General features: G+C 34.3%; 5 protein-coding genes, 1 long non-coding RNA gene, 2 other non-coding genes and 1 pseudogene across 8 annotated transcripts; 4 read left to right on the top strand and 5 right to left on the bottom strand.

The window, feature by feature from the left end:
* Nucleotides 1-4,733: 4,733 nt before the first annotated feature.
* Nucleotides 4,734-8,931, bottom strand: LOC140890667 (uncharacterized). The gene is made up of 9 exons (XM_073298620.1): nt 8,853-8,931; nt 8,619-8,752; nt 7,445-7,554; nt 6,627-6,822; nt 6,461-6,553; nt 5,745-5,804; nt 5,525-5,599; nt 5,166-5,246; nt 4,734-5,083 (listed from the first exon to the last, which is right to left on the bottom strand). Exons 1-9 carry the CDS (start codon nt 8,929-8,931, stop codon nt 4,739-4,741), a joined length of 1,173 nt encoding a protein of 390 aa, XP_073154721.1. The 3' UTR covers nt 4,734-4,738.
* Nucleotides 8,932-11,335: 2,404 nt separating this feature from the next.
* Nucleotides 11,336-11,438, bottom strand: LOC140893926 (U6 spliceosomal RNA). Its single transcript, XR_012153484.1, has one exon. It is a non-coding gene; the product is annotated as a U6 spliceosomal RNA (small nuclear RNA).
* Nucleotides 11,439-39,070: 27,632 nt separating this feature from the next.
* On the top strand, nt 39,071-39,934 carry LOC140886169 (uncharacterized). The gene is made up of 3 exons (XR_012151452.1): nt 39,071-39,438; nt 39,602-39,681; nt 39,815-39,934. It is a non-coding gene; the product is annotated as an uncharacterized lncRNA (long non-coding RNA).
* Nucleotides 39,935-45,913: 5,979 nt separating this feature from the next.
* LOC140886639 (dirigent protein 22-like) lies at nt 45,914-47,056 on the top strand. Its single transcript, XM_073293329.1, has 2 exons — nt 45,914-46,157; nt 46,767-47,056. The coding sequence occupies exons 1-2, from the start codon at nt 45,914-45,916 to the stop codon at nt 47,054-47,056; spliced, it is 534 nt and encodes a 177-aa protein (XP_073149430.1).
* A 305-nt stretch (nt 47,057-47,361) lies between these two features.
* LOC140886446 (diacylglycerol kinase 3-like) lies at nt 47,362-54,319 on the bottom strand. The gene is made up of 12 exons (XM_073293020.1): nt 53,863-54,319; nt 52,717-52,839; nt 52,487-52,624; nt 52,316-52,401; nt 51,539-51,626; nt 50,247-50,322; nt 50,080-50,162; nt 49,250-49,320; nt 48,871-48,948; nt 48,624-48,711; nt 48,353-48,469; nt 47,362-47,855 (listed from the first exon to the last, which is right to left on the bottom strand). The coding sequence occupies exons 1-12, from the start codon at nt 54,202-54,204 to the stop codon at nt 47,697-47,699; spliced, it is 1,449 nt and encodes a 482-aa protein (XP_073149121.1). The 5' UTR covers nt 54,205-54,319; the 3' UTR covers nt 47,362-47,696.
* A 446-nt stretch (nt 54,320-54,765) lies between these two features.
* On the bottom strand, nt 54,766-55,978 carry LOC140892902 (uncharacterized). Its single transcript, XM_073301939.1, has 2 exons — nt 55,570-55,978; nt 54,766-55,266 (listed from the first exon to the last, which is right to left on the bottom strand). Exons 1-2 carry the CDS (start codon nt 55,960-55,962, stop codon nt 54,901-54,903), a joined length of 759 nt encoding a protein of 252 aa, XP_073158040.1. The 5' UTR covers nt 55,963-55,978; the 3' UTR covers nt 54,766-54,900.
* Nucleotides 55,979-56,818: 840 nt separating this feature from the next.
* Nucleotides 56,819-78,591, bottom strand: LOC140886574 (probable polyribonucleotide nucleotidyltransferase 1, chloroplastic). Its single transcript, XM_073293216.1, is given in 26 exon segments — nt 56,819-57,338; nt 57,453-57,915; nt 58,022-58,063; nt 58,140-58,193; nt 58,289-58,315; nt 58,317-58,353; nt 58,709-58,803; nt 58,898-59,005; nt 59,095-59,168; nt 60,271-60,343; nt 60,499-60,546; nt 60,733-60,916; nt 61,693-61,871; nt 62,596-62,688; nt 63,186-63,299; nt 64,995-65,069; nt 65,236-65,499; nt 71,495-71,608; nt 71,912-71,968; nt 74,326-74,482; nt 74,588-74,652; nt 75,150-75,233; nt 77,203-77,245; nt 77,344-77,450; nt 77,721-77,789; nt 78,172-78,591. Coding segments are annotated over 25 exon segments (2,904 nt in total). The 5' UTR covers nt 78,517-78,591; the 3' UTR covers nt 56,819-57,338; nt 57,453-57,519.
* Nucleotides 78,592-110,629: 32,038 nt separating this feature from the next.
* LOC140893986 (small nucleolar RNA R71) lies at nt 110,630-110,735 on the top strand. Its single transcript, XR_012153543.1, has one exon. It is a non-coding gene; the product is annotated as a small nucleolar RNA R71 (small nucleolar RNA).
* Nucleotides 110,736-142,185: 31,450 nt separating this feature from the next.
* Nucleotides 142,186-144,179, top strand: part of LOC140891208 (AAA-ATPase At5g57480-like) — a 2,145-nt pseudogene continuing 151 nt past the window's right edge.

Consider the following 144,179-nt stretch of genomic DNA (forward strand, 5'->3'; position numbering starts at 1 on the left):
TGTTACTTAGTCTTGAAGTACCACAGTGGAATTGGGAACACATTACTATGGATTTCGTGACACACCTACCTCGATCTAATCGTGGTTGTGATGCCATTTGGGTTATTGTGGATAGATTGTCTAAATCTGCCCATTTTATTCCATATGATCGTACGTGGACATATACGAAAATGGCAAAAATGTACATTGATCAGATAGTGCGATTGCATGGTGTGCCAGTTACTATAGTATCAGACCGTGATCCCAGATTTACTTCTAAGTTTTGATCTAGTTTGCAACAGCTTTGGGTTCTAAATTGGCCATGAGTACTGCCTATCATCCACAGACAGATGGTCAATCTGAAAGGACTATTCAGACACTTGAAGATTTATTACGAGCTGTTGTGATGGATTTTAGTGGTGGTTGGCAAGAATCTTTAGCTCTGGTGGAATTCTCTTACAATAATAGTTATCAAGTATCTATCGGGATGGCACCATTTGAAGCCTTGTATGGCATAAAATGTAGATCTCCGATCTGTTGAGAAGAAGTAGGAGAACGACAGTTGTCAGGACCAGAGTTTATTCAAGAGATGAAAGAAAAAGTTGACCTGATCAGGAAAAGAATGAAAGCAGCCCAGGATCGTCAAGCCAGCTATGCTAATAACAGACGTAGACCTTTAGAATTTCAGGTTGGCTATTTTGTTTTCTTGAAAGTATCACCATTTCATGGTACTATGAGATTTGGGCGTAAAGGGAAATTAGCTCCTCGTTATATCGGTCCATACGAGATTGTTGAGAAGATTGGTATTTTAGCGTATCGTTTGAACTTGCCGCAGAGTTTGTCTGCGATACATGATGTATTTCACGTATCTATGCTACGGAAGTATGAACCAGATCCTTCTCATATCTTGAGGGCTGATGATGTGGAGTTGGATAGTTCCCTTAGCTATGTTGAATATCCAGTGCAGATTCTTTATCGTAAAGAAATGCAACTTAGGAACAAGACGATTCCTTTAGTTATGGTGGAATGAAGTAGACATGGGAGAGAAGAAGCCACATGGGAATTGGAGTCTAGAATGCGTCAAGAATGGCCTCACTTGTTTGAAAATATGATGACTTATTCCATGTACTCTAATTTTCCTATGTACTATCAGTGGTAGATGTTTAACCACTTTGTATATAAGTTTGATGTGTGTTTAATTTCGAGGACGAAATCTTCTTTTTAGAGGGGGAGAAATGTAAGGACCCGATTTTACTCTATTAATTAATTTGTGTGTTAAAAATATGTATTTATAAATATCGGTTTATCGACGATATTAAATTGCATATTTTATTTATAAATCACAGAGGAGTTGAAATAACTCAAACCGGGTCAAGTTTTAATCCCGAATGAATAAAATAAGACACACATTTAAACTAAACCATATTTTAATTATGGATATACATATAGATATGATACATATCATATTCTCTCTCATCACCATCATCTTCTCGGCGTCTTTATCGATTTTTCTTTCTTTTTCTTTCAACATTTCTTCCGTCATTTTAAATGTCCGTATCTCCTTCGTTTTTGGCCGGATTTCAAAAGTAATATAGTTCCGGAATCCTCGTGACGAGACCTATCTTTTGATACCGCTTTTGTAATATTTCGTCGCAATACTCGGAAACCCGCCGCCCCCTGTTCACGTTTTCCGGCCGATTTCCGTCGCCATCATCGCCAGTCTTCGTGGTGTTTGCTTTAGAGACGATTTGAGTTTAGTTTTGAGTCCTTAATCGCAACTTCAGAGACGGTTTTGGGGTGAGCCGATTTTTAGTTCAACTTATATGATTTTTGGTTGAATTTTGATTTAAATAATTGATAATTGTTGTGTTTTGGATGTAGGAACAACATTTTTGTGGATTTGAGGTATTGAACGAAATTTCCAGACTTAATTGTAGAATTTTGGAAAATTCAGATTTATATAAGTTGGGATTTTTGACGTTTATAGTTGTTTTAATCATTATACGGTTGCTTAGTTGTGTTAGAACTAGTATATATGATTTTTTTAGTATGTATGAGCAATTTTATGGAAAATTTCAGATTATTTACCTTTGGGTATTGCGACATTTTAGAGTCATTTATCTAGATTTAGACATTGATAGGATGACTGAATATGAAATATGAATATTTGGAACTGTTAGTTTGATTTTTAGACTTAGTTCCGATAATTGTCAGATTTGTAAACGAAAATAGGAATTGATGTGAAATAAATGGTATTTCACAGGATTGGAGTATTCGAATATTACTTGAGATATTTCTGTGGTAATTAAGTGTTGGTTGAGGTACGTATGAGCTGTTTATATTACGACGCCTATAATGGCATGTAATGATATTAAGTATTTTGTAATGAGTGATAATGTGTTTTATGTGCTTACGTGGATTATATGATTGCATTCACTCATTTACAAGTTTACATAGCACGTTGAGCCTTGACTCCTTTGATTACTATTGATATTGATCTCTTGAGATGTATTGAGTCATCATGGAGCGAGTGACATTGTTTTAGTGCACTCCTGAGATAGCATGAGGCACGGACAGGTAGCTCATGTCGCCCTCTGATGCTACGTACGACACTCCTGATGACAGCATGAGGCTGGACGGGTCGCTCCTGTCACCCTCCGATGCTACGTGTATGGATTAGCAGTGATGATTCGAGGTCTGTTGCGTTCCTGGCACGGGTGGCCACTGAGTTTATTGTGATACGATTATTTGGACTCCTTTTGGTATCCCTTATTTCATTGATACCTGTCACGCATTACATTGCATTTCATTGCATTGTACTTGATTTTATTCATGTCAGTTATATTTGTCGTAATTTTTATAGTTCGTCGTACTGGGGTCCGACCCCTGTTTTCTTTTTATGCTGTGGTTGTTTGTGATTTCATAGCAGGTTATCCAGGGGGATTTGACGCATCTGGTGGAGCGTCATCTAGTGGTACCCAGTGAGACGAGCGTGGAGTCGAGTTCCCAGATATATGTATATATATCAGTTTAGCGAGTTTTATATTTGCCGGGGTGATGCCCTGTGTATCTGTATAAATAGTTTTGGACCTTGTTTTGAATTGTTATTTGTGTGATCGAGCCTTCAGGCTCTGCATGTGTTTAGTCCTGGTCAGTGCGGCTATAGGTTTGTAAATTGGAGTTGTGACTCTATTTTCGAGTATATATTGCTGGTTGTGTTGTACAGGTTTTTGGGATGTCCTATTTACGAATAGGTCATGCCGAAATTTCTGTAGGCCCAAACGCAAATTTTTAACTCGTTTTCGCTGTTTACATTAATTAATCCTGGTTGTTTGATCATTAAATATTAAATCAGGACACGGGCCCTTTTATTAGGTTACTAAGAAAACATCAACCAACCTCATTGTTTTGAGCGGGCCAGGCCAACCCAATGGAATGATGTGTAATTCGAGTGGGTTGTGGCGGGTATTGGGTGGTCTGCTTTTTGGTTAATTGAAAAATTATCAATCCAACCTATTTATTTATATAACAGGACGGGCCCAGCCTATGTTCACATCTTTATTAAAAAATTTACTTTTTTTTACATAAAAATTATAATTTTAATGAGTTGTTGTATCATAGTGAAATTTTATCTCATAAAATTGACTTGTGAAATCATCTCTCGTTTTTGTGTTCACAAATTGACATGATATATATATATATATATCAAGAGATCCTAATTAGGATTTTGGTCTATAAATTGGTTTATTTTTTATTCTAGTTTTGTAATTTTTCAAAGTGTAGTTTTCATTCAATAACTTTAATTGATATTTTTTCCGTTATTTTTGTCCAAAATTGATAAATTCAAAGAACATTCCTTATTTGATATCGATATTTTTCTACATAGCTATAATGACGAAAATGAAAGCTATATATGCCTATAATACATGTATTAAAATCTAAGAGAAATGAAAAGAGTTTTCCTCACATTTTGAAACATTAGGTGTCGTTTTTGTTTTTTTGTTGTTTTTTTCCTTTTTTAATATATGTAACATTGACTTTATTTGCACCATAAGAGCTACGTAGAGAATCGAAGACAAATAAGTCATATCCAATGGATTAATTGAATTCAAATGAAAAAAGAACAAAAAAAAAATGAATTATCAGATGAAAACCAAACTTCAACAATTTACCACACAGAGATGATCACGATCTGATTTTGCATTTTTGGTTTTTATTAAATTCAAACCGACGTTATGAACCTAAAGATTCAACGATTTTGGGCTCCTTTGGAATGGTTAGAACTTCCAGTATGTCAAAAATAAAACAACTAAGAAATCATTATTTTACCAGTAACGAAATGAAGTTCTTAATTATCCGGCTAGGTCGGTTTGACCAAGCTACTTAAGTAGTTTTTGAGAACGTTTTTAGGAAGCAATTCTCAATTTTTTTTCACATAATTAGAGAGCTTCTGGGAAACACTTGAGCTTTTCTTTCACAAAATTTCAGCTTTTTTTTCGCAAAATTTCGAAATTTTGTGAAAAAAACTAGAATTGCTTCCTAAAAACTCTCTCATACGCTATCTTAATTTGCTACTCCGATGTCCCTATAACTTGATTCACTTGCACCCTTCTTAGCATTTCGATCTGCGATCCATGCGATTTATAACAAAGAAAAAAAAAGCAAGTTCTCTACCCAAAAAAGGGGATCATGATTTAGGGAAAAAAATGGCCCAAGGATCTAAAAGAAGGTAGCACACACAAATGAATGAACCATTTCACTAAATATTTTCATTCCCATTCTGCATACTAGATCCAAGGCAAACTTTCTCAACAAGAACATTTCCTATTGGATCGATTCTATATGAAACATCAAGTCCTTCCAAAACCAGATGATAAACGACGTCATGAAATGAAAGGGACTGTGGCTCATGTCCATGTTCAAAATCTCTGCGTCTCTCATAACTTCTCACTATCGTATCACCGTCTTCTCCACTGCAATCATCGGTTTTGAGCAGGGCATTATGAGGATGGCTTCGTTGAGCTAATGATCGTATATCCCATGAGAGCACTTGCTTTATCAAGCTTAGATATTCATCTGGAGAGAAGTAAAGTGACTTCTTTTCCTGGAATAGGCGAAAGACACAAAGTCCCAACTGTCAAAGCATGTCTTATAAACAAAATTTAAACTGAGTTTAACAGTCTTACCACCATTGCCCAACAATCCGTGAGACTGGATGAAAAGTCCTCAGAGAAGCTAACTGAAGGTACGGCTAGTATATCATCCATCTGTTCAAGGAAATGGACAAGCTATTTATTTCGAAGCAGAAAACCTAACCAGAAGAATGACAAGTTTCGAAAGTTACATGCACATCCAAGCAATAGATGCTACATTACCTTGCGCATAAGGTCAGATATTTCAAATAGATGCACAAAGGTAATTTAAACCTTAAAAAAAGGTATTCCACATCAAAATTCTACCCTCGAAAGTTCCTTACTGATGACGCATTGACAACAGAAGGAAGAAACAATATTTCTTGAAATAGTAAATTAGGAGAACAAGATACCTTTACCCAGTCAGGAACTGTCGCACCTGTGATGCTGTCACAGTATGGCAGATAAGGTTTGATGTCCAGAATTGGCTGCAACCAGATTTCAAGTACTAGGAAGAGTTAATACATGACGTCGAAAAAAAATGCAAATAACAATTAGCTGAGAGACTAGGTGAGAAACAAAAGAGAAATTCGTTTCACCAATAATAACCGTCAATATACAATGAAGACTTACGGTTCCGTCAACCAGATCCACACCAGAGAGCAACACCGTATGTCCATGTACTGCCTCCACCTAAAACGACCAACAACTATTTAATGCATGACCTTGACAAGAAAAAGCAAAACTATTTCATCCATCAACCAGAGAAAAAAATGCATGCTTGTGTTTCAAGAACCATCCTCATCAATTTGAGGCTAGTTAGACATTGTCGAGTAATGAACCTAGTTGTCCAAGACTGGAAAATGTGGCCAATGATTAAAAAAAAGTTTGAGTATCTATTGCTACTAATTAAGTAGTAGTGATGGATAAGAACTACTTCAGTCCACAAAATGTGTGTATCGCACAAAATACCCCCCAACTCGGAGTATCATACGAGTCCACTGTCCGAGTTTATTCCTTGGATAAATTTGGAACTCATTCATGTGCATAGGTTTACCAACCCCATATCCACATTAGCCACTTTTGATTTCATATTAGCCAATTTATCTCAGAGAACATTCCAATCTTAACATACTACTTATGATTTGAAAAAGAACCAAGTGACGAAAAAGATTGATGCATTTGTCAAAGTATGAATCATTACTGATTATTTGATCGCTCTACAGGCTCTCGGTTTAGTTTCTTGGAATTGTCGTGAAAAAAGTTCCATGAGACGTACATAGAAGAGGTTTTGGGAATATGAGATAATTTAAGTCATGCTATTTGGCTTCTGAATAACTCAATAATACCTTTGCCACTGTTAATCCAATGGGACAGGGACGATGTGGAGATCTCGTGGCAAAAAGTCCAACTTTTTCACCTTTGAGTCTGGGTACCCTTACCTATTTATCAATACAATCTCTTAGTAAAGTCATAGAATTTAAGAAACCTTTGGAAGTGAATGAGAACACAAACCTTTGCCTTAAATTTTGATTGTGATGGCTTATTCCATAACTTATCCAGATTTGTGTTTAGATGAAACACGTAGATAATCCAACAGTGTGAATACCCTTCAAGACCCTCAAGAGATGCGTGTGGAACCCGGGTCAAATCAAATATTAAAGATGCTCTAGCAAGAGGTACAAGTAAAGGCTGTCTTGGAGTCCCATTCCTAGACAAATCAAGGGAATGTTCACACACACACAGCCATTAATACCTTCATTGTTTGTACACAAAGGAGAAAAGTGCAACTTATTTGTTAAAAGAATAAAGACCAAGTCAAGTAAGAAGTTAATGTCCATCATACTCGAAAAGATAGATTTCACTGCAGATACAAACATATGAGATAATATTTTCGTAAAAATTTCAAGAAGCATGATTCAAGATAAGAAAATTAGTCAAATCCACTAAGCATGAGAGCTAATAATCAGAAGTCCAACAGAGGATAAGCAAGCATTGTAAAAGAACCATAAACTTCAATTTCATTAACACAAGCCCTTGCTAAAGATAATAGATCCCTGAAGCTCTTTTACACACTGTAAAAAATTAAATTCATCATCCAAAATGAAATATGGAGTCACTAATTCTGTCTGCACTATCAAAGATTTACGAAGAAGTTTCTTCTAATTTGGTATGAGCCTAGTTCATCAAACTAGCTCATCAAATTTTATATCAAAATCAAATGAGACTTTCCTTATGGTAGGATCAAGATCTCCGCAATTGGTTAAAATCAAATAGGAACATTACAAGTCATAAGAATGAAAATTCTAGAGGATGCTGTTTTCCCACATTACCGCGTAGAGAAGCATGACTTGACCACCCCAATTTGTGCCATGGGGTATGCCTTCAATAACTTTGTTTCAGCTTTGCCACAGTGAGGCTGGTTCAAGGCTTCTCTCAAAGCCTAGAACAAGACATGTAATTCGAAAATTATGAAAGCAGCATGGGATATACAGGTTTGTGATAGTAATTTCATGGAAAAGACATCTTAATTCTCCTTATTTTACTTTGTTAACCAAGAAGGCAGACAACGATGGCCTGGTGATTCAACAGATCCTCTGATGGCCATAAGAAATAAAGAACAGCCAAATCAACTTCCCTCCCCAAGTTAGGTTTGTTGCGTCTGCACCAACTAGAAGACGTGGGAGAAGGATGGAAAAAGGGGGTGCAATCATGTCGTTGGGGAGGTTTAGGAAATATATGGAACAAGTTATGAGTCAGGATTGCACCTATGCTATTACATATTATTGTGGGTGTTTTCAGTTTGGATTGGTTGCACTAGCAGTTGTTTTTCTCAAGATGGTGAGTGGATAACGCAACTTCACAAGAGACATTCGACCTGGTCAATTTTGTGAGACGTATCTCATATTTGGGTCAGCCATGAAAAAATATTACTTTTCGTGCCAACGTATTACTTTTATCATAAATATGGGCAGAGTTAACCCGTCTCACAGATCTGAGACATACTCTATTTAGAATTATGCAACAAAAACAAAACTGGAATACTTCTACACAATTTGAACTTGAGGACAAAGTGAGTCTCAGATGGGACTAGAAAGAAAGAATACTAATTACAAGGTCCAATTTAGAACCATCAATGATTTATTGTCGTCTAATTTTCGATATGCAGATAAAATAGAAGATTCTCGGTCATTTTTTTTAACACATCCATTCTCTCTTATTTCTTCTTTTCTGGAGCTTCCAAGCAACAAAATGGCAAATTTATACATCCAGTAATTTCAGCAACCCATCAAACATGTTCTGAAACAAAATTTTCTTGATCATCAACACAAAACCACTTACTACTAAAAAAACATTACCACCCAAATAAACGAATCAGCAAAAAGCAGAGAGAAACATCATTCAATTTCAATGCAACAGGTTTTCTCTGCTGCCGCAGCTCCTCCAAAAAGTTCTCGATTAACACACAAAAAAAAAAACCCAATAGGGGAAGAACAGTAAAAGTACCCGTTGAGCTCTGATACGACCTTGTCTTTCAGCAGAACACTTCTCCTCGGCAACCTTCAACGCGGCTTCAAGTTCTTGAATTTTATCCGCGTACCCATTTGAATTCGATCTTGAATTTCGGCTCCACCAATAAACTGAAACAAGACATGAAGCACGCACATATTTCTATGCATCAATGGAGAATAAATGAAACCATGGATTCAAATTTTTTTTTGCAGGGATTGGGAAACTTACAAGAAATGGCAGCAGAGCAAGAAGCCAATGCGAAGGTGATGAAGAGAGTCGGCCACGGTGTGTTTTGGTCGGCCCTCATTCGGCTGTTGTGTTCTACTGATTATGTTTTAATTCTCTTAATTTATTTTATAACCAAAATTATTAGCCAAATTATTATTTTATATGAATTTTTTTAATTATTAGATTTTTATTATTTATCAAAATTATAATAATTTTGTGTCATTTGATATTTTTATTTACGAAAATGTCAGTCTATTTGGAAAACTGATATATTTATTGGGTTTTTGTGGCCATTTATTTAATAAAAAACTATATTTTTTGTATATTTTTTTTAAGTTTTACAATTTATTTTTATTTTTTTACTTTTAAAAAAAGATTTTACGAGCACTAGTATATAATTAAATATCATATATTTTTCTGAAATTTTAATTTTTTTTATTTATAAAAAAGTTTAAATATATTCAGAACTAAGAAGGTGTGATATTGATTTGATGAAATAAATGTCTTCTTAGAAAATATAAAAATATTGAAGGTCCTTATTTATATAAGGATACTTTAGGAAATACCATATAAGAAAATATCAAGAGACCAAGCTGATTTTATGGTGGTCTTCCTATTCTTAATAATATTTTTAAATTTGTTTTCGCAATTTCATAGCTTTTTGGGCTTGTTTTGTAATAAATAGAAATATATGTGTCTGTATATATACATCCAATTATCCATATCAACAATCTTTTGGACAAATCTATACATCAGAAGTCAATCGAGTTTCATGATCGTAAAAATATATATATTTCCATCGCTACATGTAGTAATCAGGGATGGCAACGGGGCGGGTTTAGGCAAACCTGAGACCCGCCTCGCCTCTCCTTGGATCCGGCAGGTTCAATCCGGGTCTAACCCGTTGGACCCGTCAAATTAAATATAAATTAAATTTTATTAAATAAAAAAATTTAAATAAGTTAAAAAATTAGCAAACCAACATTTTTAATTTTTAAATTTATATTAATAATATTTATGACACAAAAATATTCCTACAAGTTGAAATATATAATTTTTTTATTTAATTAATAATTAATAACAAAAAAATCATAATAATATATTTTCATATTAAAAATATCATAATATATTAAAATTATTTACATTCAAAAATATTATAAACTCAAATTAAGAATAAAATATTGATTATGTGATATAAATAATATAATTATATATTATCAGTATATATACATGTATATTTTATATTTATATTTAATTATATTTAATATATATTTTTGACGGGGCGGGTTCGGCCAAACCCGAGACCCGCCCCGAACCCACATGTGGACCCGCTTAATCGGGTCTAAATCAGCCTCGCCGGACCAGGTTCAATGCGGGGTCGGGTTTAGGCCCGACCCATTAACATCCCTATAATTAATAATCCAAACACTTTCATACCTCAGGTTTTTACATCCCATAAATTTGATTCATATTCACTTTTTGACTAAATACAAATTTAAAATTATAGGCTCGTTCTCAAGAATCTTGCCCACAGATTATTTAAATTCAAACTATACTTAACTCTGGGATGAAATAACCGTGAGAAATAAAGTTTTCATTAGCACATGATATAAAGTACGACATTCAGATTATACGAAAGTCATGCATGATCGATTTTTATTGAGTAGAGATAAATCGAAGACAGATTCAAATATAATATATAGTTGTCATTAATTACATTCGATTTTATTTAGACATAAATAATTTTATAAGATTGTTTCATAGTTAATTTTATAGAACTAAATCACTTATCAGACCAAAACTAAATTATTATTTTTTTTAATGCCAAACTAGGGAATAATCTAATCGAGCTTAAAAATCCTTTTGAAATAAAATAGAAGCGAATAAATGAATTTTTCACTTTCAAAATTTATTGCCCACGATATCAATTCATTACTCCCCATTTCAAAATAAAAAAATAAAATCATGCCACAAAATTACATTAAACATAAGTTTATATTTACATTAGTAAAATAGTTTATGCATGCATCACATTCAAAACATAAATAAATAAAAAAACCTATAACTTAATTATACACTAAATAATAAATATAACATATCATATCTTATTAAAAAAAATTTAATGTATAACCATAAATATAATCAATGAATCTCTTTATGTGATTCAAAACGTATTCGAGTTGGTAGAGTAAATGAACTTTTGATCAATGGTCATGAATTTGATTCGTCCAACCAAAACCTTTCCAAGTGAACACACATAGCTTACTAGTGCGTTTTAATTAGTTAGCATAGTTTGTATGCTATTGTATCGGTCCAATAATTACCAATGTATTAGATTCCATGCTTGAGGGTTACATTCTATCTTCGTAGGAGATTTAGCTGCAGATGTTACTGATACTTTACTCCATGAAACTTTTGCTAGTAAATATGTTTTTAATATTAAAAATCACAATAATTAACCAATTTGACCAAATCTTGTGCTTTCTTTATGTCACCATTTCTCGATTTATGCGTGTCAACCTTGCGCAGGAATCATGCTAATCTTCTCTGTATCGTTCCAATTTTATAGGATGTCCCCGAAGGAACTCTTCTTTATGTCACCAAAAGATTAGTTCAATTGCCATCAATATGTATCAAAACAACCATTATTTGATTCCATTAATTGACCAACTAATAAGTTTGTTTGGTTTCCTAGATCCAACGAGTCATAATCCTAATGCATGCTAATATAGTAATATTATTGTCTTATTTTTCTGACATTAATAATTATTCTACACAATAAATATATAGTAAAATGTATTTCACTAATTAACTCGTCATAAAACCATATAAATTTATTTTCGAGCTAACATCTTCCTGAACATGTCATTGACAAGAAAATTAGGCATAGTTTGGTACACATGATAAGGGAGTGATTAATAAATTATTCTCCTCCATCCCATATTTGGTACATTTTTAAAAAACCCATGATAAGTCAATGGGCCCTTGATAAATGCTTTGACAAGGGGACTATGTATCCTTTTGATTTGGTGTGATAAATTTAATACAACTAAAAAAATACTACAAAAAGACATGATTACCCTCCACATATAAAAACATCTAAACTCTAATAACGCCTCATTCTTCTCCACATTACGGTAGGGTTAATTTTGTCATTAAAATCGAATATATAAATTTAATCACTCTTATTAAAATCATACCAAACATTCACTATAGTATCCTATTATTTTACTTATCCTTAATTTATCCTTATATTATATATCTTATACTTATCCTATCCTATGTACCAAACTATACCTAAGCATGAGCACATCTTCTAACCAAGAAGAAAGAAACTCGGCCTAATAATAAAAATAAAATAAATACTCAATATTTAATAATTATAGTATATAGTTGCATATTACTTATTTTGATTTTTTAATAATAATAATAACAATAACTCCGACTACTTTTTCGGTAACTATTATTTTATTTCTTAAAATTAGCTATTAAACAAAAATTCTTTTCATTATACTAAATGTAACTTTAGAAAATATTAAGAATAGCTAATATTTAAACATAAAATAAATTATTTATTTTATACACAATTCTAATTTTTTTTTTTTTTTGGATTCTAGATTGATGCAAAATGAGAGTACAAACACTCCTATTTATACAAGTTACACCTCCTTAACCAAAGGTTAAAATTACGTCAACACATTCAATCTAATGGCTATTAAAAGCTATATGGAATTCTCTAAACATTTCTATGGTATTTGTGTGAGATGATTCTAGAATGTGCATTGCTAACAACTCATGAATATTCTAGATCAGAGGATTTAATTTTTAATTCACTTCATTTCTTTGTTTGTCTATAATTTCCAACAGAAGAAAATCGTATATAGACAATATATCCACCAATGGTGGGATTCGTGGGTTTTGGGTTATCCAAGATTGCGGATTTGTAGTAAGAGAATGAGATATTTGCAATCCTCTTAATTAAACTTATTAAAAAGAGCTTGTAAGCTCCTAGAGCTTAAAAGCTGTTTTACAAGCTGATAGAACTTAATTTTAAAAATAAGCTGTTAAAGTGTTTAGATAAACTTATTTTAAATAACTTAAAGATGTTGATGTGTTTGGTATTATAAAATCTTTTTATCGTCGAAATGACCAAAAAAGTTATAATTATATGAAAATAATGTTTCGAGTTATACATATATGAAAATAGTTTTAGAATAAACATATATTAAAAATAAAATTTTTATAATATTTTATTTTAGAAAAAATTATGTGATTTGGAATTTTTTAAAAAATAATATTTAATATTTAATGGGTGGAGGATATGATGGAGATTTATTAAAATATTTAAGGATATTTTAGAAAGATAGAATGTTAAAATAAGATCGTTTTAAAAAAAGTACATTCCTCTTACTTTTTTAAAAACAACTTATAAGCTGTCAAACAGCTTCGTTTGACAGCTTATAAGCTTTTTCTAAAAAAAATTACCAAACAGATCCGGAGAGCTTAAAAGCTCTCCCAAACACCCTCTAAAGCTTAAATGGATTAATAAATGGTAATGTTGAAATTTGAACAAATTGAATTTATTCCCAAAAAATCGAATGTAATGAATTTATTACAAAGAGAGGTCCAAAATTATTTATTACAAAGAATGGAGAAAAATTCAAGTTTTTGACATCTGCTCAATAATGAATACAATTAAAAATAATTACCTAATCAAGTTAACCTATATATATATTTTAAAAATTAAATCCTAATTATTGAATCGTTTTGGTTCAATTTATTCTACTCAATGAAATGAAAGTTGACCTTAATTAATTAAAAAAAATGAAGGAAAGATAAAATTGCATATTATAAGAAGAGGAGACCATACAACATAAATAATATATCAACCAGGGCTTAGGAGACAATAGAAAACGATATTATAAAATGAGTGAATAATTTTTAAAAATTATATAAGATATTAATTAAAGCTTAATTATTTTACTTAAGTAAAAAGTACAATTTTGGTCTTATTAATTCGTACGTTATTTTGATCATTTATATTGATAATTAATTTCAATTTTAGTAATGTGTTGGTGATTAACTCAAAAGTTTTGATGATTAAATTAAGATCAAACAAAACCAACTCTACAAAAAAAAAAAAAACGGCGTTTGCTACGGTTATAGCGTGACAAAAACCGTGGCAAAATTTAATTTGCCACGGTTTTGCCACGGTTTACTGAAACCGTCCGAAAAAGTATCGTGGCAAACGTTTGCCATGGTTAAAAAAACCGTGGCAATCTATTGCTTACAAAAAGTGTGGCAATACATTTGTTCAACCGTGACAATAATTTTCCATGGTCAAAATAAACCGTGGCAACTTTTGCCACGGTTTTACTTAAATCGTGGCAAAATTTGTCACGGTTAGGATTAAACCGTGGCAAAAGTTGTCACGATTTAGCCTACCCGTGGAAATATTTTAATATTTTATATTAAAATTTTCCACGGTTTATCCTAACAGTAGAAAAATTTTAATGTTTTATATTAAAAATGTTTATTTATATATATTATTAATCAATAATAAATATTTAATATTGGTAATGGCAGCGGCGTCATGACGGCGGGCGGCGGCAGGGCTACAAAAACACCTTACAAACACAAAAAAAAAACCCATTTAATTGATAAATCACCAAACACAAATTAATACATAAACAAATTTAAAAAATAAACTGACTCACCCGAAGCAACGACAGTGGCGTCCTGACGGCAGGCGGCGGCAGCGGGCGGCGGCGACGACGGCGGGTCGACGGAGTCCACGTGAAATTGGCAACGAAAAAATTAAAAAACTACAAGAAAATGAAGCCTACAACATGTAGATTTCAAATATCATATTATTTTGAAGGATAAATCGATGGAAAGAGGCGGGGAGTGACAGCGGCGTATAGGGTTTTGGCAGAAATGGAGGGAGGAAGAAGAAGAGGAAGAAGAAAATGGGGATCGGGGAAAGAGATTATAAAATTTTTTGCCACGGTTATTTCTACAGTTTCAAAAACCTTGAAAAAATATAATTTAATTTATTATATTAAATAATTTAACGAATTATTTAATTTTGACATGGTTAATACTAACCGTGGCAATATTGCCACGGTTGTTCTATAACCGTAGCAATATTGTCACGGTTTGAGTTAAACCGTGGCAAATTTAATTAATTAATTATTTTTATTATTAAATCTGATGTAATTTTACTTTTGTTTTTTTTGAAAGGAGATGTAATTTTATTACAGACACAAGATACGATATTTTACTGGACATATATCATAAACTAAATTTACATATAATTAATTTACAGTTAAAATTTAACGAATTATACCGTGGCAACATTTGCCACGGATTAAAACAAACCGTGGAAAATTGCCATTTTTTTGTAAGTACTAAATGGGTAATTATGGACAAGACAAAATTATGAGATCAAGTTTCCGAGAATAGTCCAGATCAACTTACCAAACCGTGGCAAATTGCCGTTTTTTTGTAAGTACTAAATGGGTAATTTTGGACAAGACAAAATTATCAGATCAAGTTTCCGAGAATAGTCCAGATCAACTTACCATTGTCACTTATATCGATCAAAACTCCAAGAAAAATAGATCGGACCAGATTAAACTTGCTAGAAGAACTATCCAGATCGATCTTATCCATGTCGGGTTTTTTTATATTTAATTTTAAAAAAAAATTTAAATTGCAAAAATAATTTGAAATAGGACGTTTTGCAGAAGTACTGCAAAACAGCGGATCCTGCAATAATAAATGCAGGGTCCGCTATTGCAGCGTCCGCTCATGCTGCAGCGGACGCTGCCAGCATGTCACCATGTGACACCTTTGTTTTTTTTTTAATTTGTTTTTTAATTAATTAATTATATAATTAATAATTTTTAATAAAATTATATTTAGTAGTATGATCATTTTTTTTTAAATTCTAAATTTTGAATTTAATAATCGGACTGAAAAATTATTAAAAAACAAAACATAAAATTTACGGTTAAAAAAATTATATTGATTAAATAAATTTACGATTTAACTTAAATTTTGGTCAGTGGAGTTATATATTTATTTTAATCGTTTGGATTTGTGGAGATCCCTCGGTTACGTGGATAAATCTAGAGCAGTTAATTCAAATCTATTTAAATCGAACTGATGCAAAAATGCTATTACAAAATTTCTCAATCCGAATTCAAGCCGAAACAAAATTATCTCGAAAATTGTGAACTCGAACCGACCGAAATATATCCGAATTAATTCTCTATGTCTATTCATGTTGAATCCGATATTTTGGTGATAACAAACAACAACTCATTGTATAGGAATGTGCTGCCAACCATTGTATTTCAGGAACCTACTACAACTTCTACCGAAAGCTTGTCAACCGCCTTTGCTCTCGACCGGCTGAAGTCACAAGCCTATCAACTGGCTATCAAGACCAGCAGAGGATAAATCTATCTACCGGAAGCTTGTCAACCGCCTTTATCTCTCGACCGGTTGAAGTCACAAGCTTATCGACTGGTTATTCAAACCAGCAGAGGACAAATATCTCTACCGGTAGAATGCCAACTGCCTATCTAGATATCTCGAGACAAGTACCTATGACAAGATATTCTTTGCAGGATCTTTTATTAAAAGCAGAACCGGCGTTTCAGAAGATTTGTTGACTCCTGCAAATCAAGACAACAGGTTGTACCAAAATGGCAAAAACACAGAATGACTGCAGATAAAGCATTCGACCGTTTATTCCAGTTTTGGACCCTGGAAGTTGTCTGCAGTGTACGATCCTCATGCAGAATCATCAATGCATTTATGAGCATTAAATGTGCATTCAATGCAGCATCAGAACGTTCAAAATAAAGACGTTGATGATTGACCTATATAAAGGGAAGATTGCTCAAACAACAACAACAAGTGATACGAGACAACGAAGAGAGACAAGCAACTCAGAAAAATTTCAATCACTTGACTAATATCAGAAGTCCTCATCTGATATACTTGAGCACACTTACAAGATCAATCATCTGCTGCTCAAATAAACCCTCGCCTACAGTTCACATATCTGATCGTCAAGGATCATCCTAGGGTTTTCAAGCCTCTCGACCGCTCTGCAGTCTGAGAAGCTCTACTCAACTATACTCAGTGTTGAAGAGACTTGAAGCTGCTCTGAAAGCTTCCACCAGTCTGATAAGAACTGAGAATCTTATCTGTGTAAATCTAGGAGTTTCGGATTAGGCATTGGATAAGTCCTAAGTCTGAAGTGGGTGTATTACAAGACGTTGTAATAACCAAAGTCTTCTAGTGAATTCCTTCCTAAGTAGAAGAAGGGGAGACGTAGAAGGATTAAGCCTTCGAACTTCCATAAAATCGTGCTTTAGCATTTACTGCCACTTATCTCACATCCTGCTCATACATTGCATTATAAACTTTGCATCACTAAAACCTCTGAACTATTTCCGCACTATTTAAGTTGTTCAAAACGTTTTAGAAGTTGAGAAAACTGATTAAGTGAACTAAACTTCACTTGATCATTTTAAAGAAGTAGAAGAAAAGTTTCAGAGTGTATTCACCCCCCCCCTCTACCCTCTGAACCGATCCCAACAAGTGGTATCAGAGCGGGTTCCTTTCTCAACTGCTGATCTGAAGTTTTCAAATCATGACTTCTTTCAACAGAATTCCTATGTTTTCTAAAGAAGAGTATGATGATTGGAAAATTCGCATGCAGGCACATCTTGCAGCACAGGATGATGACATGCTATATGTCATAACAGACGGTCCTATCAAAATTATGAAGGTCAACCCAGCTCTAGCCGATGGTGCAGGACAAATGATTGAGAAACCAAGAGCTGAGTGGACCACTGAGGACAAAAAGAAGGCCAATCTTGACAATGTGGCCCGGGACATCCTATACAAAACACTGGACAAGAATATGTTCAGCAAAATCAAGTCATGTTCCACAGCAAAGGAGATTTGGGAGAAGCTCACTCAGCTGTGTGAAGGGAATGACCAGACAAAGGAAAACAAGCTCACTCTGGCCATTCAAAAATATGACAACGCCAAAATGAAGCCAGGGGAAACCATGGCTGAATTTGATGAACGGTTCAGTAGTATCATCTGTGATCTTACTGCTTTAGGTAAAACTTATACTAACCGAGAAATTGCTGTGAAGGTTATGAGAGCTCTGCCCAAAGAATGGGAGATCAAGACAGTGGCCATGAGAGAGTCAAAAGACTTGAGCAAGGTTGAACTGCATGATCTCTTTGCTGATCTCAAAGCCTACGAGTTCGAGCTCAACATGAGAACAGAAGATGAACCATCCACATCTCAACCAACCAAGGCCTTAACCTCAACCGTGATACGTCCACCGGTCGAGGAACCTCCAAAGAGATCAGCTGAGCAAATCAGCAATGAAGCCATGACACTCTTTGTCAAGAAATTTGGTAAATTTATGCGTAAAAACAATTCTAAATTTAAAAATTATCATAAATCGGACCATACAAACGATGGTCCTACTTGTTTTAACTGTGGAAAGCCAGGCCATTTCATTGCAGACTGCACCAAGCCTAAGAACAATGATCAGAAGCAATTCTCCGAAAGAAGAAGGGGTAAGGAGGATAAAAGGACGTTTAGAAAAGGAAAAGACCAAAGGGTTCTAGTAGCAGATGAAAGCAAAAGCAAGTGGGCTGAGTCTGACTCTGACAACTCCAATACCGGAAGCTCTTCAGATGACAGCGATGATGAAAAAGTGGAATGCCTTATGGCCGACATCGAAGAAGAAGCTGAGGAGGTATTTGACTTTGGCTCACCTGAATTTACTCACAGTGATTTAGTTACTGCTTTACACGAAATGGCTAATGAATACAAAGCATTATCCAAGGAGTTCGAGGAAGTAAAGGCAGAAAGAGCTAATCTAAAAGATAAGTCAAGCAAATCAAGCTGCATGCAGCAAAAAGAGCTTGATGGTCTTAAGGTCAAGCTAAGTCTGCTGGCTACTGAGAACGACACCTTGAAAAGAGTATTCCAAGCTACCTTGATTGAAAATAAAAAACTACTTGAAACCATTAAGGCTTGGAATAAATCTTCGGTAACCATTGACAAGATTCAAGAAATCCAAAGACCGGTACATGATAAAACCGGTCTAGGGTTTGGAACAAATGAACAGTCTATGGAATCCTGTATTCAGTCAAGCCTGGACAAAGGCAATCTTAACAAAATAAGATTTGTCAGGTCCAGCACGATATATGAACACGATGAGTGCAGCTTTGACAAAAATCAGAAAGTATCGAACGAACGAAGCTCTAAGCATAAAGGGCTGGGATATGTGGATCCCCAGACCTCTAATCAAAGAGGAACTTGGATCAAACCAAAACCTAATGAAAGAAGAAAGGAAAACCAATCTAATTTCAAAAGGCCATGGAATGAGTCTAACTACTCTAAGAAAATATGGTCAAAGGAGAAGCCTTACCAGTACTTCAATTGCAGGCCAGTTCAAAAGAGGTACATGCTAACTGATGAAAATAAAAAAGGCAAGCAGCACACAGCAACCTCACAAGCACACACATTTACTGCCTATCAACCGCACAGATTTCTGGACACACACACGGGCAAACCTGTAAGGGTGTTCCAGGTGTGGGTCCCGAAAGGGCTAATCCGACCTGGACCCTACTAGATATGGGTACCAAAAGTTCTTCACTCTTTGCAGGTACTAAAAGTCCAAACGGGCGAGAAAACCACTTCTATCAAGGACACTACCTGGTATTTAGATAGCGGTTGCTCACGACACATGACAGGGAATCCAGAACTTCTAACAGAAGTGGTGTTGTGCAAAGGACCAAAGATCAGCTTTGGAGACAACTCCAAAGGTAAAACCGTGGGTAAGGGCAAGATCATCCATGGTAACATCATTATTAAAGATGTGTTACTTGTTGACAAACTATGCTATAATTTGATAAGTATTAGTCAACTATGTGACAATGATCATTCGGTCGAGTTTCACAAACACACTTGCCTCATAAAAAATGACAAAGGTGAGACTCTTATGACCGGTGTACGAGACCTAAACACCTACAAGGTAAACTGGTCTTGCTCACATAGTTCTTCACCTACTTGTCTTACTGCTCATCATGATAAACATTGGTTGTGGCATAAGCGGTTAAATCATCTAAATTTTAAGTCCATTTTTAACTTGAGGAAGCATGATTTGGTTTCTGGTCTGCCCGAAGGAGATTTTATAAAAGACAAAGTTTGTCCTGCTTGTCAACTAGGAAAGCAGGTGAGAGCAACTTTTAAAAATAAAGGGTGTATGTCTTCTTCCAAATGTTTAGACTTACTTCACATGGACCTATTTGGTCCTATACCAGTAAGAAGCATAGGGGGAATGAGATATGCTCTTGTTGTTATAGATGACTTTTCTCGATTTACTTGGGTCATCTTTCTCTCTTCAAAAGATCAAACTGCACCTCACCTGATTAAGCTTTTTAAACGCTTGCAAAATGAACAATCTACTGTGATAGATAGAATCAGGAGTGATAGAGGGACTGAATTTTTAAACACCACTCTTATGACTTATCTAGATGATCAGGGAATCAAGCATGAGTTGTCAGCTGCTAGATCCCCACAGCAAAATGGGGTGGCTGAAAGAAGGAACCGTACTTTAAAAGAAGCAGCCAGAACTATGATTGCTGATTCAAATGTTTCTCAAAGACTTTGGGCAGAAGCAGTTAACACAGCTTGCTATACTCAAAACAGATCTATGATTAATAAACGATTTAACAAAACTCCATATGAGATCTGGAATGGCACAAAACCTGACATTTCTTATTTCAAAATTTTTGGGTGCAAATGCTTTATCCACAACAATGGCAAAAACCACTTGACATCCTTCGATGCCAAAGCAGTCGAAGGAACTTTTATTGGTTACTCAGCCGTTAGCAGAGCTTATCGAGTGTTCAATCAAAGATCACTAACGGTCGAGGAAACCATTCATGTTGTTTTTGATGAATCTACTCTATGTACAGAACAAACTCAAGGGAGCATAAATGATCTGAGTCACAGACTGGAAAACACAAATCTACAGGAAGAGAATGACAGTGATCTATATCCTCCAAAGAAGGATGATCCAGTTCCCTCTACCGGGTGTGATCAAACAAGGCCAGAAGTGGATCCACCGGTTGATAACAATCCTCCAGCCAATGATGATCCAGTAAACGAGGACGTTCATCAACCAATTGATGACAACCCTTTAGGGAATTATTTTAGGTGGAACAAAGATCATCCACCTGGGTTGGTCATAGGTGACCCTTCTGCTCCTCGAAAAACACGTGGTCAAATGATTAATGAATTCTTGCATGCAGCTTTCATATCTCAGGTAGAGCCCAAGAAAATAGATGAAGCTCTATCAGATGCCAGCTGGATTGAAGCTATGCAAGAAGAGTTGAATCAATTCACCCGCAACAATGTTTGGCATCTAGTTCCTCGACCGAAAAATCAAAATGTGATTGGAACTAGATGGGTGTTTCGTAACAAGCTCGATGAACATGGCACTGTTGTGCGTAACAAAGCTCGACTTGTTGCTCAAGGATTCAGACAAGAAGAAGGCATAGACTTTGAGGAATCTTTCGCGCCAGTTGCAAGACTAGAAGCAATCCGCATCTTTCTTGCTTATGCAGCCTTCAAGAATTTTAAAGTTTATCAAATGGATGTGAAGTCTGCATTCCTCAATGGTCTACTTCAAGAAGAGGTGTACGTTGAACAACCACCAGGTTTTGTCAATCCTACTCATCCTCAATATATCTATAAACTTGACAAAGCTCTCTATGGATTAAAACAAGCACCGCGTGCTTGGTATGACACTTTGCTAAAATTTTTACTGGAACATGATTTCCAAATTGGAACGGTCGATAAGACCCTGTTTAAATTTGTAAAAGGTGATCATGTGTTACTAGTACAAATTTATGTTGATGACATTATATTTGGGTCAACTAACCCCAAGTTGTGCTCAAAGTTCTCTAAACTGATGAAGGAGAAGTTTGAAATGAGCATGATGGGCGAGCTAAACTTCTTTCTTGGACTTCAAGTAAAGCAACTTGAAACTGGAATATTCATCAATCAGTCCAAGTATGCCAAGGAATTGGTAAAGAAGTTTGGAATGGAACAATGCTCAACTGTATCTACCCCCATGAGTACATCAATTAAGCTTGATAAAGATGAAGGGGAATTCCGGTTGAGGTAACCATGTATCGAGGCCTTATTGGTTCACTGCTCTATTTGACTGCCAGTCGACGGATATCATGTATTCAGTTTGTTTATGTGCTAGATTTCAAGCCGCACCTAAGCAATCTCATTTCATTGCTACCAAACGAATACTTAAATATATTAAAGGAACTACTAATGTGGGTCTTTGGTATCCCAAAGATTCAAATCTTAATCTTATTGGCTATTCAGATGCAGATTATGCAGGTTGTAGAATTGATCGCAAAAGTACAAGTGGCACATGTCAATTCCTTGGAGATAGACTAATCTCGTGGTCAAGTAAGAAGCAGACATCAATTGCTACCTCGACCGCCGAAGCAGAATACCTTGCTGCTGGCAGCTGTTGTGCTCAAATACTCTGGATTCAACAGCAGCTTAATGATTATGGGATTCGGTCGAGTGAAGCTCCAATCTACTGTGACAATACAAGTGCCATAGCCATCACTCACAATCCAGTGATGCACTCTCGGACAAAGCACATTGATGTCAGGCATCACTTTATCCGAGATCATGTCTTAAAGAAGGAAATTAGGCTGGAATACATCTCTACCGATCAGCAAGCAGCAGACATATTCACCAAGCCTCTACCGGACGCTAAGTTTTCATATTTTCGAAATATTCTTGGCTTAGTAGATTTAAGTTAGTATGCATGTGTTTAGGGGGAATGATTGTCAATATGACATTAATAGATTAGCTGTTACGTTGCCATTAATATTGACATATCATCCGCCTTTAACTAGTCTCTGACAGGCTTCGTACTAGCAGCTTGGTGCTTTGAACCAAATGACATTAATTGGGCGCCGTGATTATGCTCTTCAAAACTTTTTGAATTTCAAAAATACTTTTCATGACATCACCCTATGGCCCATAGGTTCCTATATATACTTCTTTACACTCGTATATCAATTTTTCACCTTTGCTAAAAACTTTCATATTGTATTAAACGCTCCATCGAATTACTCTCAAGCTTTTGCTTACTCTTTGCTCGAGTTCTTATCTATAGATATCATGTCGATCCAGAAGACTTGCCTCGCCATCAACTTTGATTCCGTTGTTAAGGCAAACAACGCAGGAATAACTGAGGTCTTCACCATGCTTGAAGCCTCTGGACTGAGGAAATTTCTGGAATGCAGCGCCATCTGCGATTTGCCTGTTTTGAAGGAGTTCTTCGCAACCGCTCAAATCGAGCATGGGACTATCAAATGCTTGATCAAGACAGAGGTCTACTCCTTCAATCAGAAGTTCTTCGCCAGCACATTTGATCTGCCCTCCAGGGGTTTGACAAAATGCACGGATCTTCCAGATGGTAACTGCTCTTATTGGTTGAAGGAGTTCTCAACTACTGATGCTCCGATCAAACTGCCGGCCCAGAAGACATCTCTCAAAGCTCCATTCAGGCTACTGACTAATATCGTGGCCAAGAATCTTCTGGCCAAGGCTGGATCTTACGACAAGGTGACGCTGGAGAAATTTCAATACATGGCTTGTATTGCCTCCAAGATCAACATAAACTGGTCAGACATTCTGTTCAATATTCTATGTGAAATGATCAGGGGCAAAGGGCAATCCGAGGGATTTGCTTTGCAAATCTGCCACATCTTGGGCGTCCTTGGAGTGGACTTTTCCAAGACTGAGCCTCTGCATCCCACCAAATGGCTCAACAAGTCTACGATTCTCAAATTCCTGAACAAGAAAGAGACTGCGGTCGACACCTTGCCCTCAACCGCAAAGGTTATTGCTATCCCTCAACCGCTTTCAACGGTTTCGGTCGTGGCCAAACCAGTCCATACCAAAAAGTCTGCCAAGCGTCAACTGATCATCGAATCTGACTCTGAGGATGAATCACGTGAGAATGTTCCACTGATTCAAGCTTTCAGCAGGTCATCCCCTTCGGTCTCCAAAGCAGCTGTGTCATCCACGCCTGCAGGCGAGAAGAAGAGGCAGCACAAGAAGCTAAAGTCTCTTTCTGGACTTGCTCCTACCCTGCCAACGGTCGAGACTACTACCGTTGTTGCTTCTACTGCTCCTCGTCCTACAAAAGGTGTGATAATCCGAGAAGGTGCCTCATCAGCTCCTGAGGTCACTCTAGCTGATCCCAAAGACAAAGGGAAAGGTGTGATGATCTACACACCCAAGGCTCAACCAGCTTCAGCAGCCTGTTTGCAAGCTTATGTGCTGGAAGCACAAGTGATGATGAAAACCTTTCTCACTCAAGATCAGGGTGAAGAAGACGTCTATGCTCTTCCTTCTTCAGATGGGATTCTGACCGATCTCATCACTGCTGACCTCTTTCAATCATATGCTCTAAGATCGAGTGTAGCAGCATCTTCATCGGTCGACCCCTCCTCAACCGCAGTCCAAGTAGTTACTCCACCGGAAGCAGTTGTGATTGCTCGCTCCTCTCCCGTGACGACCGCTCACACTTCTCCCGGTCATTCACAAGATGTTTTAGAAGTGGTTGCACAAGAGATACCTGTCACCTCTGTGACAGAGGCTCCTTGCAGTAGTGAAGCAACAGTGCCCCCAACGGAGATATCAAGCACTATTGTATCACCTGCATCTCCAGAACAGCAAGTGACTGATGCTGATCCAGCACTTCAACCGTCTCCATCTACTGAAAAGTTTATGGAAGATCTCATTATGGATGAACCAAGTGCTGATCCTGGTACTCCACCAACCATATTGGCTGCAGTCGAAACTATTACATCTCCAACTGTACCATTATTGGAAGGTCCATCGGGTAGCTCTCCAGCAAGTTCACCCGCACCACATCATCGTGAGTCTAGCCCTGTTTCACCAAGAAATGACTCAGAAGGGCAAATGATTCAGACTGATGATTCTTTAATTGAAGCCATGGCCGCAGCTCTAGATCATACCTTGATAAATCGGCTTCATGAGCTCATGCAAACGGTTAGGTCCTTCTCTCAAGACATAACAAACTCATCCTTATCGGTCGATAATTCACGCCAGACGATGATTCGGCATTTCGAGACCGTGTCTCGAGACCTCGCTCGTCTGTCCACAGAGATCACTAATCATCATCGCACTCAAATCAACACGCTCTCTACCGTCTCCGAACAAGTTATCCGATCCGAAAATCGCCTTCATAAGCAGTTGAATGATCGGATGGACACTATGCAAGCCACTCTACTTGATCAAATCGATGCAAAAATAGACACTATGCAAGCCTGCCTTGGCACTCAACTCACTGAGGTCATCCTTCGGCTTAACCAAGGTGATGCCAAAAAGGGGGAAGAAGAGCAACGTAGAGCAGAGGCAAGAAGACGTGAAGAAGAGTCCAGAAGAAAAGAAGAAGCCGACAGAAGAAGAAGAGAAGGCGATAGGTCAGGAGGAGCCAGTTGGTTCAAAAGATGAACAACTTATCTCTTCTTTACTTATCGCAGCCGCATTTTTTTTCTGTAGGTGTAATAAAAATGCTTATTGTACTTAATGAAATTCATTCTCTCAATGAAGTTCATTTTAATGCTTTCATATTGTTCTTGGAGCACTTAAGTTTTGTCATCACCAAAAAGGGGAAATTGTTGAATCCGATATTTTGGTGATAACAAACAACAACTCATTGTATAGGAATGTGCTGCCAACCATTGTATTTCAGGAACCTACTACAACTTCTACCGAAAGCTTGTCAACCGCCTTTGCTCTCGACCGGCTGAAGTCACAAGCCTATCAACTGGCTATCAAGACCAGCAGAGGATAAATCTATCTACCGGAAGCTTGTCAACCGCCTTTATCTCTCGACCGGTTGAAGTCACAAGCTTATCGACTGGTTATTCAAACCAGCAGAGGACAAATATCTCTACCGGTAGAATGCCAACTGCCTATCTAGATATCTCGAGACAAGTACCTATGACAAGATATTCTTTGCAGGATCTTTTATTAAAAGCAGAACCGGCGTTTCAGAAGATTTGTTGACTCCTGCAAATCAAGACAACAGGTTGTACCAAAATGGCAAAAACACAGAATGACTGCAGATAAAGCATTCGACCGTTTATTCCAGTTTTGGACCCTGGAAGTTGTCTGCAGTGTACGATCCTCATGCAGAATCATCAATGCATTTATGAGCATTAAATGTGCATTCAATGCAGCATCAGAACGTTCAAAATAAAGACGTTGATGATTGACCTATATAAAGGGAAGATTGCTCAAACAACAACAACAAGTGATACGAGACAACGAAGAGAGACAAGCAACTCAGAAAAATTTCAATCACTTGACTAATATCAGAAGTCCTCATCTGATATACTTGAGCACACTTACAAGATCAATCATCTGCTGCTCAAATAAACCCTCGCCTACAGTTCACATATCTGATCGTCAAGGATCATCCTAGGGTTTTCAAGCCTCTCGACCGCTCTGCAGTCTGAGAAGCTCTACTCAACTATACTCAGTGTTGAAGAGACTTGAAGCTGCTCTGAAAGCTTCCACCAGTCTGATAAGAACTGAGAATCTTATCTGTGTAAATCTAGGAGTTTCGGATTAGGCATTGGATAAGTCCTAAGTCTGAAGTGGGTGTATTACAAGACGTTGTAATAACCAAAGTCTTCTAGTGAATTCCTTCCTAAGTGGAAGAAGGGGAGACGTAGAAGGATTAAGCCTTCGAACTTCCATAAAATCGTGCTTTAGCATTTACTGCCACTTATCTCACATCCTGCTCATACATTGCATTATAAACTTTGCATCACTAAAACCTCTGAACTATTTCCGCACTATTTAAGTTGTTCAAAACGTTTTAGAAGTTGAGAAAACTGATTAAGTGAACTAAACTTCACTTGATCATTTTAAAGAAGTAGAAGAAAAGTTTCAGAGTGTATTCACCCCCCCCCCCCTCTACCCTCTGAACCGATCCCAACAATTCATAAGAACTTGCAGAGATCCAAACGAATTAAAATAAGTCAATAACTCCGCTAACCAATTTTTAATAAAAAAATAAATTTATATTAAAAATATGAAATAAAATAAATTTATCAAAAAAAATAAAATTTATATTAAAATAAATTTATCAAAATATGTTGATAACTGATCACAAAAAAAATTTATTTAATCAATTGAATTTTTTAACCATAATTTTAATTCTAATTTTCGAGATGATTTTGTTTCGGCTTGAATTCGGATTGAGAAATTTTGTAATATTTTTGCATCAATTTGGTTTAAATAGATTTGAATTAACTACTCTAGATTCATCCACGTAAACGAGAGATCTCCACAAATTCAAACGATTAAAATAAATATATAACTCAACTGACCAAAATTTAAGTTAAATCGTAAATTTATTTAATCAATATATTTTTTTAACTGTAAATTTTATATTTTTTCTTTTCATAATTTTTCAATCCGGTTATCAAATTCGAAATTTAGAATTTTGAAAAAAAAAATTATCATACTACTAAATATAATTTTATTAAATATTATTAATTATATAATTAATTAATTAAAAAACAAATAAAAAAAAACAAAGGTGTCACATGGGGACTTGCAAAGTCCCCATGTGCTGGCAGCGGATGAGCGGACGCTGCAAATTACAGCGTCCGCTTTACAAAATAGCGGACCCTGCATTTTTATTGCAGGGTCCCCTGTTAGCAAGGACGTTTTGCAGTACTTTTGCAAAATATCCTATTTTAAATTATTTTTATAATTTAAATTTTTTTAAAATTAAATATAAAAAAACCCTATCCATGTCATATATTTAACCAGAATACCAGATCAAGTTCAAATCATTCTTAGCTAAAGTATATTCGGCCAAGATCAAATATTTACTCTTCACCCAGATCAAGCTAGAATGTCTTCAGCCAGAACAAATCAAACAACTGGATGAAAGCTTCAGTTGCCGCTATTATTTCAAAAGGTTGTTTAGATAGAAGAAAAAGTCATTTATTGAAGATTTAAACATTGTCAAGTTTTTTTCTCAAAGTCATGATTTGCGAGCCAATTTATGAGATATGTTGGCGGCTCATTCTCAAAAAATATTGGTGGGTCACTGGCTAGTTTTGAAAGTTTTAAATATGCGATGATGATGAAGATTCAAAGGAGAGAATCAAGAGTGAACAACATACGAAACAATAAGATCACATCTCAATTCATCTGAAAAGTTAAAAAGTCTTCGCTCTATATTCTAACTCAGAAACTCAGATTACCAGATCAAAGTTTCGAAGCTCTGAGTTAGATAGCATACCAAGGATTGAGCTCAAAGAATTTTATATCTCGTCAAGAACGATCCAGATCAAAGCTATTTGTAGCTTCCCAGATCAAGTTTTCGAAGGGTTTTTTTATTTTTAATTTAAAAAAATAAAATATTTCAAAAATAAGGCTTGTAGAAAAATATTTCAAAAATACTTTAAAACGCTGTCGGTGACAGCCGACCCTACAAAATAATTTTGCAGCGTCCGTTGCCACTGAGAGCGGACACTGCCACATAGGCAGCGTCCGCTCCAACTAGCAGCGGACGCTGCTACTTTTTTCTTTTTTTTTTATTTTTTTTTAATTTTTTAATTTGTAAATATTTTTTAAAAAATAATTATGTATTTGATATTAAAAGGTAGTTTTTTTCTCAAAAAATCAAACTTTTAATTTTAATTTTTGATTTGATTACCAACTAAAAAAATTATTAAGATAAAAATTAAAAATTTAACAGGTAAAAAATTAAATAGATTAAATAAATTTGTTTGTAATCAGTTATACTTATAAAAAAAATTTAACTTAAATAAACATATTTTGATTTATAAATATTTTTATAAAAAAAATTATGTATTTGTTATTAATACCATAATTTTTTTTTCTCAAAAAATCAATCTTTTAATTTAATGTTGGACTTGATTACCAGCTAAAAAAATTATTAAGACAAAAATAAAAAATTAAACTGATTAAATAAAATTATTTATGATCAGTTATATTTATAAAAAATTGGTTAACTTAAATAAACATATTTTGATTAAAAATTTTGATTTAATATTAGCATTACATAGAAAATTTCTCGAGGCGAACCGGAATCATCTTGAAAATAAGAACTCGAACCCGACTAACTCGATCAATCTGAGTTGATTTTTTTAAAAAAATAATTAAATAACAATTTACAACTAACAATATTAATATTAATATTAAATCAAAAATTTTAATCAAAATATGTTTATTTAAGTTAACCAATTTTTTATAAATATAACTGTTCACAAATAAATTTATTTAATCAGTTTAATTTTTTACATGTTAAATTTTTTTTATTTTTGTCTTAACAATTGTTTTAGCTGGTAATCAAGTCCAAAATTAAAATTAAAAGTATGATTTTTTTAAAAAAACAATTACGGTATTAATAACAAATACATAATTTTTTTATAAAAATATTTACAAATCAAAATATGTTTATTTAAGTTAATTTTTTTTATATGTATAACTGATTAAAAACAAATTTATTTAATCTATTTAATTTTTTACCTGTTAAATTTTTAATTTTTATCTTAATAATTTTTTAGCTCATAATCAAGTCGAAAATTAAAATTAAAAGTTTGATTTTTTTAGAAAAAAAATTACTTTTTAATATCAAATACATAATCATTTTTAATAAAAATATTTATAAATTATAAAAATTATAAAAACAAATTAAACAATTAAAAAAATTTAAAAAAAAAAAAGAAAAAAGGCATGGTGACTTGCCGGGTGCAAGTCCCCATACAACTAGCATGGTTCAAACCGAAAACCAAACCGAAAATTCGGTTCGGTTTTCGGTTTTCGCATTTTTGGATTTTCGATTTTTCGGTTCGGTTTGGTTCGATTTTTTTTCGCGGTTAACCGAACCGAACCGATTTTTTTTTTCTTTTTTTTATTTGTTTTTGAATTTAAATTTTTTTACCAAACAATTAATATGTACATCAATATTGTGTGCCCATAAAATTTTATTGAAAAACTGAAAGAACAAAAGTCATCATTTGTTCTTTTTAAAAAAAAAACATAATTGGTTTAATTACTTATCTAATTATTCAAACATACTTGAATTATGGATTCAACTTGAAAAATGTATTGATTTAGTGATTTTAAAAAATATTGATTTTTGAAATAGAAATAATTAAAAAGTAATGAAGTTATTTTATTATATTATATATACACATATTTACATTATATATTACATTATTTTTATAAATTCATAAATTATTATTATTGAAATTAAAAACGTTAGCAATTTTTTTGTTCTAAGTGCAGTTATTTTCAAATATATTTTTCAAAGTATTAAATCACAAATATTTGATTTAACCATTAATTTTTTCCAAAATTTTTTTCGAATAACTAAAAATATTTAGTTTTTTTAAAAAAAAAATTATTTTAATTTTTTTTCAAAAAAACCGATTTTTGGAGATTTTTTTTTTAAAAAATCGAAAAATCAAAATAATTTCGGTTAAAAACCGAACCGAACCGCCTAATTCGGTTCGGTTTTCGGTTTGGATTTTCGGAGAACCGAAATTTTGGTTTAATCGAAATTTCGGTTCGGTTTGGTTCGGTCCAAACTGGTTCAGCTTATTCTACAATCGATGTGATTTTATATCACAACCGTCAAATTCTGAATTCAAATAAACATAAAAGTGATATAATATTGAATTTGTAAGATTATAGAGTGGTTTACATGCTTCATTTAGTCTAATGTTGATGTATTGGTAGCTAGAAATTGAGTAGAATGTGGTATTCTTTTCTTGACACTTGATTGATGTTGTATTCTTTTCTTGCCACTTGATTGCTATTGACTTATTTGACACTCTTATATGTACTCTTGCTTTGTTTTTCTAGAAAAACTTTGGGAGGATAATTAATTGTCCAATATTTGTAGTACAAAATCACCAAGTATGTAGGTTGCTTAAAAGTGAAACATCAAAGACCATGTAGTTGCCTAAACCGTGTACCAGAGCACGACCCAAGAAAGTGATGTAAATGAATCTAACGAGCCGATCATTAGTCAAATTCAATGCTCGAATATTAGTACGAGAGAGACCTTCTGATTGTCATTTATTTTATTCTTGAAAGTTTCTTCTTTATTTTCTTTAATTAATTTAACATGAATCCTTGTTTGGTATAGTTCATGTTCCCGATTTAATGACTCCTCTCTTTATAATCACAGTTAATATATATGTTGCAGATTGACTGCAGTTACACAATTAGCCTATCATGGAATGGTCTATGTTCCAATAGGATACACATTTGGAACCGACATATTTGAAATGGATGGTAATAAAAAAGACTAGAATCGACGAACTTGCAAAGAACCCATGAACTAACCTTTGGTTTCTCTTTTTCTAACATAAATTTTTTATTTGTTTGACTTATGTCTCCCTACAAGTAAAAATCTTACATTAATATATTTTTCAATTCACAGATAGTAGAACACATAATTTACGAGAATGCATCTACAAGAAAGTGTAGTTGATCCAGCGGAAGTATTAATGGCACATCGTTGCCTTTATGATCTTTTTGTGAGACTCAATTTTATTTCATGACATTTGTATCATTGTAATATGAACGGATTATTGTCACTTGTCAACTAATTTATGGAATTATACTTTTATCGGGAAATACCTTGAGTATCTCCTATTTATTGAGAGGTTTTGTCAAAATTTGTACAATCTAAACGCAAAATTTTTCAACTTTTTTTTGTTGATTAATAAATTATTTTCATGTTAATTAATCTTGGTTTCGACTTTTGATAACTAGCATCAATTATGATTATCACATGTTTATGCATTTTAATGTCTAATTTGATAGCATATATAATGATTAACAAATACGTGTATATGTATCCATTTTATATGTTTGTAACATATATGGTTAAAACAACATTATGTATGCATATAATGTCCTAATGTTTGTAACATATATGGTTAAAACAATATTATGTATGCATATAATGTTCTAATTTTGTAACATTAATGGTGATGTTGGTGCGTGGTCAGATGCAGCACCAGTTATATTGACCAGTAGTACAATATATGAAAAATAAAATATAATAGAGACTAATTGCGGTATGGTGTTATGTTAAATTTGGTACAGCTTCCATACATAATATTGACCAATAGTACAACAATTTTTTTTTTCGATTGAATGATTAGATGCAGGAAACATGCATATAATCTTCGGATAACGTGTTCTTATTTTGAACTTTTTTTTATCTAATTAATGCATAATATTTGGAAAAAACAACTTTTTACCATCATTTTTATTTTTCAAGAGCAAAAAAACACTATCGACTTAATTATTGGCGCAAAATAGTTTATTTGAAATAAAAAAATAGTCTGAATTTGTTACAAAATATGTATGAAAGATGTACCAAATTTAACAAATTCTCATACCACAATTAGACGTTATTATACTTTATTTTCAAGCAAAAGTACTACGTATCGTTACAAATGGTACTGTGTACCAACACCACAATGTAAAACATGTATGAAAGATGTACCAAATTTAACAAATTCTCATACCACAATAAGACATTATTATACTTCATTTTTAAGCAAAAGTACTACGCACCGTTACAAATGGCAGTGCGTTTCTGATCACGCACCAACACCACAATGTAAAACATGTATGGAAGATGTACCAAATTTAACAAATTCTCATACCACAATTAGAGTTTCTTATACTTTATTTTCAAGCAAAGAAACTACGTATCAATACAAATGGTACTACTTTTCTGACCACACAACAACAACAAATGTAAAACATGTATGGAAGATGTACCAAATATAACAAAATCTCATACCACAATTTGACGTTATTATACTTTATTTGCTAGCTAAAGTACTATATATAGATATAAATGGTACTGCATTTATGACCTCGCACAAACATCACAATGTAAAACATGTATGAAAGATGTACCAAATATAACAAATTCTCATACCACAATTAGACGTTACTATACTTCATTTTTAAGCAAAATTACTACGCACCGTTACAAATGGTACTGCATTTCTGATCACGCACCAACACCACAATGTAAAACATGTATGAAAGATGTACCAAATTTAACAAATTCTCATACTACAATTAGACGTTATTATACTTTATTTGCTAGCTAAAGTACTACGTATTGATATAAATGGTACTGCATTGCTGACCACTTCATTTTCAAGCTAAAGTATTTTTATTTATACTACAAAATTAGACATTTGATATGTAAACATGTGCTAATCGCCATTGATGATACAAAATTAGGACATATGATTCATAAACATGTGCCAATCATATACATGTTTATGCATCAAGTGCATGATTCAATGATGATTGACACATGTTTATGAGTCCTAATGTCTAATTTTGGTAGCACATATGGTGATTAACAAAACACATGTTATGTATCCATTGTTTATGTTTGTAACATCTATGGTTAAAACAATTTTATCTATGCATCCAATGTCCTAATTCTGTAACATCAATGGTGATTAAAATATTTTCACTCATAAAATGTCTAAATTTTTAGTATCAATCATGATTATAACATGTTTATGCATTTTAATATCTAATTTAGTAGCATCTATGGTAATTAACAAACACAAGTATATGTATCCATTGTATATGTTTGTAACATATATGGTTAAAACAACTCTATCTATGAATCCAATGTCCTAATTTTGTATCATCAATTGTGATTAATACGTGTTTACATATCAAATGTCTAATTTTGTAGTATAAATAAAAATACTTTAGCTTGAAAATGAAGTGGTCAACAACGCAGTACCATTTATATCAATACGTAGTACTTTAGCTAGCAAATAAAGTATAATAACGTCTAATTGTGGTATGAGAATGTGTTAAATTTGGTACATCTTCCATACATGTGTTTACATTATGGTGTTGGTGCATGGTCAGAAACACAGCACCATTTGTATTGATACTTAGTACCTTTGCTTAAAAATAAAGTATAATAACATCTAATTGTGGTATGAGAATTTGTTATATTTGGTACATCTTCCATACATGTTTTACATTGTGATGTTGGTACGTGGTCAGAAACGCGGTATCATTTATATCTATACATAATACTTTAGCTAGCAAATAAAGTATAATAACGTCAAATTGTGGTATGAGATTTTGTTATATTTGGTACATCTTCCATACATTTTTACATTTGGTGTTGTTGCGTGGTTAGAAAAGCAGTACCATTTGTATTGATACGTAGTATCTTTGCTTGAAAATAAAGTATAACAAACTCTAATTGTGGTATGAGAATTTGTTAAATTTGGTACATCTTCCATACATGTTTTACATTGTGGTGTTGGTGCGTGATCAGAAATGCAGTGCCATTTGTAACGGTGCGTAGTACTTTTGCTTAAAAATAAAGTATAATAACGTTTAATTGTGGTATGAGAATTTGTTAAATTTGGTACATCTTTCATACATGTTTGACATTGTGGTGTTGGTAAACAGTACCATTTGTAACGATACGTAGTACTTTTGCTTGAAAATAAAGTATAATAACGTCTAATTGTGGTATGAGAATTAGTTAAATTTGGTACATCTTCCATACATATTTTGTAACGAATTCAGACTATTTTTTTAATTTAAAATAAGCTATTTTGCGCCAATAATTAAGTCGATAATGTTTTTTTTCTCTTGAAAAATACAAATGATGGTAAAAAGTTGTTTTTTTCCAAATATTATGCATTAATTAGATAAAAAAAGTTCAAAGTAAATACACGGTATCCAAAGATTATATGCATGTTTCCTGCATCTAATCATTCAATCGAAAAAAAAAATTGATTAAACCTAAAAATGGTTTGCTCTCCAACGACAACATAAAATATAATGAAATCTTCATGACGTTTTTCTGAACACCCAATTATTGTCGCATGAAATGGTTGTGGTGATATATTCTCTAAATACTATTCATTGTGCAATAATTTTTCGTACGTCCATGCTTCATCGTCATCACGAGCACCGCCCACAAATGCGTGTAAATACCACAATCAAAATCTGCATCTTATTGTCAACACAAAACCCGGTTCACATTTTTCTATATTCTGTATACAAGTAAGAACAAGTGCCATTTTTTGTGAATTGGGAACACAAAAATCTACACTTCTTTATCAAATTTTTTATTTAGTGCTTCTAGTTTCTTCCTCGAATCATTTGCATCTTTTCTGCTCTGCATATGTGCCTAATTTTCATCAAATATTTTTAACCATTAGTGCATAAAAGAAAAAACAACAATATCATCATTACTAATTCTAATATATCATACGCTTCCTAAATTTCGTCCAAACAACACATACCATCAAACTTAGTAACTTAAAAAAAACGACAAAGAAACACGTACAATGCAAAACACACCAAAAAAATCAAACAAACTAAAAATTATCCATCAAAACAAACTAAACAAGACAGATAAATTAAACAAACTAACACAAATTGAAGGAAACATAATGCAAAATACACCATTGTAATTCATACTCTTCATTTGACATATTAAAGATCTATGATAGCTTGATATAAAAAAATATTAAACTTCAAGAGAGGTTCCATTATTTGAAATATAATATGTAGCAAACTGAAAAGTGCGGCAACAACGCGCCCTTAAAAAATCCACACTTCAAAAATCGAACAAATAATAATCTAATTAGAATTGTTGGTAAAAAAAGATAATTTAGGAACATCACATAATCAAAAAGCTAATTTAACAAATTCATTTAAATAAAGGTAAAAAATCACCATACTACTTTCCTATATGCTTTTTAAGAAAATCTCTCTAAATTAAACAAACTAGCACACATCGAATGCATAAGCTACAACAAAAACAAAATAAAAATAAGACTAAAATTACAACAACAATATGAAATAGTGCAGAAATTGATTGCGGTGATTATATGTAGATGTGAATAATAAAATTGACGCAATAGTGGTTGATCACTAAATTAGTGATCATTTTTTAAAGGAAAAAATCATTAGTGATCATTTCATATGAAAATAAATTGTTCATTCTACGGTTTAAATTAGTATTTTATTCTCAATCCCAAAAAATCGTGCCAATTAATTGCACAAGAATTTAAAAATAAAGTGTGACAAAGAGATATACAACAAAAAAACAGCTGCAAATGGACATACAAATCCAAAAAAATCGACAAAAAGACACAAAATAAATTACCATAAAAACAACAACAAAAAGACACAAAATAAAACTATCTAATAAACTACCGTAAATCAATAATAAAAAGACATAAAATAAAACAATATATTAAAGTGTGCGAAGAACAGAGAGCAAAGAACAAAGAGAACGAAATAGAAATACTACCAAAATTCAATATACTACCTTGATATAGACCTTTTAAGAAAATTCCTCTAAATTCAAAAAAACAGCAGAAAGGTGACGAACAGAGACAAATACTTATGTTTTATTGATTCGAAAAAATGAATCAGAATATAAATGGAGAAGAATTACACGGCCTTATATACTTTGGTATCCTGATCATCTATATGTTTAAGCTTAAAAATAACAAAATTATATAATGCAAAATAAATCGACTTTTTGCTTCAAAAAATAAATAAATCGACTTCTATAAAATATATCCAGCACAATCAATCACAAAATCGCATAAACAATTGGAAAAATCGACCAAAATATCAAACTTGGAGAAAGAAACTCACAGCCTTTGTCTCCTGTGTTGCTTCGACTCGTCCCTTGTCATCGCCCTCTTCGAAACCTTCGCGGGTCGTGTTGTAGGTGAGTGGGTTTCTTAGGCCGTGGTTTTTCTCCCGTGAGTTCTCAAGTTGAGAGAAGAAGGAAGCATGGGTTGGAGAAGAAAGAGGCGAGAGTGGGTTGGAGAACAAAGGGAAGGAAATTAGGGCTAATAATTAGGGAAAATAAGAATTAAGGGTTAAAAAGATTAAATATGTGAAACAGGGAGTTAAAAATAAGTTTCTGGTGCATCAGGAAGTACAGAAAAAGAATGTATGACATGAGGACTGAACTTAAAGTGGAGTTTGTGATTAGGGATTTATGTCCAATTTTCCGTAAAATAAATGATTTATAGATCGTACAATTAAAAAACAAAAAAAAATATTCTGCAAATTTTGAAAAGCTTTCTTTTAGTACATTATTTGTTTGTTGAATTTTTTTTAGTTGCAATCATTATCATACGAAAATATTAGACCTCTCTCTAAATTTTTTTTAAAAAAAATCTTAGACATCTATGATCCGTAACTCTAGATATTTCATTTTTTACTACCAAATTAATTTTATTTCGGTTATTATGTGGTGCTCTTTTTTAATAAGATAGTAAGATAAGATATTTATTTATAAAATAAAAAGATCGTAGATGGAGATTATTTGGTAAATAAGTTGAAAGATGATATCTGAACCAATTTCACTTGTTCGTATTCTGACTTAATATAGAGAATATAATGTAATTATATAATACAATTAATTTTTATAATCATTAACATGATTACATGAAGGTGTCATATTTACAATATCTAACTAACGTCATTTCTGACGGACAAACAATTATTATTTTATAAAAAATGGAAAATTTATAACTAAATATCTTATGTTAAACTTCCGATAAAAAATATGTTCAACTATAGTCAACTCGCGATCGAAATTTGCACTATTGAAAATATCAACAAATAGACTTGATTCATTTACATTATTTTTCTAAAAAAAATTAAAAAAACAAATAGTCATATGTAATCATCTCACTCATCAATTTTATGAGACAGATTAAGGTTATAAATTCACGAGGTGTCATCCCAAAAGTATTGTCTAGCTATTGGGTGGTGTGACCTCATGATTTTATAAATCAAGGTCGCCCTTTCTGCTACATTTGGCTCTTAATCAACGAGAGCATCAATGTATAGGTTATAAACTCATGAGATGTCCATCTCAAAAGGTTTGACTATCGGATTGTGTGAGTCGTGTGACCTCATGAGTTTATAAGCCACTTTTTATTACTTTAATATTGCAATATAGGATATCATTTCACAGATCTACGATCAGATACGACTCATGAAAAATATTAATTTTTACGTGAAAATATATTAATTTTATAATATACCAGATAAAATCGATTTATCTCATGAATATAGATTTGTAACACAATCTTACTAGAGATCTGAAAAAAAACAAAACAAAACAAAACAAAATGAATTGAAAGAGTTATAGACTTTTAAGTTCTAATACTATTCTCAAGAATCCTTCTATAATTTGGAACTTTGGTTTACTCAAATAAGGTATATTTTTCAAGTAAACACAAAATGAATTAAGAAAAATAGTTTTATTTCATGTTAACCATCCCAAGTAAACTGTCAAATAAAAATCATCCTAAGTATGATCTTTATCGCGTGGCGAAAATCAAAGTCAACCCCCAAATTTTAAGCGGACGCAGATAGAAGGGGAATATTTATATAGTCAAAAACGTAAACTAATTAAAAGGGCATAACTCACACGTACACTAAATAACAATATATCATTTTTTTTTTTTGAAAAATAAAAAAAATAATAATAATGAGACTCTAATCAATGAATCTCTTCTTATTTTGAGGGGTTACAAATTGAATAAAAATCACAATAATTAATCAATATGACCAATTTCATTTAGCTTTAAATACATAACTTAATAATGCATAAATACCAAGTAACAATTCCCAATTCTTGTGTTCTTCTTGTGAACAAAAAATGAGTCAAATTCTCATTAATCTCTATCAAAACAAGTAATTAATTGATTCCATTAAGTGACTAATTAAGTTTGTTTGGTTTCTTCCAATGAGTCATAACCCTAACGCATGCCATTATTATTGTCCTTTTTTCTTTGACATTAATAATTGCTCTATATAATAAATACATAATTAAAATGTATTTCACTAATTAATTATTAAAATCATAATTAATAAAGCCATATAAAATAATCTTAAGCTAACACCTTCCTGGTCTCTCATCTCATCGACAACAAAAGAGAAAAGAGACAAAGATCTCCATCCCCTAACAACCTTCTCTTTTTCATCCATGGATGATAAATATGAAGCTTCCAACATCAAACTCGGGCTCGACTTGGGGTTAGGCTTAACCACGTATGAGCCAAGAAGGGATTATAACTCAAAGAAGAATAAGCCGGTGATTTTTCTTGATCTTTCGATCCCGCTTCACCAAAATGGCCACGATACCGAGTTTTCGAGCTCGGTCCCGAAACTCATTCAAGTGGATGAGAAACAAGGGAGCAAGGCGGAGGATTGTGAAAGAAATTATTCCAAGAATAATTGTAGCAGAAAGAAGCTGAGGCTCGAGAAAGATCAGATCATCTTGCTTGAAGAGAGTTTTGAACACCACTCTTCCCTTACAATGGTATATATTATAATAATATGCATTCTTTTTTTTTTTATTATTATTTTGAAAGAATTATTATATAAAATCACGGGATTTAATTAATCCTGTTTTCTGATATATATTTTAAAAAAAAAATCATATTAGATTAAAAAATAATTTAATTAATTTGGTGGGCATGCAGGCTCAGAAACAAATACTTGCAGAAAGATTGAATCTCAAACCTAGACAAGTTGAAGTTTGGTTTCAGAACCGAAGAGCAAGGTGCATGGTTAAATTTCTCTTCTTTTTTTTTTTTCTAATAATAAAAAAAAAAATTATATTTCCTCCATTTTTGTGAATTGGATCCCAATTTAAAAAATAAAATTGTATATATGTTAATTATTTGTTAATGCAGGACAAAACTGAAGCAAACCGAGGTAGACTGCGAGTTCTTGAAGAAAAACTGCGAAACGCTCAGCGACGAGAATCGACGACTAAAGAGACAACTGTTGGAACTCCGATCAACGGTTAAAACAGAAAACCCACTGCCGCCACCTGCGGCTCCGACGCTGCGGCAGTTTTTCAACCCAATATTGCCAAAAGCTGCGGCGGCATCGCTTAAAATTACTTGCCCCTGGTGTGAAAAAACTTGGAACAATAGGGGCGGCGCGAAGCAGGAAATGGCGGCAGAAACCGTTATGGAAGTGGGCCATGAAGATAAACGTAAGTAATCAGCACTGCCGGCTTGGAAAAAGCTAGGGTTTATAGGTGGATACATATATAAAGAAGAATAAATTACATATTGATAAAGAAATGTGTATGTTAATGATTATTAATCAATCTTCATACCAAAAATATTGATCATTTTTTATAATGATATACTTTCATATTCGGTGAGATTTCTTATTATACAAAAATAAATAAATGTGTGTGTGCAGGTATATAAGTAAATCTTTGTATATTTTATAAAATAAAGGGAAAATTGCAAATTTAATCCTATATGTTTGTCACTTTGCGATTTTGGTTCTCTATGTTTTCACATTTCAGTTTTAGTCCTACATGTTCTGATTTTTGGCAATTTCGGTCCTTTTTATTCGAAAATGCTTACGTGACACTGTACACGTCAGCTTCACATCAGCACTGAATTGGTGCCACGTCAGCGCCACATCGGAAAAAGGACTAAAATTGCCAAAAAAATAAAGATAGCGGACTAAAACTGAAATGTGAAAACATAAAGGACCAAAATCGCAAAGTGACAAATATATAGGACTAAATTTGCAATTTTTCCTAAAATAAAATTTCATATATTATATTGATTTTTTTAATATAAATATTCATGCCTTTTGAGATGTATAATCAAAACTCTTGTTTAGTACTCTTCCATCATCTTTCTTCCTTTCTTTTATGTATTATTTCCGATCTAGTTGGAAGTTTTCCGAAGGAAAAAAAAACCATATATACTAGTTAGGTTTCGGAACATTGATTACTAGTATTTAAATAAATTAATTTACAGAATGTGCATGCCGAAGGCTAGCCTAGTATCTTCCATTACCGAAATTGTCATAGACTCGAAAAGATAACGTAGTATCTCTTAGGGAAAATTGTATTTTAATTTTGGCATTGTTTATTTATTTTTTCGTCATTGGTAAATTTCAGCCTTAGTTCGTTATATATTATTTTTCTCTTCAAGTTTAGTCATTTTCCAACATTGTCTTGATGTGGCATTGATGTGCGTTGATTTAATATCAACATGGTGCTGACATGTGCAGTGTCAGATTAATATTACCGGTGATGAATATCTAAAATTATCAAAAATTAAAAGATACATATATAATTAAGACTGAAAGTTTAACAACATAAAATATCAAACTGCAAAGATATAAGGATAATGTTATGTGTACATAGATTGTTATTTGTTATATAGAGAGTTACACACTCTATTAAATTAGACAATTTTCCCAAAACTTTTAAAAAATTGTTTCTTTTCAAACTATAAATATTTGTCTCGTTAAAAAAATACTCTAATGAAAAAATAATTTTTTTTTTATCTTTTTATTATTTATTGTACATTTTTACAAGATTTATGTGGAGAGTCTTAATTATATGCTATAAACTTTCAGTTTTTCAATAATATTTATGATTTTAGTCTAATATTTTTCCATATTAAATATATAAGACAAACATTGTATATTTTTTTCCTATTAAATAAAGTAGAAGAAAACCTCAAAAGGTGTCCGAGTTGGTAAAGTTTAAGTAGGTAATTAAACTCTTGACAATTGGTCAGAAATTTGATTCTCTTCCTACCAACGTTATCTTCTCGGGCGAGCTTGTTGCACGGAGTTTGCTCAATGCAATTTAGGCTAACTTAATTTGTAGGATACTGTGTTAGCTCGAGCCCAATACACATCAAAAAATAGCGACTATGAGTTCTCATAGAAAAAAATTAAGTAGAAGAACATATCCGTATCTATGGAGGGAAAACTGAAAAAGTAATTTGTAAGTTGTCTAGTTTTGACTTAGTATTCTATAATCAAAATTGAAAATTTTACAACTTACATATTATTCATTTTTTCACACTGTAAGTTGATTTATAGTCTTAGTCGACTAATATGCATTTTTGAATTTCAGTTTTTTTCACTAAAGGGCTGACGTGATATAGATCACGACAGCAATCTTCATTGTCATGCCAGAATTTTATGATGACATGTCGTCATTTTTCGACGCCACTAAAATAAAACATCTCTAAAATCGAAAAAAAAATACAAATGAATAGACTAAAACTGCAAATTGATGGACTAAATCAATTTATTGGACTAACACCACTAAATTAATGCTTCACATAGTATGGGAATAAAATTTTACAATATATACCAAGCCGTCTTGAAAATTTTCTATCACGATGTCACATCGCGCGCATACGTAAAATAGATTATTTATCTAGAAATTTTATGATAGTATGTATACGTATAATATAGTAGATAAAATTTTAATTTTAATTTTTGGTCATATATATTTGTTTTTCCGTGATTTTGGTATTCTGTGATATTATATTTCAGTGTTAATCATGTATTTTTCAGTGTTTTTCAATTTAGTATTTTCTCTATGAAAGTACTGTTGTGGCACTGTGCAAGTTGACCTCACATGCGAAAAGATCTAAAATTGTTTTTTTAAAAAGACAGAGTTAGCAAAGTAAAACTAAAATTTAACAAAATAGATAACCAAAATGGCAGAAATTAAGACCGAATGTAGGGAAATTTTTTAGTTTTCCGGTAATGTAATAATTTATCATTTTTTTTAAGAAAATGTCTAATATATATGTTGACGCATATCATGAAAATGCAAAGATATATATATATATATATATATATATATAATGTAATAATTTATCATTTTTTTTAAGAAAATGTCTAATATATATGTTGACGCATATCATGAAATGGCAAAGATATATATATATATATATATATATATATATATATATTCAGAATACAAAATTGAAACCGAAACTATAAACGGGATCCGGAAGGAAAATGATTCATTTGCACGATCAATTCTATAAGTTAGGCACCACACCATTATTAATTGCCAATAATTTATTCAGAATACAAAATTGAAACCGAAACTATAAACGGGATCCGGAAGGAAAATGATTCATTTGCACGATCAATTCTATAAGTTAGGCACCACACCATTATTAATTGCCAATAATTTGATTACATCAAATATATAATTTCAATTATGACGTTCGTGTTTACTTATGAAATTCAATTTTAAAATGAATTAGGTAAATATTTTATTGTTAAATTAATAAACAAACATTGTTTATACAATATTAGATTTATTTATGCATATATCTAGATATATATGTCAATAATGACGTTCGTGTTTAATTATGAAACTCAATTTTAAAATGCATTAGGTAAATATTTTATTGTTAAATTAATAAACAAACATTGTTTATACAATATTAGATTTATTTATGCATATATCTAGATATATAGTAGCATATGATATAGATATTAACTATTATCAAACTTGAAAATAGAGGGAGGGAGGGGGGTGTGGAATTAAAGAATGGTTGTAAGTAGACGACTCTAACCATATTTATTGTTCTTATAGCCTTTAGACTTGAGATTATTCTCATTTATTTGCTAATGAGTGCATATTTCCCCTAGCCACATGACTAGCCATGCAACTACTTGAAATTTTAGATGAGAAGACTTTAATTTGATATTTATTTTAAAACTGTTTTAAAATTTTATGTCGTAAATATAACCTGTGCTTCGTAATTCCATTAAATTAGTACATTTTATTTTTATGGTTAAATTTTTATAAGTGATTTCTTTAATTATTTGGTACTATTATCTTCAATTAATAGTCAATACCATTTAGTTTGCGATATTTATAGATGAGAGGAAAAATTACAAGTTTGAACATGCATATTTATTGTTTTGAGATTTTCATATTTTATAAATGCTGTTAAAATTTGATATATCTTAATTTCTTATATTATTACATTTTGGCAATTTTTGTCTTTTGTTTTTCAATTTTGATAATTCTTGAACGGGGGTGTTGATATAGTAGCACGCGTTAGTGGTTCCTATTTTTAGGTTCTCACGGGGTACGCACATGGTTTTTTTTAAAAAGAAGGGAAAATTATTTTTTTGGTTCTGTATGTTTGTTACTTTGCGATTTAAGTCTTTTATATTTTCAGATTTCAGTTTTAGTCCGCTATATTTATTTTTTTTTGCAATTTTAGTCATTTTTCCGACGTGGCGCTGACTTGACACCAATTCAGTGCTGATGTGGAGCTGACGTGTACAGTGTCACGTCATCATTTTCGAATAAAAAGGACCGAAATTGCCAAAAATTGAAACATGCAGGACTAAAACAGAAATATGAAAACATAAAGGACCAAAATCGCAAAGTGACAAATATACGGGACCAAATTTGAAGTTTTTCGTTAAAAAAATCCACCAAATTAATGCGAACTAAACTGACTTTGTTGCAATTCGTAAAACATAGATAAAAACAAATATACATTAACGAAAGAATGGGGAAGTAATCTTTTTGTTGCGATTTCTACTTTTCTTTTCTTCCCTTTTTTTTGTTTTTTAGCTGGCCATATTGAGATGTTTGTTGAATTGTTGGAATAATTTGGTCTCAAACCGAACAACGCATATCATCCCAACCTTGAAACATTGCTACAAGATCAGTTATAAGTCAATATCAGCTTTCTATATATTTCTAACTACGATCGGATTAGGCCGGGGAAAAATATCGAAATGCTGTCATATCGTCTATATTTTATCGAAATTTTTGGTATCGGTATTGGTATCGGTATAGAATTTTCAAATTTTTGGTATTTCGGTATACCCAAAAAAAGTCGGTATACACGGTATCGGTATGATACCGCGTATACCGACATTTTTTTAAAAAAAAAAACAGTTTAAAAAAATTGATATACACGGTATCATACCGATACCGTACCGAATTTCAGTATTCGGTACGGTATCGATATGAATTTATGTCATACCAAAATTTTTGATACGGTATCGGTATCGAAATTTTGCGGTATTCGTTGAATATCGCGGTATACCGTATCGAACCACCCCTAGTCCGGATTGGCTCAATTAATGAAAAATTACATATTTTCGCCTCCAGTGAGATGTTCAAGTTGGTGGAGTGGATAAGAATTTGACCAGTAGTCAGATGTTTGATTTTTCTACCAACACTTTCTTGGACTAGTCTGTCGCACATGACTTGCGTTTACAGTATGGTTTACCTGACTAACGTGGTTTGCATGTTATTGTTTTAGTCTGAGAATTTACTCAACGCACACCGAAAGATAGTGGTTTCGAGTTCGCACGTCATTAAAAAAAATTACATATTTTGGTATTTCTGAAAAATTCAATTAATCAAACGTTCAAACTCAATAAACTAATCAAATTTCATGTAGGCCCACATCAGCCATTGCTACTATGATGTTAGGTAGCGTAAGGACAAGAATTGGAACTTTTACTTGCACAACATGTACATAATAAATTTAGGACTGGGATATCGAACCAAAATACCTATTTTTTGGATATCGTACCGAACTTTTTTCGATATATAGACATTTTTTTGGTATATTGAATTTTTTTTCGATATCTATACAGTATGAGTATGAATTTTTCTATACAAAAATTTCAGAATTTCGATATCGATACCGGTATAAATTTTTTTCATACCAATATTTTTTATACGGTATACCGAAAACCCACCCCTTTATAAACCCACAATAAAAAAATGTTTTAAAAAAAGATAATGAATTCTTATTAAATGAGGTACGATATATCCTATGCCATATAATATTTTCTTATTCAACTTTATTTCCACCAAATTACAAAAATTGGAATATGAAGCAGCATTTCACTCTCCATATATAAATGCTCACAAATTCTTCACATGCAAATCAAAATCACACAAATTCCATCTCAAAATCCTCACTTTTCCTCCCTTCCAGGTTTCCAAAATGGCGTTTAAGTCCCTCAAGTTGTCCTTATTCCTATTTCTAGCGCTCTTCTTTGCAAGTTCCTTGGCGGAACTCCCCCAGCATAAAGAGACAGGGATGACACTATACTTCCAAGACTATTCTGGTGGGCCCAATGCAACAGTGATCGAGATCACAGGCCCAGCAAATGATGGGCTTCTTGCGTTCACGAAGTTTGGGGCCATTTTCTGCACTGACGATCCAATAACAGAAGGATTTGACAGAGGTTAGTTTCAACTTTCAAATATATAAACGCATAAAAATATACACGAGTCTATTGCTCAATTTTATGAGACATATTTTATTTATGTCAAAATTATTACTTTATATTATAAAAATATTATTTTTTATGTCAAAATTATTACATTTCATTATAAATATATCCGGTAGTACGTCTGACATATCTAGATTGTCTCACAAGATTTATGAGTCTATGCATTTCTTATAAAGTTAAAATTTAAATAATTACTAACTTACATAGAGTAGAACATATAAATGAGAGACTGAGATTTGTTATATAAATGGATACATTTTTTGATGGTAAAATCGCAACTTTATTAAGAATAATCGTTCATTACAAGTCTAACCAACCAATAAGAAAATTCACCATTCACATTGAATTTTATTGAACTTTTTTCTATTAAAGAGTTAATGGTACTTGTGTCCATATACATAAAAATATCGGGTATCTGAAATGATGATTGTAATCATATAGTTAGCCCGATAAAATATTTTTGTTAGGAACAATACTAAAAGTTCTAATATTTTCTTTATTTTACATTTTGAACTTCATATAATTTTCACTATTAATTTATAAATTATCTTTCAACAACAGAGTCAAGAGAAATTGCAAGGGCCCAAGGTTTGTATGTAACCTCTGCATTGGATGGGTCAAATACTCATGTGTTGATATCTGTTGTGTTCAACGACGAAGAGTTCAAAGGTAGTACCTTGGAGATACAAGGTACAAGTGCTCAGTTCGAAAGGGTGAGGGAGGTGGCCGTGGTCGGCGGCACGGGAATATTCCGTCTCGCGAGGGGATACGCCACCTTCGAGACCATTCATTATGATCCCTCGTTGCATCATGCTATCATTCAATGCAACATCACCGTACTGCATTATTGACGATGATTTAATTAGTCGTCTATGTTGCATCATGTGAAACACTCTCTTTTAAATATACGAGAGTTTGTTCATATATTTAGTGCTATCCGCAGAATGCCTTTGTCTGTTGTATCATGCAATAATCCACTGTTTGAGATAGGTTCTTTTCCCCACTTTAATTTCACATTTGGAGCCTAATAATAACAATAGTTAGAATAATAACGGAGATGGTAGCAATTTGTTTGTATCCAAGTTCCAGTTAACTATTTTTTTCTTAAATCAGCTATAATTATTACTGAGAAATAAAACTTTGCTTGCTCAAAATGTAGGAAGCAACCATATGGGAACTGTATCTGTATTCCTCATGGTTCAAGACTTCAAGCTTGTTCATGCAGTCCATGGCTTCATGTAATATACAGTAGAAACACGTTCCAGTCGACTCACAATAATACATAACTCGTTGAATGAAACGAAAATGAACATAACCTGGTATCTGTAGGCTTGATTGGACTACAGAAAATTCCATAAGCAACATATTAGATACAAGGTCAAATATGGGATATGTACAACATATTGATGCTTGAACATTGGCCTCACAAAGCTACTGCCACAAGCCTTCATGAGTGGGGAAAAACTTTACAGAGAAAGAATTGCAGTTCAATCACTCTCCTTTGACCATAACAGACTGATGTAGTACCCGTTTCATCTCCACGAAAGTCGAGTACTCCTTGTTCATGGGTTGTTTCCAGGGTTCACCATCTATCTGCATGTATGCCTCTGTCCATTCTCCTCCCCTGAGTTCAAACCGAATAGCTGAGGCCTGGTAATCACAGTGTATAACGCGTCAACAGTTTTTCAAAACCACAAGAGTGCTTATGATGAAATTATTTTAATGCACGAGAAATAATTTTATACCAAGAAAAAGTGGATATGAAAAAGGAATGGCTTCCCGTACCAATTGTTTTACAATAGCAAGAATTTTCCCACATGCTATGCCTTCTAACGAAACAGATTTGCATGACAATAAAGCATTTTTTGGCAAATTAATTGCTGACGTATTATTCAATGTACAAAAAAAAAACGAGGGTTCCAAATTCACTTCTACGAATGAGGTGGATTAGTGCTTCATGCATTACTTGGAAGTACATAGCAAACTTTAAAAACTGAGCAATTCGAACTTCATGGACACCATTTTCAGATTCAACATCCTGTGAACCAGTGATGGAAAGCATGCAGCTTCTAAAATGCTAATTTTAGAACCAATACATAATGAATCATAAGAAGTGATACTCTCGTAGAGAAATTTTAGTTCCATACCTGGGCTATGTGTTTTGCCGAGATCAATTCAACCATAACCATTGAAGCATGCCAACCATGTTTCAAACCAAAAACTTCCAACAAACCATCGTCAGCATGAGCCTCGACAAACCCTCTCTGGAGGGAAGAAAACAAGGGAAGAGGGGAAAATTAAAGGAAAATTGTTGTCAATATGATCGATCATATTGTCCATGATTACCTACTGAACAATCAAGGTCGGAATACAACATAAGTTAGACACAAAGTTGTTCAGTGTTAACAATATCCATACCTTTTCTAAATATTCTGGCTTCAAATTGCCCCAAGGATTTCTTCCACTTCCATAGCTAGGGAGATTGAGGACAACTACAGACCTCACACTGGAAGATCCATGTAAGTCAGACTCAGATAAGTTAATTCAAATCAAGAAAAGTCCAGAAAACAAATCAAGTGGGAATACGTTCACGATTGTTCGAATACAACTGTCAAGTCACTGTGAACTTAAGATCCATTAAACTCATCGAGAAAATGAATTTAACCTTGATGGGACAGAGATTTGCTCCCATTGTGAACAATTGACCTTCTTAACATATATCCTCAAGATGTTCTTCAAACCTCTGCAGAAACCAATATGAAAAGTATTGCCATTCAGTTTCAGCAGGTGCAAATGTCAATCCATGAGGAACAAGGAGTAATTCATGCTTTGCAGAACTGACTTGACGCTTGGCTTTTTTCAACACTTCGCAATTGAAATTATTTATCAACAAAAAAGAAACATGAGATGCCCAAATCAGCCTCTTCTGCTGTGCTAGATCATAGGCCAGGCTTGATCTTTGCCAAACTACTTGACACTTTTTGTTTAAAATAGAAATTCCATTTGAACTCCCATTTTATGAACATATTTGACAAAAATCTAACCTTAAACCTGGATCACTACTGCATGGCGTGAAAAACCACCCCTGCTTGCAACTGTATCCAGAATAAATTAACTGCAGTCAAAAGTTCAGCCACACTTTAATGCCAGATGAGAGTGGAAAATTTTACGTAGCCAACTTTACACATAATTAAGAAAAAAATTACATGTATATGATTGATGTGAAATATCATGGTGATAACCGAACTATGCAGCACCAAGATTAGATGCAAAACATATGGCAGCATAATTTTTCTTTTTAAAAAAAGAAAGTTTACAGGGCACAAACGATAACATATCAAAAGTGTTGTACTTAAATTGTAGCTTGAGCTTCTAGATCAAAATATTCTTAAAATATTCAATTTTGCAAAGCAGGCTTTTCAATAACACAATACCGGGACATTATTTTACTGTCAATATGCCCATCTAAGTTACTAGTACACAGCTTAGTCCTGTCGTCACACAAAGTGTCCCAACTCCCAAGCCTTGTGGAAACCTCTACAGAATTATAGACAGCATATCAGAATGGATGGAGGAAAAATTAAAATATGTGTGCTTTATGACGCTCAAAATCCCAGCAGTGCATTCCTCCAAATTTCAGTGATGTGTCCTTCTAAAGTTAATCTATAGTACAAAATAAAACCTGTATGCTAGGCCATATTAAAGGTAACACTGTCATTCGATTCAAAGATTTATGAGATCACGGCTTTCATAATTCCAACACAATGACACACGGAGAGAAGTAAATGAATTCAACCTCCCTTCCTTCGCTTAATGCCAATGACAGGGAGGGAAATTATTAGTTAATATCTGACATTGGACGAGTAATTTGAACCTTGTTTGAAATAGGACCCTGAGCAAGGTAAGGCCTTTCGTTGCGTAAATGGTGGAAACCGTAAGCAACCTGGGCATCCATACCTGATGCCACAAAAACATAGTTATTCTCAGCAATCAGCATGGCACAGCCCAAGAGAGGACATTAAACAAAAACAAAATGCATACCTAAACTAAAATAATTATAAAAGACTCCCTGATAACAGGAAACCATTCCAGGTAACTCCTCTTCAACTTGCAATTCCTGCATAATCAACAACTTGAAATGGTAACGTGAATACATACAAAACAGGTAAGATTATAATATCCAGTCAGAGATGATGAAGAAAGTAAATTAGCTACATTCTTGCTGACTAAATAGTGCCCGGAAAAAACAAAGATAAATTTTACATGTAACCTGGAAAAATATGGATGTTAATTAAAGTGGTAATTATATTGGTCATGCATTACATCACAAAATAAATAAGTATCACCGAAGCACAGAATACCATAACCAATTACCATGATGTCGTCTTCATGCTATTATCAGATCAAATATTGGAGTAACACGCCAGAACATAGAGGTTGAGAGCAAATATCATATTTCGAATTCCAGAACTTTGTTTTTTTCTAAATATCATTTATTTTTATTTTGACAAGTGTCTAACCATAAAGTTGATTCTTTCCTCCTAGTACAAGATAATCCTCAGTCACACAACCAATAGAACTTCACAGATACACTTTTCTGTAACAAACTAACATTACATTCGACGTAAAACAGAATTTTGAACAAAGAGAACAAAAAGAAAGGTAGAGAAAAATGTTTGAGTGGAACTAAGATGTAAGTTCAGCGCTACAAAGGGCACAATGTACCGTACAGTGTCACAACTGATAATGATTTCAGTTCAAGAATACCAGCCTCCATTTTTTACAAAAAAAAAAGAGACACAAACTTCATGAAGAAAAATGGCTTTCAATGATTTTTTTTGAGAAGCTTCCATTTTTACAAAACAGGGAGACACAAACTTCATGCATAATAATGGCTCTCAATGAATAAAGATCTCACCAACTGTTCATCTTGATTGGGAATTGTATACGTCGGTAAAGAAATTAAGGTGGTCTTACAAATTCATCTAACCAAGAATATGAATATTTAGCATATTATGATATGATTCCAAATTCACTCTTTCCCATAAAGCATCATGTGAACCTGAAAGCTTATACATAAATACAAGTTGATATTTTCAATAAAATCATTACGTCCTGAGATTTCAAACAAAATATAGTGCTTACATGTTGAATTTCATAAGACTAGAGTAACTTGGCAATGAAAGTGATAGTTGCCTCATGTATAGAAACACTTGCAACATAATTAACTAGCATGTCAACATGACCTAATCCTTTTTTTAAATCAAAATAACTCCGTTAAATCAAAATAGAAACTCAATAAAAAAATAATTAAACTAACTTAACCCACAAACCTGATCAAGGGGTGTTTCTTTTGTGGGTTTTAGAGAATAAGGTATGTCCAAATCCTTCCCAGCTGGCATTGAAATTAAAACTTGCCAACTGCACATTAAAGCATTCATCACACTCCGATGGCAATGCAACTTAAAAAGAATAAAAATTAAGATAGAATCAAAATTATCGAGACAAGAAATTTCCAACGCAGATAAAAAAGGGTTCTTGAATAATTAACGATTTGAGGTGGCCATATAACTAAAGAAACTGAAAGGGACATAAATGACAATTATAAGCCATTTTCACTTCAAGATAGAACTAAAAAATAATAACTATAACAAGTAGGTAGGTGATAGGGTTACCAACTTTTTTCTTTTTTTTTTTTGGAAAAAAAGAAGCACCCGCTTATAAAGGATTCGTACCAAAAAAACCCACCTAGTTAACATCTGTACTTAACACTCGGTCCAGTGGACTGGGTTTCTTGGTTTTGGTTCTCAGCCCATCAAACATGCACTGTGATCCTTCAAATTATAAGCATGCCCTAAACGAATCATGCCATCATATTAAGTGTGTTTAAGAACATAAAGGAGGGACCTTTAGTGATCATATAGCCACGTGGACCCATTTTCCCTCATTGACTGATCTTTACTAGCAAATTACAAAACAACTAGCAAGACACCTGATATATTGAGAAAAGAGACATATTATTTGCATAAACCCAATACACCTAAAAAGTATATGAAATAACCTTGCCAAAAATCTGAAAAGTTATAAATTTAACAAAATAAAATATTCACCTGTCCAAATGACCAATAGGACCATTAGCTATCTTGTCAAGAGTTCTTTTGATGGCTGATTTCCAATTAAAAGGGAATGATCCGCCCTTCAAAGTACACTCAAATAATTGCCCAAAGAGCACACAAAACAGAATTAGAAGGCAAAACTCGAAAAAGTAATCAGAAACTTACCCAGTTAAAACTCCTAGACAAATCATTTCCTGTCCCAAGTGGTATAATTCCGGTTGGAGGAACTGGCAGCCGGTCTTGTTTGTTAAGCTCTCCAAGACAGCCAAGGACCCAACCAACAGTACCATCACCTCCTGCCACCTTTCACGATCACAAAATCACAAGCAATGTTTCAGAGGGAAGTAGCAAGCAGTATCTATTAATACATTAGAAAAGTCAGTAGAAGAACAAACCACAATCCTAAGTTTTTCACGAATTGTTGCGGCACTGTCATCTCCAAGACTAGCAAACTTCTCCAGGCAATGCAATCCATACTGAACAAATTCGTGAGGCTTCACAACTGAAAGATCAAAAATCTGGTAGCATAGAAAAGAGAAAATGAGGGACAAATTGCACAGCATATTTTTTATGTACAGCTCAAAAACACAATTTTACAATTTTTGGCATAGTATAAGCAATAAGCCATATGTCAAACAAAGTTTAGGCAACTTCCAATCTTGTGAGGATCTAGAGGATCAGGAACATAACACCAATGACTATCAAGTACCCAACATCCTGTCCCTTAAATATGATAAAGATATATAAACACCAATCAGATCTTGTCAAGGGAATTCATCTCTGTTCTATCAAATATCCGATTTGGAATTATTAGAAATTGATAACTTGAAAGCTGAGTTTGAGCATCCTATATCACACTTAACCAATTGGGATGCATGATACATAGTGGCTTCGCATCATTATTTTTAAATACGGTGTATTTCCAAGAATCCTACAAAGAAAAAAGGAGTATAATTGGGATTTAAGCAGTAGCATTCTCTGTTAACGCCCATTTTCGTAGCATAATAGCAAATACTCTGTTTTTGAATTGGGAAATAGATTCCAAAAATACTGGTATAGAACAGACTAAATAGATTCAAACAACACAACTCCAAAAGAGAGAAACATATATTGCAATTATTAACCAAAGGAAACGGCTTGTACGCAGCAAGTTAATATTGGATGCATTCACCGGACAAAAAGGGATTTCTTTGACCCTAAACTCATAATGAGCCCAGTACAAAGTAAACAATGGTATCTGCTAATCTTTTCACTTCATTGATAAAATTAAGAGCTAATCGGTTGTTCTGAACTTCCAAAAATGATTATTAGCGCACTTGCTATTCATCTTCTAATCCTAATTGGGAAATTATTGGGGGAAGGAAAAAAAACCAAAAAGAACATTCAGAAGTAAGCTGGAAAAATTATACCCATTCCTGAAGATTACAAATTTCAGTCACAGAATTCGAATGTAACACGTACAAATGCGTGCTCACACACGTAGAGTACATGTACAGATTCGTACGTCCAAAGTTACGAACTCTACCCATCCAGATTCTTACCTGTTCGTCCGCCATGAGCTCCTTCAGTCGGGCCTTGAGTTCGGGCCCATGCCTCCCGCCGCTCTTTGAATTGATGAACACGACCAAGGGAAACTCCGGCGGCTCCGGCGGCTCAGCTCCTCCCGCGTGAGCCGCGTCGTAAAGCCCAGAAACGGCAGGCGATTCAACGTCCTTGGTCTGGATCGCCTCCCTGACGGCGAGCCGGATGTACTCAGGGAACGTGATCTTCTTCCTCAGCTCCTCCTTGGGGATACGCACGCCGGCCATCGTGCAGCCGCGTATGGAGTCAATGACGGATGACCGAGCGGAGGCCACCTGGGTCTGCGTGCCCGGTAAGTCCATTTCGCCGGCGGAAAACGCCGATTCCGACGATGAGCTACGATCGAGCTTCTTCTTGGTCCAGGAAAATGGCAGAAAAGCATACGTGCTCAACGGTTTACCATGTCGTTGGATTTATCAAGAAGAAAATCACCATTATTTATTTATTTATTTTAGTACATTAAATGTCATTTTAATTCTACATATGTTTTTTTCCTGTTGAATTAATATACTCATGTATCATGTGTTTCATGTTGTTGGTGATCAATTTTAGTAAAAAAATTAAATTGGTAATATTATTGATGAATTTTTGTTTAATAATTGTTGTGGGTCAAAAAATAGTTAAATTGTATTTTTGATATCGTATATTTCTTTTTTTTTTTTTTAATCTCATTTTTTTATGTTATTAAATTTTAGTTTTACTTATATTATATTAATTTGTTTTTTTGTTTTTTTAAGTTACTATGAAAAATGATTAAAATTGTCAAAATTGAAAGATAAATGATTAAAATTAACATATAGTACCAAAATGGGAAAAAAAACGTCAACACGTTAATTTTAGTCATTTTGGGAGTCATTGTTTTGATTCATTGATCCTCGATAATGAAAAATGTACCAAACTGAAGCTCAAGAACTAGCTGGCATTCATCTCGGCCAAGAAAATCATAGCATTCTCACAAACAAAAATCAAATTATTGTTCATAATATTTCAGGCCGGCCTCACTGAAAAATATGGTTGGTGAAAGAAACTTGATCATGGGTTTCTTCATCTTCATCATCCTCCTCTCGTCCAGCGTTACCGCGATTATACAGATGATGAATGCAGGGGTCGAAACAGGTGGAGGTGGCGGTGGCCTCGCCGAAGACGTTGGGGCCGACGAAAGTGTTTCCGAAGTTGAGCATGAGATTGTTTGAAGCTGAAGAGGTGTTGGAATAAGCTGGCTGCTGCAGCATCGCGACGGGGTGGTGCTGGTGGTGGTGTTGGTGTTGCGGTGCTGCGGAATTCTGGAATGCATTCGACGTCGCGAGCTTGCTGTTAATCAACTGAGTCTGCACCATTGATAGCTCTGCTTGAAGAGATGATACCTGCATGTGTATAGATACATTGTTACCGTGGCACAAAAAATATGGCATGCTAGGGGAATTCATTATATATATGTTACAGAAGATTTGGAATTCATTAGTATGTTACTTTAATAAGTAGTATATTCTTATATATTCTCTAGTTTTTGCTGATGTATTCATTTGTCTTTGGAGTAAGAAATTAGTACTAATTAGTAATTATTATAAGGTTCTACTTGCAGATTTTGAATCATTTGGAATTTTGGATCAATCACAATTAGCTGATCTTATATGAGTTCAAAAAGAGAATCAAATATTTGTTTAGACCTGTTGCTGCAGAGCAATAATAGTCGACACACAACCGTAGACGGGGTCTGAGAGCCTGGCTTGAGCCTCATAGGATATCGTAACCACCGCGTCCTGTCGCCGGTTAGCCGGAATATGCAACAAAAGCTTAGACACATTGCTAGCCCCAAACACCTTGTGCACGGCCGCGAACCGAGCCGCGCCCTGGTCGGACCCGAAATGAGGAGCGAAAACACAACCACCAACGCACTTCCTCCTCAAGAATTTGCAAGCGCCGCATGGCGCACCATGCTGCGCCGCCACTTCCGTGGCAGCTGTGTCCTCGACGACGACTTGGCTTGTGGTGCCACGCATCTTTCCGGAGCCTCTCCGACGCCTCTCCGACGCGCAGTCGCTCTGTGGTTCGTGATCCATGCAGGAAGGTATATAGTAGTTTGCAAAAGCTAGCTAAGGAAATTCGTTGGATTGTGTGGTTTTATATATAGGGGTTCAAAACATGAAGAAATGCACGTAACTCTCGTGAAAGGGGTGGCAAGATTAGTGAAGCTTTTAGAGATAGAAAGAGAGACGAAAAAGGTTACTTTGGTGTGTGAGTTCATGCATGCATGTGCAAAGAGAGTTTATAAAAATTTGTTGCTTATAATACACACACACACATACATAACATATACTAAAGATCATATAAATTTTCCGTTTTTGTGTTGGATAGAAATTATAGAATAAGATCTTTTACAACAATTAACTGATGATGTCAAAATAATTAACAATACAAAATAGAATTAATGAATTTTAAAACATATGATTATTATATATAATTGAGTGATAATATATAAAAATATATATATAACTGAAATGTTGTTTGTTGGAGGTTTGGGGTGGAAGATGGCTGTCTCTTGGGAAGGCACAAGATTTGTGGTGGCGCCCGCAGCGTGTGCAATGGTGAGAATTAGAATACGTATTTATTTAGGTGTCAAATATCATGCGAGGAGAGCAAACATTCCATTCATTGGATAATACATGCATATCAAATATTTTATTTTATGTTGAAGAAATATCACGATTTTAATTTTAAAATGAAATTTATCAATTTTTGAAATTGAAATCGCAGGAAAGAATGTACGAATAAAAAGATATATGTGGAATATGGAATTTGATAGTTAACCGATATTTTTGAAATTATACATAAATGTCATATCTTTTGAAGGTCAGTTTCCAAATAATATTAATAATAGATTAATATCAACTATTTAGGTTGTTATGGAGATGTGTGTTGGGAAAAGAATGAATCAAGTAAACTTGAATACAATTGATACATTAGTATCTAACAAAATTCAACTAATCAAACGAAGACGAGATACATGCACCCGACGCTAACTACCTGAGAACTAAAACATGTAACGACGGTGGTCACGTTTTTATACGCGCTGGTCTGCTGCTCGTGCATTAAATTCGCGGTGTAAAATGATGTGCTATAGCCCTGCTAACTCTCAACTGCTTTAATAGCAACCCACATGAAAATGTAGTGTGTCAGATGAGAAAAACAAACCTTGACACATCGAAAATGCAGATATTGTGAGCGAGCTGCAGCAAAGAACTGAAGCAGCATGCAGATCTTCATCATAGTAGTACCGCTAGTGGAATGAAAACGAGAAGCAAGTTTATCCAGCTTACAGGACACTTGGAACTCTTGCTTGTGATGCAAAAAAGACATGGCACCCTTAATGTGGTTTTAAAACGTGTTATCGCATATGAGAATAGGCAAGCTGGTCAACTTCATGGGAGTAAATTTCCTATCAGAAACAACAGCAAAAGTTTCAGACAACTCTTATATACAGCTGAAGCCTAAGAGATTGACAATCAATATATTAAGTTGTGTTTTCTAACATTGAGATGCTGTTTCACACCTTTGTCTCCATCAGAGGAAAATCCATCCATCAGTGTTGTATAACATAAATCCTTCTATCATCGTATTTATCCACTTTTGGCTTCTCCGTTTACTACAGCGGTTTCATTCTTGCTGGAAACACTGATGGCAGGTTTGTTACTGCTTTTCTTTGGCCTACTTCTTTCAGATTCAAGTGAATCTTTTGCCGAACTTACCAATTTCTTGACAAACTTATCCTCCATGATAGTATTGGCCTCTACAGGCTTACTTTTGGAGGACCTCGTGACTTTAATATCAACACTTACTTCATTTGATAGTTCAGCATTTTCAACTTCTACAGCCTTCGTGACTCTGTTTTCTTTAACCTTTTCAATGCTTTCTTCGCTGAGGTCAACAGTAAGTTGCTTTGTGCCCGAGTTCTCGGTGTTGGAATCCGGAAGTAATGCACGCCGGCTCAACCGAAGTTGTCCTTTTCCATTGATCTGTAAGACATAACCATCGTAATTGGGGGCAGTACTGTACTAACAAAGATGTTTTGGTTACTTCAGTAGAGTTAATAGCAACATAAAGACTGGCAGAAAAATCAACCTCAATGAGCTTTACATCAATAGTATCTCCAACTTTGACAGCCTGAGATTCGTACTTAAATACGTTAGCATCACAATCCTTAAGAATCCATTGAAGTACTTCGGTGCAGAAAACTTACATCTTCTGCCTTCGCTAACCAACTTGTGCTCAATTCACTAATATGGCATAGTCCCTGAAGCATAAACATAAATGAAAATGATAACTACACTAGGTAGGCCAGAGGTACGACAAGATTAGAATCCACTGCTCTTTCAAAATTTGGACTACCTCTCGGCCAGGTGAAATCTCCACAAAAAACTCCATATGGAGCAATAGATTTGATCTCGCAGTTCCTAAATACAAAATCATAATCAGATACTCAGGTAACAATGTGGAGACTGAGGTATAGATCATTTCTACTATGCTTTTCAACAAAGAACATTTTCACAGACAAATTCAGTTTCTACAGTGATAGGAAACTCTTAATACAGACTCAGCAGCCTGCCTCCAACATCAACGCAGCAGATAAATTATAATGCTCAATAACTGAAATCTTTTACAAAATGAATATTAAAATTCAGTTTACGTAACACTATTCAGAAACTATGAGCACCCTCAAAATCCATAGCCTCAGTTTATGGCCAACAATTTCTCACGAAATTAACAATGTGAAAGGCAGAATAAAAACAGATAAAATAGAATGGAGACCTGTAAATGTCACCAACACTTGGAACCATAGTGAGGTTGTTAATAATGGCTTTAGACTTCTCTAAACTTGACAAATCTTTAGATGTTATTTTAACCTGTCAGTGTGACATCCAAATGTTACACTTCATTCTTGAAAAGAAACTAAGATTAGCAATCGACAACAAGAGGATAAGTTATCTTCTGACTAACAATTCCGTTATCTTGAGTTTCTATAGACTCGACTCCTGTCTCCTCAATTATGCTTTTCACTTTTTTCCCGCCTGAACCAATGATAAGGTTAACCCTCTCTGGTTTCACCTGCTTGAGCAGAAAAGTTATGGTAAATCACTAAATCCTCATCTCAGTCCTAATAAAAGCAAACAAGATGGGCATCCAGATGTACAAACCTTCATAACATGAATTATGGGAGCATATTTGGAGAGTTGCTTCGAAGGAGGAGGAAAGCATTTTGACATCTCGGCTAAAGAAGAAACAGAATGGAACATGAGCATCAGAGATTGAAGGTAAAAGGTACCACATATAACAGTAGGTTTCTTTCTTGGTGTATCTATTGGTTCCTGAAAAGATATGCAAAAATCAGACTTTATTATATTAGTTCTGTTCACCCAATTGCTTTTCTAAAGTGCTAGTGAGTAGTGGCCACTATTAACCAATTTGGTTATCCAAGATTTTAAGGCACATACAGGTCAAACCTTACTTCATGGCAGTTAGGGATGACAATTTCACCGGTTGGTTTGGAGCCCATGGGTGACGCCCTGATAGAGCTGTCACATCGGGTTGGGCCCGTCGGGCCTACCCACCCTGCCATTAAAAAATGGTGGGTTAGGTTGTGCTAGTGGCGGCCTGTTTAGAGATGGGCCTAAACGGGCTGACTCGTTTGGGCCGTGGGCCAAGGCAGGCTGGGCCAAAAAATTGTTAAAAGAATTTTAAAATTATATTATAATTGGTATTTTTAATATTTTATGTATGGTTAATAAGTTTTGAATGATTTATATATGTTTATTAAATTATAAAAAATTTATATGATTTATAATATTTTATGTATAATTGATTAATTTTGAAAGTTTATATTATTTATAATGATTTATGTATGGTTAATGAAAATTTAAATATGTTTATATATGAATTTTTTAATCATTTTATTTTTTGCGGGCCACGCAACCCATGGCGGGTTGGATTGGGATTTTCCCAACCCGCAAGGGTGGCGGGTGACGCAGGTCGGCCCCAATTAACAGGTATATGCCCTAGACGGGGCAGGTTCGGAGACATTTATCGGATACGGGTTCAAGATAACTCAAATTCCCCGAAGTAGGTATTGGACGGGATTGGGATTCTTATCCTCGCACACGAACCTGCCTCGAAACCCTCGAATTCTATGCATACATATATATAAATATACATATACATATATATTATATAGTTCGAAGTGGGGAGGAGTATATATCCCACAGGAATGGGGGTTTTCTCCAAGTAGGGGGCGGGGGTGGGGAATTCCTTGATTAGAGAAAGCCCGCCCCATTGCCATCTCTCATGGCAGTTGATAGCATGATTCAATAATATACCAAGAATTTGCTTTCGACCCTCTCTTGCTTGCAGTAGAGCTTCTTTCATGACTGGTATAGTAATTCCTCCCACCTGCCATTACACATTTATCAATGAACAAACAGATACAGTATCAATAGTAGTACAAGATAGATCCAGAGTACATGATTAGCTAACTCAAATATATTAATGGATAATAGTCAACTTAAATCAGAGAAATAAGTTTCACAGGGAAAAACTTATTTGACCTTTATGTCCATCTGGAATGCAGTTACCCCATCTTCATTTCCAGCAACCTGAGTCGCTAAATTAAAATTTACTCAACAGCAGTCTAGCAACTTCAATCAATGCATGAGTGACAACACACAGCATGGAATTCCTCTAGACCAATGAAACAAAGGAAAACAGAACATATTTTTCTGGACAAACAACTGTTGAAGTTGAGAAAAGAAATTAATATAGGAAATTAAAGTAGCCACGACCTTGAAATCCATATCTCCTGAAGCATCTTCACCCCCTGTTATGTCAGATAGGATAAGTGGAGTGCCATCTCCTCCAAATTCCTCAGTGTTCAATACCATACCCATTGCTATTCCAGAAATTGAACTCTTCACTGGAACGCCAGCATCTTGCAAAGCTAAGCATCCCCCACACACAGAGGCCATACTGCCACAAGAAAATACTAGATATAAATAAAAATCAATAACTACAGCATAACCTAATAACTTTATATTAAGAATAGCGGTGGCATTGAAACTTGGTGTTACTTGGTTCAAGGAATGGGTGGTAGGTGGTGGATGATTCTAGGTTTGCAGAGCGCACAGACTGAGGCAGGGTTAATGGTATAGATTGGCAGTGATGAACAGGGATGGGGTTAGACTTTTTGTGGTAGTGTTGGGTGGTTGTCGCATCCAGGGACAAGTCATGAAAAGAGGTGGTGGCTGAGCAAAAGTGTACCAATCCAAATGGTTAGTATGGTTTCAAATTGCTGTATCACAGGAGAATTAGTGGGGCTACCACATGATTTGACAAGTAAAGGTGGACAGAGGGTGTTACAGATAGGTGCAGGGATAGCAGAGTGTGGTGGTAAAGGAGGTGTTTAGGAGATGAGATAGACAGCATTAAAAAAAGGATAAGCCGCATCCTATTCTTAATTTATATGACGAATTCATTCCCAAAATCATTAGGAAAGGCCAAAACCTTGGGAACGAGGTAAACAATAGGAAATTCCACATTTTTTTTTGGAACTGGTATTGCCTCGGAAGTAGCTTTTATAGAATCTATATACTATCAATAAATCATGGAATGACTTGAGAACATTAAGTCTTCCAACCTCATTTCTAAATAGCAAGCACCATCTGGGTTTATGAGGAAAAATTTGAGGCATAAAGAACATAAAGAGAAAATACTTGGTCACCGAACCAACCAATGCTACGCACTACCTTGAAGAGCCATTGCTTTCCGTTATGGTACTCTCAACACGAATAGTGTAAGGGAAGTGATCTTCTGAAGGCAATATAGGCCCCAGAGCTCTCTCAGCAAGTATGCCATGCCCAATCTCTCTTCTAGATGGTGCTCCTTGACGGCCAACTTCTCCAACACACGAGGGAGGAAAAGAGTACTACATGCGAAACCAACACAGATACATAAGCGGGCCAAATAGATAAGTCAACGCCAGTGAATCTAGAAAGAAGTGCTTGTGATTAAATATTCATTTAGGAGAGGAAGAAAATTGGAACGTCTTCTTACGTAACATTGCTTTGAATCACAAGCATTGAGAAAATTTGAAAAAAAAAGTACGTGGAGATTCTAGGTTATTGTCACACTTGCCTGTTATAAAATGTAATATGCTTTGATAATTAGATTACTTTTGTTTAATTGATGTGTGATTGAAATAAATGAATTAAAGGTCAAAGTAAGAAAACCCCATGTTAAAACGGTTTGTGCTGCAGTTGTTTAGTGCACAATGATAAAGGAGTTGCTTAGACACTTAACAGAGGTTTGCATCATCAGTAAATTCATCTTCTTCTACTAAATTTCATGTGATCTTCAGATATGCAAATTAGAGTGGTATGCTCAGGAATTTGAAAATTAACAACCATAATCAGGAAACAGCTAACCTTTAGAATTGAGAAAATACATATGGTTAGTGAATTGGAAAAGTCCCAGCAAAATGATTAGCTTCAGTGGAAGCGGTACTCAAAGAGGAAAGAGCAACATCACCAGAAATAAGTTCAGGTTGTTAACTTGTTGAAATCAAGGTCAAGTCTGCAACGAAAATTGATTTCTACCAGCAGCTAATGTAACTGCTTCAACTAGAGATACACTTTTTTACCAAGTTTTACCTGAAGATAGAATCTCTTGAACTCATCTTCATCCACAAGGTTGTCTAGTCTCTGTGCCATTTGTTTATCACCAAGTGTAACCACAGCTAATGACTACAAACAAGAATGAAAACACATTCTAAGTTTTCAAAATGGAAGGATTTACAATTTATCGATAGGCTGAAACACTAGATCGATATTTCATACAACTATATTAGTTATATACAAGAACTAAGAGGAATCCCATATGACTCGATTAAGTTTAACATTTCCCGCTGTTTATAAAAACACGTCATAATTTCTTTTGTTAATTATAATTTTATGTGAAATAAATAAAATTGCACGTAGAGAACTTTGAACTCCGTGATTAAAATGTCCTGTGATTTATAATGTTTTTACTCAACATAATCATTTTATTGGTTTTAAAATTATGCAGCAAATTAACTATTTTTAAAAGAATTTGAAAAAAAAAAAAAATTCTTTTCAACGATCAAAATTGTTTAATCTCCAAAAACTAATATATCCTACAGTCCAATATATGCAATAAAAGGTTGATGGAAAAGAAAATGTGAAGAATGTAAAAGAGCCATGCAAATGTCAGATCACCAAACCTGTGTTTCACCACGAGTGAAAAGAGCACTTCCATGAGCTCTAGGGAGCAATCCACAACGTGAATTAATCAGCCGTAATTCCTCCGGTTTTCTGCCATCACTTCTTTTTCCTCCCTACATAAATGAGAGATAAAAGATACCAGAGTAAAAATCATGGAACAAAAAAAACAATTCACTCATCGGCCAAAAGGCTGCTATACTAACTTGCAGGCATCATTCATATTATGGTAAAGCAAAAAATAAAAAAAAAAGTATACAAGAATTCGAAAACTAAGAGGGTGTTTGGCTAAGCTTATTAAAAACAGCTTATAAGCTCTAAGCTGCTCTAGGAGCTTATAAGTTGTTTTAGGAGCTTATAAGCTGTCAGATCTTATTTTAAAAATAAGCTGTTAAGTGTTTGTATGAACTTATTTTAAAATTTTAAATTTTAAACAACTTAAAGATGTTGATGTGTTTAATATTATAAGATCTTTTTATTATCAAAATTATCAAAAAGGGTATAATACTATGAAAGTAATGTAAGTAGCAATATATATACAAAAATAGTTTTAAATTTATCATAAATGTTAAGTATATATTAAAACAATAAAACTATTTTTTATTTTAATTTAGAAAAAAATTTGATAAATTATGTATAAAAATTGGCAGAGGGAATGGTGCGAATTTAATAAAATATATAAGGATAATATGAAAAAGTAAATATTAAAATAAGATATTTTCTAAAAACGTATGGGTGACCCTACTTTTTAAAAAACAGATTATAAGGTTTCAAACAGCTTATTTTAACAGTTTATAAGTTGTTTGACAAAAAAATTTCCAAACAAATTTAAAGAGCTCATAAGCTCTATCAAACACCCTCTAAGTCAACATCTTCGCTTTTCCGGGCAAAATCAGATCCATTATTTGTCCGTTACCATACAACACTGAATGCTAATAAATAACAATGTCACAATATGACGATAACAACAATGTGAAATATAAATAAAACTGCAAGACTAAGGCAGTGGACAACAATTAAAAACACGATATATATCCGGATAAGAGTGAGGATCCACTGAAGTAAACTGCAAGTTACAACTGAAATATTGAATTTTGTAGAGTTGTCATTTATCTGAGAGGAAACAGGCACAAGATCTACATAATTCAAACATAAAGGCCACATCCCACAAGAGTGTCTAGGGGGCTAAAACTCTATAAATTGTTAATTTCTATTATTTTAGATACACCTGTTATTTTTAGTTATTTTTAAAAAAATTAAATTGGGTTGGTTCGGGTATCGTGTTCGGATTGAGAAATTTTTAAATAATATTTTAGCCAACCCAACCCGAACCCACCCGAATTGACACCCAACTGTCACATCCTTATGCAAAAGAAAATATATTGAGATAGTTATGGGCCTTATGGCTTTAAATGTTTCGCATTAATTAAATTACTAATAAATCGTTCGAAGATATATCAAAACTTAATGTGTTAGATCTTATAGATATAATTTATTTTTAACTTTCCCAAAGAAGCCAAATATGGATATCATAATTCAAACATTGAAATTTAGTTGCAATAATGTCTTGAAAAAAATCTTGCATGAAACCTCTTTCAATTGTGACACAACTTATATCTCTCTGCACAAGTAAAAATAAATTGAGATGGATATGATAGGAATTTTCCCTTAGATAAATCACAATCAAATCATATCATAGAATATAGATACATCGTGATGCAATAATATTAAATCTGGTTTTAAAATATGTTCAATTTCAAACATAAAAACCATACAGATTAAGATAATGTATGCTTACTAGGAAATCTTACCTCCACGATACGCCTCCTCAAAAACTTGGACGAAACTTCTTTGAAAACAAGCTTCACGTCTACCTCAGAGTAAAGCTAGAAGAAAATGAATTGACGTAAACTATGTTAATAGTATAACACTAAAATTTTCAGGAACAAATTTTGAATTTAGACAATTTTTTTGTGTTATCATCCATAGATGTAATGAGCAATCATCCATACAAAGACTAGTATAAAGGTTGCCTCCAAGGCCAACAATTACCAAGGGGGTGGGTTTTTTTGAGGCTGGCTTGATATGAACATCACCTTCATCAACTTCACCATCCACTACAAACTCCTCATCCTCTTCTTCATCATCAAGCAAGTCCTGGACCACTTCACTAGTAACAACAGCTTCTGTTTTACTAACAAATCCTTTTTCTGTAAATATGCTCAACACCTTTGCTTCCAAAGATGACAACGCCTTCTTTCTTGGGATTTTGTTCTTAATTTGAAGAGCTTGAACTAATTCATCACCTGCAATTTCCTGAATATTATCAAAAATCACTGTCATGACTTAAGAGAGAAATAACTTAAGAGAGTAATGATACTACACTTACAATCATAACTAGATTTAATGTCCAGAGGTCCAAAATAGTTTTATATGATGTTTCACAAATTGGCATACGAAGGAAACAGCATTTTTAGAAGCCAATATTATTCAACTCTGCACGCTGTTTATCTATCAAACAAACATCCAAGAGACATGAATTCATCAAAAAATGAATCCATAGTTTGAAACATGCTTACTCACCTGAGACGTATCAAAACAAGTAACGCCTCACTCACTCAAAAAATAAGCTCTGCTCTTGCACTCACAAATACTGGATTTCCTCAGTCTCAAACAAAGAAACCAAAATGTGTTGCAATTATCAATGTCTTAGTTGCTCTGCACTCTATCTTGAGTGTTCTCGCAACTCACTGGTGTTTTTATGACGGCATAAATACTACTTGCATTTAGATAAATGGAGGAAAGTCTCACCATCATTTATACCAGAAAGATGAGAAAATGCTTCATAGGAAAGATTAAAAAAAATTTAATGCAATAGAATTTAAGATCATCAGTATCTCTGTACCTATATGTCCCACTTTTGGATATGCACAGACATCCCAAACCAAAAGGAATAGAAAAAATAAAAAAAAAATACCGATATTAATAAATTATAAGGTGAAGTAATAGGTTACAACTGTTATGGATTATGCCGGAGCGAACATGACGATAATAATAATTGCGGAATAAAACAATCAGCAAGAACACCAAGATTTACGTGGTTCACCCAATATAGGCTACGTCCACGGAGCTGCTGCAATATTTATAACCGGAGAAATATTACAAGTGTATACAAAACACTATATCTCTCACCAACTCAAACCCCGAGTATTACCGAGAAATAATTCTCTAACTCACAAGAGATCTCCCAAAAAAAAACACTCCTTTTTTTTTTCTCTCTTTATTTTCTTCTCTCTTTGTTAATACAAAAGAAGAAAAGAATGGGATGAAGAAAAGAAGAGGGGAGGCTGCGGGGAAAAGAAACGCGTGAAATTGAATGCGAGGCATTCAATTCATTTTCCCGGCCACCAACTGCCACCTACCATCCACCTAACAAATCTCCCACTTGAAGACTTGATTTCAATCATGGCTTCACACAGTCAATGTAGCAGCTCAGACTCCCTCTCTTAAACTTGCAGTCCAGCTGAAGTTGAACATAACTTCAGTTTGTCATTGGTCACTGCCTTCGTGAACATATCATCTGGATTTCTGCTTCCAGGAATCTTCTCAAACATCAAAATTCCATCCTCCAAAACTGATCTGATGAAATGGTACCGAACCTGTATATGCTTCGTCCTAGCATGATAAACAGTATTCTTTGCCAAATGAATAGCACTCTGACTGTCACAGTGTAATGTGCTATCCTCAAGCTTCTGACCCAACTTCTCAAGGAATGATCTCAACCATATCATCTCCTTGCTAGCTTCTGTCACTGCAACATATTCAGCTTCAGTAGTCGAAAGTGCAACAATCTTTTGCAACTTGGATACCCAACTTACAGCCGTACCACCCAATGTGAACACATATCCAATAGTACTTTTCCTGCCGTCTAGGTCACCACCCATGTCGGCATCTACAAAACCTTGTAAGCCTGAATTTGACTTTTTGAAGCATAGAGATGAGCTGATAGTACCTTTCAAATATATGAGAATCCACTTCACTGCTTCCCAGTGTTGTTTTCCCGGATTGCTCATAAACCTGCTCACAACTCCCACTGCATGTGCTATGTCTGGTCTGGTGCACACCATTGCATACATGAGGCTTCCGACAGCAGATGCATAAGAAACCTTATTCATATAAGCATGCTCCTGCTCCGTCGATGGTGATTGGGATTTGGTTAGTTTGAAATGACTAGCCAAAGGAGTACTAACCGGTTTAGCTTCATCCATGTTGAATCTGTTAAGAACTTTTTTCACGTACTCTGCCTGAGATAACTTCAAGACTCCGTTCACCCTATCTCTCAAGATCCTCATACCAAGAATTTGTTTTGCAGCTCCCAAATCCTTCATTGCAAATTCTTTTGATAACTCTCTCTTGAGTTTATCAATCTCCTCCAAACAAGATCCTGCTATCAACATGTCATCCACATATAGTAGTACAATGATATAAGAGTCATCAATCTTCTTCACATAACAACAGTGATCCGCCTGACACCTTAGGAAACCGTTGTTATTCATGAATCCATCAAACTTCTTGTACCACTGTCTTGGAGCTTGTTTGAGACCGTACAAGCTCTTCTGAAGTTTGCATACCATTGTCTCCTTCCCTCGTACTTCAAATCCTTGTGGCTGCTTCATATAAATTTCTTCATCCAAGTCACCATGAAGAAATGTCGTCTTTACATCCAACTGGTCCAGATGTAAATCTTCTTTAGCCACTAGTCCAAGTACTGTTCTGATAGTGGTTAACTTAACCACTGGAGAGAAAATCTCGGTATAATCAACGTCTTCTCTTTGTTAAAATCCTTTTACAACAAGTCTTGCCTTGTATCGTTTGCGGCCATCAACTTCTTATTTGATCCGGTACACCCACTTGTTGTGTAATGTCTTCTTGCCTTCCGAAAGTACCGTCAATTTCCATGTATGATTGGATGACAGTGAATCCATCTCATATTCCATGGCTAACTCTCACTTGGTTGAATCATCATTTTGCATCGCTTCTTTAAAGGTCTCCGGTTCATCTTTATCAGTCAGCAAAATATAGTGAAGTGCAGGGGAGTATTTCTGAGGTGGTCTGATTGTTCTAGAAGATCTCCTGAGTTCAATTTCCGAAGTTTTCGGTTCATCATATTGTGCAACAATTTCTTTATCTTTCAGGTTACTGGTTTCCGACTCATTCACTGGAATATCCATCAATGGTATTTCATCCGTCTTCTTGACTTCAGGACATTCATCACCAGCTCCAACGCTTGACCTGTCCTTATACATCACATACTCATTGAAGATTACATATCTGCTCCGAATGATCTTTCGATTTTGGTCATCCCAGAACCGATAACCAAACTCATTATCTCCATAACCAATAAAGAAACACTTCTTGGATTTCGGATCAAGTTTCGTTCTGCTGGCTGAATCGATGTAAACATATAAGAGACAACCAAACACTTTCAAAACGAAAGGTTTACTCCTTTGCCGCTCCAGACCTCCTCTGGTATTCTGCAATCTAGTGGTACCGAAGGTCCTCTGTTGATTAGATACGCTGCAGTGTTAACTGCATCAGCCCAGAATGATTTCGGCAGTCCAGCGTGCAATCTCATGCTCCTGGCACGTTCATTCAGGGTCCTGTTCATTCTTTCAGCTACACCATTCTGTTGAGGTGTACCAGGAATGGTTTTCTCCATCTTGATCCCGTTCTTTGTACAATACTTCTTGAACTCAATATCTTCATATTCTCCACCATTATCAGACCGTAAACACTTCACTTTCAAGTTGGTCTCATTTTCCACCATGGATTTCCACCTTTTAAATGTCTCGTAAACATCAGATTTATTTTTTAGAAAATAAACCCAAACTTTCCTGCTCGAATCATCGATAAATGTGACATAATATCGTGAGCCGCCAAGGGATGTCTCAGGAGATGGCCCCCACACGTCAGTATGAACCAGCTCCAACTTTGCTGCTTTTGGTTCTCTACCGCCTTTCGAAAAGCTCACCCTTTTCTGCTTTCTAAGAACACAACTTTCACACAGTTTGTGTTCGACAGTTTTTAACTCCGGTAGTTTCCCTTTTGACATCAGCATCTTCATTCCTTTCTCACTCATATGTCCAAGTCTACAGTGTCATAGACTTGAGTTAGCTCCAGCATCCACAGCTGCTAACATGTCTCTGCAACTGGAAGTCATGTAGAGGGTTCCAGTTTTCGTTCCTCGAGCAACAATCATGGCTCCTTTGCTCACTTTCCAAGAGCCATCACCAAAGGTCACTTTATGGCCTTCGTCATCGAGCTGTCCCACTGAGATCAGATTCCGCGTCAGTCTTGGTACATGTCAGACTTTATTGATTTTCCAGACAGATCCATTTGACATTTTCAAACGAACATCTCCCATACCAACAATCTCCAAAGGTTTTCCATCTGCCAAGAAAACTTTTCCGTAATCGTCAGCAATGTAATTATCGAATACATCGCGATTACCCGTGGTATGAAACGAGGCTCCAGAATCCATAACCCAAGAGTCAACAGGGCTTTTCATGGATAACACTAAACCATCGTGTACTTCCTCAGTCACAACATTTGCATTATTTGTTGATTTGCAGTTTCTTTTCAGGTGGCCAATCTCAACGCAGTTCCAGCACTTCAACTTCTTTTCAAATGTAATTTTATCTTTACCATTTCCTGACTTGGACCTGCTCCGCCATCGGTTAGAACCTTTTTCGCTACTCCTGCCGCTACTTCTGTTTTCGAGATTTAGGGCAGATCTCGATGATATTCCTTCACCAAAATCCCTCCTTCGAACTTCTTCGCCAAGAATTCGATCTCGAACATCATTGAATTGTAACTTTCCTTTTCCAGCAGAATTGCTAACCGCTGCCCGCATCGACTCCCAAGCATTTGGTAAAGACGCCAAAAGAATAAGTGCTCGAATTTCATCATCAAATTTAATTTCAGCCGATGTTAGCTGGGAAGCAATCGTGTGGAATTCATTGATGTGTGCCGCCACCGAAGCACCTTCCTCCATCTTCAAGTTGAATAACTTTTTCATGAGGAACACTTTATCATTTGCTGATGGCTTCTCGTACATGTCCGACAAAATGGACATCATCTCCTCCGTGGTATTTGCCTCCGCCACGTTGTGTGCCACGTTCTTTTAGGGTCAATCGTATTATCCCTAACACTTGTCGGTCAAGAAGCTCCCACTCATCATCCTCCATCTTTTCTGGCTTCACCCCGGATAGAGGTTAATGTAGCTTCTTGCTATACAGATAATCTTTAATCTGTAAGCGCCAGAACGTGAAATCTGTACCGTCGAACTTTTTGATTTCATGTCCCGATTCGTCATTTCCGGCCATCGCTTTTACTGCCTTAATAAAATTTCAAAAGATCTTTTATGATGTGGAAGATCAGATAAAGCTGCAACCACAGAGCATACTCAGACTTTTAAGAAATTTTTCACCAAGGCTCCCGGACACCGTAACAGCTTTGATACCAGTTGTAATGTATTATGCCGGAGCGAACATGACGATAATAATAATTGCGAAATAAAACAATCAACAAGAACACCAAGATTTACGTGGTTCACCCAATATAGGCTACGTCCACGGAGCTGCTGCAATATTTATAACCGGAGAAATATTACAAGTGTATACAAAACAATATATCTCTCACCAACCCAAACCCCGAGTATTACCGAGAAATAATTCTCTAACTCACAAGAGATCTCCCAAAAAAGAACACTCCTTTTTTTTTCCTCTCTTTATTTTCTCTCTCTTTGTTAATACAAAAGAAGAGAATAATGGGATGAAGAAAAGAAGAGGGGAGGCTGCCTGTTTATAGGGGAAAAAAAACGCGTGGAATTGAATGCGAGCCCAGCCACCAACTGCCACCTACCATCCACCTAACAACAACCACACAAAAGACAAAATGACTTGATAGTTTCCATGTCATGAGTTATGAGTATATCACAATTCCCACAAACTGCAGTTAAAAGGACACTAAGAATACAAGATAAAAAACAATACGGTAGGACAAATAAGTAAGTGATACTAACAAGATTTGGCTAAGATTTTTTCTTAAGATAATGAAGTTAGAATTTATAACATGAAAATATATCATGAGAAACAATGTCATGAGAAAAGACTAAGCATACTTCGACATGCTCAGACAGCTCAGAAGGAATAACAAATGGCCAAGATTTATTTTTAAGATAATGAAGTTAGAATTTATAACATGAAAAAATATCATGAGAAACAATGTCATAAGAGAAGATTAAGCATACTTCAACATGATTATACAGCTCAGGAGGAGGTAGTTTGATCGCGTCGAGCATTTTTGGTTTTCCGCACATCTTCACCAAGGTTTCCACCTCTTTGCAAATAGTCCGCACTGCATTCTGACATTGCAGGCAGTAAAAACTTCAGTCACTCGCGTAAAGCTTAACGACATTTAAAATTATTATAAAAAATTTGAAGTGGATTAAATAACACCAAACGTAGCTAGGTGTGGTTGAAAAAACTTTTTTGACCTGCGGTGGGCCAGAAATTGCAAATGTATTTCAAGAAATGCAAAAATATTCCTTCATGCAGACATACTCAAAATTTACTTCATGATCTATACTCTATAGTGCTATTCCACAATTGAAGCACAACAAATCAACACATGGCATAACAAGATAAGAAGCACAGAAGCAAGGGACCTGTCCAACTTCTACAGCTTGCAATAGCTTCTCTTCAGGAAGGAAGTCGCAATAACCCTATGATGATCCATTAATTAAACACAAAAGAGGTTAGAATATAAAATCTCGAAAATGAAGTACTTGAAAATGATCTTTATTATACCAAATATATGCGAATCATTTATGCATTGAGAAACATCTTTAATCAACCCATGGAAATGGACATACGCTTTCAGCTTAATTTAATGTCAGTATGCCACAGTTTGATAACAGGAAGCAGTGAACATGTACCAACTACCAAACTTTGATGCTGGTAATTTTTTAATAAATAACCAAAATCTATGCGAAAAAAACATCTATAAATGATGACGATATGATTTATGATTTTTTTTAATCGGATTTATGACAAAATTTCTACTAAATAGAGAGTATTGTTGGATCATTATTTTGTAAATCGACCTTTTAATGCTATTGCTATATTTAAGACATGACCTTGCGCAACCCAATTTATGAAGTTCAATTGCATCAGTAACTGTTCCAAAGGGAACACAGTATTGACAGCATCACATGATTTCAAACTCCGACATATAAATTCCAACCACCCAAAAGTCGAACAAAATTTTACAAGCAAGCACCAGATTAATTAGAGTTATTTGCATCAAATAACCCTGTAAAATATTGAAAATGCACACTTCTCCCCTGTGAAATTTTAATAGGCATCTTCAACCCTAACCTTTTAAAAAATTAGCACACTCGCCTCTTCAGATGAGTGATTATTGTGCACGCGCCCCTCATGCGACTGGGCAAAGATTTTGATATTTTTTTTGCATCAAATACCCCTGTGAAATATTAAAAATGCATATTTAACCCCTGTGAAAATAATTTTTAAGTCTATTCAACCCATAATACACAATTTTTATTAAAATCTAATTATAAAATATTTAGCAAACACTTTTCGTTTTATTAAAATATTATTATTTTATCTTGTTATCATTATTTTATTAAACTTTCTTCTTGTTTTCAACTTTTCCATTAAACATGCATTCATAAACAATTATTTAAATAATTTCAAGTTACAAAATATTGAACTAAACCGATAAGTTCAAACATATTGCTTTTTCGATTTAGGACTGTATATTATTGAACCAAAATTTAAATTTTTTGATAATATGCATTTCAAATTTTTTAATAAATAATAAAAAATAACATGCTTATATAATTCTAAATCGAAAAAGTAACATTCATGAACTTATCATTTGGTTCAATATTTTAGTATTTTTAGATATTTAAATCCTTATTTATGAATCATGTTTAACGGAGAAGTTGAAAACACGAAGTGATTTGATAAAATAATGATAACGATATAAAATAATAATTTTTTTAGAAATAAATAAATTTAAAATTATAAATTTAAAATAAAAAATAAAAATAAATTAAATTAAAAATGTTTGAAAAATATTTATAATTAGATCTTAATAAATATTGTGTATTACTCCCTCCGTCCCAATTATATTGTCCACGTTTTTTTTGTTTGTCCCAAATATATAGTCATATACCATATTTAGTAATATTTTTTTACACTTATTTACTAATATACCCCTATTAACTACACCTTGAAAATTGTGTAATCATTTTTTAATACATTGAATAGGGATAAAATAGGAAGTTTATATAAATTTTCTTTCACAATACATTTTTTTTAATCTTTGTGAAAATCCAAAGAAGACAATATATATGGGACGGAGGGAGTATTATTTAATGCAAATTCTGCAATGCATTTTAAAAAATTTAGATTTTGGTTCAAAAATCTATAATCATAAATTGAAAATTAATATGCATTTAATTATCATTTTGATTTAATATTTTGGTACTTTTAGGTATTTATATCTCGTTTATGAATGCATTTTTAATTGAGAAATTGGAAACAAGAAGAAATTTTAATAAAATAATGATAACAAGATAAAATAATAATATTTTTTAGAAAATAATTATATAATCATAATAAATTAAAAATTAAAATAAATTTAATAAAACGAAAAGTGTTTGCTAAATATTTTATAATTAGATTTTAATAAAAATTGTGTATTATGGGTTGAATAGATTTAAAAATTATTTTCACAGGGGTCAAATATGCATTTTTAATATTTCACAGGAGTATTTGGTGCAAAAAAAATATCAAAATCTTTGCCCAGTCGCATGAGGAGCGCGTGCGCAACAATCACTCATTTGAAGGGGCGAGTGTGCTAATTTTTTAAAAGGTCAGGGTTGAAGATGACTATTAAAATTTCACAAGGGAGAAGTGTGCATTTTCAATATTTCACAGGGGTGTTTGGTGCAATTAACTCGATTAATTATTAATCAAACTCTAATTAACAATCAATTCCTGGATTTCTAAATATATTTATAAGCACAGATGTCAAGATTTAAAAAATAACCTCTATCATCAATATTGCACTATCTGTCCCTGCTAGCAACAAGTCCAGCTTAGAGTTTTCTAGCTCCTTGGTAGTTGGATTCACAACAAACTTATCTCCAATAAGACCGATTCGTACCCCAGCAATAGCTTTAGAAGTTGGCACTTCTGAAAGAGCTCTGGCGTATTGCATTTTTTCACATAAAATTTTTTTTCATAAATTAGATCAAATTGATTAACCTGAGATAGTCACCAGTAAAAGAAAGAAAAAGAAATGGGCTTACACGGCAATTCCAGCTGCTGTTACTGCCAAAGAATCTGGGGGATGTAAACCATCATAACTTAGTACCTGTCCCAGGGGATGATGAAATTCAAAAGGCATGAAACAATACTGTCGGTGTTGCACAAAATCCAACTAAAACTGAGAAAAGAACTTCACTTCAAAATCATGTGACGTTGCTGACTGATGTCACTCATATTTAAGCTGAAAATTCATTTAGTTTCAGTTGGCTCAAACTGGTTGAGCGTACATTTTCTAATTATTATCTGAAGATACCTATAGCTGACATCTGCAACTCAGTCTAAACAAAAATTCAATTTTCAAGATGTGCTAGCCATCTCATCATGTTTCAGATATTTGCTAATACACATCAAGGTCACAGCAATTTATCAATCCTTTCACGTCCTCGTATCTCATCCTTGAGTTTCATCTTTAAAAGTCTTTAAATGACAACAGAATTTAGGATGTCCACGATCTTTATTCTATGAGAACAAGTAATTGAGAGAATGGTGCTATAAATGGCTATTTCCACTGATTCACTCATTGAGCACAGAAAAAATAAGTACCCAAGATAATATCTGTGTTTCATGATAAAATCCCTTGAGCATCGTTGGGCGAAGAGGTCTATCTATGAGTCGGCAAATGAGAACCTGCAAGAAGAAACTACTTAATTCAAATGTCAGATCCGTATAAACAATTTGGTGAGGGGGGAGCGGCATCCCTGCAAATGTCATTAAATACAGGAACATATTTACAGGTACTACTCACAACTGTAAAAGTATCACATAACCAATCTCAAGCCCATTTAAAAAAAATTAAAAGAGTGATGCTGATTATATATCAACTTTTTTGGCATTTGTTTATTGCAGTGGTATCAAAAGTTCAGCAACTTTCTCCCAATACATTTTACTTTATTATAGACAAAGCAAGCAGTTACACAATCACTTCCCATTATTTTGCAAAGTTATTATGCAAAGAGAGTGCTTTTTTGATGCAAGAAACACAATCAGAAGTAGAAGAAAGTCGATGGACAACAGCAAGTCAATTGGAAGACAATGGTCAACCAAAAGAAATTAAGATGAGAGAAGTCCAAAAATGCAAGTGTTCAGAAGTCGGGAAGTTGGATGCTCCACAATTTCATTGTGGGAGTTTGATTGAGCAAATCAGGAAGAGCATTCTGAAGCCCAATTTGACAATCTAGGACCAATCAGGAGCTCAACTAATGGTGTAGCAGTGGTAAATAACCAATAGGAATCTCAAACTAACTCAATGACCAACTTAACGAATGGCAGACAAAAGTTGGCAATCAGAAAATGAACTGCTTCACAACGTGTAGTCTAAGACAGCCTCAACTCGGAAAGCTGTCTGAGAGGGACAGGCAATCAAAACCGTGAAGCTGAAAAGATCTTCCTGATTAAGAAGGCAAACCAAGATGCAAAGTCATAAGTAGCCTAAAATCTAAATACAGATGACTAACGAGGACCAAAATGATGATGGATCCCGTCTCTTTCTCGAATTGGATTTACTTATTTTTATCAAAAACAAAAAGTCCAGCTTTTAGTTTTATGTTTTTTCCCTAACATTTGAGATCCTATGCATAGTTTTAAGTCCTCGAGAGTCATCATAATAGGTTTCAAATAGAAAGACAACCAGAAAGAAGCAAAAACTAAAGCATGTAAAGTCATGGAACATCACTCAAACCTAATGTAATAATACAAAAAGGCCCATGTTACTTTAGTTCCTCTGTTTTCTGGGTTTTTCACATTTTTTGTATTTTCTTGAATTTTTACCCGCTTATGTTCGGTTCTATGTTCTCATTCTTCTTGAACTGGGCTATCATATTTCGTGACAACGTTGATTTGACTGAGCCGAAAATTCTGTACAATCATATGAGTTTCTACTGATAGCTCTAAACTCCTGTCTATTTGTCAGTCACTCGTAACAAATATGTTTCCCAATTTCAAGTTTTGTATTTTTGTATAAGCTTTCTACAAAAGAATGATCTCTTGCTTTACTCACAGACATTTGTATGTTGAACTGTTAGATCATTTTTCTTCACCATTGTTTTTCGAAATATTTCATGAAATGAATCCAAAGTCTAGACATTTGTATGTCGAATTGTTTTCTTCTCATTTAGTATTTTTATTGCTCACTACCATCAATCTCTTATTTATTCATCTGTGTGCCCTAAATTTTAGCTTCATAATTGCGCAGTCCTTGCAAAACATCTGAATACTTGAATTTAACTGTATTTGTGATGAGTGATTTGATAGAAAGGTTCTTCCACAGAATATTACTATTTTCCACAGAATATTACTATTTACCATAAATGTAAATTAATTAATTGTGATAAGTGGAAAACTGGAAATATAGAGTACCATTTTATAATTCAAAAATATATGTTATCGGACAGAGCATAAGACAGTCACTGGTACCGGAAAAAAAATCTGTGTTTCTGGATACTGAGATCATCAGCATTAAGTGCATTAGTTTTACCCAGACAACTGAAATTAGAATCTCATGCAAAGCAGGCATGCAAAAATTAAATGCCTCTCATTTAACCATGAAATAGCCCATGGTATCACAACAGTAAAATTCCTTAGCAGGTTACAAAATTACCTCATGATCCTTGGTTTTTCCCTCTCGTTTGAAAAATCCTCCACTGCACAAAGGCAGGTTAACAAAAACTTAATCCTCCATCACAGGCTATCCAAGAATTTCAAAGATTACAAGGAACAAAAAACGTGCATATTTATTTACCTGGTTCGACCAGCAGCCGAAAATTTTTCTTGATAATTTACCGAAAGAGGAAAAAAATCAGAAGGCTCGCTAGGATCCTCAGCCATACAAATGGTTGTGTAGATGATCTACAAAAAGCATTAAGAAAAAGTGTTTCAAACAACATGCAGCTAACACAATAATACATATATCAACCATAGGTTCAGTTCCAACTTCACACTAACGAAGTTCTTTCACTCAGATTAAATCTATCAAACTGAGAGGCACGCATCTGCATTTGAATGGATGTCCTTTAAGATTAATCAACAACATATATCACTTTTCTGGTCCAGAGGAGTTCCAAGAAATAATTCAGTAAAGCTTAATTGGAAAAAACACATATTAAGTTCAAAACATACGGTTTCTCCATCTGTAACAGTAACAGCACCACTAGCTTGTCTCCCTATGTGACCCGTCTCAACAAATATCTGCAGAAAATGCGGAACAGCTTGAGGTAAAAATTCAACAAAAAAATATGTTAAACATCCTAATAACACAGCTAAAAGAATATGCTCGAGGAATAATAATTAAGCAAAACAAAATAGACCACCAATTATATGTGATCCATTTTAAACGTCATAGCTATCATGTTTCATAAACAACCAAATTTATTCTGCCTGAAATCATAATAAGAAAATATTTGAAGCAAAGCATATCAGTAAACATATTCAAGAATCGAAATTTAAAATTGTTAACTATTATTGTTCTTTACGATAGTTGGCCCCAACCCTATTAGCATCCAACTTCCAATGTGAAACTAAGACATAAAAATACCCGGAAAAAAAACAGAAATTAATTCAAAAGCCTAACATGACGATCTCCGACTGGGATTTTAATGGAATAAGGAGCGGAGGGTTGTAGCGGTAACGGAGCCTCCTCAATGCGAGCATTATCTTCTGCGGTTAAAGAAGCTTCAATCCTATATCGATTAAACGATGTACCCCTCCACCTCCTGCCTCCATTTCTTAATTTTCTCGCTCTGGAACTTCGAGATACGTAATCCGGCAGTATAATTGAAGCAAAATGACGATTAACCGAGGAATTAAAGCAATTCAGAGTAGAAAATTGAGAAAATATTTCTGATTTCTTGGAAGTTGACACTTTGGACTGAAATGGTGGGGTGTGGAAGGTCGAAGTGGGGCGTGCTGCCAGCATTTCTTCGTCTTCCCCGCAGTTCCACCGTCACTGTGTGTGAAGTGTGTGTAGCATTTGCAGGCTTATCCACTGAGAAAAAATGGAAGGTGGCGGCGTGGAATCGAATCGTTTGATGGCGGGCTCTTAATGGGCTTTGTCTCCGTAATGGGCTGGCCTTGATCGATTAACCTTTTTGGGCTTGACAGCCCATATCTTACTACTTGAAGAAAGAGGAGATGAATCAGATGATTTTGCATTCAATTTTCTTGCATTTGCTGCTTATTCAATTCATTATAGTTGCTTTTGGATCGAAGAATTTGTTTAGGTTTATTGTATTGATTTGGTTCAAAATTTGAATGAAAGATTTGAGATCACTTGTGTTAACAAGTATATTTTTATATTTCAATTTCAAATGCACTCTTCAACATTGTCATTTCAAATTTATAGATTGAAACTTTTGAAATTCATCCACAAATCCAAATGCATCAATCAAACCGCAATGTTAATGTTAATGTTATGCATGAGTTGATGTTGTATTATTAATAGAAATCATATATAAACATTTTGTAGATATAAATTAGCTTTTTTAAAAAAATATATTTTATGTCAAACAATTTCCGTGTAAAAACTTACTTGATTGACATTTTTTTATGAAATGAAATAATGTAACAATTAAATTGACTTTGGAATGAAATAAAAAGAGGAATGTGGTGGTAGTTTTATTATTTTCCAATTATTGATACCAGAAGAAATGAGAATGAATGGAATAAAATTATTTTCAATAATAAAATCATTTTTTATTTAAAATATAGCCACTCGACAATTGTTTATTATTGTTATTATTTCCGCTCTATTAATTATTATAAAATCATTGTTATTTAGTTTAGGTTTTTAACTAATCTAAATCTAAATGATAATAATATTTTAACATATTATTATTGTGATTTGTGAAATATAGGTTTAGATTAGTTAAACTAAACTAACGATAGAAATTTTTAAAAAAATGTATACTGATGGGGTCATTCTCATTTGAAATGAATGGGATCGGTTATTTCCATGAATAGGATAATACTCATTATATTGAACATTTTTATTTTATTATCATACCAACACATGAGTAAATATACAGAATAAGATGATAATGTCTATTTCAGTTATACCACATTTATTCCTACCAAACATATTAAAAAAACCTTGTGATTTGCCGATGAAGCCTTGACTAATGGCTGAGGCCCCAACTGGTCTCAGGTTGATTTTCGTTGGTTGCGGGTAGTTTTTTTAATTTATTTAGGTAGATTTAAAAGTTTTTTTTGTAATTTCTCTGATCGAGATAAGCACTTTTTGAGCCCACGCTCAAGTATCATCTGTTGTGCGTGCAGTTACTTTATATCTTTATAATCTGAATCAATATTGTATTTGTACTCTTTTTTTAAATTAAAAAAAAACCTTGCAATTTTGTATAAGATTTTTTTTCATTTACTTAAACAAATTATTTGAGTAGAGTACTTTTTTTTGTGTTTCAAAATTTATAATGGTTTTCCTTCACAAAAAAAATTTTATAATGATTTATAAAAATATATATATATATTATATTGTCAGTGATACGACCATTTTCTTGAATGGGTAATGTACTTCTATCATTAATTATATAAATTTAGGCAATGTTTGCAATCAATAAAAAAATTGATTTTATATTTTGGCTTAAAAAAATTACTCTTGTGTGTTCTTTAAATTCAGATTATGTGTTAGCTTATGCTTAACTTAATTGAAATCTAAAAGATAGTCATATGTGATTATGATTCTCCAAAAGTTGGTAGTGTTTGGAAACAAATGTGAAAATTATCTAAAAATCAAAGTTGGGTAGTGTTTGATAAATAAGTTATTAGAGTGATTTTAACAATGACCTTCTTATTAGAATCACTTTTGGAAAATCATAATCACCACATGACTAGCTTTTGGATTTCAATTAAGTTAAGCATAAGCTAACACATAATCTAGGTTTAATAAACACACAAAAATGATTTTTTTTAGCCAAAAGCTAACAATCACTTTTTTTTAGTGATTGCAAACACTCCCTTAGTATAGATGTTATATATTATTTTCCTAATCTTAATAATTATCTTCCAGTCGAAGTACACTGATCACTAAGGAAGTATTTGCAATAGATTGTGATTTTATAGAATTGATTAATTTATAGATTATAAAAAAGTTAAGAAAAATCAAAAGTTGGTAGTGTTTGAAAACAAATTTGAAAATCTAAAAATCAAAGTTTGGTAGTGTTTGATAAATAAGTGATTAGAATGATTTTAACAATGACCTTCTTATTAGAATTACTTTTGTAGAATCATAATCACCACATGACTAGCTTTTGGATTTCAATTAAGTTAAGCATGAGCTAACACATAATTTAGGTTTAAGAAACACACAAAAATGATTTTTTTAAGCCAAAAGCTAACAATCACTTTTTTAGTGATTGCAAACACTCTCTAAATCAATGAAGATGGTCATCTTAATTTTTTTGCTAAAGTCGTCGTCTGACATGTCGTTAATTTCCCGTCCGACCTTGCATAATCGATTGTTGTTAACAAAGTGTTTTGAAGAATGGAGACGGTATATTTGGATGTGAACAACACATTCTGTTAAAGTTATTCAAATTACACTGTTGTGATTCACAGCACACAATCACCTCTTTGTTGACAAGAATCACACTCGATATTCGATCACACATGCAAGAATAATAAACACCATGAGAAGAACACAATCAACACCAAGAGTTTATAGTGGTTCGGATAAATCCTACATCCACTTCTTGACTGCATAGAGATCTATCACTATATCCAAGAACACGGTTTCAGAGTTACAGAGAATTCAAGATACAACACCAATCCCGAAAGCAGAAAGAATACAACATGAACCAATTGATACACCACCCCACTAAGTATGCTGCAATCCTCTTATATATATAAAGTGAATTAGAGCTGCTTCTTTTATCCAGCTGGATCACACCTTATCCATCGGTTATTAGCAGTTACCAGCTAACCGAAGAGTCTTGATCACCTGCAGCAACTCCCTGGACATTCTTGTGCATCCTTGGTAAATGTATATCCGAGCATTGGTAAGCCAATACCTACTCCAACCATCTCCGTTGCCTCATGTTCAACTCCTTCTGAGTGAAGAAGTACTTGAGGCTCTTATGATCAGTGAAAATCTTGCACTTCTCGCCATACAGATAGTGCCTCCAAATTTTCAAAGCGAAGACCACTGCTGCTAACTCCAAATCATGTGTCGGGTAGTTCTGCTCGTGAATCTTCAACTGCCTCGACATATAAGCAATAACCTTACCACACTGCATAAGTACTGCGCCTAAACCTAGCTTAGACGCGTCGATGTATACCACTAACTCCTCGTGTGGTACTGTCATCGCTAAAACCGGTGCGGTAGTGAGTGCTTCCTTCAGCTGATCGAAGCTCCTCTGACAGTCTGAACTCCAAATAAACTTCGCATTCATCTTGGTTAAGGAAGTCAAGGGTACTGCAATAGAGGAAAAACCCTTGATGAACTTCCTATAATATCCTGCCAAACCCAAGAAACTGCGAATCTCCGAAGCATTCCTCGGAATACCCCATTTCTGCACTGCCTCAACCTTCGACTGATCCACTGCGATCCCATCTCTCGAAATAATGTGGCCAAGAAATGCCACCTGCTCAAGCCAAAACTCGCACTTGCTGTACTTGGCAAACAAACGATGGTCCCTCAAAGTCTGCAAGGCTGTCTGTAGATGCTGCTTATGCTCCTCAACGCTCCTAGAGTAGATCAAGATATCATCAATGAAGACTATGATGAACTGATCAAGATACGGCTGAAATACCCGGTTCATGAGATCCATGAAAACCGCTGGAGCATTGGTCATTCCAAATGGCATCACTAAGAACTCGTAATGCCCATAACGTATCCAGAAAGCAGTCTTGGACACGTCTGCATCTCTAACTCGCAGCTGATGATAACCAGATCGCAGATCAATCTTGGAGAACACTGAAGCTCCCTGCAACTGATCAAATAAGTCCTCTATCCTCGGTATTGGGTACTTATTCTTCACCGTGACTCTATTGAGCTCTCGATAATCGATGCACAGTCTCATATTGCCATCCTTCTTCTTCACAAATAACACTGGAGCTCCCCATGGAGAAAAGCTAGGACGAACAAAGCCTTTCTCTAATAACTCCTGAATCTGCTCCTTCAACTCTTTCATCTCGGTAGGATCAAGTTTGTATGGTGCCTTTGAGATAGGCACCGTGTCTGGCAATAAGTCGATACTGAACTCCACCTCTCTCACTGGTGGAATCCCTGCAACATCCTCCGGAAAGACGTCCGAAAAATCACGAACCACCTCTATCTCTGATAATGATCTATTAGCTGGTTCTGAGGCCATGAAAATACTCGCTAGGAAACCTCGGCAACCCCGTTTCAACAGCTTCCTCGCCTGAATAAGAGATATCACCTGAGGAATATCACTGCTCTGAGATGCATGAAAAGTAAACGGGTCGCCTCCCGACGGTTTCACTGACACTGTCCTCCGACAAAAATCAATCGAAGCTCCATTGACTGTCAACCAGTCCATACCCAATATCAAATAAAATCCGCTCAACGGCAAAACCACTACATCTGCGCGAATGGAGTGCCCATGTAGCTCCAACTCCAGCTCTCGAATGACACTAGAGGTAGAAATAATCTGTCCTGACGGCATAGTGACATCATAACCACTGTCGGCAATCTCAGGTGTGATGTCTATCCATCTGATAAACTCTAGGGAGATAAACGAATATGTAGCCCCTGAATCTAGCAACGCAAACGTGGAGTTGCCTCCAACTAGAATTCTCCCTGCACGCAGAAGAATCCCAACAACTTCATACCACTACTAAACTTTTCCCCCAAAGATGAGTCACTAATAACCCTTAATTCTAATCACAAGTAAAACATGCTTCCTATTCTAACATGCAGATAGAAAAATCCCAAATAACAAATTATTCCACAAAGAAAAATCAAAATCCTTAACCAAATGAAGAAATTATAAAATACTAGGGGTAAGATATACCGGTGATCAAGGAGGTATCTGGGTCTGCCTCCTCAGCCTGCATCACAAACACTCTCCCTGTAGTATTCTTCTTCCTCGGGCAATTGGCCATCTGGTGTCCTGGCTCTTTACAATGAAAACATATGCCCGCTCCTAGAAGACATGGTCTTGGATGCATCTTCTGGCACTTCGGGCAAGTAGGATATCCTCCAGCATTAAGGGCCCCGCCCCTAGGCTGCTGTCTCTGCTGCTGTGGCTTCTGCTGGTTCGGGCCCTTAGACGGCCCAGTATACTGCTTCTTCGCAGGAGGCTGCGAAGATGGTCGCTGATATCCAGACTGAAATTGCCTCTTACCCTGCTTCTCCCTGTGGATCTCTCTCCTACCATCCTTCGAACGCAAGGCCCTACTGACTGCAGTCTCATAAGTGGGGACGTCTACCATACGAACATCATGCTTGATCTCTGCCCTGAGCCCCTCAATAAACTGTCTCATCTTCTCAGGTGCACTGTCAGCAATCAGCGGCACAAGGTGACAGCCCCTCTCGAACTGTCGGATGTACTCCACAACTGTCTTGTCTCCCTGTCGGAGACTCATGAAATCTCGAATCATGCTACTGCGCACGTCTTCAGTGAAATACTTGGAGAAAAACATCCTCCGGAAGTCTGTCCATCGCAAAGTACTCAGATTCACTCCCCGTGATGCACTCTCCCACCATAAGTCTGCATCACCTTTCAGCATGTACACTGCGCACCTCACCTTGTCCGCATCAGTCAACCCCATGTAAGCAAATATGCTCTCCAAAGAACGGATCCACCCCTCAGCAATGAGTGGATCTGTGGCACCTGCGAACTCCTTAGGTCCCTTCTTCTGGAACCTCTCCGCCACATCCTCATCATGGGACAATCTTGGACGTGCCGCTTGCTGCTCCAACAGAGCAGTAATCCCGGCCATCATGTTTGCATTGACCTGCTCCAATGCTGATAGAGAGTTTTGTGGAGGTGGGGATCCTCCACGCCTGTTCACTGGTCTCGAAGGCATTCTGCACCACCACATATTTCTTTACGTAAATTGACATGCATAACTAAGTACTTAAAAATTTTCTGCTAACATAAATGCTTAAGTCTTAAACATGATACTACTAAATCATACTAAAAGGAATTAAAACTTACAGACCAGTAACGTGGATTTCTGAGCTCGCACAGCAGTGATGACTCCTTCAAGAACGCGGCTCTGATACCAATTGAAACGACCCACTGTATCAAGACGTGTCTTTTCAGCGTGCTTATGTCCTCACTCACACGCACCCTGAGAAACTTTCCAGGGGGTCACCCATCCTATAATTGCCCCAAGTCAAGCACGCTTAACTTTGGAGTTCTTATTTGATGAGCTCACGAAAAGAAGATACATCTTCTTGATATGAATAGTACATATGAAATCTTTAAGCCCTCCTCAACCATGTAGTTCCATACCTACACAGTCTCAGAATCCCTCTCATTCCGGCACGGGATCGGTTCATTCATGTCTTCCTCTGCCTAGAAGCCTACAAGGAGCCGCTCATTGTCCGTGCAACCTCTTGGCACCGGCGATCACTCCGTGCCTCTTCAACCCCGGGCGTCACACTGAGTATGTCCATTCCCAGAACTCTTTTAGCAGGGCCAAGATCCTTCATGTCAAATTCTCTTTGCAACAGACCCTTAAGCTCCATGATTTTATCCCTTTCTTTACAAGCAATAAGCATGTCATCTACATATAATAACAAGTAGATCATGCAATTTTCTGATATTCTTTTGAAGTAAACACATGTGTCAAAGCTGCTCTTGTTGAATTCCTTCTCTAACATGAAGCTGTCAAATCTTTTATACCACTGTCTCGGAGATTGCTTGAGACCATAAAGAGATTTCTTCAGTTGTCATACCATGTGTTCTTTCCCAGCAATGACAAATCCTTTCGGTTGTTTCATGAATATTGTTTCCTCAAGATGGCCATGTAAAAAGGCTGTTTTTACATCCATTTGCTCAAGTTCTAAGTCTTGATTAGTTGTTATGGACAACAATATTCTTATGGAGGTATGTTTCACAACTGAGGAGAATATTTCATTAAAATCCACTTCTTCCTTTTGTGTAAACCCCTTTGCTACCAACCTTATCTTGTACCTTGCTTTTTCTACTCCTGGAATACCTTCCTTTTTCTTGTAAATCCACTTGCACCCCACTGTCCTTTTACCTTTAGGAAGCTCCACCAGATCCCATGTTTCATTCTTATACAATGAATCCAACTCATCATGCATAGCAGATTGCCAATAATCCCTTTCCTTACAGGATTTTGCTTCTTTATAGGACTGTGGTTCTTCATCATTTAACATTTCTGCTGAACTTAAAGCATAGAAAATTAAATCTGCATAACCAAACCTGTTTGGTGGTTTTATTTCCCTTCTAGCCCTGTCTCGAGCCAATTTATAACTTTCCAAGTTATCTGATGTGTCAGTGGTTTGCTCACTAGGCTCCACCTCAACTTGAACTTCATCACTCTGTTCAGCTTTAGTTTCATTTACATCTGAAGTCTCCATAGTTTGTAAGATACTGTCCTCATTGAATGTAACATCCCTGCTGATAATGCATTTTCCAGCACCATTCTCTTGGATCCAAATCCTGTAACCTTTGGTTCCTTCAGGATAACCTAAGAAGATTCCCTTCTTAGCTCTTGGTTCCAACTTTCCACTCGAAACATGCATGTATGGAGTGCATCCAAATATCCTTAGGTGTTCATATCTAGCCAATTCTCCTGACCATGCTTCCATAGGAGTTCTAAAGTTGAGTGTTGTTGATGGAGATCTATTAACTAGATAGCATGCAGTGTTTACAGCTTCTCCCCAGAAAGATGCAGGAAGTTTAGCACATGATAGCATGCATATTACTCTCTCCAGTAAGGTTCGATTCATTCGCTCTACAAGACCATTCTGTTGAGGAGTATGCCTCACCATGAGTTGCCTAGCAATCCCATTCTTCTTGCACAGATCAGTAAACTTATGATCCAAGAATTCCAGTCCATTATCAGTTCTAAGACGCTTGATTCTCCTGCTGGTTTGATTCTCAACCAAGGATTTCCATTCTATGAATTTACTTAGGGCCTCATTCTTGTGTTTCATCAAGTATAGCCACACCCTTCAAGAGTAATCGTCTATGAATATTATGAAATATCTAGATCCACCATGTGTGGCAGTTCTTGATAGCCCCCAAACATCTGAATGGATATAATCAAGTGTGCCCTTAGTTCTATGGATTGCTTTATTAAACTTGAGTCTTGTTTGTTTTCCCAGTACACAGTGCTCGCAAAACTCAAGTTTACTGATTTGATCATTTCCAAAAATTCCTTGCTTACATAGCTCACTCAATCCTCTTTCACTTATATGTCCTAGCCTTAATTGCCAGAGTCTAGTTATGTCATCAGTAGGTGAAACTGAGAGAGCATTAGAATTTTGGTGAGTTGTTCCTTGCAAAGTGTATAATCCATTATGCCTTAATAATTTCATGAACACCAAAGCCCCTTTCAATATGGTGAGCAGTCCATCTTTGGCTTTGAAAGTGTATCCTTGTTGATCAAGCATCTCTAAAGAGATTAAATTTCTCTTTAATCCTGGAACAAACCTTACATTAGTAAGGACTTTCACTGTACCATCTACAAGTTTCACTGTACCTCACAAAACCAGTGTTTATTTGGGCTCATATGTAAAGAACATCCTGAATCTAAAATCCATTCTTTCTCAGATTTCTCTGTTGTAACTTAAAGAACATTTGCACTTTCATAGCCATCTGTTGCAATTGCAACATCTCCAGATTCTACTTATTTGTCCTTGTTCTTTCTTTTGAGTTCTGGACATTCCCTCTTGAAGTGTCCCTCTTTGTGACAAAGAAAACACTTCCTTTTGGTTCTTGACTTAGACCTGAACCGAGGCCTATCCTTGTTCTTGTAATCTCTCTTTTCAGTGCGACCCCTTACAAATAGGCCCTCTGTTGAATTTCCATTCACCAACTCTGATTTCTTATTGAGTTCTTTCAACATTAGCGCAGCATGTACCTCTTCAAGTGTTAGAGCCTCTCTTCCATATATCATTGTATCCCTTAATTGTTCATAAGAGTCTGGAAGAGATCGTAACAAGAGAAGTGCCTGATCTTTATCCTCGATTTTGATATCAATGTTCTCCAGATCTAAGATGATCTTGTTAAAGTCTTCTACATGATCTTCGATTTCCTTTCCGATTGGCATCTTGAAGGTATATAGTTTCTGTTTCAAGAATAGACGATTTGCCAAGGACTTTGTCATGTACAAACTCTCCAGCTTGATCCAAATCGCAGTAGCACTTGTCTCCTTCAAAACTTCCCTCAGAACTCTATCTCCAATACTCAAGATAAGTGCACTGTGGGCTTTTGCCAAAATGGTTTTTTTCTCTGGTTCTTTCAGAGAATCTGCCATCCTTTCTTCCCCAAGAAGTGCCTCATCCGTGCCTTGTTGAACCAGTAGGGCTCTCATTTTCAAGCGCCACAATCCGAAATCGTTTTTCCCGGTGAATTTCTCTATATCAAACTTTGTTGAACCCATTGATGATCGTAACCAATTCTCTGATGCCAGTTTGTTGTGATTCACAGCACACAATCACCTATTTGTTGACAAGAATCACACTCGATATTCGATCACACATGCAAGAATAATAAACACCATGAGAAGAACACAATCAACACCAAGAGTTTATAGTGGTTCGGATAAATCCTACATCCACTTCTTGACCTTCATAGAGATCTATCACTATATCCAAGAACACGGTTTCAGAGTTACAGAGAATTCAAGATACAACACCAATCCCGAAAGCAGAAAGAATACAACATGAACCAATTGATACACCACCCCACTAAGTATGCTGCAATCCTCTTATATATATAAAGTGAATTAGATCTGCTTCTTTTATCCAGCTGGATCACACCTTATCCATCGTTATTAGCAGTTACCAGCTAACCGAAGAGTCTTGATCACCTGCAGCAACTCCCTGGACATTCTTGTGCATCCTTGGTAAATGTATATCCGAGCATTGGTGAGCCAATACCTACATATACATATTCGAATTTTTTTTTATTTCAATGGATCGGAAGATCCGACATCTGATGTTATTCATCTAGTGCATCGGGTGTTTTCACAAGTCGCTGTTTCGGATAGCTAACCAAGTAGCTCATAAACTTGCTCACTACGGTTTTCATGTTGGCAATTTAATGTTTTTTGATGCACTTGTAAGTTGTTTAAACAATGACTTGTAGATGTGTTATAGAATGCTATTTTCCTTTCAAAAAACTATAAACAAAAAATGAATGAACCATTCATCCACTAATCCAAATTCAAAGCCACATCGGTAATATCTGAGTTATTCTTATACATGAGTTATTCTTATACATGCCAAATCTAATTTGCAAATCCGGCAACGATTATTACACTCGAAAAGGTGTTAAATATGCTCTATTTCGATGGAAAATATTGTTCGTAAATGCCTTTTATTAAAAATAAAAATTTAATAATAATTGTCTATATCGTGCTATGATATTTCTGCTGTTTTATAACCATGACATCATTAACAAAATTAATGTCAATATTAATTTGTTTGGTGGATTTTGCTATCTGTGATGATCATAGAAAAAAAAGAAAGATATATATAATATTAGAAAAAAAGCAATTAAAAATATCAGATGTAATTTAATTAATATTTGCATATTTAATTTCTATAAATTTGAATTGAATATTTAGGGTCCGTTTGAAGTGTATGATAAGATAAATAATATAGAGATAATAAGTAATATATTGTAATAAAAAATAAATAAAAAAATATAGTGAATATAATATTTTATTGATAGATTATGGTTTGTTTGATTTGATTGATTATATTTTATATAAAAATAATAAATTACAATTTTATCCTTTTAATAATTAATAATAATATAAATAATATTATTTAAATATTAATATAGTAATTTAAATTTAATGATTTGATTGATTTAAGATAAATAATTAATGATTTGATTGATGTGATATAAATAATTGAAAGATAGATAAATAATATAACCAAAAAAACGTGAAATTATATAAGATTATTAATACATAGATTATTAATATTGCACTTCAAACATGCCCTTAAAGGATTTTAGTTTTAGTATTGTATTTGACAGTTATACACTTATACATAATTAGATCTATGAACAAATTTACTGACTATATTTATAATTTATCCATATTTTTAATTTAAATGATATTAGATGAATTTTACAAAATATATTTTTCCGGAGAAAAATGAAACAATTAAAATAAATAAGTTAATTTTTAAAACATTACATTTTCCTTCAATTTTAAGAAAAGCTGTAATATTCTCCATTAAAGAGAGATTAAAATGAAAATAGAGTACATGTTATCTCAAATTTACCATACCGACACCTAAGATTGATTTAAAGTCAACATGTGACGTGAGGGTGTGCAGGGGTTAAATACTGCATAACGAAGGCAACTGACAAGGGACGCTGCTTATGTGGCACGTACTTTTTGTTTTTGTTTTTGTTTTTTTGTTTTTTATTATTTATATAGTTTGCAAATAATATTATATGAGTGAATTGTGAATAAATCTTTAAACTCAAACCTAACTTTTTTTATAAATTTCTACAATAAAAATTCTTTCTTAAAACTCCCTATGACCACCAAACTTGATCAAATCCAATTTTTAATTCTTGTACCCAATTTATGCATTTATGTACTTCATTTATGCAATGATTGTGCTCAATTATGGTACTTGAATTATTTTCAAAAATGGTATCAGAGCTTTAGGTTAATTATTCAGACTGTATATTATTCGTTAATTCATACTTTTCTTTGTTGAGGAGAAGATTTTTATAAAAGATGACTTCAAACGAAGGTTTGAATCAAGAGGATTTTATTCATATAAAATCCTATAAACAAGTTAATCTATTCACAATATATTACTTACAACATGTTGTGATTAATGCTCTCAATTTTGAAGGGATAAAGAAAGATGATTTCTAACTCTCAATTTTTAGAGATTACCCCAGATTCTTCTAAACTCTCTGAAGATCTTAGAGAAATTCAAAAGACGATACAATATTACAGCAAGCAGCTGTATGAAATACCTCGGAAAATTGAAGAAATCCTTAAGAAACAAGAAGAAATTCTTGGAACTCTAAAGGATCTTCAAAATAAAATCATAAATCTAGAACACACTTCTGGTTCTAGAAAAGGAAATACAAGAGGAATGTTATCAGTCTCGTTTGGTACCGAACCTTTGTTACATCAGAAAGATAAAACTAAAGTGGTTCAAAAACCTTTAACTGGTGATTAAATTATGATTAATCTTATAAAAGCAGTATCAGAGAAAAACACTATCTGATGACTACTTTAGAAAGATTAAATCTCGAGGATCTACAAGATCTTGCGGATTTTTTTGCGAATCTCAAAGTAGTAGATCTAAAAATGAATTCCCCTGAGGGTGGACAACCCATAGGGAATCCCCCAAGATATTTGGTTAAAACAGAAGAACCACATAGTGAGTTCCATGTTGGAGAAAATTCACATCCAGCAGGAACCAGATCAAGAAGGAGTAAGATACCACTACATCAAACTCCTTATGAAAAAACTGTTTTAGACCCGATACATCCTTATGGGGTTATGTTAAACCTTGATGTTCTGTACTTCAAAAACAGAGAAGATCTCATAGATGACTGGACATCAGCTATGAGAATAGCAGCAGGAACATTAGATCTCAATAAAGAATGATTTATTAAACTTCTAGAAATGAGTCTAATGGGATCTGTCAAGATCGCTTGGGAGATGACTATGCCAGAAACTAAGGAATCAATCTTAGCAGTATAATCCCTCAGCGAGATTGGAGGAAGAATGACCACCCTATTTAAAGCACAATTCATAGGGGTAGACTATTAAAATAATCAAGATACAGAGAAAAAGAGAAGATATACTCAAGCTTTGTATAGCCTCGAGTTACATGATATCTGTTTAGTTGATGAATACATTATGTTATTCACTAAATACAGATGGAATTCAGGAGTCGAGAAAAATGTAGCTATTCAGCTATTTTTCGCAAAAATGCCAAGTCCCTGGAGAGAAATGCTGATTAAAGAATACGTTCCAGGTAATCTTGATACATTGGCAAGACGCGCCTCCTTTTTGAAAGAAAAATTGGCAGAATGGTGCCATATGGCAGCATAACAGAAGAACTACAAGAAAATAAGGGGTATAGATAAACGTACACCTTTATGTTATAAAGAAAATGATCTTCCAATGATCATTGGAAACAGATCACATGGATTTAAAAGGAAGAAATTCAAAAATAATCCTTATAATGAAAGAATGAAAAGTTCTTGGAAACCAAGAACATTTTGGTCCAAACAAAAGGCCAGATCCTATAGATCGGGTAGAAGAAGTGTACCTACAAGAACATCCCCAGCAACAGGCTCATCACAAAGCAGAGGAAGAACACCATCAAGAAGAACTTTCAGAAGAACTCATACAAGAGCAAGTGAAAGTTTCAAAGAGAGTTTAAAAGATTTCATATGTACTACTCATATCAAGAAGGTGCATCTTCTTTTCGGAAGCTCATCACATAAGAACTCCAAAGTTAAGCGTGCTTGACTTGGAGAAATTATAGGATGGGTGACCCCCTGGGAAGTTTCTCAGGGTGCGTGTGAGTGAGGACATAAGCACGCTGAAAAGACCCATCTTGATACAGTGGATCGTTACAGCAACTACTGGACATGTGAAGCAAGAGGACATATATCTACAAATTTTCCAGAAAACGAGAAAAATGAGTTAAACTCTTTGAAGCAACACCAGATATGGATGATGCGGAGGATATCCCCTCAGATGAAAGAATATACGAAGAAGAGATATTGTTTAGTCAAGAAGTTTCTGAGGATGAATCAGAATCAGAGTAAAGAGGAAGTGTTTCGGCATGAAACACATGAAAGTTTGGCTGGGTTCTTTAGTCAAACAACTATATCTCATAATATGGTTCAAAGGATTATGAAAGAAAATCCAACGTTACAGAAGTACCAAGGATTTTCGGCAGGATAAGTAGAAAGAGTCTTAAGCAACATAGGGCTTAGACAAAGAAGACATCATTTGATTTACAAAGTATCCAGAAGGAAAATGACAATCCCTATGGAGTTAACAAGTAATCAAATAGAGATGTAATTAATTCCTTTTGAAGAAATAAGAGAGGAACTGCAAAAGCTGAAAAGTGAGGTAGCAAGGACGATGTCTTGGATTCATATTGGAGCAATCCAAATAATGATTAAGGCAACTTTTAAGGAAGGAATAGATTCACCCATAGATATCGTAGTATGTGATAAAAGAATAGGGAATATTCAAGATGTTGTACTGGGTACTATCTCAGGAAATCTTTGTGCAGGAAAAATTGTAGGAGTTATTTATCCAAGAATAACCTACAATTTTGCTGACAGGGACTTTAGTCGAGCCTTGACGTTGCATCAAAAATTCAAGGAAAAAAGACTAATGAAGGAAGGTAATAGACCATATTCTATTACATATCAAATTTCATATGCTCTTTCTAATACTCATCATTATGAATTATTTATTAGAAATGAGTTCATTGAAATTTCAGAGATCTTCGGGAAAGTTGCTCAAGCAATATACCCGGAAAAAATAGAGTTTCCTTTAATTCAGGAAACAGACATCCAAATTCAAGACATACCAGTTCTATATAGAGACCTTAAAATAGAACCTCGAAGGTTATCTTTCCAAGAAAACCGAATGACAAGTAGGAGATGAGACAAATCTCCTATTCAAAAATTCCACCAGAAAAAAAGAGTTTTCTATAGGAAAAATAAGTTTTTTGGCCCATTAACTTGTTCATATTTTGGTTTTGGTCCATTAACTTTTTGGATGTGGTTTTTGGTACACTAACTTTGCATTTTCAGTGTTTTTTGGTCCAACTGCATACGTGTCAATTTTTTATTGGTCCAAAACGATTACGTGGACCAATCAGAAGCTGACACGTATGCAGTTGGACCAAAAAACACTGAAAATGCAAAGTTAGTGTACCAAAACCCACATCCAAAAAGTTAATGGACCAAAACCCAAAAGAGGTAAAGTTACTGGACTAAAAAACTTATTTTCCCTTTTCTATAATAGGAAAACTTAGATCTCCAGAAGGATGGAAAAAAGTGAAAATAGTATTCGAAATTACAAGTCATCGGAACCAGTTCCCTTGTAACTCGATTTACTATTTGGAACAATAGGAAAAAGGAACTTACCAAGGAGTGATAAATATTGGAGAATTGGAAGTTCAAATCTGGGTAATTCCAGGAAAAGAAGTGGATCAGCTCATTCTTGGTCTAGAGTTCCTGGAGGATCATAAACCATGGAAACGCCTTGAAAAGGGAATAGAGTTCATGGCAAAAGAAAAGACTTGAAGGATTCAATAAGAATTCTACGAGATGAAAAACCAAGAGTGTAACATCTACTACTAATAAATGCGGAAAAACTTTATTTTTTTTAAAAAAAAAATATACTATACATATATGCCCATACATATATGTATAAACATTAAAAATAATATTAACAAATAAATTCTTTTAATGATAACTTAAATAAATAAAAATCTTGAAACACGCAATATTAATAAAAATCCGTAACCCAAAAATTCAAACTCATGCATGCGAAAATAAATATAAATAAAACTTTGAAATATGTTTTAAAAACCCTAATAAAGTATCTCAATATAATAATAACTCTTCCATGCGACGGTCACGGGGCCACTGCCATGCTTGCTCATACATCCTCGCCACCGGTAGGAGCTACAAATGAATTATCGTACTCACCTGCACCATATAAGCATAGTGAGCCTAGAGGCTCAACATGTCTAAACCTTTGTAACAATGGTTAAAATAATGCATCACATAATCATACTAATACATATAATCATGATGAATATGCATGCATGCTCGTAAAATAATGCACCATGAATTCTTGCTAGCCATAATTATGATCATCATACATACATCATAACTAATCATACATAGCATAAATTGAGCATGTCATAATCATAAAAACTGTATAGGTCATATCCATGAGTGTGGCTCGTAATCATGAGCGACTGATCAGTCTAAGAACCATCGTACGTGGTGGTGGATAAATCCACCTCTATGCTGGTAGTAAACTACCTCTGTTCCAGTGATAAAACCACTTCTATGCCGGTAGTAGAACTACCTCTGTGCCGGTGGTAAACCACCTCTGTGCTGCCACATCACTTCAATTTCCATAAAAATATTTTTCATGCTCAATTCTTAATCATAAACACATCATAAAATATTTCATGTATGCATGCACTTAAAATATGTCCGTAATATATATTTAATTAATTTTAATAATAAATATACTTATACTTAAAATAAACTTCATGCATAAAAAAAGAATTAAATATATATTCCGGACTTAGTTAATTTTTACGGGTTGGTCAGACTGCTGGCCCCTTAGACTTAAACCCATAATTCTAAGACTGGCCCAATAATTCAACTTAAGCCCATTAACTTACATTTAAGCCCAAATAATTTATTCAAGCCCAATATGACATATCTGGCTCAATAACAAAACTCAAGCCCATTAATTACTTAGTCTGGCCCAATGACCAAAAAACCTAAAGACTGGCCCAATAATTTCCATGGATCCCAAGGCCCATAAAAATTAATATACTCACTTAAATAATTATTAAAGCCCAATAACTTAATTCACATGTGACCCAATTAATTCATTGAACTAGCCTTGACCCATTTACAACCCAACTTAATAATTAACTTAAAAATAAAAAATACTCGAGCCCAACTAATATAACCCAGACCCGAATCCGACTAACATGACCCATGACCCAACGGACCTGACCCGTACCCAAAACACCAAGCCCGGCCCGCCTAAAGCCTAGACACAACCTTAGCCTTTCTTTCCTTAATCCTAACTCACGGCAGCCCTGAGCGACTTTGGAAAAACTGACCGTGCCGCCTACTCCGGCAACCTTTGGCCGTGAAACCACTGCCCATACTTAGCCAACATCCAGATGGTTCTAACCCAACAAATTTTACCTCAAACGGAGCTCTGTAGAAGGAGAACGAACCAAAACAATCTACCCCTAGTTTCTGCTCACGCGCAGAACGCGACCAGAAACTTCAGGCCGTTCGGCCGCCCATCTCCTGCAACCACTGGCCGGATAAACACCTGTAATATCTTCCCCAAGGTCTTGGGGTTCTAACCCCACTGGAATCAACCTAAAACATGCCCTGTGGACCGAGAACGAGCCAATCTCCCAACGCTGCGCAATCTGCGCGATCTGCTGCACCCAACTTCTTTGGCTTCGGTTCCAGCCCTTCTTGGCACAAACCCCCTGCCTTACTCGATCCTACAGAACCTAAGACACGATCCTAACCAAAGCCAACAGCCTGGACCCGAGCCACATGAGAAAAACGTGATCAAACCTTGAAGAAAACAAGAAAACTCATGCACGTGAAGGAGTTTATGAGATTTTTCAGAAGAAGTTTAGTAAATATCATATAAAATCCATATAGTCTGATGAAAAATGTGAGAAGTAGCTTATATGGTGGTAAAGGAAAGGAATTAAACATGCCTTGCTAATTATAACGAAGATTTATGCGTATACGGGGCTCCGGGACGACGAACGGGCCAACAACTTGAATAATCCTTGAAGAACTCGGCTAAGGAGGCTGCTATCTGCTGAAAAACATGAGGGAGGAGGTGGAGGAGATGGGGTTGGCGGCTGATGGGGTTTGAGCGTAGGGTAGGGAGATATTTTGGGTATAATGTTGGGTAGATTAGGATAAGAACTAATATAATTTATTTAGAAAGATAATATACCATAAACTTAAAATTTTAAACTCTTAAAATACCTACCAATCTGATAAATAGACCAAAATTCCAAAATAAATAAATAGCCTATTTTTAAAAATTAATAAAAGTCATTAAAATGACTTATTTTGGCTAAAAATCAACCCTTAAATAAATATATAATTAAATACTAAAATTTTCTTGATAAAATACCATAAAATATTATTTTTTTAAGGCTCATAAAATCTCATAAAATATTTTTGGCTCAAAAGTTGATATCTCATCCGTCCACGGTCCCATCTACGCGATCAAATCAATAAAATTCTGAAAAATTTAGAAATTCTAAAATCTCGGGTTAAATGCTAAAATAAATTTAAATCATGCATATAATTCACATAATAACACATAAATGTCATTTAATCCAAATATAAATTTTTAAATAATTATTTTCCCTAATTATGCAATGCGAATTTACGTATTAAAATTTTCGGGTGTTACAATTCTCCCCCCCTTAAATTGAATTTCGTCCTCGAAATTCGACTGATCAAATTCTAATAACGAAGTCCCTCAAAATTCTAGTTTACTAACTCCACGATTACTTATCTAGTTCTCAAGTTTCAGTATCCCAAAGTCACGTAATCGCAATGCATAACTAAGTATTTTAAAACTCTGCTAACATAAAGTCTTAAGTCATAACATATGCTCCTGATAAATCATAATAAAACATTTAAAACTTACAGACCGGTAGTGGGATTTCTGAGCTTCACGTGGCAGATGGACACCCTCCAAGGACCGTGCTCTGATACCATTTGTAACATCTACTACTAATAAATGCGGAAAAACTTTATTTTTTTTAAAAAAAAATATACTATGCATATATGCCCATACATATATGTATAAACATTAAAAATAATATTAACAAATAAATTCTTTTAATGATAACTTAAATAAATAAAAATCTTGAAACACGCAATATTAATAAAAATCCGTAACCCAAAAATTCAAACTCATGCATGTGAAAATAAACATAAATAAAACTTTGAAATATGTTTTAAAAACCCTAATAAAGTATCTCAATATAATAATAACTCTTCCATGCGACGGTCACGGGGCCACTGCCATGCTTGCTCATGCATTCTCGCCACCGGTAGAAGCTACAAATGAATTATCGTACTCACCTGCACCATATAAGCATAGTGAGCCTAGAGGCTCAACATGTCTAAACCTTTGTAACAATGGTTAAAATAATGCATCACATAATCATACTAATACATATAATCATCATGAATATGCATGCATGCTCGTAAAATAATGCAACATGAATTCTTGCTAGCCATAATTATGATCATCATACATATATCATAACTAATCATACAAAGCATAAATTGAGCATGTCATAATCATAAAAACTGTGTAGGTCATATCCATGAGTGTGGCTCGTAATCATGAGCGACTGATCAGTCTAAGAACCATTGTACGTGGCGGTGGATAAATCCACCTCTATGCTGGTAGTAAACTACCTCTGTTCCAGTGATAAAACCACTTCTATGCCGGTAGTAGAACTACCTCTGTGCCGGTGGTAAACAATCTCTGTGCTGCCACATCACTTCAATTTCCATAAAAATATTTTTCATGCTCAATTCTTAATCATAAACACATCATAAAATATTTTATGTATGCATGCACTTAAAATATGTCCGTAATATATATTTAATTAATTTTAATAATAAATATACTTATACTTCAAATAAACTTCATGCATAAAAAAAGAATTAAATATATATTCCGGACTTAGTTAATTTTTACGGGTTGGTCAGACTGCTGGCCCCTTAGACTTAAACTCATAAATTCTAAGACTGGCCCAATAATTCAACTTAAGCCCATTAACTTACATTTAAGCCCAAATAATTTATTCAAGCCCAATATGACATACCTGGCTCAATAACAAAACTCAAGCCCATTAATTACTTAGTCTGGCCCAATGACCAAAAAACCTAAAGACTGGCCCAATAATTTTCATGGGCCCCAAGGCCCATAAAAATTAATAGATTCACTTAAATAATTACTAAAGCCCAATAACTTAATTCACATGTGGCCCAATTAATTAATTGAACTAGTCTTGGCCCATTTACAGTCCAACTTAATAATTAACTTAAAAATAAAAAATACTCGAGCCCAACTAATATAACCCAGACCCGGACCCGACTAACATGACCCGTGACCCAACGGACCCAACCCGTACCCAAAACACCAAGCCCGGCCCGCCTAAAGCCTAGACACAACCTTAGCCTTTCTTTCCTTAATCCTAACTCAAGGTAGCCCTGAGCGACTTTGGAAAAACTGACCGTGCCGCCTACTCCGGTGACCTTTGGCTATGAAACCACTGCCCATACTTAGCCAACATCCAGACGGTTCTAACCCAACAAATTTTACCTCAAACGGAGCTCTGTAGAAGGAGAACGAACCAAAAGAAATCTACCCCTAGTTTCTGCTCACGCGCAGAACGCGACCAGAAACTAGGGGTAGATTTCTTTTGGTTCGTTCACGCGCAGAACGCGACCAGAAACTTCAGGCCGTTCGGCCGCCCATCTCCTGCAACCACCGGCCGGAGAACCACCTGTAATATCTTTTCCAAGGTCTTGGGGTTCTAACCCCACTGGAATCAACCTAAAACACGCCTTTGGACCGAGAACGAGCCAATCTCCCAACGCTGCGCAATCTGCGCGATCTGCTGCACCCAACTTCTTTGGCTTCGGTTCCAGCCCTTCTTGGCACAAACCCCCTGCCTCACTCGATCCTACAAAACCTAGGACACGATCCTAACCACAGCCAACAGCCTGGACCCGAGCCATTTGAGAAAAACGTGATCAAACCTTGAAGAAAATAAGAAAACTCATGTACGTGAAGGAGTCTATGAGATTTTTCAGAAGAAGTTCAGTAAATATCATGTCAAATCCATATAGTCTGATGAAAAATGTGAGTAGTAGCTTATATGGTGGTAAAGAAAAGGAATTAAACATGTCTTGTTAATTATAACGAAGATTTATGCGTATACGGGTCTCCGGGACGACGAACGGGCCAACAACTTGAATAATCCTTGAAGAACTCAGCTAAGGAGGCTGCTATCTGCTGAAAAACGTGAGGGAGGAGGTGGAGCTGATGGGGTCTGATCGTAGGGTAGGGAGAGATTTTGGGTGTAATGTTGGGTAGATTAGGATAATAACTAATATAATTTATTTAGAAAGATAATATACCATAAACTTAAAATTTTAAACTCTTAAAATACCTACCAATCTTATAAATAGACCAAAATCCCGAAATAAATAAATAGCCTATTTTTAAAAATTAATAAAAGTCATTAAAATGACTTATTTTGGCTAAAAATCAACCCTTAAATAAATATATAATTAAATACTAAAATTTTCTTGACAAAATACCATAAAATATTATTTTTTTAAGGCTCATAAAATCTCATAAAATATTTTTGGCTCAAAAGTTGATATCTCATCCGTCCACGGTCCCGTCTACGCGATCAAATCAATAAAATTCTGAAAAATTTAGAAATTCTAAAATCACGGGTTAAATGCTAAAATAAATTTAAATCATGCATATAATTCACATAATAACACATAAATGTTATTTAACCCAAATATAAATTTTTAAATAATTGTTTTCCCTAATTATGCAATGCGAATTTACGTATTAAAATTTTCGGGTGTTACAAAGAGAATCGGATAAGGGACAATCCCTTAATCAAATTCGAGAACTCTGTTCACAAATAGAGAAAGAAGCAACTTTTGAGATTAGTAAATCATGAGCATGATTTACTAGAACGCATTGAAGAAGTAGAAAAGAGTTACAATACTCTACCTACTGAGGCCTTAGAAGTATTAAGGCTAAATAGTCTTAATCGGATTACTGAGTTACAATGCAGTTTACTAAAAATGGCAGAACCATTTAGTAATCCCTTTAAGTAAAATAACAACAAGTCCTTTCTCCATCTACATTCCAATTGGGATGTTATACGAACAATATAAGGCTGAATACTTTGCAGCTTATATTGATTCGGGAGCAGGAATTTGTACAGCAAAAAGAGAAGTCTTTCCTGAAGAATGTGAAGAGGACTTGCCAAAAATTGCTGGACGAGATTTCTCTCGAAGAATTTTAATTCTTTGCAAAGGAATAAAACAAGCAGAAATCCTTGTGGGAGGAGCAGGTCAAACACCTTGGTACAAGGTAAAGACACCACCAATCTATTTCCATGATACAGAAGCTGATATCCTATTAGGAAATAACTTTTTACAAATGTTTAAGAAGTACACACAAGACAATGAGTCAAGAAGACTTATGTTCACTACAATTTGTGATCATAACATTATCGTTCAAAGACTCAATGTTGTTTTTTATCGACAATTGCCGATAATATTTCGCAGCCAGCGTGGTGATAAAGGACAATTTTTTCACCCAAAAATGAAAGATCCAAGAAGGTTTGGAGAAATCATGTTGAAAATAACAACAGAACAAGAACTCCAAACAGAGGATATGGAGCTTCTCAAGGTAACTCTAAATCACAGAGATATAGAGTTAGAAAACAAGGCATCCCTTGAAGATGTCAAAAAGAGGCTCAAAGAAAGTTATAATGAGCATCCTTTGGCATGGTAGGATAGAAATCAACTCAAAGCCACCTTACTCTAAAGGAAGACAAAGAGTATGAATTCGTCAGATATAAGCCTATCCCGATGAACATAACACGTCAAAGGGATATGAGAATGATTATCAAGGAACATTTATGTAATGCCCGGAATTATTCTATTTTAATCCGAGAATATTTAATTTGGAAATATTTGGAGTTTTGATTTAAATTCTAATATTCTTAAATTATTTAGGATTGAAATTGAATGAAATGAGAAGTTGAGGACCAAATTGCAATTTTGAATGGTTGAGGGACTAAAGTGCAATTATTATTGAAGGTATCAGATTTTGTAAGTTATTTCTCAGCATGCACGTGTCTTATGAACATGATTCCATCAGATTTTCAGAGCAAGAACCGAGAGGAAAGAACAAAGAAATCCCAAGCCTTCTTCTTCATCTTCAAATTGACATATCTTGAGCTCCGGGTATCCATTTTCGATTCCGAAAGATGTTTTGGAATCCTTGCAAGACGACCTTCGATTTGATGTAAGTTTTCTCTTAGTTCATCAAGGTTTGGTAATTCGAAAATGACAGACATCAGAAGTTGTGTTTGAATTGATGTTGATGAGCTTTTATATCTTGTGTTATTGAAGTTGGGTTGAAGAATGGATTGTGGATTGGTTCTTATGTTTTCCCAGCTATTATTTGACTTTTATACCTGCTGATATGTTGGTTTTTGGATTGATATATATAGCTGATATGAATATAGACTTGTTAGAGTTGCGTTCGGGATCGCCGAGTTTTACCGATATGCCGTCAAACTCTTGATTTGCAATGTTTTGCTAGCTTGTGCTCGAGCTGCTATTGAGGTGTATCATAGCTGATATTTCCTTGGTTGTATGCTATGTTTTCAGTGTATAAACAGGACACATCGAGCTTGAAAACATCGCCTCTGAAACCAATAGAAGAAAGCACAAGGTTGGTAGAGTTTTGTCTTGAAGTTTGTTTGAAGATTGAGCAGATTTTTGATATAGGTTTGGGGGTTGTATGGTACAAATTTGGACAAGCTAGAACAAGCTAGAAGACACCTTGAAACCTCACAGTTGAAAGGTAAAAGTGAACTATGGTTTGAATGGGATTATAACTCGAGATGGTTTGTATCGAGTTTCCTAAATCACATACTTATTTGCTTATTTGCTTTTATATGTTTTCCTATGAATGTTTGAATAAGTCTTGATGTTAATGAATGTGGTTAGATTGATATATATTGCATTCATCTTGAAAGACTTGTTCTTTGATTTTGAAATGAACGGAAACGTTCGATTAGACGATTTGAGGGATTGTATATGTATGGCCTGGGTGGTTGTTGTAGCCTAGCATCTGATTTACATATATGATGGCTTCAAAGTCTAGAGAAGCAAGATAAGTAGCCCCACCTCGATTGGGAGAGTCGGTGGTTAGCTATGATATCTTCTTCTCGGGATCCTAACCGATGAAACGATAGAATTCGATTAGTGAACCTTGTTTAAAACATGCATTGTCTTTATTTATATCATGATCTTGATATATGTTTTATATGCATGTTTAGTTTCTTTTACTGGGAAATATATTTCTCACCGGAGTTATCCGGCTATTGTTGTGTTGTATGTGTCATGGCAATAGGCGGGAGTGGAACCGGGCAGAAGCGAGCTTGAAGAACGGAGAATGAGAGATTAGCGTGATGATCCGGAATAGATGTTGAGTTGCTGTAACTTGTTTGATAAGATCAAGAGTTATGATGTATAGTTGCTAGATTTGAGTCTTGTCTAGTTAACTTTGCAAGTTGAGTCTATGTTAGAGTTGAAGTTGTACACTTGATAGACTTGAGTTTATGTGTATAATGTTTGATACTTGAATATGGAACCACCCTTGATATTGTTGTATTACTTTTGCTATGAGATATGATTATGATTTTGCTAATACCTTCACTTACCTTGCCTCATGCTTGTTGGAACTTGTTCAGAGTTTCTTGCATGGAGTTGAGTTGATATATTGAAGCTAGGACAGCATTTGAACAGCAGCAGAGTGCAGCCAAGTTTCTGGCCGATTGGCCTACGCACGGGCGAGCTACTGCTCGCGCGCGCGCGGGCCAAGCCAGGGGGCCTCGGGCTCATTGGCCTGCGCGCGCGCGAGGGGGTGATGCCCGCGCGTGCGCAGGGCAATTCATTTTAAATTTTTTTTTTATTCTTTTGGTTTAGGCTTTGATGTTTGGTCTAAACTTATGTTTCATAGATTATTGATTGATTCAAAAGATTAGAACCGGGTCGTCACAATTTAGACCTTGGTCTAATCAAAGAAGGAGTTTCACCATATAGCAGCCCAAGTTTTCTGGTCTGAAATCATGGTGAAATAAAAAGAGGGAAACCCAGGCTAGTTATTAACTACCAAGGTATTAATAAAATCCTGGAGTTTGATGGGTACTTCTTACTTAGTAGAGAACACCTAATTAGCTGTGTACGAAATGCTAGAGTGTTCTCAAAATTTGATTGTAAGTCTGGATTTTACCAGATTCGAATGGAAGAAGACAGTAAGAAATTCACGGCCTTCTCTACTCCACAAGGACACTATATTTGGGAAGTTATGCCTATGGGATTGGCTAATGCACCCCAAATATTTCAAAGAAAGATGGATAATATTTTTAAAGATTATTTCAACTTTATGTTTGTTTATATTGATGATATTCTTATAGTATCAAAAAACATAGACGAACATGTTAAACACTTAGAGATTTTCTCTAAAATTTGTAAACAAGAAGGACTGGTTTTATCTGAAAAGAAAGCAGTCATAGCAACAAGGAAAATTGAATTCCTTGGTATTGAGATTGATGAAACTGGAATAATTCTACAACCCCATATTGTGGAAAATGTAAAGAATTTTTCAGATAAACTCAAAGATGTAAAACAACTCCAGAGTTTTCTAGGAGTAGTTAATTTTGCAGGGATGTTCATAAACAACCTAGCAATGTACAGAAAGGTGTTCAGTCCTTTGTTAAAAAAGGATGTCAGGTTTATATGGACCGATGACCATACTAAAGGGGTAAACCAATTAAAGGAGATATGTAATAATCTCTCAAAAATGGCTATACCCGTAGATGAAGATGATCTGGTATTATTCACGGATGCCAGTGATGAATGGTGGGCTGCAGTCCTTACCAAGATCACCCCGGATGGAGAAATATCATGCAGATACTGTAGCGGTCTTTTTTCAGAATCTGAGGCCATCAGATGACATACACACGAACCCTTTCATTTCATCAAGCTAAGGAGACCTGATATGACGAGCCATAAATTTATCAATGATCCTAAAGCTGAAGAAATACCCTTGGTGTCCACTTTTGGAAAAAATAAAATCTCAACCAGAAGGGCATGGGGTATTTGGGTTTGTCTCATCGAGATGGACAAAGTCATATTTTCGTTCAAATTCTACCAGAATTCTGTGAATGAATCGTTCCAGTTAAACACAATGACAGGAAAAACTACGGCTTTCGCGGAAGAACTCGTCGAAAAGAAGAAAAACTTTTTGTGGAACAACAAGCTGCCGGGGAGTAAAGAAACTCGCCGAAAATTTTGTAACATGGCTCATATAGGAAGATGGTCAGAGGTTATCTGCCCAGAATGTCCTGATCAGAAGGAGCCAGAGTTCGAAAAAACATTCAGACCTCGAACGGATCGAAAAGATTTTTTCGAGACAAGAAAAGGTGGACAGGGACCACCAAAGATGCGTTTTTTAAGGGGACCACTGCAAAAGCAGAAGATGCCCCGACAAGAATAAAGAAGACATGTGAGGAGGATAGAGCCAAAATAAAAAGGACGACATGTGACTCCTCCACCAACAAACGATGCCATCAATAATGGCATAACAGGATAAGGTGAATAACGGGTGATTCATCCACTAGCTAAAGATGCCATTAATAATGACATAGAAGGAAAAGACAAACAGCTGTAAGATTCCCTGAAGTTTCTCGGTGAAACGAGTAGAACCTCAGCTATAAATACAAGCGTTCAAGGAAGCTGAAGACATCGATCATTCCCTTCAGTTTTCTTACAAATAAATTGTTATAATATTTATCTCTCTATTGTATTAAATTTTCCTTTTATGTATTTCAAGAACAAGGCTACTATGAGTAGCTAAATGATAAGTGCATTTTATGCACTTAATTTATATATGATTTGACTTGGATTTTGTGATGTATCAAGTGAATATTATGCGTATTTGTTATTGTTTTTGTGAGTTGCAAGGATTTGAAGAAAAGTAGCAAGAAGAAGCGGAAAGCCGAATTACGAGATAGCAAACTTCAGAAAATTACTGGGAATGATACAGACATCTAAATCCAATCTCCACCATTAAAATTGAAGTTTATGATGTTTTAAATTTGCTGTCAATAATTCAGCTTGATCCGACGGCTAGAACTTAAGTTATGATTTTTACAAAAATGCTGCGCAGATAGTGAAATGGAAGAACAAGTAGCGCCCCAGCTCTAGTTTTCCAGCGCTCCAGCGCCCGTAAATTCATGTCCAGAGCGCCCCAGTGCCGTCTTTTGAGCGCTCCAGTGCTAGACGTCCGTCATTGAAAAATAAAATACGAAACTTGAGCGCCCCAGCGCCGAATTAGTAGCGCTCCAGCGCTGCGCAGTCTCCAAAAATATGGAAAGTCTTTAATCGAGTTTTAAAAGGGATTTTATGACTTATTCTGGGGGATACGAGGGTTTAGAGAGTTTTCCAGAGCATAAGATGGCGATTGAGAGTTTTGGATTGCACAAGAGCTCGAGATTCCGGTACGAAGACTGAAGACGGCGGCATCCGGCGATGGAGAAGCTTCATTCTAATTCGTTCTAGTTTCTCTTTGAACTCTATTTTTCTTAGTTTATGGATTGTTGGAAAAACATGAGTTATTTGATTTTGAATTGCGTTATGAACTAATTTCTTAGTCTAGAGGTAGACGGATCTTGACTGGAAACCATGATTGACATATTTTGATTTATATATTTAAATTTTTTCGCACAGTTTATTTGTGTTTTTCTGATCTTAATGCTTTCAATTTACTGGCCAAGTCGATCCCACAAAGAATGAATAAAATGATATTATATTAAATATTTTCAACTAATAAAATCTTAATCCTATGTAGAGCTACGAAAATGGTTTGATTTTTATAAAACTAAAATTTGCAAGAAACAAAACTAAATAACCACGAGTTCACGAGAGAAAAATTCAATAAGCGATGAATGCTAGAGGTTCGACTTCACTTGACTGTCCACCACAATTTATTTCTAATGATTGTTTAATTATCAATTCTTCTAGTTTATTAGCCAAGAATCCCTATTATTTTCTACTACCTCTCTCGAGTGTCAAGCAGAAATTCGTGTTCAATAACAAACTCAATATCTCTATCAAAGTTCAATTATTAAATCCGGAAAATAGCACAAGAATTCTTCTAATGACTTCTATGGAGTTATATGCCTCTCGAACAGTATAAACACCATAGATGTATTTTCCTATGTCGTATTCAAAATCTCCTCTCTCGAGTGATAGATTCTAAATAAAATATAATTCAATCTATGGCCAGTAAATTGAAAGCATTAAGATCAGGAAAACACAAATAAACTGTGCGAAGAAATTTAAATATATAAATCAAAATATGTCAATCATGGTTTTCAGTCAAGATCCGTCTACCTCTAGACTAAGAAATTAGTTCATAACGCAATTCAAAATCAAATAACTCATGTTTTTCCAACAATCCATAAACTAAGAAAAATAGAGTTCAAAGAGAAACTAGAACGAATTAGAATGAAGCTTCTTCATCGCCGTATGCCGCCGTCTTCAGTCTTCGTACCGGAATCTCGAGCTCTTGTGCAATCCAAAACTCTCAATCGCCATCTTATGCTCTAGAAAACTCTCTAAACCCTCGTATCCCCCAGAATAAGTCATAAAATCCCTTTTAAAACTCGATTAAAGACTTTCCATATTTTTGGAGACTGCACAGCGCTGGAGCGCTACTAATTCGGCGCTGGGGTGCTCAAGTTTTGTATTTTATTTTTCAATGACGGATGTATAGCGCTGGAGCGCTCAAAAGACGGCGCTGGGGCGCTCTGGACATGAATTTACGGGCGCTGGAAAACTAGAGCTGGGGCGCTACTTGTTCTTCCATTTCACCATCTGCGCAGCATTTTTGTAAAAATCATAACTTAAGTTCTAGCCGTCGGATCGAGCTAAAATTTTGACAGCAAATTTAAAACATCATAAACTTCAATTTGAACGGTGGAGATCGGATTTAGATTTCTGTAACATTCCCAGTAATTTTCTGAAGTTTGCTATCTCGTAATTCGGCTTTCCGCTTCTTCTTGCTACTTTTCTTCAAATCCTTGCAACTAACAAAAACAACAAAAAATACGCATAATATTCACTCGATACATCACAAAATCCAAGTCAAATCATATATAAATTAAGTGCATAAAATGCACTTATCAAATCCCCCCAAACTTAGACTTTTGCTAGTCCCGAGCAAAACAATAATGAGCAATATATCGGCCTCCGAATTTTTACATTCCAAGATTAAATAAACATGTAGGCTAATTTTCTCAAGAGTTCTTGTGTGTGTGTGATTTTGCCAATCTCATCTACCCACCCAGCTTTCGATAAAATCATGCAATCCGTAAGCTTCACAGATTCATTAATCCCGCCCTCAAGTTTCAAGACACTCTCCACCAAGTTCAACTTCTAATTGCATAGATCAACAGGACTTTTTCGGTTAACATTAGACTCAAGTATAATCAGCAGAAGATAAGCATCTATATGTATATCAATATAAACAAGGACTCAGGATTCAAAGCAAAGAGAATTGAATATTTTCAATTTGTGCAGGATGATGAGTAGCTAAATTTTTTTTTTTATTTGCATTGCCAGACATTAGTCTTGGCTTTCTTCTACTCCACACATCTCCATCTTTATGCCTTGTATTTGGACTAGAATTTCAATCCATTTTTTTAAGGCCTCCCCTCACCTTACTTTCTCCGCCATTACTTTTCTTTGAATTTTTTAGCTATTCAATTTGTTTTGGATTTTTCATGATTTATATAACTAACAAATTAATAATGGCTAAAAAGGCTCAACGAATTCAAAAATGCCTAAATCACTTCTGTGATCTTAAAAATCTACCTCAGTTTCAAGTAAAAATCACAAGAGTTAAGAATCAAATCCTCTAATTCACATCACAAATCCACATAATTTTTTTCTAATTGCTAGGAGTATCGAAAATCATGGCATTCGTGCATAAATGTGAGAACTCAAGATTAAATATAGCTAACATAAATTTTTAACATCAAAAATTATTTTCATCATAGGCCAATACAATTACACATCATGCTAACTCAAACTAACACATCAAAAAATTTCACATTTTTCACAATTTTTCAACACCCTCCAAACTTAAATATGTGCATTGTCCTCAATGTACGATAATTCAATAACAAGAACGGAGGAACGCACATACCTGTGGCATGACCGTCAGTAGTCATAGCCCATCATAATTTCGGGGCAGGTACATTGATACTCGATATTTCTTTACAAGGACCTAGAGTGGAAAATTCAATGTTAGCGCGTGAACAAGACATGCCCTCAAAAAAATTTAAAAATTAAACAAATAAAAAAAATTAAAAATACTAAAACAAAAATAAAATAAAATAAAACTTGGGTTGCCTCCCAAAAAGCGCTTGGTTTAAAGTCGTCAGCCCGACTTGAAACTGATTTTAGCCAATTCCTGTCACTTTATTGGAGGTTTTGTTCCTCTCTTTCACCCTCCAAACATACTCAAAAATCATCTTGGACTTAGTTTTCTTTTTCACCTTCTTCACCATCTTCGGATTTCGCCAACTTTTCAACTCTATTCCTACACCAAAATTATTCACAGAGGAATCAAATAAATCAATGTGATTACAAGCACGTACTTCATCTTGGTAATTCGTGGTCTTATATATATTAAAAGTGACCGCTTCACCATCAACTCGTAGAGTTAATTCACCCTCCTGCACATCAATTAAAGCTCTTCCAGTTGCCAAGAATGGTCGCCCCAAAATTAGAGGGACATCTTGAGCTTCTTCCATGTCAAGCACTACAAAGTCAGTAGGAAAAATAAATTTATCTACTTTTACCAATACATTCTCCACAATACCGCGAGGATAAGTCAGAGAACGGTCAGCCAACTGCAGAGTAATCGTGGTTGGTTTCACCTCACCAAGCTCCAAAGACCTGAAAATAGAAAAAGGCATTAAATTAATACTTGCACCTAAATCACATAATGCCTTATTAACAGTTGCACCACCAATAATACAAAGAATAGTAAAACTCCCTGGATCTTTCAATTTTTGTGGCAGTTTCTTTTGTAGGATGGCGCTGCACTCCTCTGTCAACTTCACTATTTCAAACTCTTCAAGATTTCTCTTCCTTGCCATCATATCCTTCATGAATTTTGCATAATGCGGCATCTGCTCCAAAGCATCAGCGAATGGAATATTAATATGAATTTTCTTGAAGATGTCAAGAAACTTAGAAAACCTCTCATCCAAAGCTTTCTTCTTGAACCGCTGAGGATATGGCAGAACAGCTGTTGGCACAGGTGGTTTCTCAGGCATAACTGCAGACTTGCTAGAATTTTTACTGACAGATTCTTCAGATTCAACCTCAATCTGTTCAACTCGATCCTCATCATCCACTACTTTTGGTTCATCTACCCCAACTTCCTTACCACTTCTCAAAGTAACAGCCTTGCATTGCTCTATTGGATTCACCTCAGTGTTGCTAGGAAAAGATCCTCTCTGCTGATTCATCAAGGCATTTGCAAGTTGACCAATTTGTATTTCAAGATTTTTCATAGATGCACCCACATTGGTCAGGTGTATCTCCATATTATCAAGCCTATTCTCAGTTCTCTCAAATCTTTTTGTTGACTCAGAAATAAAATTACCAACCAAATCCTCCAAATATGACCTACCCTCATCCTTTTGATTATTGAACTCCGGTAGATGATTCAACACATTATTATAATTTGCATATGAAAAATTATCATGATTGCGCAAACTAGGATGATATTGATTTGGTAAAGGATTACCTCGATAGCCAGTAAAATTGCGGTTGTTCACATACTGAGCTTGCTCCACACTATCAAATCCATCAGCAGAAGTTAAGGCAGTCGCCAGTGATGCTGTCTTTGTAGAACTTTGATTTCCTTTGGTCAGTGCAGCCAACTGTGTAGAAATAGTAGCCATATGAGCAGTCAAGGCAGTGAACGCATCAAACTCATGAATTCCAGCAGGCTTCCTTATAGCAAATCTCTCACTCGGCCACTGATAACTATTAATCGTCATTTGCTTAAGCATCTCATAAGCCTGTTCAGGAAATTTAGAAAATATTGAACCTCCAGCCGCAACATCCACAGAAATACGAGTTGGCCCATTCAAACCATTGTAGAATAACTCAATCTGTTCCCAATCCAGAAAATTATGGTTTGGACACTTCCTAAGCAACTCCTTGTACCGCTCCCAAGCTTCATAAAACTGCTCAAAATCTTGCTGTTTGAAAGTAGTGATCTCAATTTTCAGCTGGGCAGACTTGGCAGGAGGAAAGTACTTAGCCAGAAATTTGGATGTCATGTCTTCCCATGTAGTGATACTCCCAAGAGGTAGTGACTGCAACCAACTACGAGCATTGTCCCTAAGAGAGAATGTGAACAATCGTAGTCTGATGGTGTCCTCAGTAACACCATGAATCTTCACTGTGTCAGCAATCTCCAGAAAAGTACGCAGATGCAGATTTGGATCTTCAGTAGTTGCACCCCTGAACTGATTCTGCTGCACCATATTAATCAGAGCTGTCTTCAACTCAAAATTATTTGCCGTGATGTTCTGCCGAGCTATCCCAGAATAATGAGTATTGATCACTGGTCGAAAGTGATCTCTGATCGGCACCGGAGCATTATTGACAGCTCTTTCCCTTTCTTCAGCCATTTGTTGCAACTCTTCTCTTCTAGCTTTTGTCAAAGCTTTAGCGGTTTTCTCGATTTCCGGATCAAAGAGCAGTAAGTCGTAACTTTGGCTTTTTCGCATAAACTGCATAAACAGGAAAGATTTAAAATTAGAACCAACAAAATAAAATAAAATGCTCTAAATCAAAATTAAGACCAATTAGCACAATTTAATATAAATCAAATAAAATTCATTCCCCGGCAACGGCGCCAAAAACTTGTTGCGTAATTTTGTGCCCGCAAGTGCACGGTGTCAAGTTTTAATATAGAAAATGAGTCCAAGTCGATCCCACAGAGAATGAATAAAATGATATTATATTAAATATTTGCAACTAATAAAATCTTAATCCTATGTAGAGCTACGAGATTGGTTTGAGCTTAAATAACTAAAAATTGCAATAAATAAAACTAATTAACAACGAGTTCACGAGATGAAAAATTCAATAAGCGATGAATGCTAGAGGTTCGACTTCACTTGACTGTCCACCACACTAAACAAGTTGTCTTCTCCTCTTCAAAGTAGTTGATTTATGTAATAATATTATGTCTGAATAATTTTTCTAAAAGTCTCTTGTTCTTTCATGCTCATATTTTATAATTAAATTCATATACCATACGCCTTAAGGTAGAAAACGAATTAAGGCTGTGTTGGGTGTCGTTGAAGGAGTTTGTGCAGAAACTATCTGTTGCGACTGCGTGGTTGGAGTGTGAGGAGCACTTCGTAAAACTCGGCAGGTATGACCCGACGACACTATGGTCAAAGAGGTTTTTGAATTTAATTCATCTGAAGGAAGCATGTCGGACCCTAATCCAGAGTATATCGGCTCGAAACCTTGCGTAACCGATAGTTCTGCTTGACCTGAACTGGTTCGATAGGTAAAACAATGCCACGTACGAAGGATTAAATGCTAAACACTTTGTTAAGACAAATTTGGGGACCACTAAGGAGTTGAAACAAAGAAATTTGAGTGTAGGGAGTTAAGAGAAAGAAATGTTTGGGTTTAGGGATTTTAAAATAATTTTCTCATATTATATTATCTATTATTTTTTGTTATCAATTGAAGTTCAATTTTGTTGAGTGTGTTTGGAAACAATAATATTTTATTTTAAAAGTGTTTTTTTAAATAATAGTACGTAATATTTTACCTTGAGATAAATATACTAAAAGTATTTTTTTAATTTGAGTTATTTGAAAAATATTTTGAAAAGCTAATATTTTTTATTAATTATATAATTATTAAATAATTTTGTAATATCTATTATTTATTTTTTATCAACCTTTGTAATTATTTTCTCAAAAAAAATTGAATTTGTAATTTTAATTTTTGATTTGATGATCAACTAAAACATTCTTATAAGGTAACAAAAATAAAAAAAAATGTAACATAATTATTTTTGTAAAAAAATATGATTACGATTGACACAAAAAGTAATAATTTTTTTATATGTTGCATATATATATTTTAAATCAAATTAATGAATTGTCAATTATATGTTAGTGTTTGTTCTTGCACTGAACAACATGAATAACTTATATAATGGGAAACAATCATTATAAAATATTTGATAATTAAATAAGTTTATTTAATTTTGATTAACGTTAAATTGGTCTAGTCGAATTTCTAATTAGACCGATTTTGTGTTTGTCCAAAAAACTGAGGAGCCTCCACTGACACCATACACCCAACGAATTAAAATAAGCTTTAACCATACTAACGAAATTTTTAACTAAAAAAATCGAATTTTTATTAGAAAAATATAATATAAATTAAATTTAAATTTTATATATTTAAAAATGAGTTTGATAAAAAAAAATGTTTATGTAGTTTAACCAAATTTTTTATATTAGAACACAAATGCTCGCGTTGCATGCATTATAAGTTTCAATGTTTTAATTGAAAATTTTAAAAAAATAATGAAATAAAAAATGAAAATTTTGTTAATTGAAAATTTTAAAAAAAATAGTGAAAGGAAAAAATGGAAATTTTGTAAATGGATATCCGCAAAAAGCAAAAAAAAAAATAAAAAAAAAAATGAAAGTGGTATTTTTGTAATTACATGGTCATCAAATTAAAGGGTAAAAGTAAAGGGGTTGACCATACCAACATACCAACCTCTTAAATTTAATAAAATAGAAGAGATAGAAGAGATAACTGAAAACAAACAATTGTGTTTGGATTAAGAATCTAAAGTTTGAAAACTTCTTATTATTTTTTTAAAAAAATGTTTTTTATAGTTTTAAATGTGTTTGGATTGATCTTGTAGTTCTTTTAAAAACACTTAATTAAAATGAAATATGTGATTTTCTAAAATCTCAAATTAACTTATAGCTTTTCAAAATATTTTCAAATAAATCAAATTTAAAAATTACTTTTCTCAAATATGGGTTCATTCGATGCTAACCCATTGAAAATTATCCAACGGCTCGTAGCGAGCTAACGACGTTTTTTCATGTGAGTTCATGTGAAAACACGTAACTCATTGTGAACCATTGGATATATCTTTATTGTACGGACACGATCGTACAATCAAATAAATCAAATTAACAACCATCATGCATGATAATTATTAAATATGCATTTTCAAACAGCTGTTTTTTAAACGATGGTATTTTAGGACAGTTGTGTTTTATACGATTGGAGTGGAAAATCATTTAAACATCTAACATATCAATTCAGAATTTAAACTCAAAAAGTCATTTGGGCCTTTCGGGCAAAACCCTCGCTGGCTAGGGCAAAGGTTGCTTGGAATTTTCGGATAGATTTATTTTTTATTATACGATGGGATGAAAGATGTATGTAGAGTTTGTAACCTCTAAACATAAGTGATTATGAAAATTTTATTTACAAATTTGTGAAAAAATCTCCATAATCACTTCTTTTTTGTGAAAAAAATCTTCATAATCACTTATTTTTAAAGGTTGCAAACACTACCTTAAACATCTGACATATCAACTGGGATTTAAACTCAAGGTCATTAGGGACTTTTGGGCAACACCCTTGCTACTAGGGCAAGAGTTGCTTGGCATTTTCGAACAAATTACATCAATGGAAAAAATATATATTAAAAAATAAAGCAAAAAAAACTTCAAATGTCAAATTAATTGCTTTGAGAAGTAAGAACCCAATGTTTTTAAAAAAATCAAGTATTAAGGCTCTCACAAATGGGGTAACTTTTCTTGATTTTTTCCCCTAAATATATGAGTCAAATGTACTTGATTTTTAAAGAAAACTTAGTAATATATCAGCTTGTTAATATTTTTTTTAGATTTTTATGTCATTTAGATTTTTGACAGATTGTCTGACGTGCCTAGACTAGATAGCCATACATTTTTTTTTTTTTTCACAGTAATAGCCATACATTTGTTTTTTTTAAGGTAATAACCATACATTTTCATTTGCTATGTTTGGAGTATAAAATCGGGTTTGGATCCCTTGCTGGGGGGTTGCGCACAACCCCCTTTTTTTTCTTTTTTGCCTTTTGTTTTTTTTTATTATTTTTTCCATATATTTAATTTTTTATTTATATTTATATTTTTGGGTCTTTACTTTTTTCATGATGAGTTTTTTTCCCTAAACTTTTTGTGTTTTTTGGATCTCTTTTGGATTTTTTATATTTATTTATACGTTTTAATTTTTTTTAAAAAATATATCATTTTTATCTTGTCATTTTTTTTATTATTTTAACACATTCTTTTTGGAAAAAATAAGTAAAATATTAAATATATATACATTTAAAAATATCATAAATTATATGTAAATTCTAAAAAAACAAATTAACTTATTGTTTTTTAAACAGTAAAAGTGAAAATTATAAAATTAATATTTGAATATGATATTTTTATCATAATAAAACACATTATGCTATAAAATTAAAAATAATAAAAATTAAGTATAATATTAAATATTTAAATATTTTTAAAATATCATAAATTATATGTAAAGTTCAATAAAAAAACTAAATATAATTATTTATAATTTCGTTAATTAGATTAACCGAATTTTTTACGAAAACCAAAAATCAAACTGAAACTAACCGAAATTTTCTAGAACTAAAATCGAATTTTAAAATTATAAGACGAAAAAATGATACAAAAAAATGATAATATAAAAAAATGAATGTATTTTTTTAAAAAAATTAAAATATATAATTTAAAAAGGCCAAAATAGAGGAAAAAAAACCAAAAAACCAAATATGATTTAAAAAAAATATAAAGACTTAAATATAATTAAAAAAGCAAAATGAAAAAAAGAAAAAAAGAAAAGAAAGGGGCTTACGGCCCCATATTATCGTCATTTACACCCATTATTTGGCAATTACGTATTTGGGTGGTGTTATACTGTGTTTCGAAAAATCAGATATAAAATTGGTCACTATTTTATGTTGCACTGGAAGTATTTCTTCATCTATAATATGGTCAAACATTAGTCTTTGGATGACCCATGTTTTCAAAATCGGACCGACCGGTTAGATCGGTTCGACTGGAAACTGGTCACAGGTCCGATCCAGAACATCCCAGAAAACCGTTTTAAACCAACCAGAACTAGTCAAGAACTGGAAACCGATTGACCGGTTTTTAAAAAAAAATTTGAAAAATTAATTTTTAAATTTATTTTTGAAGTTGAAAATTAAATTTTTATTTTTAAAATTTTATATTTAAAATTTTGTTATATATATACATGATTATTTGGAATTTGTACTTCATTTTAAATATTATTTTTGTAATACTTGATTTTTTTAAAATTAATTATGTTTTAAAATTTTATTGATATTTTGAATGTATTTATATATTTATATAGTTTTCAAGTCATGGTAAAGATATAAATATATATAGAGTTTCTTTCAAGTGCCCACCTACCATGCCCACCACCATACCCACCAATGATGTGACACTATTCAATTGGACCTACAGTTTATCACATCTTTATCACATCCAATAGAATAGTGCCACATCATTGGTGGGCATGGTGGTGGGCATAGTAGGTGGGCACTTGAAAAAAACTATATATATATATATATATATATATATATATATATATATATATATATATATTTCTATTTTATACATCTTTTGGGTTTTTTTAAATTTAAAATATATTATTCATTATATTATATAAACGAATTTCCGGTTCGACCGTTCGGTTAAAACGGTTCGACCGATAATTGGACCGTTTTTTAATGTAGACCGGTTCGATAACCGGTCTAATTATAAAAATATTGCTCGGATCATCAACACTTGTATCAACTCCCATAAAAAAATGAACTCACATGATCTAATGATATTGAAATATGAAAAAAACTCTCGATATAGCATATACTAACTACGAGTAGATATCTTTGAAATTTTTTTTAACACAAGTTAATTGTACTTGATTTTTTAATTAAAAAAATAATATATTAGCTAGTGAATATTTTTAAAAATTATTTTATATCTTTTAGACTTTTCAACCGTGCACAACAAGGACGGACCGTGTGAACCGCCGTGTGAATAGCCCGTACACTTTCATTCATTAGTATGAGAAAGACAAAATAAGCCTGGACCAACATAGCCTGCATGTAATGAAATGCTTTGTAACATCGATCCCCAAACATCACTTTCTCATTATTTTAATTCCAATAAATTGATAGATCGTAGTTTGTAGTTTTTGGAGAGATTGAGAAGATCAAAAGAATGGGGCTACCTGGATATGCCAATCTGGTAAGTGGTCACGTAAATTTAAGTTCTTAGCTGAATCACAGGTTGAAGCTCAGATGCCATTCATTTGTCAAAATTAACTCAACTTATTCACATGCATACACTAGCTAGACAATATAATATCATTTTGTCGTCGAAATAGGCGCGACCAGGCGAAATCGTATGCTCCGAGCTACTCTCGAACCACATTCGCCCACACACACCTATGTGGTTCATGTGTGTGTATATGTGATTTATTAGTTATCTCACATCGGTTGGATAAAATTTTTGGGAGTTGTATTTTATGGACTTGGACAATCCTCTTTCATTGACTAGTTTTTGAGGTTGAGTTAGGTCAAAGTCCATAATTTTAACATGATATCAGAGTCAGGTTCCATCGTTCTTCACGCTACAAATTAAATGTTCGTTATTGGGCGTGAGGAGGTGTATTAATAATTGTCTCATGCACATAGGTTGGATAAAATTCGTGGGAGTGACATATAAATATGGACTTGGACAATCATCTATATTTGAGCTAAGCTTTTAGGGTTGATTCAGGTACAAATTAAAGATCGGCGTCAACAATAATTCTTCCGAGAATCCATCTATTATCGGCTCAAACATTGAGTGTTAATTAATCATAAAAAAAACTCCGTGTGGCGGTTTCACGAGTCAATTTTATGAAATGAATTTGCAACCTCACTTATGAAAAAACACTATTTTTTCATGTTAAAAATATAATTTTGCACTACAAATATCAGGTATAGATCGGATCGAACGTATCACAATAAATGTACTCATCAATCATTTTTTTAATATATGATATTATTGATCTCAATTAGATATTATAAATAGGGATGAAACGAATTTGGAAATTTGTTTGGTTAAATCTTAAAATTAGAAATTTTCATAATTCAATTTTTTTCCCAAATCTAATTATTATTTGGTCTTATACGGTTTGTTAATTGTTATAAATGATTTATACATTCATATTTGTTAAATCCTTGTTGGAAGCCTCTTCTTTTCTTTCTTTTTTTTTTTTTTGCGATCAATATTCCATTTACAAGTGGACTAAAATGATGAATTGGGAAACATTTATTTATAGGTGAATTAAAAGATTGAAAACGAGTGTAGCTTATTGTTTCACCTAAAAATAGTGATCAACTATTAAAAATTTTTTGAATTATAACGCTCTTAGATTAGCAATTTTTGTTTATATCAACAAATTTAATATAAAAAAAAAAACTCAAAACACATTAAAGAACGTTTAGATTTTTAAAAAACTGTCCCCGCATGTTTTGAAACCAAACTTGAAGCCCTGACTCTACCTTATACAAAACGATACCAAATGCATCGCACAAAAATTTAAAAAAAAATCATATTACTGAGTATTTTAATACAAAACATAAAATAATTAAATACTTGAAAATGAAAGTTCAGAAAAAATGCATGAATAAATAAAAATTGAATATTTTTTCGAGGAATAAAATGAAACACGTTTCAGAATAATCATTATAATGAGTCGACATATATTAAAAAAATGGATGAAACGAATACATTCAGAGCAAAATTTAACATGAATGGCAGCACGTGCTATTTGTAGCTTGATCTGTCTCTCTCTCACGCAAGAGCGCAGATTCTGCCTATGCTATGACAAACAGATTCTAATAAGGTCACAGGTCAAAATTAAAGTCCAAATTCAAAGCTCGAAAATAATTTTTCTATTTAAAAAAAGTCCAAATTTACTGCTGTTTCGTGCATTTATATATAATAATAATAATTAGCATCCAGACATATGCTTTGCATATGTAATATAATATATAAATTCTATGTATTTACATATCTATGTGAAAGGAATATTTTATTTCTTAAATTTCTCAAATTTTGAAAAGATTTTATTTGACATCTTTTGTCTTTCTTGGACATGAAGTAACAAGTTATTTATTTCTTTAAATAAGTTGATTGGAGATATTGATATGCTTATTAAAATATTTATCATATCATGTATAATGTATATCTTTCTTTATTTATGTAAATTTGATATGATCAAATCTAGAGAATCCTATGCATACAAGAAAACCAAGAAGAGAATGATCCTTGCCGATATATTGAGATATGTGTGCACAAAGAAGAGAGAGAGAACATATAGAGAGACCGAACAAGTTGAGAGTTACTAGCTTCATAATACGTATGTTTAGAAAGAACCGAAGATCTTCTAAAGCTTGTGTCGGCCATGATTGCTTGATGCTTTGAAGAATAACTTGGAGATCAAAGATCAAAGAGTTTTCATCTCAACAAGTTTTGGCATCAAGATTTTCAACTCCTTACTCTACTTTATTTATTCTATTTTGCATAGGATTTTTAGGAGTTATTTTTATGGTTTATTTTCTCACTTTTTACGAGAAAATTGATTTTACAATAATCACTAGTTCTAGGGTTTGTGAAACTCTTTAATTCGTTTCTAGTGAAAGTTTTGCACTGAGGCGTTGCAAGAGTATTTTATACTCTTGCTTAAATTATTTGAGTCTATTTATTTGGTTGCTTATTTATTTTATTCACGTTTAACTTATATTCCGCTTCAAATTACTCTAGATGTTATTGTAGGTGTTATCAATACCTTGTGACAACACCTCAAAATGTTTATGTGCAACCCCCATTCTCTTACAAGTGGCATCAGAGCCATCTTCTTGATACACTAAGAACTGATCTTGGTTTGTTTATTTTATTACAGGAAACAAGATGGACTCATCGTCTGTTGCGAACTCGTTTTTGAAGCCTCCGATTCTTGATGGCACAAATTACGCATTATGGAAGACTAGGATGCGATATACCATCAAAGAAATGGATGTTCGTGTTTGGCAAAGCATTCTGACTGGTTGGACTCATCCAAAGATATTAGATCCAGAGGAGACTATATTATCAAGCCAAAAGAAACTTGGACCACTGAGGAAACACTTATTTAGGGTCACAATGCTAAAGCACTCAATGCAATTTTTTCATCTGTGGATATGAGAATGTTTGGACTCATAGCTGACTGCACTATTGCTAAAGATGCGTGGGAAGCCCTTCAAGAACACTGTAAAGGATCTGATAGTGTGACAAGAACGAGACTGAGGTTACTAAACACAAAATTTGAAAATATCAGGATGGATGAGAATGAGACTATTGCTGATTATGATAAGAGACTTAGGGAGAGAGCTACAAAGGCGCATGCTCTTGGAGGACCTATTGCTAGTGAAAATATGGTGAACAAGGTTCTTCGATCTCTGCCAAAGAGATTCAATGGGAAGATTTGGGCGCTTGAGGAAGTAAAAGACACCTCAAATATGAAGATGACTGAACTGATTAGTATCCTTCAAGTTTTTGAGACGAACCTTACAGCACAAGAGAAGGATAAAGGGAAATCAATAGCACTTCAAGCTTCAAAACCCTCATATGAGGAGTATGTTCAATTCCACCAGGAAGTTCATCAGTCTGATTTAGAGGATGATTCGATATCTCTCATGACTAGGAAATTAAATGATTATCTGAAGAAGATGAAAGAGACAAGAAAGACAGATCAAAAACTCAAGGCTCCAATGTTTCCTAGCAAGCCTTTGAGAATTACTGGACCAGAACAATCACCAAGAAAACCTACTGATACTCCTAAGCTTCCACTGATGTTGGAAGGGAAGAAGAAATTAGTACCAAAGAAGTTAGACATAGTACAATGTCATGCTTGTCAAGGGTTTGGACATTATGCAAATGAGTGTGCTAACACGCTTAGGAAAGGTATGGATACGTCTTTGAGTGATGAAGAGTCTGATGAAGAAGAACATGAAGATGAAGAAAGCCACACTGCCTTATCTGCTCTACTGGAAAGCAAAAAGAAGTTTCAAGTAAATCCTTTAGGTGTTGCCACACCTGGTCGTAACACCTCCCAAAGGTCAGTGTGTTTAAATTCTTTCATTACTGATAATGTGTGTGATAATGATTCAGGTGATGAGATAATATCCATGGAAGAAGCTCGGATGATGTTTGAAGAATTACATACTGATTGGATTGAAATGAATAAGTTAAATACCATTATTTAAAAAAAAAAATTCGGATCTGAAGGCTGATGTGTCAAGGCTTGAAGTTATGCTGAGTAAGAAAGCCATGGAATTAAGTCAAGTGACAGAAGAACTTAGGAAAGCAAAAGCTACATTGGCCAAGTTTAATTCAAGCACCTCCAAGCTTGATTCTCTACTCATGATGGGAAGAGATGGTACGGCTGATTTAGGTTTTGAAAATAGCAAATTTGAGGTTGGTGAAAGTTCGAAAGTCATGTGTTTGTCAAGAAAAGTAGCAGTACTGAAAGCTCAAGCAAAAAGGCCTTACCAATTGATCCTCCAAAATCAAAGCCACAACCTACTACTCCTTCAATGTCTAGAAGTAAACATAAGTATATTTGTCACTACTGTCATAGACCTGGTCATATCAAACCATACTGTTTTAAGCTGCAGGAAGACTACAGAAAGAGATCTGCATCAAAAGTGTTGCCTAAGGTGTTGCCAACACCCTTTCACAACACTATAGAAACTGATCTTCTGTAAGAAAAGTTTGGGTACCAAAAGCTGATAATCATTGTCATATGATTTATACTGCTTCGAGAACTAATGTTTCAGGTACTTGGTACTTTGATAGTGGCAGCTCACGTCATATGACAGGTTCCAAGAAGTTTCTCACTGACTACGTTGAACAGAAAAGTGAAAAAGTAACCTATGGAGGAGGTTCAATAGGAAACATTTTTGGAAAGGGAACTCTGAATGTTGCTGCTTTGCTTAAGCTTCGCAATGTGCTTCATGTTGAAGGACTAACTGCAAATCTAATAAGCATAAACCAACTTTGTGATGATAATTTGCATGTGCAATTTGATAAGAAATTAAGCAAAGTATTTGATAATTCAAATTTGTGTGTCATGACAGGTACCAGGTCATCCGACAACTGCTATAAACTTGGAGAAGAGATGACTTATAGGCACACAAAAGTGACTGAGTTTGATTTATGGCATCAAAAATTGGGTCATGCAAATTTCAAGTTACTAAAGAACTTAAGTAAGTTAGATGTTGTCAGAGGTATGACTAATTTAAAATCTGGTATTCCATTTGTGTGTGAAGCGTGTCAAATAGAAAAGCAGACTAGGGTGTCACACGAGGTGTTGCCAAAATCTATGACAACACGCTGCCTCGAGCTCATACATATGGACTTGATGGGTCCAATGGATGTTGAAAGCTATGGTGGTAAGAAATATTCATTTATTTGTGTGGATGATTTTTCACGATATATTTGGGTAAATTTTTTGAGAGAAAAATCAGACACATTTGATGCTTTCAAGAAACTACTCACTAATATTTCGAACCTACACAATCTGAAGGTAATCCGGATTCGTACTGATCATGGTAAGGAGTTCGAAAACTCTTCTTTTGCTAGTTTATGTGATAAGAAAGGTTTTTCTCATGAATTTTCTGCTTTCTAAAACTCCACAACAAAATGGAATTGCTGAAAGGAAAAATAGGACTTTGCAAGAAATGGCAAGAGTGATGTTGAGTTCGAAGAACATTTCAAAACGTTTTTGGGCTGAAGCCTTGAATACTGCATGTCATATTTCAAATAGAGTTTATTTGAGGAATGATACTACTATGACATCCTATGAAATTCTCATGGAAAAGAGGCCAAACCTTAAATACTTTCATGTTTTTGGATCTGTATGTCACGTTTTGAATGGTAGAGATCATCTTGATAAATTTGATGCAAAAAGTGATAAGTGTATGTTCTTGGGATATTCATCAAATAGTCGAGCCTATAGGATGTATAACTTGAGAACAAGGACTATTTTTGAGTCTATTAATGTTGCGTTTGATGATCTTGCAGATCTAAAGAAGAAAAAGAGCTGAGGATGAAGTTGATGATCTGCTGGATAATTCTGGAAATTCAGATGTTGTCCAAGGAGTGTTGCCAACACCTCCGACAACACCTCCTGCAGAAATTCCAGAAACAAAAATATAAAAATCTACTGATGAGAATGTTGATGAGGACAGTGAGGTAAACGAAGCTGGAAGGAATGTTCCAAGCAGAATTCAGAAGAATCACCCAACCTCATAGGTCATTGGAGATGTGCATGGAGACTTGCAAACTCGAAGGAAAGAGAAAGTGGATTATCGAAAGATGGCAGGTTTGTTGTGCATGAGTTCTACATATTCTCAGGTAAGATTTTCTTGTTTCGTGTCAAACATTGAACCCAAAAAGGTTGAAAAAGCTTTAAATGATGAATTTTGGGTCAATGTTATGCATGAAGAGTTAGAACAATTTGTTAGGAATGATGTTTGATACTTGGTACCGTGTCCTGCTCATGGTAATGTCATAGGAACTAAGTGGATTTTTAAAAATAAAACTGATGAGTCGGGAAACATCATTAGAAATAAAGCTAGGTTGGTAGCTCAGGGGTATACACAGGTTGAAGGGGTGGATTTTGATGAAACATTTGCTCATGTAGCCCGCATTGAGTCAGTCCGACTTCTGCTTGCTATTTCATGTAACATGAGAATGAAACTTTTTCAAATGGATGTAAAAAGTGCCTTTTTAAATGGGATCCTAAATGAAGAAGTTTATGTGAAACAACCTAAAGGGTTTGAGGATCCAAATCATCTTGATTATGTGTATAAGTTGAAAAAGGCATTGTATGGATTGAAGCAAGCACCACGTGTATGGTATGGAAGACTAACAGAGTACTTGCTTAAAATTGGCTTCAAAAGAGGTGAAGTTGATAAGACTTTATTTGTGCAAAAGTCTCAAGGTAATATCTTAATTTGCCAAATTTATGTAGATGATATAATCTTTTGTGCTTCAAATGACAAACTTGTTGATGATTTTGTGAAGTGCATGTCTTCTACATTTGAATTGAGCATGGTTAGTGAGTTAACTTATTTCTTGGGCTTGCAAATGAAACATATGCATGATGGTATATTTTTGTGTCAAAGCAAGTATGCTTAAAATTTGGTGAAAAAGTTTCTGAATGACAACACTAAACACATGCGCACACCTATGGGGTCTAATGAAAAACTGTCTAGGGAGGATGTTGCCGAAGGTGTTGACAACACCATCTAAAGAAGCATGATTGGTAGTCTTTTGTATTTAAGTGCTACTAGACCTGATATCATGTATAGTGTTTGTTTGTGTGCTAGATAACAGTCTAACCCAAAAATTCCTCACTTAAAGGCTGTGAAACGTATACTGAAATATGTGGCAGGTACTTTGAATTTGGGTTTGTGGTACACTAAAGAAACCAATTCAAATTTGGTAGGGTTTAGTGATGCTGATTGGGCTGAAGATTTAGATGGGAGAAAGAGCACTTCGGGAGGATGTTTCTAATTGGAAAATAACTTAGTGTCTTGGTATAGTAAGAAACAAAACTGTGTTCACTTTCTACTGCCGAATCTGAGTATGTTGTTGTTGGTAGTTGTTGCTCACAACTCATTTGGATGAATCAAATGCTAAATGATTATGGTGTTAAGTGTGATACTCCTATTGTATACTGTGATAATTCTAGTGACATTGATATATCCAAAAATCTAGTACAACACTCTCTAACCAAACACACTAACATTAGACATCACTTCATTCGAGATTTGGTCGAGAAAAGCATGATCTTAATTGAGTTTATTGGAACAAATAACCAATTAGCTGATATATTCACAAAAGCTTTGGATTTCGAGAGATTCTCCAGTCTAAGGAAGTCTCTCAGTATGTATGTATTATAGACAGAACCTAGATATTTTTAGGAGTGTTTCCAACATCCTGTGACAAAACCTTTTCATGCATGTGCATTTTTTTGGACCTTAGACATATTGCATTCATGCATTCATTTTGTTTTGTGATGTGTTCGATACTTTGTAACCATCTACTATTTTTCACTCAGGATTCTTTGCGAATTATTTTACAGTTCAATATGGATTAATTAAAGAAGAATTCTGACTAAGTCATGAAGTAGTAGATGGACGTTTGTGTATTCCATGATCTTGTCCCAAATGAAAAGTGACTTTGCAAAATCAGAATCACAAAAGAACAAGAATGATTAAACTTGAATTGAGTCAATCATCAAATTTGATTGAAAATCAGAAGCAAATGGAAAAAGCTACCTAAAGGGGTCCATTGAAGATCGTTTCCTTTAGTGTGCAGGCTACCACTTCTGTAATAATAAATTAAATACCAAATATTTTTTTGAATCCTAAAGTGTTGCTGGAAGATGTTGCCAACATCGTTGAAAACACCTCATTTGTCAACATATAATTTTGCATGAGATCGCATTTTATTTTTATGTCACACTCTATTTTAGACATAATTAGGACATGCATATTTTTTAATTTGTGAATATCTTGAGCCGAAAGGTTATAAATTCTGATCAAACAAAATTTTTGATTTTTGCCCTATCCACTGAATTTTTGAATTTGAATGGGATTGGATTTTGTTTCAGTGGTGTTATATTCTGATGATGAGTTAAAATTAAAAATATTTGGTGAAATATTTGAGCCTAGATTATCGGTGAAAATCGAAGATATTTGTTTCCAAATTTAATTCGATTTGTTACCGTTTTGGAGTGTTACCGTTGGAATTTTTTTACCATTGGGGCTTACTGAGAATCCAAGTTAGAATAGAAAAAGGTTTGGTGTGTTATATATTTGGGTTTTTATCTGTTTATGGAAATATATTATTTCCTTGCTTCATCTCGCACCTCCCTATTCTCAGTGATCATGATATCTGATCGGAGATGGGCTATACAGAAGATGTTGAAGGTGTTACAACACCTCAGTCACCACACCCCGTGATTGAACAAGACATAGTTCATGTTGCTGAAGAACCAGTGCCCCTGGACTCCATTGCTCCAGGAGAGCCAAACAATGAGATTGACGTGGAGAATTTTCCAGATATGAGCGTACTGAACAAGGTGTTTCCTTCGAAACCCTTGACCCGTAGATCCAAGAGACAAGCTGGCTATAATCCAGATTACACCGCTTCGAAAATATTTCGAGGGAAGGGTCAATCATCTAGACCATCTCTGGTGGACACCGAGTTTACCTCTGGAGATGAAAGCTCTGATGAAAATTTCAAGCTTGTACGCCGAAAAGGGGAAAATCGAGTACCCAAGAACCTTCTGGAGAAGCTATTCTAGTTCTTTTTGCTGCTGAAAGAAAATCAGCAGGTGATTCCTCTAATAAGGATTCCACAGAGTTAGAAACTCCGTCGGTTGCTGCTAATATCAGGAAAAATGCATATGCATCTATTTATACTGTTGAGGAACCATCATCTGCTGCTCCTCTTGTATTTTCTGATGACGAGGAAGCTTCAATAGCAAAGTTCTTGGCTGGAATGAAGAATTCAAAATTTGACAAGCCTGTTGAAGACCCTCTCAATTCTGATGATGAACCAGTTAAGGAGATGCTTCAGGAATTCGCTGACAATCATCCACATTCCTCTGATAGTTCCAGCGTTGAGTCAAGTGAAGACTCAGATGCTGAAAAATAATTGGCAGAAGAGTCAGATTCTGATGACTCTGAGGAAGAAGAAGAAGATGTTGAGGAAGGTTTTGCCAACACCCTGGACAACACCTTGGGTGAAGACTATCGGGTAAATGAGTCTTATTCCTCAACTTTTTATTCCAAGAAAATTGCAGATTGTTGGGATAAGTATGCTGACCGTGAGTTTCTTGAGGAATGCAATATTGATGTGGAGAGCTATGGAGCTCAAAATTTGGTCAGATTCTTTGAGGTGAGAAATTTGCTGGCCACCGTCTCCGCTGCTGGTCCATATTGTAGGGAAATTGTTCGAGAATTCTTCAGTAATTTGACTGAATCTGTGAAGGATCCACGATATGTCAAGTATGGGAATGTGTATGTGTGAGGACAGCTTTATGCCTTAAGTCCTGCTATGATCAATGGATTCCTCCATACACTTACTGGTGATGATGTTGCACTGCCTAATTTGGATGAGATGACATTTATCATCACAGGAGGTCAAGTCACGGTATTTCTAGCTCACCCTAAAAAGTTTCAGGCTACCAAGTTCACCTCCTTCTACTTTGTTCTACAAAAGACCGTTGTCAAGACATGGAATCCATCTGGGAATTCTACTGTCGTTACCAAGCATCAGGCTCCATTTTTGTACGCCATTGGAACAAGAATCAATTTAAACTATGGTCGACTTGTGTTTGACACAGTCATGGCATTTGCAGACTCAACCAACCTTGAAGCTGCCTTATCCATCACTCATCTATTCTATGCTGTTGTCTCAAGAGATTGAGAATGATGATGATGATATTCTAATTGAATCTGGAGAGCTGTTGAAGATAGCACATGCATTGCTACGAGGCAACAGAACGATAGAACTACATTGGTCTGAATCAGGTGTTGCTGCAGGTGTTGTGGCAGGTGTTGCCAACACCCCCTCTGCCACTAAAATTTTTGTATCCCCTCTGTCGCTCAGAACAATGATCCTACATTTGTTCAATCTCAATTATTGCATGCTGAGCAGAAGATTGCACATGCTAAGGCTGATCTTGCCTACTATGAAGGTTTGAAGGCTCACTACGAGTCACTATTAAAAGGAGCTGGCCCTTCTGAACAAAAAGGGGGAGAAGAAAGTGAAGCTGAAGAAGAAAAAGTTGAAGCTGATGGCTCATATGAGAGCAATCAGTTCTAGATAAATTTGTTTTGCTAATTTAGTTTGTTTTGATTATTTTTTTCTAAGTGTTTGTTTTTTCTCTGCTCCTAATCAAAACTGTTTTTTTTTTGTTTTTAGCTCTGATATATTCTTTTTGTTTCTCCGTTTACTTATGTTTTCTGATCTGGAGTGTCGTCGCTAGATGTTGCCAACATCTCATGACAACACCTCCTCTTACACTTAGGGGGAGAATTTGGTTAAGTATTCATGGGGAGTTTTGATTAAGAGGGAGTTAAGTTGATTTGTTTTTGGATTAAAAGTGTTTTGTCCAGAAAGACAAAAAGGGGGAGATTGAAAGGAATATTGTATTCCTTAAATTTCTTAAATTTTGAAAAGATTTTATTTGACATCTTTTTCCTTTCTTGGACATGAAGTAACAAGTTATTTATTTCCTTAAATAAGTTGATTGGAGATATTGATAAGCTTATTAAAATATTTATCATATCATGTCGAATGTATATCTTTCATTGTTTGTGTAGATTTGATATGATCAAATCTAGAAAATCCTATGTGTGAGACCCCGTTTCTAATCTTCTAATCTCTAAATCAACAAATACAATCGAACACAAAGAGCCGAGGAAAACGAAACAATCAAATTTTTTTTTAAGAAGCCGTGTGCCCGCGCCTAAGCTTCGCAGAAACAACGGCGCAACCGCGCCAAACACAGCGCGCCTGTGCCGCCCTTCCGGGCTGCTGAACTCCAGGGCACGAAATAAAATCTTTTCAAGCACAATTCAATAATCCAAGCAACCAAGGTTCAATCCACAACTCATACATGATATAAGGGATTCGAAACACCAACAAAACGCGATTAACAATACAAGTTTGACGATATAATTTGATCGACTAATCAAAACAACACAAGTTCAAAAAACACAACCCTAAGACACGGTGTCTCACTTCTATCATCTCACCCGAGCTAACCCAAACGACTTGGTCCTGCTCCTGATCCTCCTGTTGCCAAGTACACATACAAACAAAGACAACAGCCGGATAAACCGGTTAGAACTATAATTTCTAAGTAAAAGAGACAGGCATACAAATCCAAATAAACATCTCATAACGAAATATAAAAATCATCAATAACCCAAAAGAGAGTGAATGTATGCATGACTTCCAAAACTCGGGACTATCAAATCAGATAATCGAAATATCAATCAATACTCCGTTGGGATCCCGGGGTCAAGTCACTACAACAACCCACCTACATACCCATTCGGGGTGGATGTCGCACGACTCAAACCCCTAGACTTCAAAGCAACTGTAAAAAGTATTCTAGTACTTGGAAAAACTCGAAATCCAAGACCACTTCAATATAGCTCCCTAAAACGTCTAAATTTCAAAACGAATCGAATATTCGGCTCAATATGAATGCAAGTGTAAATAAAATAATCAATCAAGTTCACACAAGTAAATAACATGTAGTATGTGATTTTCGGGGCTTGAGAATCAATCGAACTCGAGTATTCTACCCCATTCATATTCAATGTCGTCTTTTACCTTTCAAGTTCGTCAAGGATTCCAATCTGAAAATAATAACGAACTCAAATAAATAATCAATCGAATCACAACAAATCGAAACAAATAAAATCAATCAATATACCGTCTTTAATTCTCAATTCGATTCAACTCCCAAGTTCGATCCAAACCCAAAACTCCAATCCAAATCTTAAAATGAAGAATATACGAATTCGATATCAATCTACTAATTCAAACCAAACCCGGAAATCAACCGAAACAAACAACCGATAATCCAAAACTCGATTTCGATGGCATAACGGCTATAAACGGTCAAACCAAAAATCTCCAACATCATCAAAAAATTCCAAACAACTCATATCATTTTCTAAACCAGCAAAACAATCAAAATCCAACCAAAATCCAACACTCCATTTTCGAAATATGCCTCAAAATTCATATAAAATCTAAACTTCATTCTTTTTCCGAACCGACTTCGAATACACGATCTATGCTAGCTCAAGACTAACATACTCGAAGATTATCAAATTCTGACAACCCAACAAAAATCAAAGTTCGAGGATCGTAGCAAAACTTACGTCAAAACGACGTCCTCGTTGCGGTGATCGTGAATCTCAACTCGGAATAAAAATCTAATGGTCGGATTGTGCGAATCAGACGAAATAAAAGCTTGATGAATCGTCTTCCATGGCTTCCGAGGAGAGAGAGATCGAGAGAGAGGGAGGGAGGAAGGAGAGTGATGGGTTGATTGGTCAACTTGCATGTTATAATATATAAAAATCTAATTTTTGCATTTCGGTCCCTGAAACTCCCAATTAAATCGATTCAATCCCGGCTCACATAATTTCCATTAATTCAAACTAAATAATAATCAATTCTACTAATCCGAAATAATTAATTTCAGAGCCTTACACTATGCATACAAGAAAACCAAGAAGAGAAGGATTCTTGCCTATATATTGAGATAGGCGTGCACAAAGAAGAGAGAGAACATATAGAGAGACCGAACAAGTTGAGAGTTACTAGCTTCATAATACGTATGTTTAGAAAGAACCGAAGATCTTCTAAAGCTTGTGTCGGTCATGATTGCTTGATGCTTTGAAGAACAACTTGGAGATCAAAGATCAAAGATTTTTCGTCTCAAAAATTTTTGGCATCAAGATTTTCAACTCCTTACTCTACTTTATTTATTATATCTTGCATAGGATTTTTAGGAGTTATTTTTATGGTTTATTTTCTCACTTGTTACGAGAAAATTGATCTTACAATAATCACTAGTTCTAGGGTTTGTGAAACTTTTTAATTCATTTCTAGTGAAAGTTTTGCCCTGAGGCGCTGCAAGAATATTTTATACTCTTGCTTAAATCATTTGAGTCTATTTATTTGGTTGCTTGTTTATTTTAATCACATTTAACTTATATTCCGCTGCAAATTACTTAAGATGTTATTGTAGGTATTGTCAATACCTTATGACAACACCTCAAACTGTTTATGTGCAACCCCAATTCCCTTACACTATGTATATATTAATGTGGTTTATTTCTCAATGTTACAAAAGAAGTGGTTAAGAACATAAGTGGTTAAGAATGTGAGAAAGTGAGGTAGTGATATGTTATCTTTATGAATAATAGTAGGGTTTAATTTGGTACAACCATTAAAATGACCAAAAAGAGTTACTTTAACACCCTCATGCATTATAATATTATATTATATAAATATATATATATAAATCAACTTTTTTTCTTCTTTATTACAGACTAGTCAATTTCCATTTTTATGGAAATCACTGACACAAAATAAAAAAAATTGATTTATTAAGTGGGACACCATTATAAAAAGCTCCCGTTCAGTGCTGTTAAAATTTATGACTCCAAAATTAAAGAAAATTGAAATTTTGATCATTGTTATCACCAAAAAAAATCGGGTAGACGTAACAACTTTTTCTGGCTAGGTGTTCCTCCCTTACTGACTTTCCGATCCACCTGGCCTCCTTCCTGCACACACTAGACAACTCGTGAATGGCGTTGGAAGAGTTTTTCGGCATGACCACTCCGATGCCTAAGTCAGAACAGGACTTACTGGAGAAAAAAATTCAAGTGAATATAAAAACAAATAGTGTGTGAGAGAATGAATCTCAATTGAGAACCAAATCTGCTATTTATAGGAGACCCTAAATGAGTTTTCATGATAAGAAACATTATCATTCTCGGAATATCAGATATGACTTCCTTCTTATCGCAGATTCTTTCCTATCTTCAAAGATATCAAATCTTATTCAAAAGAAAATAACATATTCACACATACCTCGCCTCTTCCCACTCCACACTACACCATTCTTCCCTTCCACCTTACTTGCCTCTACTCCTCATCCTTACTTACACTTTCCTTCACAACTAATCCCACTTCATCATACCCATTGCCTCTCCCAGACCTGCACTAGGTAGATTCTCTCACTGGCCGAGCCGAGGTAAACCGAGCTGAGTCTAGGTGACTTCCCGACCTGACCGAGCCGAGGTGAGCCGAGGTGACTTTCCCGAACCGGCCGAACTGAGGTGAGCCAAGGTGACTTCTCGACCTGGCCGAGCCGAGGTGAACCAACTTCTGGGCCGAGGTAGACCTCCTACCGAGTTGAGGTAGGCCTCTTTCTTGTCTGAGGTGGACTACTATGTATCAATCTTAAATTTTATCTCATTGCGATAATGATTGTCTATATTATCAAATTTCTGTTTTAATCATGTATATTTGAATTGTTGGTAATCATAACCATTTTTCTGATGGAATGTTGAATTGACACTACGCATGTCAACGCTATGTTGGCGTCACATTGGAAATACGACTAAATTAAATAAAAGGACTAAAACTAGAATTTAACAATATAGAGAATCAAAATAAAAAAAAATAAAAAAAACTACCCGTGCGGGTATGGGAAAGGGGCGGTCCAAAGAAAAATGAGGCCCAGAGCGAAGATTAAAGTAAGAGTTTCTTACATTAATTTTAAAAAAAATTGATATTTATACTCTATTTTTTGTTATTTGCACTCCATTTGTAAATAAATTTGCACTCTATTCTACACATGAATTAGAGTGTAGGTAACACAAACTAGCTAGACTGTAAATATCAAATCTCATTTAAAAAATCAAATATAATCGAGCTATACGAAATTATCTTCAATTAACTGGACAATCGGGTGAATTTTATTGTATAATATGAATAGAATTCGCTTTGAATATATGGTTCAATTAAAAAAAAAAGAAGAACAGATGAAATTTAACTAAATTTAAATTTCAATAACAAGCTAAAGCCAATAAAATCATATTTTACTAATATATCTGGTTATGTTGTAGTTTTAGGTAATTGTTCATTTATGATATTGAAGAACCATATTATATAAGGGTTTTTCAAAAAAAAATATTATCTTATAAATTTATCGAGTTTATTAATTTGACTTATGGGCTCAAGTGAGAACCGAAAAAATTATTATTATATAGATATTATTAATTTATCAAGTATTAATATTAATTTATAAAGATTTCACTCTATATCAATTATAAAATTTAAATCGAAACAATATCACATGGTGAACTGGTGAAGTTCTAGTAATATTAATTTCCAGTAAATAAAATTTCACATTTAAAAAAAATATCGAGAGACAGTGAACAAATAATCATTACAATGAGTTAAAATGTATAACAGAAAATGTGCAGAGGAAAATTTAACACGAATGGCAGGCGCTGTATTAATATTGCCTTTTTTTTTTTTTTTTTTTTCCCCTGTACTGCAGAAGCCTAGACAATCCCATTTCAAACCCATGTACCAGTTTTTTCCAACAAAATTCAACCTAAAGGTTCAAATTCGCGGTAAATTTTTCAACATTCTTTCCCTAGTAAATACAAACTACTCCAGGAATTTTTCCAATTTCGTTAGCCTAACTCGTGCTAGTTCTTGTCTCCGTTCGCTTTCACGGTTTGTTGGATCAAGTTCTATGTTTATTTATTATGCTATCAAATCGTTTAATGTTTTATCAAAAATTATACCTGAAAACGACTATTCAAAAATTATCGAGCCCTAATGGTGCACCCGGCCCACTTTGCATTCAAAACATAGGGTGGGTAGGTTGGGTTAGAGAAGGCATGACACATGCTGACATGCACCTGCCCCCTCACTTGTTTTACATATAAAAAGAAAATCATAAATATTTAAGGTGAATTTATTTTGTTTTAAATCTTTAAATCTGTTTCAAAAAAAAAAAAAAAAAGTCGTTAAATCCAAATTTAACTTTTTATTCAGCTGTGATATAAAAATGTATGTTTGCGGTGTTTGGAACCATAAAAAAAATGTTGGGTTCATGTGTTTTTCTTCAATGAAAATCAATACAAAATGCTAAAAATATGATACTAATATATAAATTTGAGCACCAATTATTTCATATTTGTACTAATATATGTTTTTTTAGTACTCAAATATGTATAGTAAATTAGTGAGTATTTATATTAATTACATTTTTGTCTTTTCTTGGATACAAATTCGTACGAAACATTGCAAAAATAATACCTAATGTATGATATTTTGAGTAACAATTATTTCAGATTTGATACTGTTATATATTTTTGAGTACCCCAAGTATGTGTTGATATTAATAAAGTATTTAATTTTCATACTCAAAATCTTATGCTTTATATCAAATCTAAACCATTTTGTGCTCAAATATTATATATTAATATAATATTTTTAATGTTTTGTATCGATTTTCGCATTTAAAAAGACACATGGACTCATAGAATGCAAAAATAATTTTAGTGTACCAGAAGTTGTAAACATAGATTTTTTTTGACAGAGAATGAATGCAAGTTTAATTTTGAGTTTGAGGATTGAAATAAATTTTTTTTCCCAATATTCAGCATTAATTGAATTCATTTTAATAACTTTCTGCTGTTTTTTAAATTAATTTTCATGTTAATTTTAGAATGATATGATGTGTTTAATCTTCAAAAATTTATATAAATATAAAATAATATTTATTAATTTAATAAGTAGATAAGATACTATAATAATAGATAAATTACGTACAAATAAGTTGGTTACTCTAAAGTACTTTTAATATTATTAATATGGGCTAGTTTGGTAAGCATGATTCTTGATGGATAATATAATTGCCCCATGTTTAGGAATCTTGTAACAATAGGTCCGGGATTAGGAAATTGTGCAAGTGAGAAAATATCTGAAATTAATCCTCGATTTCAGAAGGTATTAAGAAGATGTGTACATTACGAAAGATTACATATATGGTCGGTTTACACAACTATGTGTACATTAGAAAAAATTACATGGTCGGTTTACACAACTACTCTTTGCCCTAGAACTAGGAAATATGTGTACCTTAGGAAAAATAATTGACTGTGTATGTGAATAGAGTTTGTGCCGATCGAATTCTTGAGATAAATGGTTTGCCGCAGATGCCGTTGTTGTAACAAATTTTTTAGAGAAATGGTTTGTCAAATTTTAAAGCTCTAATATCATTTGACGTTCTTCAATGTTGTTCCCGGTTTAGTGCCCGAATGGGGATTCAACGCCTCACATTTTTTTGCATTTGAGATGTTCACATAAACATCTCAAATGCAAAAAAATTGGGCCCTTGGATGCAGCACATGTGCAATGCATAAACATCTCAAATGCAAAAAAATTGAGCCCTTAGATGGTAGCACATGATTGGATCCTTGGATGCAGCACATGTGCAATGCTCATGTGCTACCATAGCTTCTCTTTGTGAAAGTACATTAGAAAATTTATTTCCTAATGATGGGTTCACTGTGCTGATTCCTAAAAAATGTCGAAAATTGATACTTTCAATTTTTGTTAAAAAAATAGAGAGTGTTAGTACTTTTTATTGAATAATGCGTCAAATACTTTGAAATGATAATATAGGCAGATGTTGCACCGACATAGATGAGGTGAGTAAGTTCAGAGTGATTGAGACATAAATTTTTAGGTCATATCTCACGATTCTACTAACTTTGTAAAATAAAAGGGTTATTTTGGTGAAGATAAAAATAGTTCACAATATTATGCCCACCATAAAAAACGAGCCAAACAAATTTTTTTTTAATCTCAAGCATCAAATATCAATTACCTATGTAGGATCGAACATTTGTCGCTTTACCAAAAGCTAAACTATAGCTGGTGATAATGGTGAAACTCAAATAATTTAAACTGCACAGCAACCCAAATACCATGGTTCAATTGCTCTGCCCAAAAAGATCAATTATTGCACCCCAACAACTTATCACTCATATTTTGTTTTTCAAATTTTAATCTCATCATATGGACCAAGCAAACCCTATGCAACAATATAAACATCATATTTGGATATATAAACTAGCCCCTCCAAGTAATGACTATCTCGCAACTCATTAGAAGCAAATATTTGACATTAACTTTGATATTGTTTATACTAGGAGAGCTCGGGGCTATGCTTGAAATTAACTTTCATGATAATTTTGTAACTCAAATATTTTAAATTATACATTAACCTAAACATCATTAGTCACTCTCACAGCACGAGGCAACTATTCGTTCTGATTGTTATTGTATTAAATAGAATAAATAAACATTTTATTTTTGAAAATTATTTTATTGATTAAAATTATAAAAATATATTTATAATTATTAAATTTTATATTATAATAAAATATCGTACTCATTATATAAAAATATTATACATATCAATTAATACTAACATAAACATATATATATATATATATATATATATAACAATTGATAAATTATATATTCAAAAAATATATATATTTAAAAATATTCATAAATATATAATAAAATGATGTTTCTTTCTTTATCTGTGCTATAATATTATAATTTATATGAATAAAATTACAATGCATCAATAAATCAAAATATAACAGCGAAAATATAACTTATTATATTTATACATAATACTATAAAATAAAATTTTTATATTTAAATATTGAATTTTAAAAAATATAAAATCATGTAATTTGTAAGAAATATCTAAACTAAATACAAAAAAATTTTACAATCATAATTGTGCAAATCGAGACAATAAACAAGACACGTGAGATGTTGTGTTGGTGCTTCGACCTCCATAGACTACCGATTTTTTTCAATGATATATATATGTGTGTGTGTGCGTGTGTGCATGTGACGTGCACGTGCCCTTTCATTTATGATATAAAAATTTCATGTTGAATACTTTTTCGGATGCATTATATACGAATTTAATTTAATTTATTATAGTATAATCAATATGTTTTTTATTTTTACAATTTAATCATAAAATAATTTTAAAAGCAGGATTGTAGTAAACCAGTATCCGATTTACGTGTTTAAGTTGGTTAATCATATTTAAAAAAGTCAAACATGATTAAAGGATTCTAATATGATCAATCGGACCAAGAGATCGACCAGGATGTCAGAAAACAGTCCAAGAGACAAAATTAACTCGGTAGTTTGGAAGATCCGAACATAGACCAATGTGAGTTCGACAAGCGAAGGAGTTCGGAAGCAGATCGGAACTTTCGAACAGGAGATCGGAACATCCGAAGAGTTAGGCCATGCGTATTATCTATGTGTCAAGTGTGTGTAAACGTGGAAATACATGCAGATCGGAGCTTCCGAAGAGCAAATCAAAGCTTCCGATCAGAAGCAATTCGAGATGTGGTAGACATGCGAGTTCGAAGCTTCCGAACCATTGCCTAAAAATAGGGACCGAAAGCTCATAATTCATTGTGTGTTTGAGGTGTTTGAGTGTGTATTAGCGTTTATTTCTTAGGGTTCTAGTCATTTACTTGAGGGTTGAGCGATAGCGAGGTGTAACGGGACTTGTAACGAAGCTTAGGTCAGGACCTTCGACATCAGCGGACTGATGACGTACGTATGTATAACTATAGACACTTAGTAGCTATTGAGATTAGTTATTAGTCTAGTTAATTCTTATAGACCAGTGTTAGTGATATAGTATTTTCTTGGCTTGTAGTCTTGGGCTGTAGATACTTATACATCTAGGCCAGTTGTTGAAATACGTAAAGTACTGACTGAGATATCCAGCGAGTATGCATGCTTATGTGTTGAATATTATGTTTCATGATACATTTTTTTACTGATTTGATATATTATGTTGTATGTGCATATTCATGATAAGTCGAGTCTCCTTCGAGATAGCCTTGGTAGTATGCTCTCTCAGCCATATATTTCTTGATATATTGCCGGAAACCATGATACGTCGTGTTGACGGAGACTGACGCTACGGTGATCTAGACGAGTGTGTGGATGTACCCAGCGGAGTTGACCCAGATGATACTACATACTCATTGGTGCCTAGATTGAGAAAGACTTGAGATCTACCCAGATACCCATTCATTCATTTTGCATGCATCATATCAGTCTGTATAATCGTGCTTTACGTTTTGAGCGTAGTTCGCTCATATCCAGTGTTTTGTTCTTGGACACCCTATTCGACGGGACAGTTGCAGGTTGTAACGCCCCGTTTTTATCTTAATTGAACTTATTTGAGATAATCAGTTATTTCAGAATTAAAAAGACGACTTTTTATTGATCAGGGACTATTTTGCAATTTTTGGAAATTTCGGGGACTAAAACGCAAAGTATGGATTGTTATATTATTGGAGGCTTTGACTAGTCTCCTTATCTTTCCCCTCATCCCTTCCAACCGCCTCTCCCTCCATTGAAGCGACGAAAGCTTCCCCAAGCTTTTGTGATTTCGATTTTAGCTCGATCCGTCCGTTGAAATTCAATCTCGAGTAGATATCTGCGATCACAGCATCAAGTGCTCCGTTTGGAAGTAAGTTTCTCTTATTTCTACGAGGTTTGAATTTTTGAATGTCTTTAGAATTGATTGATATTCGGAGAGGATGTTCTTGAGGTTGCTGTGATAGTATATCTAAGACGGTTCGGAGATATATCAATGATCGGATTTGATATGATTTTTCTTATGATTTTCAAAACTTAGATTTTTGAGATGTGTTGGGTTTGACTTGGAAATGATGTTAGATGATTGTTATGAGTATATTGGATTGATATTCTGCTGTCTGCGATTTCGATTTGATCAGTTTATAGCCGTTATGCCGTCAGTTTGAGTTTCGGGATATCGTTTTTATTGATTTGATTATACCGAGTTTGATGAGGTTTTACTATCGATATTGATCATGTGACTTCTTCTGTTGGATTGATTCAAATTCCTTGGAGTTGCGAGATTGCAGCTTCGATCAGTTTGGAAGATTGAGCCGATTGAAGATTGTGAAACGACAAGAAGGTATAAGATGACTTTGGAATGAAATAGGACGATTAACTCGATTCCGGATCGACTCGAGTGTCCTAGAAGAAATCACATATTGCATGTTTAAATGTTTACTTGATTTATGATTGAAATGATAATTAAGTGCATGAGATCATATAAGCATTCATATTGAGCCGATTGATTATTCATTTTGAATTGGACGATCTGGAGATTATATTTGAGTGGCCTTGATAGGCGATTTACTACGAGCGTCGATTAACTCACTATAATGCCGTAGAGTCTAGAGGATTAAAATATATCTCGTCCACCTCGAAAGGGGAGTTCGGTGTGATTGTTGAATATTTTAACCTCGGGATCCCAAACCAAAGAAAGAAAGAAAAAAGAATTCATTTTGATTATCTGAGTCTGATAATCCAGAAGTTTTAAAGTCATGCATATCATTTTATTCCGCAGTTGAATGAATTATTTGAGGAATATGTGGAACTTGATTATATATCATGTTTTGATATATTATGTGATGATGTATGCTAGTCTCTTTTACTGGGAATATTATTCTCACCGGATTATCCTGTTTTTGTCTTTGTTTGTATGTGTACTTGGCAACATGTGGGGCAGGACCGAGCCAGAGAACCCATGAATAGGTGTTGGAGAGGATAGAAGTGAGGCTCTTGGTAGTAGGAGTTGAATCTAAACTAAGAATCGAATGCATGTTCTATTAGTTAGAGGATTGTATAACTTTGAAACTATCTTGTAATGAATTATGCATGTTTAGATTGAAGTTGAATGGTGTTGTAGTTGGAATCAAGCATGCTCTGTTCTTTTATTATTTCTGGGCAGAGGGTGCGCTCGATCGCACGAGTGCGTGGGATCGAGCGCAGCCCTCCATTTTGCAGAGGCAGAGAACTTCGCAAAATTGGTGCGCTCGATCGCACGAGTTCATGTGATCGAGCGCAGCACCTGTTTTTCCCGGCAGAACTTGTTTAATTTCTGGTGCGCTCGATCGCACAAGTACATGCGATCGAGCGCAGCACTGTTTTAAAAAAAAAAATTAATTGCCTTGACTTTTGAATTTGAGTTGATGTTGAATTACTTTATATTATCGTTAGATGATTAGAACCGAGGCCTCACACAAGTGGTTTACCTTGGACCTGAGTTAGTTGCTGACCAAGGCTGGATTGCAGAGTTAGAGGTTAGATTGCTGACTTAAGTATGATTCTTTTGTATTGAGTTTTGTTTACCGGTTGTTTTCCGTATGTTGGTTTATTTTCCGCATTATCTCTGATTAAGTTTCTTAATTATTGTTATTGCATACTTAAAACTTTGGTTAGTAGGTGATTCCCGATCGAGTCACTACATGGGTATGAATCTAGTTAAATTTGATAACAATATTGGACTTAAAAGCAATTTAAGTAAATGATAAATTTAACTTTAATTATATATGAATTAAACCATTTTAAATAGTACATACATCAACTTGACATTTTATCAAGAGTTCGTGTACCAAAATACTTTTTGCTCATTTTTTTTATATCAATAATAATGTTATCGATATGATCATCGAAGTCCTAATTTTGAAACAAAATTTCAGAATTGAAATTCAGTCATAACAAATCTTCTTTTCATGCTAAACCAAACATCAATAATAATTTTCTTGTTTAGAAATTAAATGAATCACTGTAAACCAACTCCGAAAATTGTTGTAAACAAACTCTAAAATTGATGAATGTTTAGTGGATGTGTGTGTATATATATAAATAGATATAAAAATTTAAATTTATTTTACACGAAAAGAACACCAAATTTGAATATGACGGTGACTTTTTTTATGTCATGTGCTCATACCATCATTTTTGCCTCCATTTTTATCACGTATCATTTTTTTTTTGTCACATCACATCGCTATTAAAATAGACTAAAATAGGAAAAACAAATTGTAAATTAATAGACTAAGATCGTATATTGACTCACAAAAAGATAAAAAAAATAAAAATGTGGAAATTAAATTACTAAGGTTGTGTTTGGTTTAATGGATATTATAAGGGCTATTTGAGAATCAGTCCCTAATATCAAGTGTAAATTAAGAATCAGTCCCTGTGTTAGGAAATTTTGTTTGAACTCCCTGATCTCACTTTTTTTTCATGGATAAAAAACGGTACAAAAAGTTAAATATACGGTACTAATATATAATATTTGAGTACTAATAGTTTCAGATCTAGTACAAAAATCAAGATTTTGAATATAACATTTGAATTACTTTATTACTACCAAAACTTATTATACATACATGTTTATGTACAAAATATTTATATTAAAATATTTGTTCGTCATTTTTTTTTACATATATTAGTATTTTGAAAATCACAAAAATCAACAATTTTTTTGGTATTAATTTAAGATATTTGAGTACAAAAATATTTAATTTACGTATTGATTTATATATTTTTGGCATTAATTATTTCAAATTGAGTACAAAATCATGACACATGGATTGATTTGTGGGCCCAGGAAGTAGAAACAAACTTTTAATGGATTAGGGAGTGCAGAAAAAGAAAAAACCTAACAAGGACTGAATCATAAGAAATCATGTGATGGGGAGATTTTTTAACAATTAACCGATATTATAATGTATGGATAAAGTATATTGAGATTATTGAATTAATAGGATATGATTGAAATAAATAATGAAATGTTTGATTTGAATGATTAATATCAGGATTGAAATAATGATAAATTAAAATTTTACTTTTTTTTCCCTTATCATTATAAATAAAAAATTTAAATATTATATTAATTATTAAATTTCATTCATTTTAAATTCAAAACACAAAAAATAACTTAAAATATTTATTAAGTTTTGGGAAATAATAAATTAAAAATAATATAAATATGAATTTATTTGATAATTAAAATATTAATAAATATTTTGAATATTAATTTTTTAAAAATAAAAATTAGTAACAATTACAATATTATTGTTAAATAAATAATATATTAATAATTAATAATAAAATACGGTGAATATTAATTATATTAATTATTATATTTGTTATATTACAAATTATATTTATTTATTATTATATTAATTATTAATAATTAATATTAAAATATGGTGAATAGTACTTCGATTAAGTATTATATTCGTTATATTATAAATTATATTTATTTATTATTATATTCTTTATTAAATTTTCATTATTTTCAAATTAAAAAAATAACCAAAATATTAGTTAAAATTTATAAAACCATTAAATTTAATAATAATATAAATATTCATTTATTGGGAAATAGTAGTAATAATCTGAAAATTATTAATTAATATATAAAATTTTAATTTTCATACTACAAAAATTACTGAGTATTAATTAATATATATATAATTTAAATTTAATGTTAAATTAAAATAGTAATAATATTTTTAATATTAATTTTAATTTTAAATAATGTTTAGTAACAATTAAAATATTCATGATAAGGAAGGATTGTTTTTACCAAACACAGCCTAAAAAGAAAATTATCCTTCTCTTTAATGATAATTAATATTTTAAATCATAAGGAATCATTTTAGGAACAAAATATCTTTGAATTTATGAATGTCTCGTACCTAAAATATTGTATTAATTGAAATCGGAGTCCAAGATTTCAACATATTTATATATATATATATATTTTTCAATCAAAGATTTTCAGCATTGACCAATGATATTGGAATATTCACTTTATGATTTATATAATATAAATAATATAATATAGAGAAATTATTATTTATATTATTAAAATATTTATCCAACAAAATTTTGTCCACCCATCAATTCTATAAATCTCAGACAATGGGCTTTCCATCTGTGTCTACACCCAAACTTCTCCTCCTTTCTACCTCAAAGCCGCCATTTTTGTCCTTCGACATTTCTTCTTGAAGCTCTGATTCTACATTCTCTGTGAAGAAGAGCGAGGATGAAGGAGATTTGGACGACAATGGCTTCGATGATGGGCGTTTGGGCGTTCTGCCAGAGCCTTCTTCAGACTGTTTTCCCCCCAGAACTCCGCTTCGCTTTCTTCAAATTCTTCCACCGTTTCTTCAGCTACTTTTCCTCCTACTACTACTACGACATCACCGAAATCGACGGTGTAAACACCAACGAGCTTTACAACGCCGTGCAGTTGTATCTGAGCTCCTCTGCCTCCATATCGGGCACCCGCCTCAGTCTCACGCGTGGCCTGAACTCTTCCTCCATCACCTACGGCCTGTCGAACAACGACCGTTTGATAGATTCTTATAAAGGGGTGACTGTGGAGTGGGAGCATATCGTCACGCAGAGGCAATCTCAGACCTTTTCGTGGCGCCCGTTGCCGGAGGAGAAAAGAGGGTTCACTCTCCGGGTGAGGAAAAAGAACAAACAGATGGTGCTCGGCTCGTATCTTGATTATGTCATGGAAAAGGCGAATGATTTGCGGAGGAGGAATCAAGATAGGTTGCTTTACACGAACACGAGAGGCGGGTCTTTGGATTCGAGGGGTCATCCCTGGGAATCTGTGCCGTTCAAGCATCCCAGTACTTTTGATACCTTGGCCATGGATCCTGTCAGGAAATCCGAGATTATGGCTGATCTTTTGGATTTCGCAAATGGAGAATCTTTTTATCAGAAAACTGGGAGGGCGTGGAAAAGAGGGTATCTGTTGTATGGTCCCCGGGCACTGGTAAATCTAGTATGATTGCAGCCATGGCTAATTTTCTTGGATATGATATTTATGATCTTGAATTGACTGAGGTGAATACCAACTCTGAGTTGAGGAAATTGCTGATGAAAACTACTTCTAAGTCCATTATTGTTATTGAAGACATTGATTGTTCCATTAACTTGGCTAACAGAAACAATGCCAATGGAGGCTGTAGGAAAAATAGCTTAGACATTGCATCTCCTCCGGGGCCTAATGCCGCAGAGGCCGGAGCAAACTCGATAACACTTTCAGGGTTGTTGAATTTCACCGATGGTTTGTGGTCCTGTTGTGGGAGTGAGAGGATTTTCGTGTTCACCACAAACCATATCGATAAACTCGACCCGGCATTGCTGAGGAGTGGGAGAATGGACATGCACATACACATGAGCTATTGTTCATCTCCTGCATTGAAGATTCTGTTGAAGAACTACTTGGGAGTTGAGGAGGATGATGGGGAGAAGGAAATTCTTGAGGAATTGGATGGTGTGATTGAGGAGGCAGAGATGACTCCTGCTGATATGAGTGAAGTGTTGATAAAGCACCGGCGCAATAGGCGTAGGGCGATCGAGGAATTGTTGGCGGCATTGAATGCGAAAGCGGAGAAGAATAAAAGGGCCAAGTCGAGGAAGAAAAGCGGGGACGAGGTCGAAGAAGAGGAGCAGGAGAAGAGGGCATTGGATAGCCCATTGGAAAACGGTGATTTTCAAGAAAACTGCGGTAAATCTGAGGGAGAGGATGAAGCAGATCAAAAAATGCATTGATTTTGTTTTCTGTCTGTTTGGGACCATTTCCTGGTGTACTAGAAATCCTGTCTTAATGGAGAGGCTTGAGGATTTGCAAGAAAGGGGGTGAGTGATTGATTGGGCACTGGACTAGAGGGGTTAATGCTGGTGGGACTTTGCGTGTTTGTACTGGGGAAAAAAAAAAAGAGGGTACTGTAATCTAATTCAATGCCATTTATTTTTTGCTGCTTTGAGTCTTGGTGATAGCATTGATTTAGTACCAATTTCATTAGTACATTTTGTGATCAATCAATATATTTCATTCACTTCCATGTGGTGTGTTTGGTCTTAATCTTGTTGGTTCATGTCGGACTATGGACCGGATCGACACACCCGCCGCACAGTTTGTC

This window comes from Henckelia pumila, chromosome 3 (genome assembly GCF_033568475.1).
Source record: "Henckelia pumila isolate YLH828 chromosome 3, ASM3356847v2, whole genome shotgun sequence".
NCBI classification, from domain to species: Eukaryota; Viridiplantae; Streptophyta; class Magnoliopsida; order Lamiales; family Gesneriaceae; genus Henckelia; species Henckelia pumila.

What these genes read in the sequence shown, in the direction of transcription:
- LOC140890667 (XM_073298620.1), bottom strand. Translation starts at nt 8,931, where the DNA reads ATGAGGGCCGACCAAAACACACCGTGGCCGACTCTCTTCATCACCTTC. An exon ending in GTCGTATCAGAGCTCAACGG is followed by an intron (nt 7,555 to 8,618) that starts GTACTTTTACTG and finishes GTCTTGTTCTAG; the next exon opens with GCTTTGAGAGAAGCCTTGAA. An exon ending in CAGTTCCTGACTGGGTAAAG is followed by an intron (nt 5,247 to 5,524) that starts GTATCTTGTTCT and finishes TTCCTTGAACAG; the next exon opens with ATGGATGATATACTAGCCGT.
- LOC140886639 (XM_073293329.1), top strand. Translation starts at nt 45,914, where the DNA reads ATGGCGTTTAAGTCCCTCAAGTTGTCCTTATTCCTATTTCTAGCGCTC. An exon ending in AACAGAAGGATTTGACAGAG is followed by an intron (nt 46,158 to 46,766) that starts GTTAGTTTCAAC and finishes TTTCAACAACAG; the next exon opens with AGTCAAGAGAAATTGCAAGG.
- LOC140886446 (XM_073293020.1), bottom strand. Translation starts at nt 54,204, where the DNA reads ATGGACTTACCGGGCACGCAGACCCAGGTGGCCTCCGCTCGGTCATCC. An exon ending in AGCTCATGGCGGACGAACAG is followed by an intron (nt 52,840 to 53,862) that starts GTAAGAATCTGG and finishes CTATGCTACCAG; the next exon opens with ATTTTTGATCTTTCAGTTGT. An exon ending in TGTCTAGGAGTTTTAACTGG is followed by an intron (nt 52,402 to 52,486) that starts GTAAGTTTCTGA and finishes TGTACTTTGAAG; the next exon opens with GGCGGATCATTCCCTTTTAA.
- LOC140892902 (XM_073301939.1), bottom strand. Translation starts at nt 55,962, where the DNA reads ATGGATCACGAACCACAGAGCGACTGCGCGTCGGAGAGGCGTCGGAGA. An exon ending in TTATTGCTCTGCAGCAACAG is followed by an intron (nt 55,267 to 55,569) that starts GTCTAAACAAAT and finishes ATACACATGCAG; the next exon opens with GTATCATCTCTTCAAGCAGA.